General features: G+C 40.6%; 6 protein-coding genes across 20 annotated transcripts in view; 5 read left to right on the top strand and 1 right to left on the bottom strand.

Moving 5' to 3' along the window:
- The window catches only part of DUS2 (dihydrouridine synthase 2), a 21777-nt gene extending 11581 nt beyond the window's left edge, over positions 1-10196 (bottom strand). Inside the window, exons 1-8 of the mRNA XM_051629100.1 lie at positions 10068-10196; positions 7671-7716; positions 6074-6165; positions 4965-5008; positions 4267-4327; positions 3018-3065; positions 1411-1476; positions 185-255 (exon numbers count right to left, since the gene is read on the bottom strand). Coding sequence (XP_051485060.1) covers positions 185-255; positions 1411-1476; positions 3018-3065; positions 4267-4327; positions 4965-5008; positions 6074-6165; positions 7671-7716; positions 10068-10190 — 551 coding nt within the window. The 5' untranslated portion in view covers positions 10191-10196. The remainder of the gene's footprint in view (positions 1-184; positions 256-1410; positions 1477-3017; positions 3066-4266; positions 4328-4964; positions 5009-6073; positions 6166-7670; positions 7717-10067) is intronic.
- Positions 10197-10224: 28 nt separating this feature from the next.
- On the top strand, positions 10225-50910 carry LOC127389018 (dipeptidase 2-like). Of its 10 annotated transcripts, none has more exons than XM_051629090.1 (12): positions 10225-10250; positions 19073-19162; positions 42528-42672; positions 43407-43533; positions 43986-44115; positions 44441-44582; positions 45440-45509; positions 45992-46168; positions 46691-46778; positions 47413-47488; positions 49112-49247; positions 50448-50910. In XM_051629090.1, the coding sequence occupies exons 3-12, from the start codon at positions 42539-42541 to the stop codon at positions 50640-50642; spliced, it is 1275 nt and encodes a 424-aa protein (XP_051485050.1). In that variant the 5' UTR covers positions 10225-10250; positions 19073-19162; positions 42528-42538; the 3' UTR covers positions 50643-50910. The 10 variants fall into 10 exon arrangements, with proteins under 10 accessions (XP_051485050.1, XP_051485049.1, XP_051485044.1 ...); XM_051629089.1 differs by having other exon boundaries at positions 42395-42672; XM_051629084.1 differs by lacking the exons at positions 10225-10250; positions 19073-19162 and adding an exon at positions 32655-32743.
- DDX28 (DEAD-box helicase 28) lies at positions 10697-13012 on the top strand. The gene has a single exon (XM_051629083.1). It carries the CDS (start codon positions 10711-10713, stop codon positions 12346-12348), a length of 1638 nt encoding a protein of 545 aa, XP_051485043.1. The 5' UTR covers positions 10697-10710; the 3' UTR covers positions 12349-13012.
- An 11057-nt stretch (positions 50911-61967) lies between the features above and the next one.
- Positions 61968-109789, top strand: SLC12A4 (solute carrier family 12 member 4). 6 transcript variants are annotated; one of them, XM_051629067.1, is made up of 26 exons: positions 62852-63061; positions 74273-74373; positions 79338-79466; positions 82865-82959; positions 85058-85189; positions 90349-90495; positions 91061-91115; positions 91441-91571; positions 92003-92244; positions 94041-94255; positions 95080-95244; positions 95328-95426; positions 97468-97525; positions 98015-98189; positions 98555-98673; positions 99154-99252; positions 99607-99726; positions 100459-100563; positions 101545-101713; positions 102760-102955; positions 103606-103775; positions 103943-104074; positions 104175-104282; positions 105090-105274; positions 108019-108152; positions 108623-109789. In XM_051629067.1, exons 2-26 carry the CDS (start codon positions 74328-74330, stop codon positions 108712-108714), a joined length of 3318 nt encoding a protein of 1105 aa, XP_051485027.1. In that variant the 5' UTR covers positions 62852-63061; positions 74273-74327; the 3' UTR covers positions 108715-109789. The 6 variants fall into 6 exon arrangements, 5 of the variants coding, with proteins under 5 accessions (XP_051485026.1, XP_051485031.1, XP_051485027.1 ...); XR_007890540.1 differs by lacking the exons at positions 62852-63061; positions 74273-74373; positions 79338-79466 and adding an exon at positions 62005-62293 and having other exon boundaries at positions 108623-108798; positions 109523-109789; XM_051629069.1 differs by lacking the exon at positions 62852-63061 and having other exon boundaries at positions 73796-74373; positions 79189-79466.
- An 8686-nt stretch (positions 109790-118475) lies between these two features.
- Positions 118476-119721, top strand: LOC127389370 (dual specificity protein kinase CLK1-like; the record flags this gene model as incomplete). Its single annotated transcript, XM_051629789.1, has 5 exons — positions 118476-118602; positions 118748-118830; positions 118980-119059; positions 119315-119405; positions 119494-119721. Coding segments are annotated over 5 exons (609 nt in total), but the record flags the coding sequence as incomplete, so codon positions are not given.
- A 5643-nt stretch (positions 119722-125364) lies between these two features.
- LOC127389287 (dual specificity protein kinase CLK1-like) lies at positions 125365-128210 on the top strand. The gene is made up of 10 exons (XM_051629635.1): positions 125365-125533; positions 125930-125996; positions 126211-126327; positions 126464-126630; positions 126707-126811; positions 126895-127014; positions 127160-127242; positions 127392-127471; positions 127727-127817; positions 127904-128210. The coding sequence occupies exons 1-10, from the start codon at positions 125434-125436 to the stop codon at positions 128129-128131; spliced, it is 1158 nt and encodes a 385-aa protein (XP_051485595.1). The 5' UTR covers positions 125365-125433; the 3' UTR covers positions 128132-128210.
- Positions 128211-142020: the final 13810 nt, after the last annotated feature.

Genomic DNA, 142020 nt, shown 5'->3' with positions numbered 1-142020 from the left:
TTAGAAAAATAGCAGCAATTGGTACAATTCCCTAATTACTGTCCTGATTTTCTACAACACCAATTTATTTAACAGCTCAAATCAGAACCACATAGAGTATACTCTAGTCATACCTTACTGTGCAACATTCATCAGCAAACTAAAAAAAGAATATCTAGGTCTCTCTTGCCTAAAATCAATTTACCTTCCATGGACTGCAATGGCAGCAATACCAGTCCTTTCTATTCTCTTTACCAGATTCACTGTATCCTCAACCTGAGGGACAAGAAAGAATGACATGATTTTAGTTCAAAGAGAAAGGAATAACTCATGTGATCATAATACAGACAAACATTGGAAGTCTTTTCTTTCATATTCCTGTACTTCAATAACTCCCAACATGTATTTTCATTTAATACACACTTCACTTCAAGAACAATGTATTACAGCAAAAACAGCAAGTCCATTTTCAACACTTCCTTGAAACTATGGAACACTATCTTTCTCAAACCAGGTAACACAAAACTCTGTAGTACGAGAATATTTTCTAATATGTTTTATACTGTCATTTGAAAATTACACAAAACGCTTGATGAACAAGTCTTCTCTAGCACCTACTCTGTACATTGTAATTAAAATGCACCTTATTAAAAGGATGCCTTCTGAAAGAAACGTAACATGCAATCACACATCTATAAATATTCCTTTTAGATGTGTCTTTAAAAAGTTAACTGGAATCTAAAACCTCTAATGCTATTTGTACATAACCAGTGAATCAAAAGATACAGGGGAAAACGGGGAAGCTCTAATGTAGCTTCAGAAAGGTAAGATGCTCTTAAAAGGCACAAAGAAATCTGGCACACTGCTGGATTAGCCTGTCTCATGCAGCTTTGGAGAATGAAAAAAAAAAAAGGCAAATTTTGTTTTCAAAAGCTGGAGAATTATTTGTGGCTTATCACAAAAACTGCACATTCGTTTTTTGAAAAATGCAACATCTATCAGCTGGCACAGGCAGACACAGAAGCTCACCTGCTGTTCTGATGGATGACTTATTATGCAAAAGCAGCCTGAAACAAAGAGCAAGTGGCTCTAGGATAGTTGTAGAAAATAAAAGGGAGAGGTGCCAGTTCCTTGATTTAATATTGTAGTACTTAAAAACCATAAAGATCTTACAAAGAGCAAAATCTTTTCACACAGGCTTCATCTGTTCATTTAATAATTTTAAATGTGTGTCTAAATTACTCTGAATAATAGGTAGCCCAATTACAGTTCATACACCCACAGATCTGTATCTATCCAGGTCATATGCAATCACAGTACCTAGGCAGGTAATTAAAGACACATTTGAAAAAAAAAATAAATCAGTTATTAAAAAAGAATGCCTAGCATCTCCTGAAGGTTTAAAAACATGTAGGGAATTTATGCTCTTACTGAGGGCAAAATGCGGATTTTGCAGGTTACTGGTTTACAAATTCCTTTAACAAGGGTAGTCAGTATCTGGAAAAAACAGCAAAAAGACAACAACATGATCACAGTGGTGACATTTAATAAAGCTCTCCTCCCTTCTATATACAAAGAAATTAGAACAATGTAACACTAGCTACTGTTCCTCTATAAAGAATCTTACATGCTAGATGCACATATGCAGTCTGTAATTATGTAAATACTTTTACCTGGTACATATAAAAACCTAGGTCTACTTTAAGCCATTTTTATTTCCACTTTTTTAACAGGATTTTTACTAAGCAATTAAATGCTGCTGGAGTTTTAATGCTGCTTTTTAATATTAAGTGACCAGTAAACTGATCATTTCAAAATAAAGTGCAAATTTTTAAAATTTTCATGCATGTTTTTATACTCCTCTTCTTACCATCAAGCTGTGAATTTCTTACAAAAACTAAATGTAAGCATTCACTACAAAGATGTTTTTTTAAAGAGAAGAAAGCCTTCAAAATGGAAAAAAATGAGATGAAAATACCAATCAACATCATCACTGAACCTTTTAGAGAAAACAAAAATCATAAACTGAATTTGACGCTTAACACAAAGCACATTTTGTTCACTAAAACTCAGAATAAGCACACAAGTGAGTAGTTATTAGTTTAACCACTTCAGAACTGAGTTATGGAAAGAATATCCTTTCCACAGGCTGAATTTAAGTCCAACAGACCATACTTAAAAGGGCCATGTCATGGCCTATACATGCTTAAATCACCGTATGATTATACCATAAGTGGTACCAGAAATCCAACTCTCTAAACAAAAAGGTGGAAACCAGCTGATTCTGACTGGTTTTAGAAAAATACTTGGTTTTCAATTGGTTTTTGATCTATTATCATGCATGTTATTCTGAACACACTGCCCTTCTATAAAACGGGTGGAATTGCAAGTAAATTATTTCTTCCCAAGTTGTGCACACTATGAAGCTTGAATTTTGTTTAATGTTACTGCATTTATTAGGTTCCCAATATAGAAATGAGTTGTTTTAGCTAGCACTCACAAGTTCTTATACTTAGAATAGTAATTAAGTAATTTGTGTCACCTTGAGCCACCTACTCAGGGTGGAACTGTAATTTCATGTGTCGTTTGCAGGCTGCAAGTACAGTTAAATCTCTTTGCAGTTGGCTAGGAGTCAGTTTCATGCCTAAGATTTTGCTGCCTACCAACATCTTAAAATGAAAAGAACAATTTAAAATATTTTAGCACCAAATTACCTCCTCTTCTGAAGAAGACTGGCACAGGGTTTTATACAGATTTCAATACATATGCATGTAAAACTTCTCCCTCTGCAAATAGAGCACCACATCGTGGAAGTTCAATATTGAAAAGGAAGAAGGTGGCAATTTTGTAGTCCAGACAACAACAAGGAGAACTATTACATGATTATTTATACATAATGTTGATTTCAGTATTCAGAACTGATTATTCCACTCTAGCTTTTACGAATTTGTCTTTTATGCATTTATTCCTCCTTTCAGCAGAACACAGTACGTAATACTTTTCAAGGCAGTTCAAAACCCACAAGGTGATACACTTACAGACTCTATTTTGTCAGGATCAGACAGCAGTGCTGCTCCCATACCTCCCTGGGAAAAGATAAACAAACTGTTACACACTAGGCACCAACTCAATTATTTTGCTAATAGCAGGCAGCAGGAAAAGTACAATGTTATATTAAGAAAACAAAAAAAGGGGGGAAATTACAAAATCTAAAATGCAGGAGTATTAGCGAACACTTTGGTGAAACACATTTCTTAAAGCTGCATTAGAATAATTAAGCAGCAATTCAGGGCAGCAGCTGGCCAACACTACGAAGACTGGAAGACCAAGTTTAAAAGCAACAGCCAGGCTTCTTCCCTGGAATGAAGTTTGAAGTTTCCCAATTTGAAGCTCTTGTTCATTGACATGAAGTGCAAAATTTCTCTTATCTATTCTGCAGGAATGTCTGTCATCAAAATGGTGCTCCATGGTCTCATTCATTGATACTTTACATTAACTGACTTAACGTGGCTAATAATCAGTTTGACTGCTCTTGTTTTAGCCACAGATGATAGAGGACTAGTTTAGTATAGCATGTGTTCAGCTACAAAATCAAGTTTTAACTGATCCATCCTTCTACCACTGAAAACAGACCATTAATTGATATTAGCATTGCCAAGTTGCAAATGTTTACTTGTTCAGATGACAAACTGATTCATAGATTTATTAAAGCTAAGCAGAACACATTTCACTCAGCCAACAAATTAGCAGCCTCAGGAAAACAAACAACTTTTTTATCCCACCTTACAGAATTTACTTTTACATGCAACATACAGAATCACAGCATCTCTACAACATAGCCTGTCAGAGTTGTTAGAGTTCTAAATAGCTTTAATGCTAACTTTGTACACTAAAACAATTTAGCAACCTCACTAAGTTTTTCTCAATATTCAGTGGTTGTCTTGGCAGAAACCACAACTGGCACTTGCTCAGTGGTGAAAATCCAGGCTAACCTGAGCTTACAAACTTCATACATGCTTACCCACGTAATGATATCTTATGTTTAATTACATAACCAAACCTATTCTTGAGGGAGACTTCTAGTAGACTACGTTATTTTACTGTATCAGGGCTATGACACCTTCAATACACTTTTGTTTATTGCAAAAAACCCTCAAAACACCAGACATAAGTTCATACACATGAAAATTTTACTGCTTGAATTTGTTCAGCCTAAAAACACAGATTCTGCCCTCCATCCCTCTAAGAAACAAAAAGCTTACTGCAGAGTAATTAAAATCCACTTGCCTTAGTAGAGTATTCTTTTGGGCATCCCATGTTGATATCAATACCAGCTACATCACTTTCTCTGAAAAAAAAGAAATAATTGAAATATTTTTTAGCATATTAGAACAAGAACCAGGAAACAGACATCTATGCAGGAAACTTGTTCCATCATCATTAAGGCTTAAATGAGAATTTAAGGTCAATATTTTTATTTGAACTTCTGAAGTTTTACCTTCTCATTCAGATAGGTTATGTATTTATTTTAAAAGCAATCTGAGGTCAGTCTGTCCGTAGGTTTCAATGACCAGTGATGCAGAGAAGTTGCAAATACTCAAATATGTTTATACAGGACTAATTATATACAAGTATATCCACCACTGAACTCACCACTGTCACTAAAATCCTAATGAAACTTCCATCTTCTTAAAATGAATACTTAGAAACACCTTTTAAAAGGGTTTGAGACACACTTTTCATTTCTGCACTACATTTTATTGAGGGTTTCAAACCACAAACAGGAGTAGAAGACATTTTAAGGCAGACTGTCCTTTTGAGATGCTACACTCTACTGTGCAGCTCCAACAGAAATTTTCTTGGCCCTATCAAGACTTACCTCAACCCTCTCAATCATAAAAAATTGTCTTGCACAATAAGTCCTCTGTACACAAAAATACTCAAACAAACCCACAATGGAAAAGGGATAAGAAAAGATTACTTACACAAGTTTAGCTACTGCCAGGGCTCTTTCAGCATCTGCTGACCCCTGTTGGCAAAACAAGAGTATTTATAATTATAAAATACCATCAAAGTAATGAAATGTGCTCACCTACTTGTCTGTATAACTATGTTTCTTCTAAACATTTAGTACAAAGTGACAGAGACACATTCACAGCACAACAGACAACTCAAACATATACTAAATCAGCCACTGAATGACAAAAGGTGATGCTAGGAGGGAATCCATGAGGTCTGTTCACTCTCACAGAATCACAGAATGTTTGGGGTTGGAAGGAATCTCTAGAGATCATATAGTCCAACCCCCTTGCCAGGGCAGGATGACCTAGGACAGGTCACACAGAAATGCATCCAGAGCAGTTTTGGAAGTCTCCAAAGAAGGAGACTCCACACCCTCTCTGAGCAGCCTGTTCCAGTGCTCTGTCACCCTCACAGGAAAGAAGTTTTTCCTTGTGTAGAGGTAGAACTTCCTATACCCATTGTTTCTTGTCCTATCACAGGGCACCACTGAAAAGAGACTGGCCCCTTGCTCTTGACACCCACCTTATAGATATTTGTAGACATAAATAAGATCCCCTCTCAGCCTTCTCTCCTCAAGATTAAACAGCCCCAGTTCTCTCAGCCTTTCTTCATAAGAGAGATTTTCAAGTACCTTAAAAATCCTTGGTTTTTTGCAACGTTAGCGCACACACTAATGCTCTCTTATCTACACTAAACAATCACTTTTCTTTCAGTGTTTCCAGTAAGACTGATTACTGGACAGTGCAATTCTTAAATATGTGCCCAAACATCAGCATGATTTATTTTTAGCATCCATACCTTTGGAAAGGTATCAAAGACACCTATTACAAAAACATGGTGCTTTCATAAAACATAGAATTAACCTTAATCACCTTTTCTGAAAACAGCTGTACAGAGAGCTTACTGTGTTGACTGCCTGTGTAACAACAGATTAGAAATCCTACAACACATTCTGTGTGATATTTTACAGCAAGAAGCTGATAGTCTGGAACACAGAGAGCTGCTTTGGACTTAGACACTACCTTGTTTAACTATGTTGCTATTAGAAGAGTGCCTGCAGTTTATTTCCTACCATTTGAAAGACAACATGGTGCCTCTCCCTTTCACAGGTTCTGAAAACAACTCTGTCATTAGGCGCAACGAAGTCCACTGTGTCTAGTATTTCTAGATTAAATGAGAAACAAAACAGACAAAAATTATATACAAATGTAATCCTAAAGGAAATCATAAACAAGTTGTATATAAATGAAAGACTATGAACTAAGTCTCCCACGAACAGCAGAACTAATGGCACATGACCTCCTGTATGTCCTTGCAATGTATCTCTTGCACACTCCTGTTTCCCTCCCATACTATTCCCTAATCACTCCCAGCCTGTTTTCTCAGCACCAGAACAAATGATGCAGCAACTGAAGTGTCACAATGGTACCATCTTGGGGAAGGGGCAGGAGAGGAAAACTTCTCTTCCCCAATAGGGACAGTACAAACAACCGTTCCTCAAGCCACTCAACTGGGAAGTTCTCTAAGACAACTTGTAAAGCACTTGTATGTGAAAACCATGTTAAACCAAACCTAGCCCATGGACAACACATTAATAAAATAATGATAAATGGTGAGATCTTCTGTGTCTTGCTTCCTTATTGCAGTACACTAAAAACTCTGTATTATAATATCACTAACAGCAAACGTTCATAAAAGCTTATTACTAGAAACTGTTTCTACTACAGAGCAAATGAATTTGTTTCTTGGACACTATCAAACTTTTTTTTGAAAAACTATAAGGCTTTGTAACTAATATTAGCAATTTTGCTCAAGAAATTAGATTTTATATTAGCACATAAACATGCCAAATTTCTGAAACAAAACAAATCCAAACAAAACAAACAAAAACCTACAGTGAAAAAAACCACCAAAACTAGTTTTTGCTGTTTACTCTTTATTATAATAGCACACAAAGGCAGTAGAGAATGAGAGGCTGAAGTCAGTATATACACACAGAATTAGGAAAGGTTTATCTGTTGATGATAACTTTATTATGTCTTTTTAATCCACATAAAACTAAAACCTTTAATATTTTAGACAATGCACTGGAACTTGAATGTATTATCTATTCCAGTTACTAGTTTATTTTGCTGCCAGGAAGCACAACACTGAAACATTAGTCATGTATTTCCAACACTGATCCCACTTAATAAAAAGAGAAAGACATAAGTCCAGGAGCTAGAATTATAAAGTCTTTCACTTTAGAAGACCTGCTCCTGCACAACTAGTGACCTGACCTCTGCCAAGGAGTTTAACAAATAAATAATCAAATCCTTGTAACTAACTAAATAAAAGGTAGAAAAACACTTCATGTTAGGGCCCTAAAAAGAATTAGCTGTCAATTACTAGTCCATTAGCCTTATTCTCCCAAAACATTTGTGGTTTGCTTGAAGGACACTGACTAAACTACTGAAATTCCTTAAAAACAGAAAGTTTGAAACTGTGAAGCAGCAGAAAAGTACAGAGTAGGGTTTCAAAAACTTACTTTAAGTTCCTAGACATAGTTTAGAGAACTTATATGAATTGATACCTTATTGTAAATACTATTAAATTACCTGAAAGAGATAATTCTTTTATCAACTAGATAAAAAAAATGCTTACAGATATTAACAAAATGCTGTACTTGCCATTTACAACCCTCTTACACTGTAGCATCTTTATGTCAATTAGCTCCTGAAAAGAATAAAAATCTCAGTGAGTTAGTGTTTAAGCTATCCAGCTCTAAAGAGCTGCTCATTTTACTAAATAAGAATAAGCATATAGAGATAACAAATACAGAAAAAAGAATCCACATTAAAACAAGAGTTTAACTATACAACACACTCAACTGAAGACTCAAAATATGAGCAGAGCACATGAATATATGAATATAAGACTACGACAAGCTTACAAAGCTCTTGAAGAGTGTTTCTAGCAAGCTGTGAACAAAGCAGAATCAATCTCCTAGAGCAGAAAAGGAAGATAACTTGATGCTACAACAACTCACCACGTCAAAAATCTTTGTAGGTTTGTACAGGCACATAGGGAACAAACCAGCAATACTATGCTTTCAGCCTTCTTTACCTTAATCCTGAGTTTGAACAATTTCCTATATTTGTTAATAAAGTAAAATTTTGCTTAACCTTTACTAGAGAATTGTTTTTCCAGAATTTGTAGCTTTTATTTAGAAGAAACTCAGAACTTCAGCTTAGATATATTAACTTAACCACAGATTTATGCAATTCAATTTATTAGCAACATCATTTGACTCCTTTGTTCATTTGTAAATCATCAACTTAATTATAGGCAAGCTTTAAGCCAAACTGACTGCCTTTAACTGACAAACAGCTACAGCTTGACCCAATCTAATGTGTTAGCTGCTGAAATAAATATGCAGCTGTTAATCCAGCTATTATATAAATTGAAAAAAAACCCATAATGCTCTAGTGTTAGTCACCTAAAAAAGTTTAGTCTACTAGAGGCTCTTTGTTTCAGCAGATAAGACAAAATTTAAGACCTGCTGGTTTACAGGTAAGGGATAAACAAGCAATAAATTAGGCTACTCTCAATCTGCTTACATTAGATTTTAAGTTTTATGAGTGGTATTTTTAATTTATGTTCTGAAAGAGCTTTGAGTTCCAAAATGTTGTGGGGTTTATGGGGAAGGATAAATCAGAAAATGAGATTACAGCACACAAAAATGAAGTTACAAAATGCAGCTATCCATGCTGTTCTGCTACCATACAACTGTTGTATAATTGCCTAAAACAACTGTTCTATTTTATGCTATTTTGTCAGCTTTTAAGAAAACCTACAAAACACAGTTTTCCTATTAAAATCTATTAAGACAGATATTTAACTGCAAACACTAGTCCACACCAAAGGCATGTTAATTCTCCTGTCTCTCAACACCAATGTGGAAAAATGCCCCAACAGAAGGACATAAGAGACCTTATTTTTGAGGTGAGATGAGGAAAACTACAGCAAGTTTTTAGCTACAGGAATAATAACAATGAGTTTTGGTACCTATCTTCCCAGAGAATGAAAAAATATATATTCTTAGTCCTGTTTACAGCACAGAGGTCATAATTCATAAACTAGGAAACTGCTACTGTTTATCAAAAAAGAAAAGCACCTTATTATTCCAAATTTTGTGACAGACAGCAGTAACTAAAGAATTTTGAGAGTTATTCTGAATGGTCCAGTAATAGCCATTCTTCCACATGAAGCTGATACAACTACTTAAATATCACTTGTCATTCTAGAAGTTAACAACAAAAGGTGAACTGTAGTAAAGATAAAAAAACCAGTATATTGTGTCTCTGAGAAAAATTACTTTATTTTCCCTCAAAAAGGGCAGTGAGATAACTCAGAAGATATCTGCTGTGGAAAACATTATAAAGAACTGATTCTGACAGTTTTGGTCTGTTCTATTGATACAAATCAAACATTCTTGGGGAAAGCCAGAAGTTAAGCCATGTTTACATGATGTGTAACTCTTTACTGTTTGTTTTTATTAAGGCTGAATCCTGTAACTTGTACCTGTGTGTACATTTGAGAAAAGCTAACACCAGCACTGAAGAGGAAAATGGAAATACTGATGAACTGCAATAAAGATAGTGAAAACTAAGCAGCTCGAGTTGCAGAGAAGTCCTAGGCAGTAATATCTACAGGAAACTGGAGTCTTGGCTTCAGGCAGCTTTAAGAAAAGCAGTTAAGCACCAAGGACAGCTGTACTGTGAGGTGCAAGATTTCCTTCAATACTGTGAATCTACCAAACAACCCAAAACAAAAATCCAATAAAAAAATAAAAACACAGTAGAATGTGAGGAAAGGGTTATGGTGAGTGCTTTGCCTAAACTGAAACTCTTAGTCTTAAAATAGGTTTCCCATAACTTGAGGACTGAAATGGCTGAAGTCCGAGATGCTTCTCTCCCTGTTTTTCTAAGTAAAGATATATAAAAGGAAAAAGTCATGCAATAAACAAAGTCTAGCTGTACTTCTGTTAATAATAACGTTACCAGACAAGGCTGCCTCATCCCTACCTCGCAGTACACGATATCAGCACCGTAGTCCAGAGCCAGAAGACGCATGGGTAACGTTCCCACTCGCACCATGGGAGCCAGGATCTTCTTTCCTCTGAAGCACAGAGGCGTGTACACCGTCATTCCGGTGGCGGTACTGCCTGCAAACCAAGGACAACAGCCATGGAATGCCACTACCTCTCGGTGAGCGCACAGAGCTTTTCCCTCGGCGGGAAGGGGCCGGGCCGGGCCGCCCTGGCAGAAACCTGCCCGGGTTCCCTCAGGAACCGGCCGCTCCTCCGCTCCCAGTGCCCGCGGCGCGGAGCCCTGGGAGAGCTCAGGGGCGTCTCGGGGGGCTCCTTCCCCCGAGCGAGGGCTGCCAGAGCCCCTCGGGGCCCTGCGTGCCCCCGCGGGGCGGGGACGGGTCAGCTCTCGGCCGGCCGCTGGGAAGGCCAAGGGGCCGCTGCCACCGCCCCCTGCTGCGGTCCCGGCGGCCGCTCCCGCCTCCTCAGCTCCCTCCCGGCCGCCCGCTCCGCGCTCTCCCCGCAGCTCACCGGCCTCGCGTGGCTCCTCCGGGGCGGGGAGGGGGGGGGGGCGGGGGAACCGGGGCCAGCGCCTCTTCCCGGCGTCATCGGGCCGCGCCGCCGCCACGTGAGCGGCCGCCATGGCGCTGCGCCGCGGCGGGGCCGTGGCCGCTCTCCCGCTGCTGCCGCGGCGCGGGGCGGGCTCCGGGACGGGCTCCGGGGCGGCGGGGCCCCCCGATGCCGTGGTGCGCGTCCCCTGGGCCTTGCGGCTGCGCCTGCAGCGGGGCGCCCAGCGCCGGCGGCGCGGGCAAGGGGAGGCGGCGGCGACAACGCGGCGCGGGAAGCTGCTCCTGCGGAGCCGGCGGCCGGAGCTGAGCCAGCCCCGCTGGCAGACGGTGGGGCGCTGGGAGCGGCCGCAGCTGGTGTCGGCGGGCTGGAAGCACAGGAAGGCCTGCGGGGATTACTTCCAGCTGGAACCCTGGCGGGCGGCGGCTCCCGCCCTGCAGGCGCTGCCGCCTGAGGCGGGGCAGGGTCCGACCTTCGCCGAGCTGGGGCTGCAGCCGGCGCTGCTGGCCGGCCTGCAGGGCCTGTCTGTCGGCCGCCCCACGGCGGTGCAGCGCTTGGCCATCCCCGCGCTGCGCCGCGGCTGCAGCGCCCTCTGCGCCGCCGAGACCGGCAGCGGCAAAACGCTGGCCTACCTGCTGCCGCTGCTGGACGGGCTGCTCTCCCGCCCCGCGGGGCTGCCGGCGGAGCAGGAGGAATCGGGGCCGGCGTCGCCCCGCGGGCTGGTGGTGCTGCCGTCGCGGGAGCTGGCGGCGCAGGTGGGCGCGGTGGCGGCCGCGCTGTGCGGGCCCGCGGGGCTGGCGGTGCGGCGGCTGGCGGGCGGCGGGGCTGCGGGCGGGCTGCGGAGGCAGCTGCGGGCGCCGCCGCCGGGTCCCGCCGTGCTGCTGGGCACCCCCGGGGCCCTGCGGGAGGCGTTGCGGAGGCGCTTCCTGGCCCTGGAGCGGCTGCGCTGGATGGTGCTGGACGAGGCGGACGCCCTGATGGACGAGTCGTTCGCCGGGTCGCTGGAGGAGATCCTGGCACAGGCGCCCCTGGCTGCCGGCGCTCCCGGGCCGGTCGGTCCCGGGGAGGCTAGGACCCAGGTGGTGGTGGTGGGAGCCACCTTCCCTGCGGGACTGAGCGAGACGCTGGGCAAGTTTACTGACGTGGGCCGGTTCGTCACCCTCTCCACCAAGAGCCTGCACCGCCTGCCACCCCACGTCCCACAGAAGTTTGTTCGCCTCAAAGGCCGGGACAAGCTGCCGGAACTGCTGCAGCTCCTCAAGGAGCGCTCAGCATCCAGTGGGGCTGTCCTCATCTTCTGCAACAGTGCCAGCACCGTCAACTGGCTGGGCTATATCCTGGATGACCACAAAATCAAGCATCTGAGGTTGCAGGGACAGATGTCAGCAGATGCTAGAGCTGGCATCTTTGCCTCATTCCAGAAGGGTGACGTGTCAGTCCTTGTCTGCACTGACCTTGCCTCGCGGGGGCTGGACACCAGCAGTGTGCAGCTGGTGGTCAACTATGACTTCCCAGACACCCTGCAGGACTACCTGCACCGTGCGGGGCGTGTTGGGCGGGTTGGAAGCAAGGCACCTGGAGCTGTGGTTAGTTTTGTCACCCATCGGTGGGATGTGGACTTGGTACGGAAAATAGAGACTGCAGCCCGAAAAAGAACAAGCCTTCCAGGCATGGACTCCTCTATTAATGAGCCTTCACCTAAAGGAGGTTGATTCAAGTTGCCAGGGAGTGATAAATGGCTTGACAGGGACTAAGCTTGTAGTCATTAAGGCAGAGGAAGTGAGCTGGTGTGTGTAGGTGGTCTGAAAGAACAGAGAATACAGTTTGAGAACCAGGTGGGCAGCTCAGCTTTGTGGGCTGTTCTGGAAGCTGCAGTAGTTGTTTCCAGAGGCACCACAACTCTCAGCTTTCCAAAAGGTAGCTAGCAAGTCAGTAATGAGATGCCTTTGGTGAAGGCTGAAGAATGATTTCATCAATTGATTTTGTTTAATTTTGTTGGGGCTTTCAACTTAAGTTCAAGTCAGACTGAAAATATGCCTGTACTGTGTGCAGCTCTGTTGTATTTCATTGCTTCACACCAGCTAAACATCCATTATTAAAACTTAAAAATTGCTACTGTGGCAGGAAAAAAAAAAAGAAAATGTTTTTGTAACTTTGATATGTGTGGAAAGACTAAAGGACACATACTTGGTTTTCTTGAAATGCAGCAGTTTATTCAGCAAGTTCTAGACCTGTAAAGTTTGGTGGGAGTGAGAGAAGGCACAATAAAACTTGAGGCATTTTCGAGATTTTAAATTTGTCATTTTATGGTTATCTATTGTTGAGAAAGGGGATCTTGCTGCTTCATGTTCTATTAAATAATAATAATAAACCCTTCCAGTGTTTTCTGCTCATTTTTTTCTGTGTGCTGTAGTGACACATGCAGTCTCTGAACTCCCTGTGAAAACAAACCAAACCTCAGTGTCTCCTGTTTAAGGGAAAAAATGTGTTGACTCACAGGTAACAGTACAAAATTTCTTTTGTATATGGCATTGTTTTTTTCTGCTTTAAACAAAAATTATTAAAGTGAGGCTGAGGTTATTTCATACCTAGCTGCTAGTTTGTATCCGTGGTAAATAATCACACAAAAATGACATTTTTAGATGTGATTTCTGTTGCAGTGATTTATCACAGCCTTTTGGTGGCTGTTTTTCCCATGCTATCCACTGTAGCCTGTGTTAAAATTCAGTATGTAGAAATAGTAAGCTGTTAAATGAAAAGATCACAGCATAGTATCTAAATAATTTGTTTCAGAGGAAATAAGGCAGTGGAGCTTATAGTGTGAGTGAAAGCTAAACAACACTTGCACAGATAATTAAGAATAAGGCTACATAACTTATCCTAGAAATTGAACACGTACACTTGACAATGTGTAGTTAAGAGGCTTTTAAAGGAAGTTATAAGCTGCAGTAAAATTATTTAATACAATAGAAAGCTTTCAACTTTATAGAAATACAGTGCAAGATGATCCACTCAGAGGCTAGAAGCATTTATATTTTGGAACCATTCAGTGCATGGACTACTTATCTGTCATCTGCAGTTTGTTTAACTGGCAATCAGGCCATTTATGTGTCCACAAGCAGAAGCTTATTGCTCATATATAGGAGTAGGATAAGTTCTTTAAAAAAAATCTCCGGACAATCTCTAGTATTCTAATGTATAGAAAATCCTATTTTCATTTGTTGAAAGGCATCTTACTTTGTATGAGGTCCTCTAAACTCCTGATAAATGGCTTCCTTTAATTATGGAGACACAGATTAACTTGCATGAAGTAAATTGTATTCAGGAAACTCCAAGTAAGAAATTTCAGTACTTGCTTTGCCAAACCAATTTCAGACTGACTCCGTCCCAAGTGTCATATACTCTGACTCTGGTCTTTTTCAAATCTGTAGCCCCTCACTGTATTAAAATAAATACTGAGTTACTACCTGCTTCACAGTGTGTCTGTCTTTCCTGAGGCAGCTGGTGATGGTGACTGAGCTTCCCAGTTCAGCATACAGAGTTGCCCTTTTTAAGTTTATGAGCAAAATTGTTGCTTGGGATCTCAGGTGTCTTCTCATATAGTTGTTATACAGGATTAAATGAATCAGTTGTTTGGGCTAAAATTTCCTACATGTTGCAGATGATGTGTGCTGTAATGCTTTTATTACTGACAATTTCCAGCTAAATAATGCAACCATAGTTAACTAAAGTTAAATGATGTCACATAACAACTTCTGATACAAGATCCACGGTCAAACTATGTGGCAATGGTAGTTCATAATGCATCTGCTTAATTTGTATCAGTAACTAAGTGGCATTGGTGATAAGAGAGTATTTTTCTAGAGTTAAAAGTATGTGGAAGGAAAATGGGAAGAAGGTTGACTTCTGATAAACAGATTGGAAAAGGCAATTAGGGCATACGTGACACTGAGGTATAAAATATACATGTTAAAAACGGACTGTTGGTGTATTATACATTACAGAAATGAATTGTGTGTGTTCTGATGGCCATAAAAAAATATGTTGCAGATTTTTATCAAGGTTATATTTGGATACTTTTGTTCCATTTTTGGATACATAGTCTGTTGTTAACTTCTGTAACTCGCTTTTAGTAACTCAGTAACATTAATGTGGAACGTGGAATCATGTTACAGTGAATCCCCTGACAGTTCTACCTGGGTTGCAGCACACAATGTAATCAAATTAGACATCACAGTGGAATAATAAAGTCCTTTCAGCCTTATGCTTCTTAATTTTGGAATAGTATGCACGTTATATATTTACTATTGGTGACCTTGAGCTCAGTACAAATGCTCTAAAGTGACTGTTGTTAGGGCACTCTTGATCAAAACAGTTTATTAAAAAAAAACCACCACCAAAAAACCCAACAAAAACCTTTTGGCATTTATGTACTAGAGAGGCCAATAGAAAGCTTTGGGTAGATACACTTGGAGAACACTGTATTTACCAGTAAAGCCTTTTGTAAGCACTCCTTTCAAGCAAAATCACAGTTCTTTTAAGCATAGTTTGAGAAATAAAATTTTCCTAGTGTTGCTCACAAAGAGACAGTTACTGGAGTCAGTGATTAACAGCAAAATTTATATTCAGGATCACACAGACATTCAAACCCTGGGATACCTAAGCTGATACAGAGCCACCAAATGTAGACATCAGCATCACTGACATGTTGTGTGAAAGATTTTATTACCCAATAAGTAAATACTATAGCAAAGCCTTCAAGGACACTTAGAGACCCTATCACAGCTACTGACCTGCAATATGTATAGCTTGCAAATGGTCAAAGTTGTTTAAGAAGCAAAGACATATTCAAGGACTTTTCAGTTTTAATTTTCCAAACTAAAAAGCAGCTTTTCAGTGTTTTTTCAATGTCATATCACTCATTGTTCACATCCTAATTGTCTACACACATAATTAACTGCTCTTTTATTGTCTGTCCATATCCTACCTTCTGTGTAACTTAGTTTGGACTTTAAGGGCATAACTACAACTGCATGAGTTCTGTCTTAGGGGCACTACAAGGACATTCAGATACTTGCACATAGCCCAGTGCCTTACAAGGTACCCTAGAACAAGGTATGTCAAGTGTCCTAACAGCCAGGTGGAAAAATGCCTCCTGTCACTCATGATCTGACATCGTCCACATTTTTGCAGGCTGCACCATTCCCTTAAATGCACTAGTATACCTGTTCTCCCTAGACTGGACCCTTTCCCTTCCTCCTGAAATGTATTGATGAGGCCATTGTACATGTTGGTGGTCGAGTGTGTGGTAGAGAAGTTCTCTGTATGTATTCTGACCAGTTTCTCCATGGGATCCGGACACAGGAAGAACTTGCAGTCGAAGGCGTGGCAGCAGGCCCTGCGGAAATTTTCTGAGGAAGGCGTAAATTATGGGGTTGATGCAAGAGTTTCTGTAGGCTAAGCAGTGAGAGATGATGCAGAAGGTGAAGGAGATATTGTTCAGAGGAAACTGCCCAAACTCTGCCCACATTGTGATGATGTGGTGTGGCAGCCAGCAGAGCAGGAACACAGTGACCACGAGAAGCACTGTCTGTGCTGTCTGGAAAAGGCAAGATCAGGTATTAAATGGTTGCAGTGATCAAGTGAGTCTGTGGATGAGTGAGTTTGTCTTCCTCTGTCAGTAGTGAAGGCTACAGACACAGCTGGCAGGTGGGCAAATTATGACAATATTAAAAATGATGTTAAAAATAACCCTCCTCCTTGGGTAAACAAGGATTGCCTGGTATTGACTCAAGCAAGTAAGTGTATGGAAAATGGAGATAGTGCCCAGAAACCTTCAACAGTACAGAGGCTGCAGCAGTAATGCTAACTATATTGCATGGAAGAGTGTAAGTAGTATTTCCTAACATTTGGAGGCTGAGGAACACTAAGGCTATTGAAAATAATTGCTTGGGAAAGCAGTCTGGCTGCAAGGAAATATGACACTGAGAGGAATAACAAACAGTGACCTGAGGAGAAATATTTTTCCATTAGCTTCCATCTTACAGGAGAAATCAAGAAAAACAGTGCATAGAAGATTATTTATTTTAAAATGTGCATTTCTCTTTGGTTAGAAATATCCCTAGCTAGATGTTTACCTGAGGGAGGCCCACTGGGCCTGTGGGATCCCAGCCTGTGAGTGGGCTGGGTTCGAGGTGGGCGCCTGCAGCACCTGCTCTCCCTTAGGTTGCTGCAGATCATCAGCTGTAAGCCCCAAAGCTTCACCTGAGGTAAATTTTTCCTGAAAACAGTGTTATTTGAAGTTACTACCCAAAATTGAGGTTAACATGAAGTAATCTGTTGGCTGCAGCTGTGGTAGCTCCACAGCTGTGGCTGGGGAAGAGGAAAAAAGGGCTGAGGTGGGGCTTTGGGAGAGCCGGGGAAGGTGGTGAAGCAGCATGAGGGGCTGGCTGCTGCCAGAGCAGGGAGAGGCAGCCTAGACTAAAGGTAGGTGGTACAGGCTGCTTGAGCTGTGTTTGTGTGGAATTTACCAGGCTGTTTCTGTGGGTTTCTTTCTTTTTGTTGAGGAAAAATGGTAGGTTGAAGGGTGGGTTTCAGGCTGTGGGGAACCTGGGTGAGGAGAGAATAGAGGGAAAAGACTGGGGAGGCTGTGAACCCAGACTGTCTGCTGCCCTTGAAATGGGGAGCCTTGTTGATGTAGGCAAAGTCCACTACTCTATAAATATTGCTGTGATGTTAACATCCCAAGGACTTGCAGGATGTACACCAAAAAGTAACTTAGCCTTTATTGAAGAGGTGTTTTCTCTCTTGAACAAAAACTTCTTAACCTGGCATTGTCAAGGGTGTGTGTTACAAGAAACCCACTGTTTTAGATTATTTTGTTGGGCTTTTTTTGTTCTTCTGTTTTGTTTGGGGTTTGTTTGTTTGTTTGTTTTTGTGTTTTTTTTATTATGTATTTTATTTTCCTCAAAGTCTTTGAAGAGGAAGAAGAATGACTTTTATTTACTATAGGTTACAGTAAATAAAACTAAGCTATATGTCAGTTCAACTTTCTTTCTGTAAGATGCTGAGGCCTGTGGGAGTGGGACCTTGATCTTCAAGTGTAAGAAGGCTGAGGTGTTTTTTTTCTCTCACTTCCTACTCCTAGCACACTCAAGGAATACTTAGTGAGGCTCGGAGGTTACTGACATGGGGCCCCTGAGAGCCTTTCCTAATGTTTTTTGTAGGGCTAATTCTACTTGACTTTGAGTTTTCGAAGATACTCATGGTATTGGAAGGTGAGAATTTTTTAATTAAATAATTCTTTTTTGAGTAGCAAAAAATTCTTTTTCCCTAGCTCATTTCCAGCAAAATGTATGCCTTTCAACTTCAGTGTTTTTCATTTATATATATATATATATTTTATTTTAGTAAACATAAAAATTTTCAAATACGTGGATACTATCCTTTCCCCTAAGGAGAATTTTTGTACATATAGCAGAAAACCAATGAAGAAAAATGAAAACTTAGGCTTCATTTCAGTTTGAGGTATACAGCTTTACTAGTCTAGGTCAATGTTTCTGTTAATAATTCCCTTTCCTGGTTTCAAGTTGACAGTGTATAATTGCTTTCCTAGAACAGGGATAATTTTCTAGTGAACACAAACTAATTTTATCTCTGGTTTTAAGGCAGCTGTTTTGTTTGCTAGAGAAAAACTGCAGGATTTTCTATCTCATTTTAAAGCACTTGCCCCTAGTATGTTAAAATGTTGAAACAGAAGTTACAGACTCTGGTTTACATGCATCTAATATTGAAACAGCTAAGCTACAATGATCTTTTAGGAGAGGGGTGGTAAACTTTTTTCAGCCCTCACCCTTCTAAATACAGCAATTGCAACAGGTGCTCTATATGTTTTCTGCTTTTTCTGCACAGTTGACGTGGGTTGCCAAATTAAGCATGTCTCCCAGGCAGTATTTTCAGTGTCTGGGTAGAGCTGGGCTCAGAAGAGGAATTTATTTATTTATTTTAAATTCCCATTAAGCTGGGAGGGCACTTAATGGGTCTTTTGTTCCTCTATTGGTATTCTCTGTGGCTGTGTGCTTTGAGTGAGATGGAAATTGCAGAATGTTTTAGGAAGTCTGCCCCTCTATGGCACATACCTGACCTTGTTGGAAAAGTAAGGAAAATAAGGAAATGGTGAAACCCAGAACTAACGAAGCAAGTTTTCCTAAGGAATCATGTCTTAAACTCTCTAATGCCTTAGAAGATAGGAACAGTCCAAAAAGCTTGTCCTCACAGCATTTGAAGCCTTTCCCTTGACAGCAGCTCTCCACATACTTAAGTTTCACTCAGCTAGGGTCTACTCTATTGATGGCTTTTTCTGTTTGCCTGCATCAATGAGTTAGGTATTGTGTTAATTAATGTATCCTGCCTAACAGAAGGCTTTCCGTATTGCAGACTAACTATGAAGGTCATCTTCTGGAGAAGATGACAACATGCTCCAGGGAAGACCAGAGTGACATCACTTCACAGCAAAAAGAACATAAGGTAATTAGATCTTGGTGTTTAACATCTGGGATTGAAACAGATGCTTGCAGTCCTATACATGAGAACACTGGAAGACACTGCTAAAATGTCTTCTGCTAAACAAGTCTTATGTTTGAAACCTGGCTTGTTCGAAGGGGTTGGAAATATGGTGTGAAACTGCAGGAAATCTGTCTGCCAGCATCTTCTGTTTCACTGCAGCAACTGCCCTATTGTGCTCTTGAAGTTTCCTAAGATGTTTACAATTTTGAATACCCTCCCCCCCCTTTTTTTTTTCAAGTGTCAAAATACTTCAAAAGCCACTGTCAGGTCTAAAAAGCTGCTACAATTTATGTTCAGATATAGTTCTTTATTAAATATCTGGCTAGGGCTTACTTTATCTAGACAACTGGAGTTGGATCAGGACCTTCATGTTATCCTGCTGTTCCTAAGTAACAGTATTAAAACCCACAGAATGTGAGGGCACACTAGCATTATAATTTGTCTTTAATATCCATTTGATCTGGTCTTACGTTTGAGTGAATCACACTGAAATGTTTGAAGTATATTCCATTTGCTAGGAGAGTAGTAATGTGGGGGAATGCTAAAAGGTACTTTACATGGCAACTGCTTGTTCTTCTACTTGTTTAACCCTGCGGAAAAATCAACAGCATGATCAAGAGAAGTTGTCTCTCTGTTGGACAGGCACAATCTTTGTTTGCATAGAGTCTGTAGCAATGATCTCTTGCAATAAAAACAGATGATTGTTGAAATGGAAAAATGTGTTTAGATGTGAGCCAAAAGTACCACCTTCACTTGTCTCAGCTACATTAACAAGCCAGTTAAATCTATTAACCTCTCTAGGAAGATGTTGTATCAGACATGAGCAAGTAAGAAAAAAACATTTTCCTACAGTGCAAGTGGGAAAAAAAGGAAGGGATTTCTGTCAAATAGGTCTGCCAAGTAATTTTTGTATTTGAAAAGCAATAACCTGTTGGTTCATCCTGTACCTGACATACTTCAAGTGCTTCATTAGTTCACCTCCTAGAATGTTATCTGATGCATGAGGTGACAAAATGTTCCAATGTGAATGAACAGCCTCAGCCCCCAATTGTTCTCAAATTGACCACACTGGAAACCAGATGCTGTCCTTAAATGTATACTGGTATTGTTATAAGTAGAGGTAAAGGAAATAGGCATAGTGGTCTTGTGGGGTCCAGCTTGCCTACTGTGGTATGATGGGTACTAAAGAAATCATGAATCAACAGGTCCCCTCCTTACCTTTCACTAGCAATAATGGTGCTATGTTTTTACCCTCTGGCAATGTTAAGTAGCTTAGGCTTGTTACTGAGATAACATTTTATATTGTCCTTCTGCTTCAATTAAGGGGCTACAAGCATTGAAATGTTCTTTTGAATATATACCTGGGTTCTGCTTTCCTTGTGTTGTGAAATAAACTGCACATTTAACATAGGGCTGAGTATTGAAAACTGGGTCTGTAGTTGCTATGTGTTATCCCAAAGCTGTTTTTGAGGTCCAGCTATATGGGATTTTGCAGATGGAAAACATGGGCAATACTAGACCAATAATACACATAATTAGAGACTCAAGAAAAATGTTTTGGAAATGAAATTTGTGCCTGTTGTCAAGTTGGGGAATATCTGTATTGTTGTAGCTAAAACTAATGTTAGACTGTGACCAGCTGCAGAGGACTGATGCAAATATCTTGTGTACTGTTTGAGCTTGTTCAGTCAGCCTTTGTGTGGGGGCCAGGACTTTTCTAATATAAAGGTAATCTGATGATGTGATTTATTGATAAATTCTTTTCTCCTGTTATGCTCATATCTAAATTTTGTATCCTTGACCCTAAAGTTTGAGAGACAATTGTTGCATGTTTTGATTACTACAGACTTGGGGAAGCTACAGAGTTTCAGACTTGGCTATATATTGTGGTTTTATTGTAGTGAGGCCTTGGACAAAATTGGTAGTGACCCATGGTGGCCTAAATTTTGCTTTTAGATACTGCAGGTACACTGCCAGGGCCCAGGAAGGACATGTGGCTTAGCACAATCTGCCACTGTCCTGGTGAGCAACTTGGCTCTCAAGTGGTGGCTGGAAGAGGGAGAATTTTTAAAAAAGTAGTAAGGCAAATGAGATTTCAGGAATTAGTAGGAAAGAAATAGTGAACAAAACAAGAGACGTTGCTCTCCCACCAGTTAAGCAAGCTTCATCTTTCTATTGTAGCTAAACTACAGCAAAGCCTGGTACTAATTTGTTAGCTTTAAATCACTCAAGTAGTCTGTTAATTGGAGCTTCTGGCTCCAAGGTTCCACAATTCCTACTGTCCTTTCAAGGGAGCTTGCAAAATTGTTGTGAAATTCACATCCCCAGAGACATTTTTAAACTTGAAAAAGCGTTTCAGATTGTATTGTTTAAAAGTCTTGTTATTTGTTCTTTAAAGATATACAGGACAAAACTGAGTATATATTGAGGAGCCCTGGTGTGCTCTAGAAACCAATAAAACACCACAGGGTCATTTCCTGATCAAAATAGACCTTGGTTTATGTTAATTTCCATTGTTAAATCATCTTATTTACTGCAAATGTATGTTCAGAGTTCCTAGGGCTAGGGCTCTTATAAAACACTTTTCAACACTATTATTTTGGTTATTTTTAACTTTTCCTTGGAGACTAATTCTAGACTTGCTGTACTCTGCAGGATGCAGAAAGGAATTAACACAACTGAAATATAATTTGTGATAGAGGAGTGTATAGGATTTCCAAGCATGTGGTCTTTCATGGCTGGCCTCATGAAGTGATATCCAAAACTGCAGAGGGGAATCTTGCAGCATCACACCATCTCAATTTCAAGGTTGATAAACTCGTGTACCTAGTGTGGCATTAAATGGGGAAACAGTCATGTATCTCTTCAGCAAGCACAGTCTTAGTTCATCATGCAGAATTTCAGCCTAATACATTGAAGATTGCAAAAAAGTTTAAAATATCTTTAATGATCTAATACACAAATATAACAAACGGAAAAACAGATTAAGTTGAGGATGTCCAACATGTAGATGGCCAGTGTATCTAAAAATTTGTGGGGCAGGAATCTGAATTAAAAGCTAGACTCTTTATAATGGAATGTGGAGTCAGGATGCAAGAAGAATTTTTGTAAAGTTTCAAGTGTGCATTTAAGTTGAAAAAGCTGCTGTGGTTTGAATATAATGCTGTGACTTAAAAGTTTACAAGTCACAACCTAAACACAACCTTTTGTTTCCTAAAGCCATAGATACAGAGTACTGTTATAATATGGTCTTTAAAGGGAGAAGTTGAGATACAGTTCCAAATACCTGGGCTCCAGTAATACACTTCATGTGCTCAGATTCAATTAAATATTATTTTGCTTTCTTTGCCACAGCAATGCAACTAGAAAAGTCAGATGTATACTTGCATAACACTGGCACTTTTTATGTGGCCTGTGCTATCATCGTCTCTAGAAATTGTCCTAGGTCTGCATCTAGCTGTCTCTCTTGATCTGCAAATATGGGCCTTATCCAGATTCACATCTTGTTTCAAGATGCAGAGGATGTACTAACAGCAGATAAAATATTGGCTTCTCTATGACATCTCTTGGCTTGAATTTAGTTTTTTCCCTGTAATATTTCTTTACTACAGTCATTTGTGTTCTGTGGCTCGAACTATGTGAATTAGCATGGTGTCTGTTCTGCCTGCTATCAGTGTTGACAGGATTCGGGGGCACAGGGGATGGAGTTAAACGAAGGCTCCAATGAGGACCAGCAAAGCTATAGACCCAGAAATCAGTCCAGACACTTAAAAATCTCACCCAATATTGCCAATTTTTTAGAAGCAGGCTGTGATGGAGAACAACAGCCGTGTCTTTTTCAGCCAACATGTGGAATGATGTTCATGGGAAGTCCCTTCCCTAAGCTTTCTGGCATTTGCTTTGTTTCTTGACTGTATTTTATCTCGGAAGTTTTCTTCTTTGAGGAGTTTCTATAGCACTAAGCAGAAGGGATATTAGTTTCTGGAGTGCTGAATTACAAAGCACTGGTAATGCAGAAAACTGTTTCACTAGAAAATCTTGTTCAACAAGGACTCTGAGTTTGCCATTTGATTCTTTTGAAACACTTACTCACATGTAGTCCAGCTGAATAGTGACATCTGAAGAAATAGCTGCTTGCAAAGTTTGCTACTTGTATGTTTAAAACCCAAACCAACTGAACCCTTGTGTGTAGGAGGAGGGCTATAGCTCAAATGTCCTGCTTTCTTGAAATTGTAGGAATCAAGTAGGAACTGAGTGATTGCAGTTCCAGACTGCACTCTTTCATACCAGTATGACATATATTATTTTACAATATTAGTGTGGTCAAGAGGCACACTGTGAATTGAAAGATGTGAATCAAGTAATTTATCACCTCGCATTGGAAAACTCTGCTGTTTGTTATGCTTACTTTTGATATATTAAGGCAATTAGGGTTTAGCCAACTCTTGTAATTCAGAACAAGCTAGATGTTCTGTGTAAGCTAAATTAACCTTTCAAAAGTGGAGCAAGGTTAATTTGTCAAACACCTTGGAGCAAAGAAGAACAAAGCTGTTGAATTAATCTCTGATGGAGTTTATGAATTAAACACAAACAAAACTACTTGCCACTAATAAAGAAATTAAGTACGTATGAAGGAAGCTAGTTTAAAAACTGACATGCACATACATGTTTCCTATTAGGCTCTAATGTGAAGTGTTCTTAAGAAGATCTTGTTTAAATGATTGACACTCAATGTGGTCCAAGTACACTTTAAAAGCGCACAGAGGAATTCTCTGTCTGCAACCTAATGAAGAAAGACTCCTTTTATAGTGCCAAGAGAAGTGGTTGAAACAAAAAATACTTGAAATAGGGACACTGAAGGTGCTGTTTGCCCCGCAGAAAGGCTAAATTAGCAATTTCTACACAGAGTGCTAGAAGGAGACAAATTGTGGAAGATGTGTGTGTACAGAGGAATGTCTTTAATTTTTCTTTCACCAGAAAGGATCATCTTTACTTAGGCCTAACTGTGCCAAATGGAAAAAGAACCATGGGCAAGAAAATACTTAAGGGGAGAGAGGAAGAAGTACTGTAGCATTAACTTTGAACAAATTAAGTCAAAGGTATTTATTATTGGCCTTTCAGCTATATCTAATCAGGAAACCCAAAGTTAAAGAAACTGCAGAGCTGTTTTTCCATTTAACTACAGGTCAAATCTGCAAACAATGCAAAAGATAGCTTTGAAAAAATGGGTGTCTTAAAACTCTAACTTACTGCTTTGAGATAGTAGCGATTCTTGTCTGTTGATAGCATTTTCTTCAAATATAGGAAATGAAGGGATAGTGTGCCATTCATGTATAGGTAAGAAAAGACAGGAGGGGAATTTAAACCAACCCAACTGTTTAGGGATTTGTTGAGATTTTGAGACCTAAAGCAACTTTTCAAACTTGTGAAGTAACAAGATTATTCTATCAAAAAGAGTGCTGCTTAGCACTTTATTTGCTGTATTTTACATAAACAAAGTTGTCAACAAGTCTTGGCTGCTTTTTCTCATGGTAGCTATTGAGCACACAAGGCTGTGACTGGTTTCTGCTTGTATTCTGCACTATCTACCCAGAAATTATACTCCTGGTTCTCAAGTTGTAATTCACAGTATATCTGTGGCAGCATAAGCATTCATCAGAAAGGAGGCAAAATTAAGGCCTGGTGTTCTTCAACTTAGGCTGCTTCATGTAGGTCTGGTGGTGTTCCTGCAGCAGGCAATACATAGCAGCTAATTATTGCATAATTTATTGCCTTAGAAAAGGTGATTAAAGGAATACTTGTAAGAACCTACTTGAGTTTTCTTTGAGATGCTACCACAGCCACTATACTGCACAGTTAACCTCCTAAAGTACATCTACTTTTTCATGTGAAGACATTTATGTTTATGAGAACTGTACATTTTTCTGTGATACCACAGTTGCATACATTGATTTAGTCAGGTTAGTTTCTTCCTGAGATAAGAGTAAGATGTTATGTTTATAGAGTCATAGAATGGTTAAGATAGGAAGGGACCTTAAAGATCATAAGGTCACAACCTCTCTGCTATGAGCAGGGACACCTCCCACAAGCCCAGGCTGCACAAGCCTCATCCAACCTGTCCTTGAACACCTCAAAGGAGGGGGCTTCCACAGTCTCTCTGGGCAACCTATTCCAGCACCTTACTCTTACTACCCTCATGGTGAAGAACTTCTTCCTGATGTCTAACCTAAATTTCTTCTCTTTCAGTTAAAGCCTTGTCCTATCACTGCCCTCTCTGGTGGAAAGTCCCTCCTCAGCTTTCCTGTAGCCCCTTCAGGCACTGGAAGGTGCTCTAAGGCCTCCCTGGAGCTGTCTTTTCTCCAGGCTGAACAGCCCCAACTCTCTCAGCCTGTCTTCACAGCAGAGCTGCTCCAGCCCTTTGTGGCCCTTCTCTGGACCCTCTGCAACAGCTCCATGTCTTTCTTGTGCTGAGAGCTCCAGAGCTGTACTATGTACCACCTTTCCCTGTGACCTGTTCCTCAGCTCTTGTTGAGAGAGGTGGTAATGCTGCCTTCGTTTCCTGCTCTGTTATACTTGTCAAAAGTGCACTTGTGAACTGAGACTGATTCTTGTGTTTTGTACTACTGTCGCTCTCTAAGTTGTCTTCTATTGCACTACTTCCTAGCAAACACAACCTAAAATATGATAAGCTAAACTCTGGCAATGTTATGATCTGGTAGAACTTCATTATATTTCACTGTACAATTTGAATGGAGCTGATTCAAAGTTAATATTTTTCCCTCAAATAATTAGACCATTACCCTGTTTTCACAAGTTAAATAAGTTTAGATAAAATTCTAACTTATTTTTACTGTTAATCAAGGAAATGGCTGATTTAGTAGGAGGTACTTTGAACTAAGAAAAGTCCTTCTGGTTCCAAATCCGTCAGTGCTGTATCTGTACTGCTCTCAGGGGTATGATCCTTTCATGGAGTGTGTCAGCTCTTGCAAATTCCAGCTTTCATCCATTTTAATGGGTTGGGAAGTGGAGCTGAAATATGCCATCAGTGTATCTTCACACAGTTTTATGGAGCAGTCTGTTTTACAGAGAAACTGTTTTGCTGAGCACCTGGGTGAAGCTATTGCTAAATTGTTTTCTACTGTATGTGCTGCAACATCTTCAGTTTATTCACTAGAAATGGCTTGTAGGTAGCTTACTTACTTTTCAGGTGTCTTAGGATGTAAATTATGCTAGAGACTCAGTTTGCATTCCCTGAGGGAATGCCATTAATATAGGAAGTTATTTCTATAAATCTCATAGGAGGCTTTATAGGAGATTCGGACAGTGGGATTGAATACACAATCTGGGTGCTGGCTGCCCAACTTGCTTCTGTGCAGCCACTGAGCACAGGCAGTGTACTTCGGAAGAAATTCCTGAATAATGCAGGCTGTAAAAATAGATATTTGTAGTGGTAAAGAGGCAAGTCCAGTATTACAGAACATTTCTGGATATATGAGGAAAAAAAATGTAAGTTAGTTACTCAGAAGCTTATGCAACAGAATACAAAACCCACAGAAACAAACACCTTCTAAATAATTACTACTTCGGGGTATATGTAATTCGGCAGCACCTAAACCATAGACATGTGACTCATGTTCAAACTTACCTTTCAGAGGGTCTCTGTAGAAAGCTTCAGATTTGCCTTTCTCATCCTTGAAGAAATGTTTTATAATGACTTCAAGTCAGTCTCCAAGGTAGCAAATGATGTTGGTAATAAACAGATCACATTCAACCTGATGCAGATCAAGGGAACAGAAACATGTCCAATCTTCCTCTGAACAGTCTGCCATATATTTACTAAAACAACTGATAACAATCTCTTTTCCTCATTCTTATCTCCTGAGGTGTTCCATATTGTATGACAAGATGAAGAATTTCTCTATGCCACAACATAACATCTGCTGAAGAAGGAAACAAGTATACATTCTGGTAAAAGGCATAAGGCTCTCAATATCTCTTATGCACTTCATGTGCTCTGATAAAATATATCTGCTATTAAAAAAAAAATATTTAAAATCTATTTTCTGTACAGTGGGCTATAACTATTTTTTTAAAAAACCATGTCTTTTTCTCCCTGTCATCTGTGACTTGAATGTTCAGTGTTCAAAATGCTTTTTTACAGTTTAACTTCATGCTGTGTTCAGCTTATTCTCATTTAACTTCCTCATTAGGAATAGAAAGTAAGTTACCTTAAACTTGCACTAATTTATAGCATAGGTTTTAGTTTCACTATATTCAAGATTCAAGTATATGCTTGGGCCAGGGAAGGCTGTAATATGCCTACCCTGAATCAGTCTTTTGTGATTATTTATCTTGTAAACTTCATGGAGCTTAACTAAAAAACACTCCTCCATGTTTGTTATATACAAACAATCATGTAATTCAAAACCATCAGTGAATAACAACTTGCATCCTTCTCTCCACATTGCAGGAACTCTAGGAAATGTAAAGGGTAATTTGTCAAAATCTGTTTTCACTTAACCTGTGTTTGAAATCTTTCAACTTCCACAGTGTATGACCTAATAATCCAAGATCTAATTTTTTGTACATGACATGCACTCTTGAGTACATTTTTTTGTGAGTTCCAATGAGAGTCTCTTCAAAGTAGGAACAACTTGGCCCTACTGACAGAAATAACTGGCTAGGAAGGCTGAGGTTGAACTGTTCATCAATCTTGGATTTGTCATAAACCTTTCAGAGAAACTTTTTTCTTTTTGTAAAGAATCAGTAACAATACTTCCCAATTTCTGGGAAATATGCCCAAAATATCCACAAGATCTTTTTCTGTGCTGATGAATTAGACTGTTAAGAAATGAAATGGGCACTTCAATTGAAGTTTTCCAGCTTTAGATACTTGGTCTAAGTCCCATCAATTCCACCCTTGAAGTAATGGCAACTTGAAAACTAAGAAGTCAAAATTCAGACAGTGACTTTTCCCTGTGTAATATGAATAAAGGCAGCAGTATAGAAATATTGGTCTTCCTTTATGTAAAGGAAGTGTCTGATGCTACTGACTTTGCTTTATGCACTTTGGCAGCTTCTTTTTAAACAGTTACAGAAATTAAGAATTCATGAATTTGTTTCTCCTGAACTGGGTCTATCACGGGCATGATGACGCAGGCCTAGTTAAACACACAGCATTTTAGATGCTCCTTATTGTGGGGATAAATCCTTCACATGACTTTTTCATGTCTTGCTCAGTGTACAGGTAGGTGCATGGCATGGCAGCTATTGCTGATTATAAATATCCTCCTAATTACTTTTGTCTTACCTAGGATTTCTAATAAAAATAAAACTCCATTTGAACAGCCAGAAGCATGGTATTCACACTTTGTTTGCAGACTTTCCTTGGCAGTTTTTAAACAAAGCTTGTTATTTATTGATGACCAGCCAAGTAACAAATTACTATTTTGGCTTTAATAGAAATGATGTTGAAATAAAGCTATGGGAAGAGAAGACTCTTGTGCATACAGTGTTGGCAGGTGTATATATAAAATTCAGACAGGAAGATGCCAAAATTATATAAACATCAAAACAGGATGCCTGTTGATACTTGTAGCTTATTCTGCAGAGAATGTCCTGGCTTATATCACCAGGTTCAAGACAAATCTGCTTCTGTGTGCTCCTGGGTTTTTGTGCACAGCTTTTTGGTAAACTGAGTGAGGTCAAAGTGATGGTAGTGATGTCTCACCTTTTGGCCTCTAACAGAAGAAAAAGATGCCTTGATTTAGGTTCTTATATGTGTGATGTATTTGTAAACACATACATGACTCTATGCAAAGGGTAATAAAACTCCCCACTGCAGAATTTGTGGAGACATACTTGTGAAAGCTAGAACAACATCACCCTGGAAAGGTGCTCCCTGTCATGTTAAATATGAGACTTGCTGGTGTTTGGATGAGGAAAGGTGAGATATTACAACTTCACTGGAGTTCATGAGCTTGGTCCATCCTGATTTGCAAAGCAGGTCATTGTATGACAGCATGAAAACACTTTGTTAGCTTCTTATGTCAAAAAACTAGTTTAAAGCTGGTTCAGAAATCTGGTTGTGTGTTTGTTTGGGGGGTTTTTTTGGGTGTGTATCACCCAACCTAGTTGGTTGGGTAAGATCACTTATCTGGTTCATCTCCTAATACTTCACTTTTTGTTACAAGGCACAGTGTTACCTGGCCAGCTTTGGAGCATAACAAAATTCTGTGACAGTTTTCCAGAGTAAATCCTGGTCTCTTGCTGTGCAAACAGCCCTCTTACTCTAACTCCAGAGTGTATCACAAAACACTGCTGCCAAAGGAGAGATGTATGTGTACATGCTGTGCTTTAGTATCACCTTGGCAGAAAGTTTCCATGGTGACTTTCTCTCACAGCTGCCAGGAGCTCTCTTTCCAATAGAACCATGGCAATTTTCCATCCACAGCCTTATTCTGATTCCTGCTATATTTCTCAATTAAGGAAACCTGTTCTGAAGCATCACAATATGTTGTGTAGATAATAAAGTTCCTCAGAAACAACAGATGCTGAGCTGGAAAATTTTCTGGTCTAACAAAGACGTCCCAACACAAAGGTACTTTGAACTATCTTAATTACAGTTCTGTAAAAAGAAAAGAGTATGTACATGTATATAGGTTCTCTTATCTCACAGCTCTGGATGTTTAAGAGCACATGCTGCATTCTTAGCTGAGGCAACTAACTTAAAGTTTTAGCAGTCTTAGTAGTAAATTGTGGATTTGTTTTGTGTTGGTTTTTTTTTAGATTTGAGTTAATTTCTCTGAAAGCCTTTGACAGGCTTTGAATGAGCAATTTTACTTAGTTTCCTGCTTGTTCAGTGTAGCCTGGACAATAGGCACAAGTGTTCAGTTTATTTCCATGCTGCATTTAAGTCCATAATCTTCAGCAGTAGGAAAATAATTTCTACTGGTGTGCCCAGTACAGTTGGTTACAGATACACAGCACATAAGAGTAATTTCATAAGTTTTTAGGAATTGCTAATGAAGCTAAAAACATGCAAATGAGCATTTAGAAACTTGGTATAAGAACATGAATGTGTTTCAATGTAAATACAGTAGAAACTGAGCATATAATGCATGTCTGTTTTATTTGTAGTAATGTGAGATAGTAAGGTCTAACAGTCAGTATTGGACCTTCTGTGGCCCTACTCATTTTTAGCTTGATGGTCTTCTTTGTCCTGCAACTTGTGCCTTCTTGGTAGGTGTATTACTACTGTAGAATTGAAAGGTCTTGGTTTTGATTGGGGCATCCAAAAAGCATAGTAATAATTGCAGAGGCTTGAAATGGGCACTGTGCAGGAGAGGAGGAAGTGAAACACATCTCCTTTTGCCATCTCTAAGGGCAGAAAACCAGTCATGAAATCCAGAATATTGGTAAGGAATAATCTCCTAAAATAAAAGGAAGTTACTTATTACGTTTTGTTTATATTGTTGATATTTTGCTCTCATTAGCCCTGAGTCTTGTGAAGAAAGACACAAGACCCCTTTAATGGCTCTGAGAAGTCTGCCCTCTTTCCAGTTAATCCTTGGCTTCAGAGACCCTAAGATATTTGAGGGTAGTTCTTGCCTTATCACTGCACATGTGTGGCTATGGACTGGGAGACAGTCTGCAAGATCTCCTGGGAGAAGGAGGCAGGGCAGAGGGCTGATGTCTGAGCTTGTCAAGCTAGAGCTGGCTTGAAGAGGTTTGTTGTGGGTGAGATGGTGAGAAGGAGCAGTGGGACAGGGTATGTTTCCTACCAGGAAGTGTGGGGAAAGTGGATTCACTTAATTTTCCTCCAAATTTTTGGTTCTAGTCTTTACTCTGTGCGTGTGTGTAAGTGGAAAAGAGATTGTTTTGTTTGGAATATTAATTACAGGATTGAAACTGGAAAGATTTTTATAAAACCTTGGCTGCCTTAATTATAGCAACTAGCAGTCTGTCATTAGATCACAGGTATGACTTGAATTTGGAAGCTCCTGCCACCTTGTGGCAAGAACTTTGACCTTTCTTGAATCAAAAGAACTAAAATGGATACCTAACACCTTTGTAGAAAAAACGTACAGTTGAACAAGAAGAAAGCAGGAAGAGCAGACGCTTTGTTTGGCTTGCTTCACTATTTGGGCATTATCACGTGTAAATATTATTAGTATTTTAAAATAAGCATAATTTAAATGAATAGATAAGATTACTGCAACTTTTTTTCTGCAGCTGCTTTCTCCGTCTTTCTTTTCAACACAACCCAGATATTAATTCTGTGAAAGCAGAGCATTGAGCCAGAATAACCCACAGCAGTTTTGGTATTTGTATAAAAATTGTGGAAAAGAGTCCCTGATGGGTGTCAGTGTACAAGTAATTTGTGTTCTTCTAGCAAGGAAGCACTGTGTGCTTTCAACTGTAGGAAGCACTCAACTGCAGCTTCTTGCCGTGCGTGCGCAAAGCTTTTGTGACATCTTGATATGCTTCACGCAGCCTTTTCTCTGTTCAGAACATGGGAAAGTAAAACCAGCATCTATAATTCGTACTCCTTCCTGCTGCTTTTGTGCTTCATAATCGGGGTCAGCTGAAGTGGTTCTCTGTGTACATATCCTAAGAGTGTACAGCATCTTCTGAACTGTTTTCACAGATGCTGATCAAACTAGGGCTGTGAAACTACTGCAGCTTCAGCTACCCACAAGACAGAGTAACAAAGGGAGTGAAGTGTTTTGCTGACTTGGCTTGCATCTGTGATTTCTCAAGCTTAGATTAGTACTTATTGTAAGGTCTTGTCTGAGAAATATGTTGCAACCATGCTGACTTAAACAGACTGAAGCAACCAATGAACTTCCCATCATCACCCTCCCTCCAAGTGCAAACTCGCTCCATTTTAGAACCTGAAGCCAATACAGAGATCAGTAAAATAAACAGATGGAATTTAATTTGCAGTAGTTAAGAATGTCTGTATTGCTATTTTCATGCAAACAGAAGTCCTGATACATGGTATTTCCTCTTCCAAACATGTAACAATTTCTAATTAAGACACTGGTGATTCCTGAGCACAGGCATTGAACTTGACAGACTGGGAGATGGCAGTCATTAAGTACAAATGAGATATAAAGTTCAGGTACTTGATAAGCAGCATCCATAATGCCACATTAATGTGGCTTGTCCCTAAGCCCTTTCACCATATGTGGTTTTAAAGCATATTCCCACATAAAACTACTCATGCCAGATGCTGGAGAGCTATTATGTACAGTAGGTGATGCCACAAGCTAGTAGAGAACAAGGATTTCATGAAGAAACCAAACTGCAGTTAAAAATGGCTGGTACAGTAGGTATCTGCATTTGCGAAGCCCTATTTTCCCAGCTGTAGTAAGTTACAGTTTAATCTGTGCTGGTAGTAAAAACACTTGGACTTCGGACATCTGAGTATTGAAATTAGTGAGGCTGCTCTGTGGCTGGAACAAGCTTCCTTCATGAGAAAAGTAGATCCAACACATAATGTTATCCTTCTGTGTCCTGACAGCAGCTGGTTTGAGAGTAAGTACTGCAGTTATCTAAATATAGTTTCTCGGCTTGATCCAAAATATGTTCAAGATGAATACAACATAGTATCAACATAGAGGGATAGCTATTATCAGGGAAAGACAGCTGTGTAACAACATTCTGGCCAATAAAGATAGCTCTCAGGGTAGTTTTTGGGAGAACAGTGTTGGCAGATGGACTCTGCAGGAAGGATGTACATCACAAATGCCATATTAGAGGAATTATTATACACAAACAGCTGCTAAGGCTCACCCAGGGCTATTGGAATAAAAAGATAGAAGAAACCTGACTGTAAGCCAAAGGAAGAATTGGCTTTTAGCTGCTTTAAACATCAGCTGCATGTTGCATCTGCAAAGAGGTGAGCTTTTAAAAGTCAAAGCAAGAGCTTAGTGGCTCAGCATAAATTGTTGTTGAAAAAGGAGTTGGTGAGCTTAGTTTTCCTGGAAGCATGTGGAAAAACAGTTTTAGGCAGAAATCAGATCAGAGATGAAACTTGACTTTGCAAGGAGAGAAAATAGGAAAAATAATCTAAGTGAGTATGGTAAAGTGATATTACTTGCTTTGGAAGAAGAGGATGAGAATTTCAAAAGTGAAAAATGAGCAAGGAAACACAAGCTAGAACTAGACTACAAGTGGGAAAATTAAGCCTGTTATTTACTGCTTTAAATTTGGGAGATAGTTTCCTGTAACAGGCATAACAATGGACCCGGCCTGAATCAAGCTTCAGGTTAGGTAGAGGACATTTTCTAAAGAAAATATTTGTCTTTCATACTGAATTCGTATTTAAAGTTCTTTAGTCCACTTGAGCTGATGGTAAATATTTATATGTGAAGTTCACTGAATTAGCAATCTGTAGCAGAATTCTAAGTGATGTGGGGGTTTCTGTTTAAGTTCCCCAGTTATTTGGAACTTGAGGATTGATGACAGACATATGTTCCAGTTAAGACATGACTTACACAACAGCCATGTGGGAGTTTTGTTTGTGAGATCTGGTTATTTGTCTGCAATGAAGTAAAACAAAAGCATAATGTTCTCTTGGTTTTCTGTACAAAGTATCAAGTTAAAAAAAAAAAAAAAAACAAAAAAAAAAACAAAACAAAAAAAAAAACAAAACAACAACAGTAAACAAACCTTCTTGTGCAGCTGCAGGATTATATTGTTGGATGTATTTAATTTATTTCAAATTGTCAGCTCCCACAAAGGGAGCAAAAAGTCCCGGTAGGTGCAGAGATACGTATCTTAAACTTACCTATAACTTGTGAGCATTTTGACCTTTACAAATATCCCTCAATGGCACTGTAAGTCCTGATTAAAATCCAGCAGGTGTATTAAAAAGGGGTAGATACATATTGGCTGAGGTATAGCTGATGTGGCAAAAATAGGTCATACCTCTACCTGTTTTTACTGTAAGTTCAAATCTAAGAGACTCTTAAGAGCAGGTCAGCAAGAGGATGAGAAGCAACTATCACAGATTGCAATAAGGGAGATTCAATTTAAATATATATTATTTTGGGGGAGTCGGGGGGTGGGGGGGAGTCACCAGCAAGCACTGGAACAAGGGCCTGGAAAGGTTGTATATTTTTTCTTGATGATACCATCCTGATCTAACTTTGAGGTTACCTTAGCTGGGATCAGGTGGCTGGCCTAGATAGCATTCCACCAGAAATCCCTACTAATGTAGTTTTTTCTGTGGCACCTATTTCTAAAACAACATAAACAGAGCTGTGTTAAACCTGTGATAGGTCAGTGAGCGGATGCACGAGGGACTGCACGAACAGCCTGCCACAAGAGGGAGGAAATGCCGGGTTTTAAACGCGGCTTCTGGGTTCCTGGGTGGGTGGTAGCTGAGCTGAAAGCGCTCTCACAGACCTTATATCTGTGAGAGGGGTAATTTCCAGATGCCTGGTGGGTGAGAAGCCTGTAACATATGAGCTAAGGAAACACAGGACGTTTCTTAGTTGCTGCTCTGATGCCAGAAGGACCTGGTGCCAAGCTTTGGCTGTTGCATCCAGCACAGTGGAATGTGGATTTTGACTCTGCTGCATTTTCCTAAGAAGGTAACCTGCTCCATGGAGCCTCTAGATAAGCAAGAAAAGTGATAAATCTGCTGTCAACTTCCACTTTTCAAATCTGCTCAGTCAGCATGGAAAAAAGCTGTGTGGGTTTTGTATTTTAAATGTTGTTTAAATAGGAGTGCATAATGTGCCACACTTTTAATTTTGTTGTCCTTGCAAGATGCCTTCAATTTTCAAGAAGTGTTTTCTGAACAATCATATGCCTATGTGTCTTTTACTTAAACAGTTTCAAAGGCAAATGAGTCTTATGGTCGAAGTAAATTTTGCATGAAACCTAGAGGGTACTTCTATATAGCAAACTTGTAGGAAACCATTGTATCTACCAGGAATAGCTTTTTATTTTTTTTGTACAAATACATGGAATGGAGATTTGGTAATGTATAGATAAGTATAATTTCTGTTAGCAGGTGATCCACGTGAAGAGCATGTAGGTACATTTTCTGCTTAATCTTCCTAAAAATCACTATGGACTTCATATTGATTGAAAAATGGCAAATATGTGGACCAAAATTTACACTGTAGCAGTTTGGGTTTGTTTTTGTTTTTTTTTTTTTTCATCAGAACAATGTTATTTTGTGAAAAAACTTGGTAATTTATCATTCAGCATTTTGAACTGACAAATTATGTGGATTTCTGGAATAGCAGTTACACTGTTCTATGCCAGAGTACATAATAAGCTATAAAATCTTAGTGGTCCCACGAGAGTAATTTTTTCAGGATCTGGCAGAGTTCTGGACATACAGGTTGCAGATCTGATCTATGTTTTGGTTTGAAGAATTTGAAATAAAAAAATGCCTGCAGAAATTAGTTTGCCTTTGATTATTGGGCAATGTTCTTACTTTTAGCATTTTGCGTGCTAAGCTGTCACAGTGTTACACTTTCTTGTTTAGAGATACAATTATTTCTTTCACTGTGGTAACAAAATCTGCACTTGTGGTAAAAAGGCAAGTCGGTGTACGTGTTTTGACATTTGAGAAAAATCTCTGTGGCTGCCACAAGGCAGAAAAAGCCACAACTTGTCATTGTTCTCAATCCTTTGCAGTTCTGTAGAAGTGCTGTTCCATTAAAGTGTTTGGATCTTGCAATGCATGTATATTTCTGATGCATGTTTATGGAAGAAAACCTCTAAGTCTGCACTCCCATCTGAGGAAGGATTTAGAGGATGAGTGTGTTGCCAGTAATTGCTGTTCCTCATAATCCTACATTTGCAAGCCATGACGAGAAGAAAACAAAAGCTCACAGTGTGTTTGAAAATGCTTTATTTTTAATAGCTGGGAGGGAGAGGCAGGTAAACTCCACTGAGGCACAACATAGGCTTCTTGTCATGAAGGCAAGTTCATTACCTCCTGTGAGAGCAATATTTTCACAGGCTCTGTCCACTGGAGTTAAACTTGGTTGTTTTCTCTTGGAAAAGATTGAGTTTAAAAGCTCTGTAATGCTCTGTAAAGCCTTGTGGCTGCCTCTTTTGCTATCTTGCAACATTGTTTTTTGAAAGTAGCATCCAAATGTTTTCAGAATATTAAATATTTTGAAACAGGGTGAAACCCTGCCAAAAAAAAAAGTCTAGGATGAGTAGGGGCTGGAGGGGACATGGCTTGCACTGACCCTGACATGGAGAAAAGCACATATTATACAAGGGATGGGAGCTTCACACATGGGCCCCAAATGGGGTGACTGGGAGGAAGATAATTCCCTTAATACAGTCTGCTGTCTGTAGCTTTGAAACCTATTGTGGCCCATACAGTAGGGAGTACACTTGCAGAGGGGAACTGTGGAGTAGTTTTTTTGCTCAAGTTTGTAGGTGCTCATCAGTGGGTTCCACTTTGTATTTATAGTCAAAGAATTGTTGGAAAAGACCTTTAAGATCATCAAGTCCAACAGTTAACCCAGCACACTAACAAGTCCAGCACTAAACCATGTCCCTCAGCACCAAACTTACCAGTCTTTTAAGTATCTTCAGGGATGGTCACTCAGCCAGTGCCTGACAGTGTCAGCCAGTGCCTGACAGTGTCAGCCAGTGCCTGACAGTGTCAGCCAGTGCCTGACAGTGTCAGCCAGTGCCTGACAGTGTCAGCCAGTGCCTGACAGTGTCAGCCAGTGCCTGACAGTGTCAGCCAGTGCCTGACAGTGTCAGCCAGTGCCTGACAGTGTCAGCCAGTGCCTGACAGTGTCAGCCAGTGCCTGACAGTGTCAGCCAGTGCCTGACAGTGTCAGCCAGTGCCTGACAGTGTCAGCCAGTGCCTGACAGTGTCAGCCAGTGCCTGACAGTGTCAGCCAGTGCCTGACAGTGTCAGCCAGTGCCTGACAACCCTTTCAGTGGAAAAAAAAAATTCCCAATATCCAACCTAAACCTCCCCTGGCACAACTTGAGGCCATTCCTGCTTGTTCTATGGCTTGTCACTTGGGAGAAGAGACCAACACCCACCTCTCTACAACCTGCTTTCAGGTGGTTGTAGAGAGTGAGAAAGTCTCCCCCCTCAGCCTCCTCTTCTGCAGGCTAAATGAACACAGTTCCCTCAGATGTTCCTCACAGGACTTGTGCTCCAGACCTTTTCCCAACTCCCTTGCCCTTCTCTGGACATGCTCCAGCCTCCCAATGTCCCTCTTGTAGTGAGAGACCCAAAACACAGTGCTCAAGGTGTGGCCTCACCAGTGCTGAGTACAAGGGGTCAATCACTCCCTAGCTCTGCTGGCCACACCATTTCTGGTACAAGCCTCCCCCAATTGGCCTCAGCCTGTCCAGGTCCCTCTGCAGGGCCTTCTTACCTTCAAGCAGATCAACATTCCCACCCAAGCTGGTGTCATCTGTAGACTGAGGATACACTCGATCCCCTCATCCAGATAATTGATAAAAAATATTAAAGAGAACTGCAAAGTCAATTATTTCTTCAAAGAAAGCAGCAGGTTTTCTTTCCAGGAAAGAAGTATCACCAGATCTGAGACAAGAGAGAGCATTATCAAAGCAGTCATCTGACTCACTGCCTTGAATGCTTCTGGCCAGCCTTCCACTGAGGTCAGCACTTTTAAGCTGGATGCAGTTTTGCTGGTAGGATGTGGTCTGCTACAGTGCTGTAGAAGTAGTTGTGGGCTGCTCTGCATTGTTCTGCCTTTAGAAAATAAAGCCATAAAGCATACGTGTCTTGAAGTCAAAAGAATTTCAGTGACTTAGGATTTCTGAGAAAATAGTCTTCATAATTAGTAATTGGATAAAAAAAATGGGTAGCATTAGCAGAGCTCCTATGCACTTCAAAATTACTGGATTCAGCAATCTGAATTTGTCTAAGTCTTAACTGTGGACAGGAAAAAATGATGCAGGATGAGGTGAGAAAAGAAATTCAGTAGCTGACCTTAATGGAAGTTGCAAGAAATCTTTTTAGAGTTAAACCATAATTCTCAATAATAGCATTTGTTATGGAATTGTTTTAAAGGAGAAGGCAATGAATCTCCTACACTTCAGTTGAAAACAAGTCTTACTGACTGAAGTTACATGGCATCTGAAAAACGTGCAGTCTAGATGTGTGGTGGATAGCATGTGTGACACTCAAGGGTGTCCTTAAATTCAAGGCTGAAAGCTAGTATTTCATTTCTTTACATATAGAGGTACTGCAATAGCCTCCAGTGGGTGCCTCTTTTCTGGAAATTTTTTTTACAAAGTATCATGCTTGCTCCTTTCTCTTCCCTAGAGATTCTGAAATGCCTTTCAACAGTTACTGTATTGATTCCCTTTCATCCCTATTCTAAGCAACAAGTTTAACAGCACCAGGTTTTTTCATTGCTTGGTGGTACTTCACTGCACCTCTGCACAGGCAAGGAAGGAATAGCAGGCTGGAAATGATGAATTGTAGTACGTGTGTTGGGACAGCACTAAGGGGGTTTCTAAGCAGAGGGACAGACAAACCTGATGTAATTCAGGGCTGGTGGGAGCAAAAGGAATTTCAAGCAAAAATTGGGCAAGATTTGAAATGTTATTGATGACAAGGTGAATTTCAAAGGGATTGTTATATTTTCTTAAAAACATACTTCACAGTATGATGTGCAAGTTCTGCTCCTCAAATATGTTTAATATGTATTCCTAATTGTGTTTTGTTATTATTTAAGGCACAGGGAGAATCTAAGCTTTTGCTAGCAATCAGCAAGGACACTTTTACTTAGGGTCTTAGTCACTTTATGTTGTCTGTGCTGTTACAACTAAGGTGCTGCTGTGATCCGAGGTAGTTAATTCAGAGCTACGTGAGTATTATCTGCATGAGCTCTCAGCATAATTGGACTATAGGGAAGATGAACCTTCATTTTTCAGGATACATTACTGTCTTGAGCTCTGAACTCTGTTTTGTTGCACTTTATTTGATTTGGCACAATAATTCAACAACTTTGTCCTAACATAGTGCCTGTCATGCATTTTTCTAATAAAGAATCTGATGGCAAATGAGGACTTCAAAAGAGATGAAAGGAATGCTATTCCTAACTGGGATTTTCTGCACGTAAACAGCAGCTGTTTACAGAACCTTCTGCATTGAGATCTGACCTTCCTGCTGGAAAGCAGAAAAGGGGCCAGGCAGCTTGCCCATACTTCCAAAGATGGTAAATGACAGAAGGTGCAGAAAAAAATTCCTGTTTTTACTGTGAAAATTTCCATTCAAATGTATCTATTTTAAGAGAGTAGCTCCCCCTTTTATCCTTATATGGCAGATCTGACCATCCTGCTTCGCTGTAACTCTCTTCCCCCTGATGTGGGAACACTCAGTGCAGTGTAGGCTTTCTTAGCATTCATATTTATTGATAGTAACTTCCTAGCTGTTCATGAAGAGCTTGGAAAATGTAAACCAATGGTAGAAGCTAACTCATGTCAAGTAGTAAGGCTATATTTCTGTAGCACTTGTCTGCAAAGACTCACTCTGTGCCTACTACAGCTCTCCAGGGACTGTCATGGTTTATTTTGGGCTGGGGTCTGATGGCTTTTCTAAGCTTGATGCCTCAAAATTGCTGTGCTTCTCCTGAATGCAGAGTTAGGGTAGGGATGAAAAGCAATTATGCTCTCAATGACAAATGCAACAGTAAATTTGGAAAGAGACCTTTTGGCTCTCAAGTACAATGGGACAGAAAAGATAGAGCTGCATTTTGCAGCCCTCTCCTTTCCACATTGTCTGTGTGTGATGTTTTGTGTATCTGGAGTGGAGCTGAAAGTAAGAAGAAATTTTTCTCTGTGCTCCCTCGTGCTTTTGCACATATTTCTTTGGGATGGGTTTGGTCTGTGAGAGGCTCAGCTGTGGTACCTAACTCAGAACAGAAAAGCTGTTTTCAGTTCCAGGAGCAGCTTCATGAAACTGCCTCTGGGACTAATGGTGCTTTTTGCTTTATGTACCCCAGGGCTGGGAGAGAGGAGCTTGGCAGGAGAGGCAGCAGGCTGGCCTGGTTTGTTTTATATCCCCACTGCATGGTACTTTCTGTGTGAAGTTAATTAAAATAAATCAACTGTAAGCAAATTGCTGCAGTTTTAGAAGCATATAAGATTCCAGTAGGATTTCATGTAAATTTTTATTTTTTAATGTACCATAAATAGATTTTATTGAAAACATCTGAAGGAAATCAAGCACTGTCATAATAGCACAACAGGGCTCATATTTTGAATGCGGATTTTGCTGTACCTAGATGTAATGTGTAAGCCCCATGGATCTGTGACCTGACTCATTTTCCTCACACTACACAATCTATTAAGACTCATTGATGCTTCACAGATCTTTTCAATGACATATCAAATACTTTTCTGCTAAGGCATTATTAGGAAAAAAAAAAGATAGAAACTTACCCTCCCAATACATTTTTCACTATATAGAAATATAAATCTGGGACACTGAATAAAAGCAGAAAAATCTCCCAAACAGTCAAGGTGGGAAGAACACAGAGGGTCCCTTAGCTGTTGATCAGACATGTCAAGAACGAAGGCTTCTTTGATCAGCTATGGTATGAATCCTGGACAAATTAGTGTCACCAGGGAATCAGCTGTGCTCTGGTGAAGGACAGTCTGAGAGTGTCATCCCAGCCTTGGAAAGTCTGGTCCTTATTCTGATCCCAGGGGCCTTTTCTCCCACAAGAAAAGCCAGATGTGTAGACTTATGATGTAAACGGAGTCCCATATTTTCCTAAGGGCCTAACCAAAACCTCCTAAGTTCTGTACACAAGAAGAAACCTGGAGTCAGTCACTTGTTGTTTTTATTAATAAATGAGAACATAAATTGTCAGTCATCCTTGAAGGGCAAATCTATTTCTAGAGTGCTTTCCTCTGTGTAGCATTAGTTCTCTGTACTTTACAAATACTCTCTCTGCTTTTTTTTAAATTTGTTTTTCCTGCAGAAAACATTAAGATAACATTAAGAGGGTAATTAATTTTCTTAATGCCCCAGCTCCCCTGGTATTGTATTTTAATTGGATCTTCATTTGTGCCTGTATATTACAGTGTTTATTCATCTGTCCTTCAACTTCTTTCTGAGACCACTTCAGGGCTGATCTCAAACTTGCCTCTCCATCTATGGTCCCTCTTGTATAAGCTTGTCTGCTCCCACTGTTCAAAAGCACTTCCTGCCAGATGGTCCCACATTTTAATGCATTCCCAAATCTTGTGACACATATTAATCCATTCCCAAATCTTGTGAAACAGAAAAGCCCTGAGCCAGTTTCTCAAAAACAAGGAACCTTAGGAATTGTCAAATGTAAAGGATTTCTTTAGAAAAAGTTTGTTCCTTTATAAACCCAAGTTCTGAAGTAATTCCTTTAATTTTTGTTGTTGTGGTTTTTTTTTAACTTAAGGTAGTTTGATTTAGAGATAAAATACATGCAAAATGGATTAATTTTTATTTTAAAACATCTTGATTGCGCAGCTTAATTTTTTACTGGCTTTACATTTATCAGGTGAAGGCAGGGCAAATAAGCCAAGTAACTTTTCCTTGGATTTACACTCTGCATATTGCAGGTGACAGGAAAATGATTTGATATATCAGCTGGAAGTATAGGAACCTCAATATGATTTTCATATGCTGCTTTTCAATATCCTTGGCTTATGTTTTTACAATCATTGTTCTAGTAAGGGGAAGAAATGTGTGTAGAACAGAATGCCATTGATAGGTAATCCAGTTAGCGTGACTTGAGTTTGCTTCCAGTACCATGGCCACCTACAAAACTCCTTGAGATACTTCACTTTATTGATTAATGTGTCTTTGTAATAGGAAACCATTTCCTAGGTTTATGTCCACCTCCTATTGCTTTAGAAAATTTGCTTAAAATCAAGAGAAGCAAAGTATGCAGGCAAGGTGAATTACCTTGAAATTTTAGCATATTTGAACTTGTTTTTACCTCTGTAGATAAGGAATACATAAAAACAACTTCTTTTATTAGTGAAAAGAAGCTCTGAGGAGTTGGTTCCCTTCAGCAGTCAGCTGGTGGCAGCAGCAGAGTTTAAGGTTATATGCACAAAATCATAATAGTCGGAGACCTTAAAATCTTTGGGAGAAGGTAGCTGTTTTAGTTTCTGCTGCCACTTTCCCTTCTGTTTACTATTCTGTCTTTCCTCCTGCAGAATTCACTCCAGCCTTACCTGAAGGAGAGGCATTTTGGCTCTGCCTACACTATTGAGCCTCCAACCTCTGCAGACTGGAAATTTTGCTGTTTCATTGCCATTAGCAAATAGTTGTGGTATCTCTTTGCTTTAGCAAACTGGAAAATGGAGATGAAGAGAAACGCAACAGAGCTGCTGTGGCTGTTCCTGTTATTCTCTGATACTGTGACATTCAGCTATGAGAAATCAATGAGAGAGCGAGCTATCGAGCTGATGCAGGATGCACGTTTAATCGATGGGTATATAAATAAGTTCAACTAAATCTTTGTGAGTCTTGACAAGTGAGAAGGAGATGATAAAATGTGTTTGGATTAGAGACATAGGTTGTTACTAGTACATTGCAGTTAGTTACTCTTGCAGCGATCTATTCAGGAGGAATTTTAGTTCAGAGGGTGTTCACTATAGGATCAGGTTATTCTAAAGGAATTTGTGATTTCCCAGTTAGGTTAGTTAGTGTTTCCCTTTACATAATATCCTCGTATCTTTCTTGTAATGTAATGGCATTTTTCATTAGCAAATACTTCTGTGCAGAGCTAAAAAGCAGACATCATACCTTGACAGGATACCTTTACAACTTGAAGGTATGGTGTCTGAGGTGAGTGTATCTTGATCTGAGAACACTAACACTGATTATTCTAGCACAGGCAGCACAGATTATTCTACCACAAGTACTTGCTTCTTAAGGAGTGTGGAGGCTGATTTCAGTTCTTCCATTCCTTCACAAATGATAGGGAGAAAAATAGGTACAGAAAACGCAACAGGTATAGGACTGGGAGAAGGAAAAAGTGTCTTGTTGTCCTAATTAAGAAACAAAGCTTGTTTACAAAAGAAGGGAGACTTTTAAGCATCTGTTACTGCAAGTATTATTGGCAGTTAATGATTTGAGGGATTATGAACTGTGGAAGAAATTACATTTGGGTTAGAAGGGGAAAAAAATATTTCTATCACAAGATCTCTTTGTTTTCAATTTTAGCCACAATGACTTTGCACTGCGGCTGAGAATATTTTACCGAAATAGACTCAGCAGAGTCAACTTAAGAGAACTCAACATGACCCACACAAACCTTGTGAAACTTCAGGCTGGCTATGTGGGAGCTCAGGTACGTACTGCCATGGTTGAGTCTAAACATATTTTTACAGTTGCCTCCTTCCTAATCACCGCAGTGCTCCTGGCCTTGGTAGTGGCTTTTTCTGTTGAAATAGAAAAGCCTCAGACACTTTTCCATAACATTTTTGTTTCAAAAGTTTGTGTTTTATAACTCAGATACCCTTAACAAAACAGTGGCAATAGTTTAATGGTGAATTCAGCTTACACCTGCTTTCCTGTGTGTGCTGTGGGGTAGCTGAGTGTGTCAGCAGCCTTTATCATGTCTGGAGAGATGCTCTTGCCTTGCGTTGTAACTCTTCCTTTTTGGGGAAAAGCTATAGTGGCAACTCCTTGTAAACTGCAGAAAATTATTTCAGTCTGTGCTTATAAACTTTGGTATCAGCAAATGGAAGTTTCCAAGTTGAAACACAAGTTATCTAGTTTACTTGTCAATGTCTCTTTCAGTTTTGGTCAGTGTATGTTCTTTGCAGCGCCCAGAACAAAGATGCTGTGCGTCTGACCTTAGAGCAAATTGATGTTGTCAAGAGGATGTGTAACAGCTATGAAGAGCTAGAACTTGTGACAACTTCTAAAGGTGATGCTTTCTTGTAAGAGATTTTATTTAAATAGGATTTCAGGAGGTATGTGCAGAAGAGCTGCCAGCAGCCAAGTTACCCTGGTCCAAAGAGTAAATTTAACTTCAGTTTTCCACTGAACCCCAGTAACTGACTCTGTGCACAGTCCTGGGCTTCTGCAGTCATGAGAAAATTTGCCCTGTAAACACACAGTAGTATAAATTCCTGTCCTATGAAAATGTCAGTATTATCGCTTGCAATTTGCAATAACAAATGCTGGTCAGTAGTGCAGGCTGCTTATCAGTCATGAAATTACTCGGGAATTATCTTCCTTTGCTGTTTCAGGTATCTCTGGCAGTAGAGGGATTGCATGTTTGATTGGAATAGAAGGTGGTCACTCCATTGACAGCAGTTTGGCGACACTGAGGATGTATTATGACCTGGGTGTTCGTTACATGACTCTAACACATTCCTGCAATTCACCTTGGTAACTAATGTGCATGTTTTTTTGTGACCATCTAATGCAAAGTGGTGGCAGCTCCAAGATGGGCAAAATATGGATTCGGACACAGAGTTTACCTGTAAAAGACTTTGAAGCAAGTCAAAGATGATAGGTTTTTGGGGTAAATCACTTGCCATGTGTCAAGTGGGAGACCGGAGGATCTGTTAGGTAGTGATTGTTGTGCTGACAATTTGGCAAGTTTTAAAGTTTGTAAAACACACAAAGATGGTAAAAACAACTACCCCCTTTGCTTCATTAGGAAAGTTACATAGGGCAAAAAAGAAAACTACTAAAGAAGCTTATGATGTAGATAAAAGAGGGTAAATGCTATATAAGAACTTGTCCATCAGCAGCCTTCAACAGTATCCTGCCTGGCCAGCTCTGCCCATATATAGCTAAAGAGATGGGGACTTAGCTCCTGTACCAGAATGTTAGTGCCTGCCCTTTGGATTGGTGAAATTCCTTCTTGTACTGACTCAAGAAAAAGGGAATTGTGTGCAGAGAGGGCTGAAAAGCAGACTTTCTGGCTGACAGGTAACTGACATTTCAGTCTTTGTTCGCTGATGAAAGTTTGTTTAATTTTCTGACAAGCATCTCTTTGCTTATTTTGTGTTGCTTCACAAACAAATGGTCCTGAACCTGAAAGCATGTTATCCAGAAAACAGATATGAACATAGAAAGCACTGTGTGAACCAGATGCCTATTAAATAGCTCTCTATCCCTACATTTGGCTATGTGACATGGTAATATTTTTTTATTGTGTAGCATAAGAAGTTTCAGTTGCTAATACTGTAGCCTCCACAACAATATGATGTTTCTTCTCCCTCACTCTGCTGTTTAAGGTCTGAATCATCATCTAAAGGAACACACAACTTTTATCCTCATGTTATTGGCTTAACTGCATTTGGCCAAGTAAGCATCTCTTTTGAATGCTAATCTAAGCAATCTCTGATGCAACTAACAACTTTTGGCCTTGTCTTTTCAAAAGCAGCTTGTCATTAAAAATTAATTGCTTGAATTTCTTGCTAGTTAGGAGGTGATCAGGATTCAGTTGAGCCAAATTCCCTATTATATTCCTTAGGGTAAAAGAAGACCCAGATTTAATTATAACAATTGCCTTAGTAAGGGTCAGATGTATGAATTAATATGCAGAAGTAGTGGAATGTGAATAAAAGTTCCTATTACTTACTTTAGACTAAGCTTTCTAATTTTGAGCATGTGGTGGTGGTGTGCTGATTAATTTTGATTGAATTACTTTTAAATTGATAGGTAAATAGAAATTCACATTTATAACTAGCTGACAGCTGCAGAATTTATCTGTTTGCATATATCAGATAAATACTTTCCTTTAAGGAAAATGAATACTGATACTGTTATCTGTAAATCTGTTTTAGGAAGTTGTAAAGGAGATGAATCGCCTGGGCATGCTGGTAGATTTATCTCACACTTCGTATTCCACAGCAAAAGCTGCTCTGAGCATCTCAAAAGCACCAGTTATTTTCAGCCATTCTGCAGCATTTTCAATTTGCAATCACTCAAGAAATGTTCCTGATGACATCCTCCAGCAACTGGTGAGTGATACAGGTTTTGGTTTGGGTTTTGTTTGTTTGGTTTTGTCTTTGTGTTTTTTGTTTTTTTTTTTGGGAGGGGGATTTGATTTAGTGGTGATGTTTGGCTGGTCTGAGGCCAACTTGAGCACTCAATTGTGGTGTTTACATTTCAGCTTCTCATCTCTGAATTGGGTTTAGAAGCAAGATCCTTGAGCAGCAAGTTACACATTTGCTTTGGAGTCTTTTTGTTTGGGTTGTGTTTTGTCTTTGGCCACAAAAATAAAGTGTTTGTAAATACCTGGAAATTCTGTTTGAGTTGGTTTGATGTAGTGTTTTTACTACTTCTGCTTATTCAGGCTACATGAGAATACAATGAATCCAGGGTAAAGGACAGATGCAAAGCCTCGTGTTGCCATTTGAGGTTTGGCTTAGTGTGGTGTCATGCTTAATGATGGATGGATGTAGGAAGATCATGTGTGATGCCTGGGAGGTTTGCAGATCATAAGTGTGTCCACTCATCACCTGTCTCTTCATATCTTTCAGAAAAAGAACAAGGGAATTATCATGGTGACTTTTAACGCAGATGTACTGGCCTGTGGCAGAAAAGCTGTTAATGTTTCTACCCTTGCAGGTCTGAAGTTAATATACTGTAGTTTTTGTGGGTGGCTTCTATGAATTTCCTTCTGTCTGCATAATTTTTGACATAGTGTGATTATACTGTTTATTTCCTTCCACACCTTACCCCAACTCTAGGTATTTTTGGAACTAATATTCATTAGAAAGTAACAAGAGCTACAAGGTTTGTAGTTGGAGGACGTCATGCTCCCAAATGGAGCCAAGAACCATTAATCCTAAAGTAGTTGTTACTTTCTGGAAAACAACTTAAACCTTTGCAATTACAAGTGGAAAATATAGGTGTGTGACTGGTAATGAAAAATTTGTTGGTATATGTAGGCTGCTTGTTGGGATTTAATGTGCTGTGATGATCATGTCTTTTTCCTCATTTGCATCTTATCAGTGTAGTTGCTATCTTGAAGATTGCTGCCTTATGTGCTTAACATATAACAACTAATTAGGCATCTGTCTAAAATATCTCAACTGTATTATTACATTTTAACCTGTTTTGTCAGAATGTCTTTTTAAAAAAATATTTCATTAAGAATCCATGATTAAGCAGCACAGTTGCCTGGTGCCAATATGTGTGAACTGTATTACTTCTTCTTGTTGGATGGTTAGATATTATTTTCTTTTTCAATTTCTTTCAGATCATTTTGATCATATAAAGAAAATTGCAGGTTCAGAATCAATAGGAATTGGTGGTGACTACGATGGAGTGGATCGGTTAGTAAAGCTGTGCACACACTGACATCTGTTCTTTAAGCTATGAAGATTTTGATTCCTCTTGGGGAAAAAAAGAAGGCAGACTAAAAGAGTTGTGGCAAGTTGTTTTGTGATGAGTACTAAAATAAGTTTTATGAAACAGGCATCATGATGGCTTTTCAGAACTGTCTGAAGCTGTGCTACAAATGTAGAAATGCGCTGTGAAGTCTGCAGTTTGTGTTGTAGGCAGTGATTTGCTCATACAGTGACAGCAGTGGTAGAGGTGCTGTCCTCCAGAAGCCCAACATGAATGACTGAAAAGCTGAAGCAATTATTAGATGGTAAATGGGCTAGCTTAGGGAGTTGCTGCTCTCCTCTCCTATTGCTTTCTAGTCAGAAAAGTCCCAAGTGTTTTGGGGCTGTGATACCTGCTTTTGAAGCTTGAGAAGTGTTTAAGACAAGCAGAGCATGGGCAACAGTCCACAACATAACCTCTCCTGCTCACTTCTGGGTTGCTGTTGTTCCAGCCTAGGAAAGAAATTCAGATTGTGTGGTATTTGCTGGTGTAACTCAAAACCTTTATTAGCTTTTTATCTTTCTGTTGAATCTTCATCTCTTCCTCTTACAAAAGTCCCAGTCAGACTCATGTAAAGTAGGACCACAAAGGCAGTGTTTCAGCTCCCATGAGAGTTAGCTTATCATAGCTCTGAAACCATGATATTCAAAACACAAACACAGTTTGCAATGAAAGGACACATTGAATTGCATGTATTTTCTCAAAGATCGTTAACTGGTGGTGGAGCTGTTAAGGTCTGAAGTCCTGGTAGAAATAAATGACACATGCCTTGAGATACATTTATAGAAACAAATCCACAGAAAAGAAAAATAACAGAAAACATTAGTAACTCAAAACGAACCAAATAAAAAAACCCAACAACTCAAACACATTAACACACTTGAAAACAGCTGTTTAATGCAGGTTTTGAGCTTATAATTCCTTTTGTTTCTGATAAGAGTTAGCACAAGACATAGGCCACTCTTGTTTATTTTAATCTCTTTAGTAGAGGGGTCTGAATAGCTTTGGTTTTGCTGTCTAAACCGCTGAATTTAAAACAACATTATTATGCTCATTGTATTTTACTTGGAAAAAATGACTGTCAACAACAGAGTATACAGAAGTGCCTGCAACTCCTTAGCTCATCATGTGTTTGCAAGGTTCCCTTTTCTTCTCAGTTACACAAGTGGATTGCACCAGGTCCATCTGTGATGCGGCTGTTTCCTTCTCTAAAGGCCAGATATAAAGAGTGGATTAATGTATACATGAGAGGTTTTGGGTCTTTTCCTCTGTTTTACTATCCCCTATGCTGCTATTCTGTCTGTACACAAGCGAATCTTCATTCCAGAATAGACAGTTTTGTTCTGCTAATGGGATCCTCTGTGTAGAAAAACCTTGCGTTGTGGTCCAGTCCAGCTTCTGTTTGCCAGCTGATTTCTTAATTATTTTTTTAACTTCTCAGACGAAGAACTCTGTCCAAAGTGAGCCCATTCCAAAAGGGAATAGATGCAAAAGGCTAATTGAAAATATTTTTCTATGTTTTTTCAGTGATATGTGTTTGAATGTTCTTGTGTGATTCTTACCAACAGTTTTCCTGAGGGACTGGAAGATGTTTCTAAATACCCTTCTTTGATTGAGGAACTTCTTAGAAGAGGATGGAATGAAACTGAACTAAAAGGGGTCTTAAGGGAGAACTTTCTCCGTGTCTTCAGGGAAGTGGAAAAGGTAAGATTAAAAACTAAACTGCATCTTGATTCTTACTAAGAGGGAGAGAGGAACTGTTGGTGCCTTGCTGCTTTTTTTGTCACCCCCTCTTTTTTTTTTTCTCTTCTCAATGAGAGTGCCATGAGGGAATGTAAGCTCTTAATGCAATAATTCCAAATGCTGGGAAGGAAATCAAGATGGCAAAAGAGTGTTAGCAGAAAAACAGAAAGTTAGAGAGGGCAGACAAAGCTCTTTGGAACCTGTTCCCTCTGTGGTAATCTCATAAATACACATCAGTGACTTCTAAATAGAATCACTTCATGGTTTGGAGAAACTGCGGACGTCCCAGCGTCACAGTCTGGCTGTGTGCGCTGGTGCAGTAAGGAATGCTGACTCCTGAAAATCAGTTTAATACTTGTCATGGGATTGGGCTGCTAGCCAAAAGGCTCTTGCCTTGACCAGATCACTAACACGCCATAAATGTAACAACTAGATCACAAGGACCTTTTAAGTGTAAATGGTAGAAGCTAATCTAGAAAGATGATGGAGGGAAGGAGAGTGTATGACAGTAAGGACTCCCTAACTGGTAACTTCTTCCAAAGCCTCTGTTGAAACGTGCAACCATCTTGCCTCCTACTGTTTTTATTTACAGACATAAGCAGGTAGATGTTGTACATGAGAGACTTATAGACAACGTATATTTCACAGTGTTCTTTTTTCCATTTCCCTTTTGGAGGTATATGTTAGATGAACAGAAATCAATTCTGTACTGTTCCAGTGAATCTGCCAAAATATCTACCTAATACTGAGTTGCATGTGTGGCAGACTGACATGATGTAGAGGTTGAAATTCATCACACCTAACCAATCTGTGAGATTTAGTGATTTCTTTTTCCTTCTAAATTAGAGATGTTTGAAGCTCAGTCTTGAGACTGAGCTGACCTCAAGGAAGAAAGCTCACAAGTTAGTTAAGATTTTCCAGATAATGAATCCCCATATGTGGAGGGAGCCAAGGCAAAGACCAGCCAGACCTATGACTCTTCCCTGTCATTTCTGTACTGAATTCTGGGAAGTGTTTCAGAGGGAATGCAAATGTCAGATGGCTTTTACAATGCAGTTTGAGTTGCACCACTTGAAATAGCACTGAATTTGCTAGCTGCCTAAAGCTTTTTGCTCCTGTGCAAAGTCTGGCTTTCAGGGGCAACCTTTTGAATTTTTCTAGGTGCGGAACATTAGTGGACTAATGGATGTAGGTGAGAGTGAAATTCTGCAAGAAGAAGTACGAAATTCCTGTCGCCTAGACCTAGAAAATTATCAACTTCAGACAACCAGGTCCTTTGGATTTCCTTCTGTGGCACAACCTTTTTGTCTGACCTTTGTAATTGTATCATATTTAATATTCTATCATGAGTCGTAAGACCTATAGAGTCTAGAGAGAGAGATCTGGAGTAATCTACAATGCAACTAATTGTTTTTTGGGTTTTGTTAATGTAAAGCTATGCTAAAGTTTTCAGTATGATTTCTTATAAATTCACCTGCGTACTTGAAAATTAATGTAGATTTTAAATGTTTTTGCAAACGCATTTAGAATTTGAACTGATAAATTCTGTCATCTTGGCAAAACCAGGACCAATGTAGCTAATGGAAAGTATTTAAATCAAATCAATAAAATCTCTAATACAGGACATGTGGTTTTGGTACCCATATTGTGGCATTTGGTGATAATACTCAAGTGCAGAATCAGCAGTTCCACTCAGGAACTGGAGAAGATGATTAAGACAGCTGTACTGAGTTATTTTCAGATATTACTTCTTGTTATATCATTCAGCTTTCTTGAACAGTCAATGGCTTAGAGAAGATGACCTCCAGTATATGTACAATAACAGTATGGTTTTGTTTGGTTTGTGGTGTTAGTTTTTTTGGGTTTTTTTGGGGGGCAGGTTGTGTATTTTTAAGATGACAAGATGGATTATATGACTAATGCAATTCAGATTTTGTGCCTTACACCAGCTTTAGGGATCCATCCTGAAGTACTGAAATCTTATTTTTTAACCCTGACCTGGATAATGGGCAAGCAGAGAGTTACTGAAAGGTGGAGGTAGGTGTCTTGCAACCACGGACAGGTGACCAGGCAACAGATTTTTCTAGAATTTCTGGACTGCTGTTTGCTGAATGCTCATGAAGCTGGGAGCAAGAATAAGCCAGGACAAAGCAGGAATTCTGGCTACTCAGAGGGCAAGATCTTGTTCTGTTGTTTTTATTGCAGTCTGAAAAGTAGAAAATTAGTTTTAAAATAAAAATTTCATTAGAATGTTCCACAGATTTGTTGAAATATTTTTCACATTTAAACAATAATCCTTGTTAATAACAGGTTTTCATTATTTTTATTTTAGCTGGCTAAAATCAGACCGTTGTCAAAGGATTCATAGGCATGAGATTAGAAAAATGTATTATAAATCTTCTGCTGTTTCAGCCTTTGGAACACGTTTTCAAAGATACAAGGTATGTGAGGTTAGAAGCTACTGTTATACAGAAGAGCATATAGTGTGATAGGCCCATTCTTGGTAGGTTAATGTGGCTCAAATCTGGGATTTCAATAAAATAACCTGAGATTCATGATGAAAATTTAAGATGGCAGCACTACATATTTGTAGGGTCACTTCCTGGTGCTTGCTGGTAAATGTCTTCTCGTGATACTTGCTGTTAATTGTGATTTTTATCCCATGTATGTGCTTTTATTTACTGATATGGCATCTAAAGAATTTAGCCTTCGTGTAAAATAAAAATCCTGTCACTGATGTAAGGGCAACATTGTAAACACACCAAGTATTTAACAAAGATACGGCTGAGCATGGACTGAATGGAAACCACAAGCTGGCGGTTTCCTAGAGTCACTTGAGACTGTTCCTGCCATCCATTCCTGCATTCCATGTACAACTAGGGTTTCTGGAAGAAAACTCTAAAAAAATGAAGCTTCATTAATCCTTCTGGTGAGGTAGCCTCCTTGATATATTCTGAATATACTACTGCCGTTTACTGAATTCTTTACAAATCATGTCAAATACTCTTGTTGCATACAAGCCAAACTTTTAGTTTCTCAATAAATACTGATCCTGGTTAGGCATCTACGATTCCTATAGGGCAAATATTTAGTTTCCATCAGTACTTCTCCTAATAGCTTCATAAGCCATTGGAAAGCTGCCATCCATGGTCTCTTGTCACAGAATTAGTACTGTGATAGTAATTTCCATTACATATTTGGAATGTAAGATACTTCCTTATTCCTTCCAGCCTTTTTCATTTCTAATGTGTTGGCACTTTCCTACCTGCTACTTTCTACTTTTTTTTTCCCCATACTATAGCATGGATTAAAAATATATTCCTTTTCTTAAAGATATGAATAATTTATATTACTTTTTCCACCATACTATAAATAGTTGTTTATTTCCTTGTTTTATGTATAGTGTTTGCACTTATTTGACTGCTTTGTGCAATGAAAAATTTGTAACTTTAGGGCAAAACATACATTAAATTTAAATAAAATATTGCTTAAAATTGTGTATAGATACTGGTGTGATCTCACAAAACAATGTAAACGTTCAGAACTCCAGGAAGCCCTGAAAGAGCCATGCAACTCTGCTGCAGAAGGAAGGCTGGGGTATCATGTGGGCTCTGGATCTGCTCTTCACTGGGAAGAGAAGCTTCCCCCAAGGCAGGCAAGAAACAGTCAGGTAGGCTTAACCTGAGAGCATTCAGGATGTAGGCAGTCACCCTCATCTTCACTCAGATACCAGCCAACCTGTAGAGAAGTCTGAGCAAGTACTTTTGGAAAAGGAACATGGATGACTCGGTCATTGCAGCGAGACCATGGTGACAAGCAAATCACTTGGTCAAGCTAGACAAGTCATAGAGAGCAAGGCTTATGGGGAATTAGACAGGTTGCATGCACCAAGGTTAGGGTAACTTTTACTTCACAGATATTAGGAATAAATTCTTCACTATAAAGGTGGTAAGGCACTGAGTAGGTTGCCCAGGGAGGTTGTTGATGCCTCGTCCCTGGAGGTTTTTAAAGCCAGGTGGGATGAGGTTTTGTGCAACCTGGTCTAGTGGTAGGGTTCCCTGCTCACAGCAGATGATCTTTAAGGTCCCTTCCAGCCTTAACAATTCTATGATTCTATGAGTTCTCACAGATCTGTTGTAAGCTAAAACTCTGTAACTGTAAAAGTTACAATGTTAATTCAGAACACTTCAAATAAGCTGCTTGTGTGAAGCCAACATGCAAAATTATCGAGCAAGAAATGAAATCTTGTGTACCATGCAATGGTGATGCACATGGTATGTATCTTATCTCATGCAGTTAATTTTTCTTAATCAAAATTACACAGCTTGAAACATGGTAGAAAGGCATCTCATGACTCAATTTCAAAAGAAACCATGTAAGTTGTGGCTGTCTCTGCTGCCAGGAAAACTATAGTGACCCTTCAGTCTGAGTGCTAGTGTCTCCAGTCCTACTGACAGCAGCCTGTAGTCATAACAGTCATAACATTACATTTCTAACAGTTCAAGTATAAAACAATTGCACTCTGATTTCTGCTTACCAATTGAGAGGGTGATGCATTCTGAAATGGAATGCCTTCGTCCTGCACCAATTAATAACAGCAGTTTGCATTGGTAATTTGAAATGCATGCTGGCTGGACTGATGTTCTGTTATGGCAAGTGGTATCAGTCAAGAATCAGATATAACTGAGATACCAGCTTTCTGATAAGCTTTGGCTGCCAAATGGAAGAAGGCAAGTCATTATTTATCTTTTCTAAAAAAATGAGTTTTGCTATGGTGGATTCTGAAAATAGTTATTTCTATCAATATCAAAATTGATGTTCTCTAAAGTACTTTAGGCTAATATTCTAAATAAGACCCAAACTTCAAGGCATCTTTAACAGTCCAAGGCTCGTGCTTTCACATGTGTGATATGAACAGCCAAAAACTGCAGACAATATTGATGCAGACTATTGATTTGAAGAGGTTGGCGCCAGCACCCTTTCTCTGGTACTAATATTTTCCAGACTAATGGGCTGTAGCATCCACAGAAATAAACATCTTCAATTCCCAGTTGTCTCATCTGGGTAAGTGGAGATGCTAGACACTGAGCCTAAAAAAAAATCTAATGCCTACTCTATGTAACAGATCAGCTGTACATGTTAAAGTCTGAGTAGTTCAGTTCATGTATCTAACTTCTGCTTAGTAGGTGACTTCTTTGGGCTGTGGAAGGACTTTTGCATATTTTACGTTGGATATGGACCACTGAACTGTGCCAGTGCTGAGCATTTGCATTCCTTCCCCAATATCATTGAGCATATTTCTGTTTCAAGGCCAGTAAACATCATGCATTTGGTCTAACCACCTATGTTAATATGTTTATTAATTTGATCTTAAACATAAGGTTCTGTGGGTGCCTGCACCACAGAATCAGCTTTGAAAAGCTGGGTGTGATTCCATCTCCATCAGCTTCTGAAGCAAGATGCAGTGCCAGAGCAGTTTATGCCAGCATTGGCTGATGCAGTCCCACCCTGTTTCTCCACTGCATGTTGTCTCCCCTGTCCCTTGTGTCAGTGCTGGTGTTTGTGTAAGCTGGTTCAGGGAGCTGATCTAGCTGAAAACTCTTTTCCTCCCTCAAGTGATGGATTTCCTGCTGATCTTGTCAGTGATTGGGTTAACCACGTTCAGTGCTAGTGAAGAGCAGAACAGCAGAGTGAGGCTGCAGCAACTTGGATTTCTTCCATTTGCTATTGAAAGCAGCAGCTCCTCTGTTCCTCTTTTCTGGATGCATACACATGGAAATGATAAAATTGCTTCAAATTCTGAAAATGTGACATGTATAAATGGCAAAAAAATAACCAGAAGATTTTTCCTACTAGCAGTGGCTTTAATTTAAGATTTGTTGGATTTAATTAGCAGACCCAGAGCAGTGTATTGGTGTATCTCCTGAGCAGTTTTCAGGACAGATTGTGATGCCAGATAAATGTTCTTGGAGCATTTTGGAAGGCCTAACTCAGTGTTTCAAGAATTTCTTTTTTTTTTATTCTGCTCTTGATTTTTGTCTTTATCTTGCCTATAAACCTTACACCTACACAGAACAACTAGAAATGCTGGTGGGTGTTTGGTTTTCCTATATACTTCCTTTTTGTTATCTTTTGAAAGCAGAGAAATGAAAAAGCTCTTATTAAAATTAGTATTTGTTTATAGGTACATTATTTCTCTCAGAACAAAATTTGTGGCAATGGGAAGCATTTTTGTCCCGCTTCTGTATTTCACAGATGTCCAGGATCTTTGGTGATCAGGTCCTGTACTACCAGATGTGCTGTGAGTAGCCTGTTTCACCTCCTGGCACTCAAATTGCAAAGGTGGGAATTTGTTCCCCACAATGTCTGCACTGTTTGAGAAATTATTGAAACCTGTGAAGCTTTTTTTTTTTTTTTCTTCTTACAAAGGAAAAGCAACAAAAAACCCTCTTCCCTGATGCTGTGACCTCAGAGAGACACTAGACTTGGTTCAGCTGCTTCTGTCATGAGTCAACAAAGAGTGGAAAACCAAAAAGCTAAATAAACCAAGTTCAGCATTTAGCTTACATCAAAGAAATGCTGCTGCTTCTAACAAAGGCTCTGGCTTTAACAATCAAATTCAAATGAGAGGGCACATAATTTTGCTCTGTTTCTGTTGCTTCTCCCCAAATAGTTTTGTAACCCTCATTAGGATGATTCTTTCCCCTATACAACTTGGTAAGTATTTTTCCCTGAAGCCCTTTGTCAGCACCTGGTCTCACTGTTTTCATAAAGCATTTTTTTCACCAGTTCTGCCATGAAAAAAAAAGCACAGAGCCCAGGAAGCAAGAATTCAAGTTCCCCTGTGGGCAGTTGCTGAGAAACAAAGTAAGGATTAAAATAGCTAAGATTAAGCTAATACAGGTTATGTCAGACAAATAAAAATAAGGTGCCTTTAGTTTGGAATACAAACATGTGAAAAAAGTTCAATTTTGATTTGAAAAGTCCGTTTGGATTAACTTTGCTGAGTGTCCTCCTGTAGCTTAGCGTCTAAGGAATTTTGTCTAGGCCTGTGCTCAGTTTCTCTGAGCCTTTTGTTAGAAATTAAATAGACCACTGTAAATCTATTGATGCTAAAAAGGTAACTGAACTGAAAACTGATCCCTTAAAAAAAGGGAAAAAAAGAAAAAACCGCAATACTGAGTTTTATTTTCCCAGCATCTTAATCCCACCCTGAAAATTACTGCAACATTTAACAAGTTTAGTGGAAGAAGACTTTGATCCAATTCTTATTTGAATTTACAGAATCTGATTGGGAAAAAAAAAACAACAAACCTCAAAAGACTTAGTAACTGTTCAGTGTCTAAAGATGAGATTAAGATATCTCTGTAGAAATGGCAAGTCCCTGCTTCAAATACAGTTATGAGTAATTTTACAACTGAGAGAGCAGTTTTCTTGAAGTAAAGAAATTTTTAAGATAAATGGCACCATAGTGTCCTCTTGTGGTCTTTTGATGTTAAGCTGTGATGTTTTCTCTAGAACAACAGCAACATTTTCAGCTGCAGTTAGCATGCAAGCTCCTCTAGAAGTGTCATGTGACCTTTCCTTGCCTCATTTTTCTCTGGAAATGGCATATGGAGGATTGCAGATTGCGTCTCCCATAAGCTCTTCCTACTTGGTCCCCTGTTCTTCACATGTGGATGTACCTGTTGTGGTTGTCCCCAAGGACCCCTTTCAATGATGGCATATCTTTGTTGTGGATGAATCAGATCCTGGTCTGTCTTACTGAGAAACCTTTGTGGCCAGTTTGCCAGATTTCAGCCTGCTTTGTCCATAAGGCTGGTGTGATCCTCAGATGTGAAGAAGCAGGAATGTGCTGAAAATGGAAGTTCCCTATGGTGAAATGCTGGCTATGGACTTGCAAAGTTTCTGCCAAGCCTCATGTCCAGGGAAGCTGTACCTTGGCAGTGCAAATTTTTGTTGCTTTTTTTTCTGACAGTCAGCTCTGGGCTATTTTTCACCTGGGTTCCACTCCAGAGCAAAAAATCTTTCAGAACAATAAATAACAGTTATGGATCCACTGCTGTGGAGTGCTGACCCAGCCTTTCCCTTTATACAGCTATAAATATCTGTATGTATGCTTTTAAAAATATGTTGGCTTCAAAACTTGCAAGTATTTAATTCTTCCAGGGCTTAGTGCCTAAGTGTATGGGAGATGACTGAGCAGCTCTTCCACTCAAGAAATTTTGTGTGCTTTGGATAAAAACACTTCTAGGGCAGTGCATCCTGTGCATTTACCTCTAAGCAGGCCATGAACTCTCCCTGGGGACATCAGCACTACAGCCAGCAATGACTGCACCAACTGGGCAGGTTACTCCACCAGTGAGGCCTTTCAAAGCATCATTTACAGAACATTAATTTACACTTTCTACAAAGCTTTTAGGGGTATTGTGCTATTATAAAGCACTCCAAACTATGTTAGGGGCAACACAATTTTACAGATGAATTTAAAAAAAAATATGCTGAACTGTAATTTTATTATATATTTATTTCTAAGGATGATACTTTTTGTTTGGCCTTGATTTTCTTAGTAAGAAAAAAATAAATAGTTTAAATAAACTTAGGCATCCCTCCATGAGACTCAGGAAGAAAGGAAGGTAAGAAAAGCTGTCCTCAAGCAGTTTCAGTTGCTGGGTCTTCCTACCCTTCAGCATCATGCACAGCACCTCCATAAGCTAACAATACTAATTTCTAAGGGCCTTCTTGCAGATGTGTACTGCATCCCTTTGTGAGGCAAGCTGTTCCCTCTACAATGTCCTTAAAAGCAATCACTAATGTTGGTATTCATTCTATGTTCACTTCCTCCTAGGAGGACTGTGTGAGCACTACATGAGAAGCTGTGAGCTGCTGTCTGTCAGGGAAGGGATGAAACACCTGGCATGCCCAAGTCAAGTTGGTACCAGCTGATGCAGCGTGTGGTCTCTATCTCTTGCTGAGCTGTAGAAGCCAAGCTGCTTTGTTTAATGCTGGGGTGGTGTCATCTATAACAAGAAGAGTTCAAGGCAAACGTGACCTCGTACCCTGAGGATTTGTATCAGGCTCTTCAGCAGTTCACCGAACAACCCTCCTAGAAGACCCAGAGCTTTGAGTTGAATGTCATGGCAGTTCACTGTGGGAGCATCCTGACCTTTCAGCTGGAAGCTGACACCCACTTAAGGTAGGTCACAAATACCCAGCAGCTTACTATGTAAGAACTGAACTGTGTTTTTCCTTCCTATGATTTGTGGGTAATAATTTAGAAAGGTGTTCCTGGTGGTGTATCAGAGAGGAGGCAATGGGTTTGCTGATCTTTAGGCTGCTGATTTCACTGTTGATGTACACTTAAAACTCAGGCCTTTTCTGCTAAGCTGGTCTTAATGTTTTTATCAGTGAAATCACCAGACTGTTTTTTTTCTGTTGGGGATAGGGTGGAGTGTGTGGTGTATAGGGGTAGGGAGGAAAGGAGGTTAATATTCTGTCTGCTCTTCCTTTTGTTTTCACTGATCAGTCTGTACCCATATGAAATCATAATCCCAAATTCCATTTAGCTTTGTAGAAACCAGGTGGTTTTCATCCCCATTACCTAAATAGCAACGTTGTCCCAGGTAAATGCTATAATATTGCAGATAATTTAGTTTCATTCCAGCTTTATATTAGTATCACACAACTTTTAAGCTTATTATGTCTACTTGTACTATTCAGAATTAACAATCAGGATTCAAACTTGGAAAAAAAAAAAGTCAATCACCCAGGTTGGAATTTCAGTTCTCTTACAAACAAGACGCTAAACAACAAAGCTGATATGGGTAGATAACCTCTTATCTTTAAATACAGGCTTTTTACAAGTCAGTAAAGAACCATTGTTTTTAGATAAACTTGAATTGTTTCCTAGGGCCAAATTCTCTCCTAAGATATTTGGATACATAATTTCCATTCCAGAGAGGGGAGCTGCTGGTATATGTGCATGAGCTTGGTTTTATGTATTTTTACCCTCATGGATTACAATTTCAGTGCTATTGATTTAACTATACTAAAAGGTTTTGTGGTGGCATAGATGCATTGTTTGGTGCCTAAAGAAAGACAGCTCCTTGCCAGACCTGCTTTCCAAAAGCAGTAAGAGAAGGCAATGCCCAGTTTAATTCTTCTTCCTGAATAAGCATGACTCCAAAAACATTTTAACTCTTGAGACTTAATTCTTATAATCCTTGTTTCCTTTTTCTAGGACAGCTTGCTTAGACCAGATGCTTTCACTCTGAAGTTTTATAAAGTGGAAAACAGGAAAGAAGACAGAGAACTAACTTGCTTAATGGTGAGTTATCATCTTGCCTTTTTTCTATATAAAATTCTTTGCCCCCTATCAATACTTAATTTTGCTGTTTTCTCAGTGGAGTCTAGCTTATTTGGCCATACTAATTATGAACACTAATGAAACATAATTCAATCAAAGAGGGTTAAATGTTCTCTTTTTGGACAATTGTTCTATTTTCCTCTGCGGAAAAATGTGTTAGTGGAGACAAGACAGTACACCAAGTGGTGCACCAGAGTGTTTCCCCTGTCAAAACTGATGCTTCTAAAATTAAGAGAAATGCTTTTTAGATGATCAAAATTGGCCTAATGTGCCTCCAAAAATTGCTAGTAAAACTTTACATCCCTGAGTGAGATTGTATTTGCAAGTGTGCTCATTTTAGGATTACTGGGGAAAAAAATTCGCACCCTAGGTCTTCAAGATACCATGAGTTTCAGAGGAAAATCTGGGATTTTTTCATCTCCAGAACTGATGAGACTGTTACTGAAATACATGTGGCCAGATAAAGATCAGTGTTGTTTTCCTTAACAGAGCAAAGGAACAGAAGTGTAAGTTGTCTGAAAGCACAGGAGTCTTAGAACTCTTTCCACCTGTCTGATCAATACTAAGAGGTGGACTTGCTCTGGCTTTCCCCAGAGGTGGTCTACCAGCACCTTTGTGTTTAGTGAACTGAGAGACCTGTACCCCCTTGGCTGCAGTCACTCCACAGCATGGATCCTTCTTGTTTATTTCAAAACCCAACTAATTAAAAGTAGGCTTATTACTCAGTTCTTGTGAACAAAGCATTCTCCCTCATTTGTCTCTCTTCTGCTCATTACACATTTTTCTTTCTCCCAGTGACTTTGTCAAAAAGGCAGGACAAATTCAGAAAGCTAGGGATAAGATTCTTTGGAGCATAGGAAATGTCTAGTCTTACTCTCTTCCTTTGCTCTAAGCTTTATATTGTCCTATAGACTCCTATCCAATTTGAAGACAAAGCTGTCATTACTAGATTGACTTGTCATTGTTCAGATTTCTTGATTAAGAAGTATTTTAGTAAAAAATCTAAAGAACTGGTTTGAGTTTGACATTCCATAGTAAAATGCACAAATTGTTCTCCAGAGCTTTTCCCCCCCCTGACAATTACATACTGCATTAAAAAGGGATCCTTTTACTTTCAGGGTTAGCTTTCAAACACAGACAGCAGATTGCATTACCAACTATTAATTCATGTTTAAACTCCACATGAAAGCCAAGTTACCCATCACTGGCACCAGCCTTTCAAAACATGAAGGCGAAATTGAATTTTGCTCCCTCGGGGACAAGAGGTTAAGAGGCAGACACGGCCCGGGATTTACGGACCCTGCTGCCCCCGGGGCGTCAGCCCTGGCTGCTGGGAGGGGGCGGCACATCCCACCGCCTCCATTAGTGGGACAACACAATGGTACAACCCCAGCTCCCAGGCCCCTGCAGACGCACCAGGGCCACAGTTCATCTGCCCCGGCAGTCTGCTGCCTTAGCAACTGTCTGCTTTGCATATAGCTAGAAATACCCTTGGCTCCAGCCCGCATTCAAATGTCCCCAGCGCAGGGATGTTCCCCCACACTCGCCTTTTGTGCAGCACCCAGCCGGAGAGCGCAAGAGAAACAAATCACCCGCTGCCCCCCCGCCCCGACACAGGAAGCGGTAACAGCTGCCGCATCTGAAGTTAACGAGAACTCGCTTAAAAATAAACCCGTTCCCGGGCGCCCAGGGTGCCTTTAACCCGTCTCTTGTTGCTCAGCCGAAGCCCAGGGTTTAACAGCCTGCTGGGGGGGGCGTGAAATTTTTTAACTGGCGCGCTCTGCTCCTTCAGAGCCGAGCAGGGCTCCAGGTTTTCCTGCTGGCGCCTGACTCGCCGCGGTTTTCCCGTCACCCGGGGTTTCGCGACTAGGCGCTTGGCAGGCCCCGCACCGCCGCCCCCCGCCCGGGATTGGCCGCCCGGCCCCAGGAGCGGGGCTCAGCCCCCCGGCCCGGCTGCCACCGCCCCCCGCACCGCTCCTGCCCTGCAAACGGTGCGAGGAGGGAGGGGGTCGGAGGCGGCCCGGGCCGCGGCGGAGGGAAATTTCCTCCTGGAGGCGGCGGCAGCACCGGGAAGGCAGGGAGGGCGCGGAGGGGGCCCGCCCCTCCCCGCCCCGCGGCTCCCGCCGCCCCCGGGCCCGGCTCCGGCTCTTGTCACGATGACTGCGGGAGGAAGGCTCTCTCTTCCCCGCGCCGTCTCGCCGCCTCCGGCCCCTCCTCCGCGCCCCCGCTGCTGAGCGAGCCTGCCTGCCGGAGAGACCCCCTCCCCCGCGCCCGCTCCTCGCTGCGGGGCGGCCCCGGCCTGCCCGTCCGCCGGCTCCGGGGGAGGCGGCCGCCGCTCCGCCTCGCCGCCCCGGCGCTCGGAGGGGAATGGGTGGAGTTGAAGAGCGCGGTTTCCTGAGAGGAAGTGACCGCACGGGGCAGGAATGCGCCGCCGGCTCCGCGCCGCGTTCCGCCTGCTTCCTTGCGGTGCCGCGGGGAGCCCTCGCCGCCCCGCCAGCCATGCCGCACTTCACCGTGGTGCCGGTGGAGGACAAGCACCGTGCCGAGTACGACACCGTCGAAGGGCTCAGCTGGGTGGACTACCGGGAGCCGGCCGCGGCGCCCGCCGCTGGTGACTCCTACGACACCGTCAGCTCCGACGGTGAGCGGGCACGGCTGGGGCGGGGGGCCGGCGCTGCTGGCCGCTCCCGGGGGGAACCGGAGCGAGCCTGGCTCCTCCGCTCCGCTTCGCCACCGCCGGCCGCGGCAGACAAAGGCCGGGGCGCCCGTTGCTGTTCCCGTGGGCGGCGAGGGGCGCCGCGCCCGGAGGAGGAGCCCCCGCAGGGTCCGCCGGGGCGAGCGGCGGCTCCGCTGCTGCCAGGGCCGGGACGCGAGGCCCGCGGGGTCCCGGCCCGCTGGGTCAGCCTTGTCGCCCGCTGTCAGCGCCGAGCCGTGCCCGGGGGATGCGGGTGGCTGGGCTGTGCTCCCGCGCTGCGGAGCAGGCGAGCCAAGCGGGGCACCCTCGGGGATCCGCCCCGGGGATTCCCTCCGCGCCGCAGCCGCTTGTTGACAGCCCGGGGTGCAGCGGGGAGCGGGGCCGGCGCGGGGGGGACGGGCGTTATCGTTGCCCCCACAAGCTGCAGTCTCCGGAGGTGATAAGAGTACACGAAGACACGCTCAAATACTTCCAGTGCTTCGCTGCCAAAATAAACAAGTGATAGAGAATTCAGTTAAAGCAGCCGAATCTCAAGTGACTGCTTTTCTTATGTCATCTTAAAAATGCGGCTGCCCAGCTAGGTCTCTCCCTCGAACTGGGCCCTTGAATACTACGGCATGTGTATTGTGTCTCTGTGGCTTTTACAACTGCTTCTGCTAGGCAGAGCTGCTTTTTGTTAGTGCTTAATTTATTCCAATTACTGAAGAGGATCACGTAAGTAGGAGGGGATGTTGGGTGGTAAGAAGTTTGTTGGTGTTTTATTGTGCCTTTCAGATATAAATCAATGTAAATGTAATGTTTAAATGAGTGTTTCTAGGGAGAAAATGAAGAACAGTTAGATTGGGAGAGCAGAGTAATTCTGGTAAAAGGTTGTTTTAGCTCTTTGGGGATCTGTTGGCTTTTTTCTGCCTTGGTTGTGTTTACTTCTGTAACCTTTAGGAAGAGGATCTTTGCGTGGGCTCTACTGGTGAATCTGACTTGCCCTCTGTGAATCATGCGTAACTCTAGGCAACAGAAGAAAAATCAGTAAACACCCTGACCTGTTCTTCCTTGCCCGTGCAGTCAAACTTTTCAGACTGTAAATGTTATTGGATGCACAGTAATGCCTGAAGGGAGCCTGCACTGCTCAGGCCTGTTCGTAAGGGAGAGAACAAGGTTATTTTGCTAAGTGATAATCAACTGTTTTGAGATCAAGGTCCAGTTCCTGCCTTGTCACCTTGTTCAGTTCTCTGTGAATCTGCTTCAATTTCTAGTATTTACCACTCTTTTTTTCTGTCTTTGCATATTTTTCAAAGGAATTTTACGTTTTGCACAGCAAATAGCTTGTATATGCCTGACGTCTGTTACGTCAGTTCTTTTCAGCTCTGGTGTGGGCATTTTGGAATGATGGAAGGTAGATGCTTTTCCCAACTTGTCTGTTATCACAGGCAATTTAAGGCTCTAGTTTGAAAGGCTGTGTGCAGGGCCTTGACTACGTTTTGTAAAAATAAGGTCTGTTTTACTCTGGGGTTACTTAACAGTTTGTGTGTATGAAATTAACAGGTGTTTTTCACTCATCTCAGCAGGCTGAGGTGGAAACCTCGTGGAGTGCTGTTTCCACTAGATAGTTTTGGCCATGGGTGGTTAAGTGTGACTTGTGGAAGCTACTGCCATGGTGGATGAAGGAAGGTCAACTCAAACTGCCTGTCATTTGGAGATGAGATTACCTGTAGCATGTGTGCAACCAACACACTGCAAGATACTCAGCTCCCTGTCACAGACTTACCAGTAGCTGGCAAGCACTGCTGTTCCAACTGCAGTACAGAACCATGTTGCTGGAGGTTAGCTGAGTCTCTTTATTTGAAAATGATAAATATCTAGTAACGTCTCTATTAATATATATTAGTTAGTTTTGTTTCTGTTTGAACTATAACTGCCTTCTATTTTTTAATTTACTTTCATAGTAATTAAGTGTTGTTTCATATCCTCAGGGTGTAGTATAAAGATATGCTGTCTTGCCTGCCTGTACTGACAAGCATGTTCTTCCCCACTAGCCTTTTCTGTTTTTTCCTAGGTTTTTTGGGTTTATGCCTGTGTAGGGTAGAATCTGAACTCCCTTGTGTTATTACTTCGGTTTCTGGTCCTTCTTTCCACGTCCTGTGCAGAGTACCATAGCCTCGCATTTTGGAGAAGCATTGGTAATATGACCAATGGTGGAGATGGAAGCTCCTATTGAAGACAGTATCTTACAGCTGTTTAGTGGTGCCTGGAGCCTGCAGACCAGAGGGAAGAGAGTGTCTCTCCAGAGCCTTTTGTGGCAGCTGATGATGCGGCTCTTGGAGTAATTGGGTGTTGGTGATTCCAGATAAGGTAAACTTTGTTTGACTAGGAGTGTACAGTTTCAGACTTTTAGATTGTGACCCTATCAAAGTAGATACGGTTCATATTGGCACTGTGTGAATGCACACAGAGCTGCCTGAGCAATTCCAACTCTTCAGTCTTTCTGTGGAGTAAGTAGCATCAGCATAGTCAGTGTGAGGAATTGTTTGCAGTTGTTCTGGTGAGTCTTCTCCAGGGAAGGTTTTAGTTTATCAGCTTCCTATTCAGAACCTTATTTAAAGGCCTCTTTGGGTTGCTTGGTTTGATTGGAGATGGTTTAAAGTGACTTAGTAATTATATGACTCTTCAAGGGTATGGTCTGTGTGGTTATGTAGCTGTTTATAGCTGGTCTGTAACAGTGTGCAAAGTAGTGGCTTTGTTGTCCAACACTTCTTGCACAACCTCTTAGGCTGTTGCTTATGATTCTGACAGATTCTTATTTCATTCTGACCTTTTCGCTCCGATCTTTGTCATAACCTTGTTTTTGAATGTTTTTTTAATATTTTTTTTCCTGAATTTTGCTTTATTTAGAGCATTGGGTGATAATGGTGCCATCTAAGCACAACAGACTTGAAGCCATTCTGCAATGGAATTTCTTGCCAACCATTTACTTAAGACATGAGTTAGCGTGCAATAATTTAGCCTTTCCAGACAGCTTCAGTGCTTGCTCATGAACAAAATAATCCTTTTTTTTTTTTTTTTTTCTAAGCAGGTTTCACCAAGTGCTTCTGCTTGTAATAGATTTTGACATCGTCTATTTAGAAAAAGAAGTACAAAGAATTATCTTGTGATCCTATGATAAACATGTGATCCCTGGTTTATGGATCGGCAAGGATGAGAAATGTGAATTTGGCATCTCTTCAGTCTTTGAAAGAATGCCAACATGTTAGGTTGGGTATACAGGGCAAGAAGAGGGACAGTTGAGCCTGAATAGTGTTTAAAAAAAACAAATAAGCTTTGCTTTAATAGGAATCTCAGCTCCACAGTGATTGTGCACCCTGTTAACCGAAGTGCAGCAACGTCATGTGTCCTGTGGGAAGTTATTTATCTTCCTGTGACTTTTGTTTGTGGAAATGAGACACTAATCAGCTTGGTGTCACTAACCAGCTTTGGTCAGCTGCCACTCTTGGTTTTTGCCAATGAATTGCTCTGCTTATGTTCCAGTTATCACATGGCTCCCTTTCAGCAAAGAGTTCTCTAACTAGACTGGAGACCTGTTTTCCTCATGCTTACAGTCTGCCTCAGTGTGTACAGTGCCCTTATGCAGTAACAGATTATGCTGATCATTTGCAATAAGCTATTTTTGAGAAGATGGATAAAGTAAGTTCTGGTGTGGTAGCAGTGTGCTTTTAGGTTAAGCTTCTTCCCAGTTCACTGCATTTTAATATGTGGCAACTTACTAGTAAAGGTTTTAATTCTTTTGCAAGAGTTGAAATAATGCTCACATGAAATGTGTCTGAAGATACGTTCAATGGGGATACATAAATAATCAGAAAATTCCTTTTCAAAGCACTTAATTCTTACTTGTATGTGTTTTGGCGAAGTCCAAAGATCAGATAAAATCAGTCTTATAATAAGTTAGGTGCTACAGCCAAGTGACAGAAACCTGTATCCGGGTATATTTGAGATTATCTTACATTCAAGGACTTCTTCTAGCAGCAGTGTGGGTAAATGGTGCTGTTAAAGTAGTCATATCAGGATATTTTTGCATAACCTCTGTAGTGCTTGCATCTTCAGCATTTTTCATGTTGCCTCAAAAGTGCAGAAGTTATAGAAGGGAGGGCCTGGAGGAGCCTTTCCTTCTCTGTAAAGTTCAGCATGTAAATGTGGAGATATTAAAGGTGTCCTGTCAATGCTAAATATGTCAGTATTTGTTTGTTCCATAAGGAGTACTTGTGAGATACTTGTAGGCTACACAGCAATGGTTATAATTTGCAATGCAGATCCTGAGTGGGGTCTTGCCAGCAAGGTCACTCTTGTAGTCCTGTATTATTTTTTTCTCTGTGCAATCAGCAACTAGTTCAGCACTGATAGGAGTGCCAAACTCCAGGGTACTTCTTTCAACAATGCAGGTGCATAGATAAGTGGACTCTTGCTTCAGATAAGGAAAGATAAGAGTTGGGTATGTGAAAAATGAGAGTGGAGAAGTGCTTTGTGACATAATTAGCTGTTTATAACGCTTGGGTGGGTGAAGGAAATGGTACTTTATAGCCTGAAAGCAAAGGAATTTCTCTGAGGAGCTCCTTTCAGTGGAGTTTGTGGTGGATACTTCAAGTTTCTTTTAGCAATAGTGTTCTAAGGTTTAATTTATCTATTAAAATGCATGTTTAGAAAAAGTTCACATTACTGCATAAACAGCTACTTTGCTAAGCATGTCTCTCTTACTTCTAATTTGTGTGGGGTTAGAGACAGAGCTGGGGAAGCTGCAGCTGTCCTGTCCAGGGGAGTCTTGGTGCCAACTGCTGGCGACCAGGAGACTTAGCTAAATATAGAAAAACATGGGCCTTTTAGTGGGTTCACTGGTATTTCAGTTACTTGGAAAAGCTCTAGGAAGGATCTTTGTGACATGTCCAAGTGATTTGAAAGCAACTCCAGTAACTGTGTCTGTATGTTGCAAAAAGCTAAGAAGATAAAAACCAAACAAACTCCCAACCAAACAACTCTCTAATGGTCTTTTGTAGCTCCTGATTTTTTTGTGTGTTGGAGGACACCTGTATTGGAAAGCTAAGCAATTGCACACAAAAAAGAGGTGGATTTTCCATCTAACTCTGCCTGCAAATGTTCGCTCATTTTGACTTGCTAAGCACCCATTTCAAATGAGACTAATTTGGGGGGATTTCTTTACAGGCTGATGTTATATCTTCTGTTCAATCTCTGCACTTCTCTAAAGCAGTTCAGCTAAACTTTTGGGTTTCTTACATTGTGTGTGTAGTACCTAACTGTCTTGTGTATGAAATTGATCTATGTGTGTTTTGTTCAGTTTCCCCTTGCAAATTTCTTCAGTGTTTCACTTCGTTAGAGAAAATATTGACATTTTCTTTCTTTTCCTCAATGCAACAAAACTGAAGAATGTTTTTGGATGCTGTTCAATGTGAAGTTTAAATTTGGCTCTTGCTTTGTGTAGAGTGAAGAAGTAGGTACTTTGCAGCCTCATTGCCTGGGGAATGTAGCCAAACATAATAAATGCCGTTTGTTGAAGTCTGACAGCTACCTTGAGAAGATCAAACTTACTCGTCACTGCTGTCTTTTTAAGTGCACGTGGCACAGTGGGGGACACCCAGTGCCACAGGGAGGGGAAAACTACCTTTGGTGAGTTTTCCCTTCCAAGACCAAGTTACAAGATTTGTACCTGTTCTTGACTGTGATGTAACAACTTGCAGGCTGATTTGTATTAGAAGAAAATTGGTATTATCACCAATATGTGGGAGCAAGATTTATTTGATCAAATAGTTTGTGTCTTCAACTTCTTGGTTAAAGGTTTTTTCTTTAAAAGCTCTGATTTGTGACCTGTACTATGGAGGAAAAATTGTACCTCTTTCAGACATGGTCTAAAGCCTATTTGGATTATGTTTTAGGGATGTTCTAATTGTCTTCAGTTATGATTTTGAATCTTGTAATTGTAGTAAGCTGATTTTTATTCTCACAGATAAGATAGTTTCAGGGGTTTTTGTTTTTGTTCTTTTTTGTTTTTACTTAGTAAAACCTCTTCCTTAGTTATTAGTTTTGAATAGGCGTCTGTTTAAATGATGCCAAGTGATCCCTTAGCAATGAGTAGTACTGTTCTAGTTTTTTCAGTTCAGCTGCTTTGGATGATTTCTTTCAGTATACTTGGATTTCGTCATGCATGGAGAGCTGTATCTTTCACAGTGCCTGCTGTAGTGAACGCTAAGCAAACAATATCATCTTTGTAAGCAAGCAAAATAATGAAATACAACATATGAAAAATTTAGTCTTTTAGCAAAGTCAAATAGTTGACATATATTTAATACGTTCTGTCTTTAAATATAAAAGGGCTACAGGAGGAGGAAAAAATACAGCTTTTCTAATGCATGCAGGGTAAACTTCTGGATTTTGGATATGATTGTATTTTGTACAGGTTGTATGGAACAGGTCCCCTTTCTTGTGCCATCCTCTGCACACACATCTGGATGTGATTTTGTAGGCTGTCTACTGCCTCTTTGTCCTCTGTGACTCTTACTTTAAACATTGTTTTCCAAGTCTCAAATTGTCACTTTTGAACCATAAAAAGAAATTACTGAAGTTACAGGAGTAGTATTTTTTCCTAATAGGTCATGTAATAGGGCTTTAGGTTTTGTAGTAGGTATTATGTTTGGCCTGGAAGAGGAAATTGTTTACTTTCCAGGCAGTCTTAAATTGTGTCTGAGCAACAGAGGTATAGATTATACAGTTCTGGAAATGCATTTCTTTCAAAGTTTTCGTAGATATTGAAGATACTTGGTGGAATATTTTCTTAATCATCTTTTGATCTGCATTCTGCTCTGTAGGACAGAGAGGTGGAGGTCAACATGCAGAATAAAGAGCTAATTGCCCCAAAAGAACTTTGACTCAATTAGCTTATGGATGAATGGGGAAGGTTGATAACTTGGCAGCTTTGCCAGGTTAGCTATGCTTTGCTGACTGGAGGCAGCCTAAGATTTGTTGAAAATGTAAATGAAAATGCATATTGCTGAGCAGAAGATGAGAGGCCAGTGCCAGGCTGGGGAGCTGAGGAAAGGAGTGAGGGAGGAGATTGCTGGTACTCGTGAGGGGATGCTAATTATCCCACTCTTGTGTTGGTGATCACAGTTCTGTGACAGGAAACTGGGAAGCTCGTTTGCTTAGGTCATGTGTTAGAAGTATTTCCTAAGGTATTCAGATGCTGGGTTTGCCTAATGTCCCCTGGAAGTTCATCCCACGGGTCCATCCCCTTGAATCCCTCCACTCCAGCCAAGTGACCCGCATTGTCCTAGAAGCCCAGCTCTTGCATTGATTAACACGTGGTCTGTAATGTAATTAGGATGTGATCCATCGATTACTCTGAAAATGAGAATCAAAGCTGTAAGCTGGTGTTGGAAGCTGGGCTGCAGGAACTGCAGCAGAGGTTGTATAACAAGATCCTGGGAGAGGAGGGATGACGCAGAGCTCTGTGTTTAGGGCAGAGCCATGCTGTACTCGGCCAGCTAATTATGCCTGAACAAAACTATGTGTTTTTTTTTTTCTACAGTCTAATTTCCAACCTTCATTTTCATATCCTACCAGTAGTCTGCAATTTCTTGTGTTTATGTGAGGGATTTTGAACATCTTTCAGTCATTACTGAGACCTCCTTTTCCTGAAGCAGTGTAGACCATCGGTTTAGGGCTTTTCACTTACATGTCAAAGGGGGGGAAAAGGATTTTTATAATGTGCCATTAGAACCTGCTCATTTGCTGAGTTAAGAGTAAGTCCTAAGGAGGGAAACTTGTTCAGACTTGCTCTTGAATGCTTTAAGTTGCTGATTGCTGCAGTAAAATACAATTTTGATGCCCTGGAGTGTAATTGTTTTTTTATAAAATTGTCTGTAGTGATGCTCGTTGATGTTATGACCCTGTCTCTGCTTGCAAGCTGAGCAGCCCTGAGCTGGGTTACTGTGTGCAAAGTCCACCCCTGGATTTCCATGGAAGAGGTCAGATCTGAGTCAGGATTCGGAGTAATTAGGCTGTGTAGCTGCTGCTGTCTCTGATGGAGAACAGCACATTACTGTTTCTCCTCTGCCCTCTACCTTTGCATTCAGGAGCTTTGTCTCCCTGTTCCACTACTAAATAGCATAACCCACATCAGTTTTACTGCTTCTTGCTATAGTGTATCTTTTTATCCAGAAGTGATGCAAAGGACAAGGTTGACTTAGTCTAACAGGCATGATTTAAGAAGCTCCTGCTCCCAAATATTTTCAGCTTTCTTTTGCTAAGGTTTTCTCTGTCCAGTCTTTGATTTTACAATACAGAGTGTTCAGCAGTAGTATCACTTGTCTGTCTTCTCCCAGCAGGATCTGTTCCTTTACCTTAATTTATATTTGTGTTCTGCACCCTGTACTGGGACATGACCTTCAGGGCACAGCTGTTTGCAGAGCATCACAAGCCAACCCTTGCCAAGCTTATAGAAATTAAATTCCCACATGGATATAATGGTATATATTTTATATATAAATATTATGTCTTGTCTGCTTTGTATACGCAGACATGCTTACCGGAACTGTGGCTAGAAAGTTGCCCAGCAGAAAAGGCCCTGGGGGTGTTGGTTGCCAGCCAGCTGAGTATGAGCCAGCAGGGTGTCCAGGTGGCCAGGAAGGCCAACAGCATCCTGGCTTGTACTAGAAATAATGTGGCCAGCAGGAGTAAGGAGTGATTGTCCTCCTGTACTCGGGACTGGTGAGGCCACACCTTGAGTGCTGTGTTCAGTTTTGGGCCTCTCACTACAAGAAGAACATTGAGAGGCTGGAGTGTGTCCAGAGAAGGGCAACAAAGCTGGTGAAGGGTCTGGAGTACAAGTCCTATGAGGAGCATCTGAGGGAACTGGGGGTGTTTACCCTGAAGGAAAGGAGGCTGATGGGGGAGACCTTGCTGCTCTCTACACCCACCTGAAAGGAAGTTGTAGTGAGGTGGGTGTTGGTCTCTTCTTCCAAGTAACAAGCAATAGAACAAGAGGGAATGGCCTCAAGTTGTGCCAGGGGAGGTTTAGGTTAGATATTAAGAAATATTTCTTCACTGAAAGGGTTGTCAGGCACTGGAACAGGGCAGTGGTGGAGTCACCATCTGTGGGGGTATTTAAAAGACGTTTATGTGTGGTGCTTAGGAACATGGTTTAGTGGTGGACTTGGCAGTACTGAGTTAACAGTTGCACTTGATCTTCAAGTTCTTTTCCAACCAGAAGGATTCTTAGATTCTATGACACACATCTGTGATGTGGCTGTATATTCCAGAGAAAGCAGTGGCAACGTTGGGGCTCCATTTCAGGGACGCGGCAGCCAAATGTGAAGGGAGGTATTGTTGAGCTGTGCTTGGTAAATCCCAATAGTCTGTAACCAGACAGTGGGATGATTATCTGCCTTGTTTTAGGATGTCTTTTAGCACATATGCAGGGAGCTTTAAAGCTGTAACTCAAGGCAACATGCAGAGAATAATTTAGTTGCAATATTTTGCTTTTGCCTTTTTAAGACATTGTATTCTGGACTTTGTGGTAGAAACATGTTTAGCAGGAGTAGGCTCAGTGTTACCTCCCTGAGTTTCTTCTGACTTGGATTCTGTTGTATATGCTTGAATTAGTTCCTGACTGGTAAAGCAGAAGACAGGTCATCTAATGTTGTCTGTTTCTCCTTGAAGAGTTTCTTCAAGCTAATGTACTGTACTCACTTTGCTGTGATGCTCTTGCAAACTGATGAACTTCTTGTAAAATGATTATAAAAGCCACCGAGGATTTCCCAAATATCTGACTTTGTCTTTTTCTGTGCTGCTGTGTGTTGCACAGTGTGAAGTATTTTGTGCTGTTTTTGAAGACTTATGAGCTCTTTAGAAACATGTGATTGAATATATGTATTTTACAAGTACTGTAGTTTGCTTATCACGTGCAATGTCAGACTGCTCTCCACTCTCTAAAATGTTCAGTGGGATGGAGGTGACTTCTTTGCTTGGAGAAGTCTCATGCTGACTTGTACAGGTTTTTTTTAAGTATTATGACTGGAGTTACAGTGAGTTTTGGCTGTTTGTAGCACTTCACACTGAAAGGTCAGCTCTGCATCCTTGGAGCATATACAAGTTTGGTGGGTTTTTTTTTTTTTTTTTGTTTTCCTTAGTTAAAATTTCTCACACACTTTATTTTCACATGGAACAAAGCACTTCTCAAATAGAAGAAAAATCTGATAATCAGCACTTTCTATATGAGTTAGCTGGAAACTTGTTAAGACATTTAGGGCTTCACAATAAGCTGTAACTGATTACATTTGTCTTTCTGCTGTCTTTCAAGAATGGATTGTAAATGTCTGTTAATGTACATTGTGTAGTATGTAGTGCATAGATGTACATACATCAGAATTTTCAAAGTAATTAAACTTTCCTGTTATTTTCTGTATGTGTGGAGATATTTAGCACCCTGTCTCAGATCTCTTCTATTTCTACTTGTTCCCCATAGGAAGATTTTTGAGCTGGTGGCAACATTGACCTAAGAGTCACTGTTCCCATCTGCTTGTTCTATCTCCGTGGTTTGTGCCTGTGCAGTTGTTTCTCTGGTACTTGTTGAGCTGAAGAATCATAGAATCCTTTTGCTTGGAAAAGACCTTTAAGATCATCAAGTCCAACCATTAACTGTTGTGGGGGTTGTTTGTTTTTTTTTGAGTTTGTGTTTTTGTTGCTGTTGTTGCTATCTCTTGCTTATTGCACAGCCATGGTCAGCTGAACAGCTGTAAGGCTGAAAACAATTTTCCATATTTGTTATTGGAGAAAAAGCTACATTGAACATTGCATGGTGTCTGCATCCTGGTCTCATAGATGCATGTTGCTGTCTCTCAGAGAAAGCGAGAACATCTTACAGCAAGATAAGAGTCTTTTTCCTGAGGCAGGGAAAATGCTAGAATGCTTCTTCTGACGTTTTGATACAGGATGTGCTGTATCTGAGGTGCCTTCATGCATGTGAAGGGACTGAGTTTCAGGGAGGATAGTCGTGAGAAATGATTTGGAGTCGTTCCACATGAAAGAACCTCTGAAGTGGATTACAGTGAAGTACAAAGGTTGTTTTTATAGTGTTCTTTTCAGCTGGCAATGACAAGTTGTATTATGGAAGTTAAGTGATGTGAGTTCTTAAATCCAGTTATTCAAAAGTGACTTGGCATCTTTAATTACACAGGCAGTCTTGGTGATTGCACCTACTGTCTAACATAGAAAAGTCTCAGTGTGGTGTGTGTTGGTCTCCAGAGGACCTCCTTATGAATGACCAGAACGGAATAGCTTCTGGTAATTATTAATTGCTTAGAATCAGTAAGTTAGTATTTTCTTACGTAGCTTATATAAATCTCCTTTTCATCATGCTGATGCCTTTTTTTTTTTTTTGTGATCTTGTGTACGATTTGTCTACTGATGGATGCTCATATTAAAAAGTATTGAAGATGGAAAGAAATACATCACAGTTTTCACTTGAAAGCTGAAATGCCTGGAGGGTTAACGTCACAGAGCTACACTTTTCGTGGCATTAGCAGGCTTAAAGTGCTGTCTGATGCCACACTCAGCAACAGCAGATTTGTGGTACAAACTTTCCTGAGTAAGTGTGCAACCAGCTGGCAACATGCCTTCTAAATGTGGCCTGGTTTGGATTTCACACATAGCATTTTCAGTAAGATTCTGAGATTTGTATATTTTCTCAGTGTTGAAAGGATTATAATGCCAGGATTATATCAATGTTGGCTTAGCTTTCTGTAAGAGACCCTTTTGCTTCCTGGAAGAGATCAGTCCCGTTCAACATTGCAGCCAGCAGTCAGTTTGTCAGAGGAGGCAGGAAAAAGTTCTTTTGGCAATACAATATTATAAAAATTGTCTGATCCTCAGGACTTCACAGAGAAGACATTTATTAAAGCATGTACTGAGAACAGGAAGAAGAATAATGGTAAACCAAATTACTGAAAATGGCAAAGAGCTATTGCTAAAGGGTAAGTATTTCATGTTGGTATTAATACCTACATAGGATTATAGCGTTCTGAAGTATCACTGTATCTTAACTGAGGAATAAAATTGTTGCACTTTCTGAGACACAGGATTTTTAAATTGCTAAATCCTTTGAGTTGTGTAGTATCAGTTAACTTGATAGATAGAGCTGTTCCGTAATCTAGTTCTGCAAAGTACCTTACAAGTTTGATGGTAACTTCACACATGTTTAGGGATAAATCATAGAGTGTCAGGTTGGGAGGGACCTCAAGGATCATCTGGTTCAACCTTTTCAGGTAATACTATAGTTTAAATATAAAATATCTGTACTCCAGTCTACACTTAATTCCATACTCTATTGCATAGGTTGTTTGGGAAAGCTTTGGCTGTCTTTCATGCAGAACACAAACAAATGCATTCTGCAGAATTCTGAAATGTTTCAGAGGAACTAATACACTTTCAACAGTACAGCTTTTTAGTTCACTTTTTGGTAAAACTGTGCATTGTTTGTGTCACTTCTGTAGATGCCAGAGCTGTTGCAGGTTATAAACATGTACATGCAGTGTAGTGTATAATGAATTTTAAGAAGCACACCTTTACTTGTTGGGTAAAATTCAGTTAACTCAAAACTTTAATGACAATGTCAATTTAACAGTGAAGTAAGTACTGTTATGTATTAGTCTTAAAATGCTAAACAAACACATATTCTTAAAAACACCAGTGAATGTCAATAGTTTGGTGTTTAAGCTGGAATTTCTGATGGAAGTGTGTCTGGGTCTGGCATGTGAGAGTTCAGTGTTATGAGTGTAACTGATAGTTTGAGCCTGTGTTTAAAGTACAGAGGATCTCTTTGCTGCCTAAAAGCTATTCAGGTTAAGATCTTCCCTTTCATTCTGCTGTTCTTTCCTCTTATACAGCCTTAGTGTTGCATGGGTTGTTATCTGGAACAACTCTGGCCTTTATTTTTATAAAATACTGGGTCAGCCTGGAATTCACAGCTCATGCTTCCTGCCATCTTCAGTGAAAAAGTGAACTGCCATTAAGAGATTTCATTTAGTTATTTCATTACCAATGCCTAATTTGTAGTGTGAATGAGTTTTGTCTAGATGCAATGGTTACTTATTTCCTGTTTCTATTTCTGATGTAAATATAATACTCCTAAAAAAACAAACCACCACCTAAAGCACTACACTCTCAGTGGGTCTTTTTACACAGTTAAAAAAATGTTTTGAGAACTGTTTTTTCTGATCTTGGAATGTCACTGTCAAATCTTATGCTACTGCAAAATAATAAAATTCTTGTTTTCAGTTTTGCAGAACCTTAAAGTTAAATAATTACTTTCTGTTTTTGCATGAAAAAAGTGCTTTGGGTAATACTGACTACTTTGTAGCTAAAGTGAAAATAAGTATTGCTCATTATGAGATTTGTTATTTCAGCTGCTTGTTCTACTGCCATAAATGAGTTTGTAATCAGAATTTTCATTTTAGAAATGCTTGTGTTTCTGACTAGCTGTGTGATGTTCACAGAGAAACAAACATTTCTAATAGGCTGTCTTTTAAAAATACTATTATTTTAATATAAGATACATCCTTTTGGCTGTTGTTGATGTTGGATTAGGATTTTTTCTAAAGGCTTGAAAATGAGTAACTTAAGAAGCAATATCTGATGGCTTTTTATGAAAATTATAGATAATAATATCTGCAAAAAATTAACTGTACATTGAATCATTTTTATAGTCTCCTGAATGAACCAAGAAAGAGGTTTCATAACAGTCTGCAGAGTGAATAAGAATTTTGTTTAGCACAGCCACATGTCAGGAACCACATAAAGTATATAAGCAGATTTAGAATGTATCTGAAATCAAATTGTCATCTGTATTTCTTAGGCTATGTCAATGTGACAGTGTATTGAATGTTTTGCTGCTGAAATGTGACACTACTGGGGCTCTTGAGCTACTAGGAAAGGCCAAGAAAATTGTTCAGGGTTTTCTGTTCTTCAGCAATTCTCAGTTCTGCAAAACTTTGCTGCTAGTGGACGATGAGAAGAACCTGGACATATTGGAGGGAACCAAGTTTTATCTCACAATACAAGCACCTGGGAAAATAGTATCGTTGTTAACATCTTGAACATTCTTGTCAAGAACTGTGTTAAACCAGTTTCTTTTGTAGAAACAAACACAGCAAAAACCCAAAGTGTAATATAAATGGACACAGACAGCTTTTTATATTAAAGCTTTATCCTTAAGGCTGTGAGCTGTCTTGAAAAATAGCATTGTGACTAATCAAATTACCTGAATATGCAAGGAATAAATATTCTGCTTGAAAACAATTTCTGTTTGCAGCAATCCCATTGTTCCTCTGTTTTTTTTTGTTTTGTTTTGTTTTGTTTTTTCCTGAAGCATGCTTATCTTGGGTGTATTCATTTGCTTCTAGGTCATGTGAGAATAGTTAAGTGTAGCAAACCTATTTTGTATTTTTGATTAAAAAATCAAACTGAATTCTGGCCTAATTACCAGTTGTGTAGAAATTTGCAGATGATCTTGACACATGAAAATCTGGAAAAGCATAAATAAATCAGAACAGAACTAACTTGTTTTCCAAAGTGGGATAAATTTTGCCTACCTTAAGCCATTTATAAATTAGGTATTTAAGTTAGGCTCTCTTGAGAGCTAATTCACAGCATGCCAAGATGCGTGTGTGGGAGAGGCACTCCAAGGATCAGCTAATTGCACTGTCTCTGAGCAACAGGCAACCCTACATGATTAGTTGAATATAACTGCCTGCTGGTTAGATAGCAGTTAGATTAATGGAAACCCAAACCAGCTGCTTGGGGATTGATTCCAGTCTTAGATTCCAGTGTTACTTGTAGCTGGAATATTAAGAATATGACTGAATTTTTTTTTTTTTAATTAAAAAAAAAAGTCTAAGACTGTGCATGGAAATGCTCAGTTTGTGTCCCTAGTAATTACAGGCTTGGTGGCCAGTGATGCTTGTAAGATAGTGTCTGAATGACAGAAAAAAGATTGGCTACTATAAAGTCTATTTCAGTACTTTTTTTACTGTGATGTACACAAGAGACCTGTACATGGGTAGTACAATTGCAACTGAGCTAATAGCTCTTATACTGCTCTCGAAATTAAATTACATTGAAGGGTGGAGAGTTGGGCTGTCCTTTGAGCTGGTTTTCTCGTAAACATCTGCTGTTTGTTAATTAAATAACCTTTTGTCAAGACTAGCATTTAACTTCTACCTTTGCTTTGTGCTCTGATTCACACTAAAATTCTTTGAAGAAATTTAGCCCCCTCAGTTAAGATTTAGCTCTTGATACTTCAGGCAGGGAGGATTATAGCACCTCTGCCTGCCAGTGTCACAGGTTGTAGCCATTTCTGGAGCTTTGTCCAGCTTGCCTGCCTAGCAAAGCGTGTGTTCCTCTTGAGATGCTGCTGGTGTGTGTCCTTCTACCAACTTGTATTTAATTAGCTCAGACAGGCTTGCGAAAGCAAAACAGCATATGCTTGTTACCAAAGTTCATGCCTCTTGGGAATATTAAAAAAAAAAAAAGGCTCTAAGCCTTACTGGAACTCTGTTAGCATTGCTGTATTTTTCACTTCTCTTGTTATCTGTGCTGGCTACACTAAGGCTAGTCAGGCTATGTCCGTTTGTCCTTAACTTGTCGGGTAGGTAGAGTCTCTGTAAGAACTGGGTGAGTGACTTAGTGAGTTAGTCATGTGCAAATGGAAAGACCTGAAGTTGTTTTAAGATGTACTAATTTTCCACTTATTTAACTTAAGAAAACCACCCTTCCCCTATTTAATCATCTTCAGGGGAGTTCAGAAACTGACAACATAGGAGAATAAAACCTCCACAGGTCCAGTCATGCAGCTACTTCTGCCACCTTCTCACAGGGATGATGTTTCTTTAAGTAGTCTGACTGAATAGACTTTATCACCGTGAAGCTTCCTGCTCTTTCTTTACAGTAGTCTCACTGTGCCTCATTTTTCAGCTTTCATTTATCCTCACTCATCTGTCTGTCTCGTAGTTACTTTATATATATGTTTTGTCTGTAGTTCTCTCTAAATTCTGGTTTTCATCCCTCAGTTACTAAAGAGAACACATTGGCTTGCACAGAAGTCTTGCTCTTGGCATGCTTGAGTGGTGAAACTCTGTCTCTCTGGCCTAATCCCCTTCCAGAAGAAAAGCAGTAATGAGAACACTGTCATCTGTGCTCTTAATTTTTTTTATTTTTTTTTTTTTTTTAATAAAGACAACATAAACCTTTTGGAGAAAAACGGAATAAAACCAGTCAGTAGGCTATCTGGTACAGTTTTACCACAGAGTTGTCTTTTTTTCTTGGCAATGAGATAAAAGTTAGGTGACAGCTTGGACATCCGTTGCTTGCTTTTATTCTGTCCCTTGGGATGGTGTGTTTGGATGTATGGGAGTATGCATGCTTAAGGTTTTTAAGTTTTGTTCTGTGGACCGTCTTTGAAGTTTTATGGAACTCCAAGTGATCCGCATGCTGATGAACTGGCTCTTACAGACCTGTGTCCATACCTGAGAGCTAAAAAGTTCAGGGAACTGTGGGGGTGATGATACAGATAAAGTGTGTATTGCAGTGGTGGCTGCAAATAGAATTATTTAGTTTAGAAGAGAACTGGTAGTATTCAAAAATAAAATGCTTTAATTATTGAAAGACAAAAAAGACTAAGAAGAAATGAAACAAATGAAGAGGAAATATTAACCTACCTGCAGTATATCTTACCTGCCACAAAAATTGAGATTAATTAGGGACTAAGGTAAATAAATTATTCTCTGTTGCAGAGTATATAGCTCCCTCTTTAAGAAATGTTCCTTGCAAAACAATCTTGCATGATGAAAACTAACACCACATAGCTACTGTCCAAGACCAAAGACTTGGTAACTGAGAATGTCGAAAACTGTACGCATTTCACAAGATGGTGTTTGCCCAGGAGACTTCATGCCTCTGGAAGTAAACAGTCCTCATGTGAAGCTGGGGCAAGAATTCCCCGGAGTAGCTTTCCGAGGTCACCTCCGCTCTCTTCCAAAACTGATGGAGATAACAAGCTCTTCCCATGCAAGTAAGTCTCTTTGAAGCTGCTGGTATTGGTCATTGGCAGATGGAATATACCAGACAAAACTGTTATTTCAGTATGTACTCTGTTGCAGTCCTTTCTATTCTGTTTTGTCAAAGTACCTTTGTGCTGCTTGAGGAAGTGGTGATCTGCTATAGGTTTTACTCATGAAATTGGAAAACACTATGGAAAGAGAGGACATGAGATGAACACTTTGATGTTGTGATTTAGAACATGTCTGAAGAGTAGAGATTGCACTGTATGTGCAGCTGTGGTGAAGGTGATTCTGGCTATTATTTAATCAGCTGTATTAACTTGGCCGTAGAGTACTCTCCTTGCATTGACACACATCTGTGCAGCACCAGTGCTACATGTTGGTGCAGTTAAAATAGGATGTCAGTGTAAAGAACTGGTACATGAAACTTACACTCCTTTGCTTCCTGTTGAAAGTGTACCGTGTTTGAGAGAGGGTTTAATGTGGCACTTCATTGGATCAGTAGAGTCATGCAATTTGATAGTTCACTTTTATTTTTGCATTGTCTGCAGCAATTCATAATCAGTATATGCTTTCAGGCTAGGGGAGCTAGTGCTGTGAATGTTGTAAAAAACCAGCTGTATTTCTCTATCATCTGAACTTTTTCATTGAGAGAAAAATGTGCCCTGGGAATTGCCAAAATAATGCTCTCTTTCCAGTTCTACTGATTCAGCTATTGCAGTTTGCTTTGTTTGAGCTCACTGTTGTGCAAGAGGATGCATAAAGCAAACACACCAAGGAGTCAAGTTCAGTCTAATGGGAAGGAATTAGATTAAGCTTGAAAATGCAGATGGAGAATGAGAGAGGAGCTGGAAGCTCTTTTTGAGAGACAGAGCACTTCTGAAAAGACCTGTTGTGAAAAATATATTTGAGATAAAATGAAGATGCATCTAAAAATAATGCCAAGGAACTTAAAGATTCATCTTAAGTCACTGCTCTTTTTCAGGCTCAGGGAGATGGTATGAAGTAACGTTTCTTAACTAAGAATAGATTACACCAATGACAGTAATGAGAGTCTTGGTATTTTAAATGAGCAAAACATCTGTCATCTTATATAAAAATCTGTGATTGAATGTATGAGTTATCTTGACAACAGTGTGATTATATACATAGGAAGGGTGAGAGTTTGTGTAAGCATTACAAAGAACAGCCATTACACTTTTTTGAGACAGTGGTAAGCTGCATCTGTAAGGTTCCTGATGGAAGAACACAGAAAACTGTTAACATAGCAAAGAATTGATTTAAAAATCACTCAGTGATTTTAAAAAAAAACAACAAACCACAACACAAACTTGATTTTTCAGACATTTTGTTACCAGAGCTAGTATAGAGGAAATGAGAAAACAAAGCAAAGTTACTCATGACTTTGCTGTGTTTTGTTCTGAAGTGTAATTATGAGAAGATACTGCACAGACTAAAGTTTTGAAGAATCAAGTAGACAGTATTTTTGTTGATGTTGTCATTATCACTTGCATCTGTCTCTGATTTATTAAGCAAAACCTGGATGACAAATAACAATTTCCTTAGCAAAAACTGCAAACCTCCTTCAACCAAGGTGGGATAGAATGGGCTGCAGCAGAGCTTACAGTACATACTGCAACAAAATTGGTCCTGTGTACTCCTTCTGCCAAGAGAGACATAACAAATACAGCAAGCAAGTAGCTGTTGAATATTTTTTAGTTAATATTTACCTTTGCTGTTAAACATTTTATTTTGATGCTCTTCTGTCAAGCTTACTGATATATATATTTTTGATATCTCTATTTCCAATTGTGCAAAAAAAAATCTACAGTGTACAGCAATGTGAACATCTCTTACATGAAGTTGGGGTCAACAAATAAGCTGAGCCCACTTGTGCAAGGCAGCTGCTAAATGACATGTTGGTATTAGTTGTCAGAGCTGTGGGAAAAGCAGTAGGCAGGCAGGCAAACACAGCAGACTGCCATCTACAAATATTTTTGTTCAGCTAAGTGTTTACTTCCAGAAGCTCAAGAAGACCTCTGCTGTTCGTGAATATTGTTTTTCCAACAGTTTTGTTCAGAGCAGTTTCCAGCAAGTTGTGCTTCTTTTCATGCATCCTTTCTCCCCAGCAAGACTAGTACTGAACTCTCAAGTAATTTTTCTGTTAATAGCAATTCATTTTGTAACAATATAATAGATGCTGATCACTGTGTCTAAGGGAGGAGTCTTATATTTGCCTTTTAGGTTGATTTTGTAAGTTGATTCAGATTTCAAAATGTTGAGATACTTTCACTTCAACTCTAGTAATTTAAAATATGCACCAAAAAAATCCAGCTCTTTAATCTTCTGCTTTATATGTATTCACTTTACAATACTTCTTTATCTTGCAGTATTTTCATTTGAGCTAATAAGTTTTACTTTAATTTTCCATTTCTTTAGTGTTTACTTTTTTTGTAAAAAAATAAGTATTCCTTGGATTGATCTTTTCTTAAGGAGATACTCTTGGATATCTCTTTAGTTTGAATTGGCAGAAAGAGCAGGGAGTGAAAAGTTATAGGCAAAAAGAGAGAAATTTTTGTTTGTCAAGCAGAATGTAATGGAGCCACAGGTCTGAGGAATTCAGCATATTGGAATACATTTTATGTTTTTAATTAGTTTATTTCTAGAGCTCATTTTATACTATAGTGCCCTTACATTTTTATTTTTATTTTTTTTTTTATTCTTGTTAGAAAAAGTTCTACTGATCTTTCATGTTTGTTTGGTTTTTTAGCATTGTTCAGGGCATATGTGAATGCTTTGCTTTTACTGTACCTGATGTTAGGCTTTAACTTAAAAGCATAAGAGGAGTCTTAAGAATGTGTAGTCTAAGTGTTCAAAATACAATAAGGGTAAAGGCATCATGAAGTGAGCATGTTTGATGTCTAGGATTAGCGGGCATAGTGAAAAAACAAAAAGGGGGCCCTGCTTGATATTTACCTATATTGTAATAACAGAATCTCGTCTTTGAATTGTTCAGTCTTAATAAATCTGCCTTACCTGTTTTGACATAGTGCTCAGGAATTTTTCTTGGTCCACAAGAATTGTCTTTTCACTTATTCTATATAAAAAATAGTTATAAAAGAGAACATTAGAGAATAAAGGTGCAGATCATGTTGTAGCTGTGACATTACTTGTAAATTTTACTTTGAGGTGGCTTACTGTTCATTTTTTAGTGGAAATGGAGGAGCAGAAATAGAAATAACTGTACCTTTGGAGTAACACTTGTGATTTTGATAATGGTGTGTAGCTTTAAATACTAAAAAGAAACAGATTCAAGTGAGCAAACAAGTTTATTCCCTGTGCTTTTTGTCAAGGTTACAAAGTCTGTCTTTCTGCTCTTACCAAAACCTGTTTCTTCTTTTCTTTGCAGGTCATGGCAATCATAAAGAAAACAGTCCTTTCCTGAACAATACAGAAGCTGGCAAAGGAGGTGATTACTATGACAGAAATCTGGCCTTGTTTGAGGTAATTTCTAACCATTTTTCATACTTCTAATGTGATTTATGGTCTTCCAGGTTGGGAAGTATTCAGCACAATGTATTAAGTGGAAAACAAAGCATTGCAGAGGTCCAGGCAGTGGGTTGGTACCTAACTCTCTGCATGACAAATCTGAGAGCCATTGGTGTGTTTAGGGATATGCTTACACAGTAGAAAAACATAATGGTACCAGAGAGGATCTGATTATTTTAAGTAATGAAGGTGTGGCACTGTGGGCTCATCAGTGTGGAAAACAAACATGGGCTGATTGACTTGTTATTCTATAGGAGGGTTCCTAAATTCAGGTAGTCTGATTAGCCTGGGTATCCTGTATTACGACTGCACTGGATCAGTACTACTGATTCCTTCCCCACATGCTTTTTTGTGGGTGTATGTCTGTTGTCTGGGATACCAGGAGGCAGAGATACCCTGTGTGATGAAAAAGCTCAGATATGATGATCGCTTGGGACTGTGAGGCAGAGAGGTATGACTGATTCCATGTGGAAGTAAGGGGGACCAGACTCTCTTATGGGAAGCCAGTTCGAGCTGTACCAAGTCTAGCAGAATCCTCCTCTTCATCCTCTCCTCACTGGCACTGCATTAACTGCAAATATATCATGGTGCGCTAAGACCAAGTTTCTAAAAAATCGTTTTGGAAGCTCAGGTGCTGGGGAGTGGTGCAGAGAGTCTTTGTATGGCTCTGCAGCTGCTTTCCAGCTGGGCTTCTGAGTTACAGCTTCACAGCAACACTGGCAACATATACCTGGTGTTTCCCATGCTGGGAACTCGGTGTGGGGCAGCCTGAGCTGGCTCTGCACCCCACCAGGTTGGCGCCTGCAGGGTTCAGCTGCATGGCACAGAGCCTGGACAAGTATAACTAACCTGCTGCTAGATGGAAATGCTGTAATCATGTTTGCAGGCAGTATGCTTGTGCTGAAAGACTTGGAAGCATGTTCCCAGCTGTGGTGCCTCCTCTCTCCAAGTGCTGGTAAATCTGTGATCCTCATAAACTGGCTTGCAGCTCATGGAGTTGGCCTCTTAAGGCTTGGCTGCTGCTAGTCGTATGCTCACCTTTTCCATAAGCAATAACACAGTACCACACCAGGGCTGCAGGCTCTTTCTGTACTGGAGAGGAGGAGTAGGAAGCATCCCTAGGGCCATACTGCTCAACTGAACAGGAAGCATTAGTTGCCTCAGCCTCTTTCTGGAAGGAATTGTAATTGGGTTTTAAAAGATGTAAACTGCAGATGAGATCAGAGGAAGGAATAAGAAAAGGGACATTTGGGGTCAGTTTCTGCCATCAGGTACAAAGCACATAATGCTACTGATCCTCCCAGAAGCATTTTGTGATGATAGATGAAAATAGAACTCCAGACAGTGAAATGTTTCTTAATAATTTTTTATTTCCTGTGTAGAAGGTTGTTTCTCTTTTCCATGCATTACTGTGCAATTAGACAAGTAAGACATCTTAAGTTGAAAGAGAAAGGGGAAGGGAATGATTTTGTTTTGATTTTTTTTTTCACCTTGAACTTCCTTTGAGAAACACAAGTTGGATGGTAAAGGTTAGGGGCCCTTGTATATGTGGCTTTTGGGATTTTTATCTAGATCCACATACATTGGAATATATAGTTTGAAACATGTAATAGCATTTTCAGAGTACACACATGCCTGCAATGACTAGAGTTTAATCGGTAAATCTGTGATTTATTTGGCAACTGCACCTTTTGCAAAGTGTATCTGTTGATGTAAGCTGACATAGAGATATATGCAAGGTACACATCCATTTTCTGGCAGTCCTAAGGCTCAGATGACTTCTTTACTGCTGTAATTTATGCTTTTCAGCACTTAAGGAGAAGGATGCAAACCTGTTCCCATAGCCTTTTCCTGTCAGATTTTCCCTCCTTTCAGAAAATTAAATCCTCTCATTACTGGTAAAGGCACAATTAAATATTCTATCGCTCCCTGGATGATTTTCCTGGTGTGTTCCCTGGCAGCCTCAGGCATGCTAACGAAGGCATGACCCCAGCCAACCTCTCTTCATAAATGCTATGAGTTGCAGAAGTTGATTAGCTGTTGTCTTCCACAGGAAGAGCTTGATATACGACCAAAAGTGTCATCTCTGCTGGGCAAGTTGGTCAACTACACAAATCTTACCCAAGGTGTTAAGGAACATGAAGAAGCAGAAAGTACTGATGGCTCGAAGAAGAAAGTATCAAAGGTAAGTGAAGATTCTCTCCATGGCTAGGTGATGAATGGGATGATTCCCTGTGTAATTTTTTTGGGAACTGGACTTCTTTCTGCTTTGTCTTAACAGTGTTGCAAAGAAATAGCATAGAACTCTGTAGATAACCAGATGTTTCCAAAGAATTGGAGCAGATGAAGTGGTTAAGCACACACTTGGTATGGATTTAGAAAAGGAGTGGCTTTTAGTGGTGAATTGAATAAACAAGAAAACAAAAACTCCATTTTGTTCCTAGTGCTGTTTTAGCTGCCCAGCAGTATCTGACTCATCTCTACAAGCCTGGTAGGTATGACACAGGACTTGCAGGAGACAACACCCCTCTAGAGTTGTGGATGGAGGTCAGGTTGGACACCCTGGGGCAGCTCGAGTCATTCTGGTGTTAGGCACTTAAACAACTGAAATCTGCCCCAAAGGATCTGCATTTAGATGGTTAGCCTATTGGGGCTGGCCTTGTAATAACTAGGTAGAAGGTTGGGTTTGATTGTTGGTCGTTAGATTTCTATCAGGAGGGCTGTGTTCTAACTGCTCTTCTTAGTGCTCTGGCAGTCAGGCCAGTGTTTCAGTTAGTGCTAAACCCTTAAGTGGGAAGGTTGCATTTTATGGCACTTGCAGGCCTGTTAGTTCACTTACCAATCTTGTCAAAATAAAGTTTTCTAAAATCTAAGATAACACTTGAATTCTACAGATCTTACAGTACTGCCCTATCAAAGTTTGAGCCATTTAAGAAAGAGATGGCAATGATAATGTGGAAAAAGAGCACATTGTTCTCAAAGAGAATGCATGTTACCCCATGCTGAAAGCTGGATTCCAGCTCTCTTACTCACACTCCAGTTCTACCCTGTACAGCTTTACACTGGGGTTAACAAAGTTGTTTGGTCCACATGAAGCTTAAAATTCAATTTTTTCAGAGACCACATGCTCTAAAATTCTGTAATATTGTGGCTAATATGGCATCATGACAAGAGTGAATGAAAGCTGCCTGAGTGCAGTCGCTGTTCTGGTATCTTAAGCTTACGTGAAAAAAGTAATTGAAACATTTCAGCTGTGAATTTATTTTGTGTTGTACTTGGTGTTATACTAATTGCTGAGTGTATATTACTTTTGCATGACTAATATGAAATGTCAGCTCCATCTCTGTTTTGGTGATAATGTCAGACATCAGCTGTTAGCTGCATCTAAATAATCTAAAATAATTTCCAGCCTCCTCGTGTCAAAAGCAGATTGATTATTACCCCAAGAGGGATAGAATGGATGGTGATACAGCAGGTGCAGTCTTTCCAATTTTGAGAAAGTTCTCATTGCTTTTGCTGTTTATTTCCTTATTAATTCCTGACCAGAATGCCAGTGTAAAATGCAGTCTAATCTGAAAGCTTCATAAGGTGAAAACGGGGCAAATAACAGGAAACCTAGAAGTTGTTTTTAAGGCCCCGGTAGAGTAACAAAGAAGGTTTAGTGCTAATATTTCTACACCTAGGTATGATTTATCAAAACACTTGTGTATTTTCAAACTGTTTACTGCCATAAAAAAGGGCTGTTGTCCTTGTTAAAGCTATACTTCTATGGTAAAATAGAGTTTAACCTTAATTTCTGGGTTGTCCTGAATTATGCTTTCTCATGTCCCAAAAAGGTTTTGTAACCATTCGAAAAGTGACAGTATCATCCTGTGTTAATATCTCAGCATTTTCTGTGTAAACACTACAGTTTTCTTAAGTGAATCTTTGCCTAGCATGTCAGTCTTGGGGATAAATTACATCAGCTGCAATATTGCAACTGTAGTTTGAATTTCTTCTCCCTCTCTTGCCATAAGCAATATGAAATTTTAAACATCCTATGAAATAGAAAAAAGTTGAATATTAACTTGGCCAATATTTATAATAAATAAAAAAAAGAAATTTAAAAAAACTGCTATGGATTGAAAGCATCCAGAAGCTGTGCAAATGGGATTCTTTTACACATTTTGTTTTCAATCATCTCTGAAGTAGAAATCGATGCACTGCTGTTACCTTCTCCTTCCCAATGGAGCTTTAGTTCAGAAGCCTGAATACCCACCCCCAGCGTAATAGCAAGTTCTGTTTTTAAGTGCCAGCATTGTTAACTGAATCATAGCTGAATGCTATACTGGATTCATTCAGCTAATACTTACCCAGCCAGTGTGACAAAAAGTAAGCTGCCTGTCATGATGTGTCACTTATTGGAGTTGGTATCTCATAGACAAGAACTGAAGCAGGGAGAGTGAACAGTCTCTGGATGCAGTATTCAAAACCTGTATGAAAAAAGCAGTTCTTTCTTTCATTGAGTGAATATATCTGAGCAGGTAAGACAGGTTTTTCAGTGAATACCTTTTTGTGACCTACCACACCCCTGCCTGCCAAATCATATCCATTTGAATGACAAAAAGAAATCAACACGAAACCACAAACCAACAAAAAAACGGAGACATAAAAAAAAGAGAATGCAGTTGTGTGAGCATGAAGTGGCCACATCTATGAGGGGTGGGGGTAGAAAAAATGAGATCTCCCTCCCAAAGTTTATGCTTAAAGGACTAGAGAATGATGTGCTTTAGCTTATAGAGATCATTGTTGTCAGCACTTGCTTTCTATGGTTACAAGACCAAATGGGACCTGAACATGTCTGCAAGCTCTAGAAAATACATTACTATCCCCCTTCTGATCTCTTTAATTGCTACAGAGTTTGTGGAAGGTGCAAAGGAAGATCAGGACAGTTTCAGTACAAAATGGCTTAATATAAAAATATTATCCTGTTTCAGCATTCCCATTAAATATTTTTCATGGTAGATACACATCAGATAAACTCGACACTATGTAGTAAGGTAGATACTGGGTTTCTATTTATCTTTTCTAAATACAGTCTTGTATTATACGGCACTTAAAAGTGCTTTCAAAGTACTGCTATAAAAATATTCCCTTCTCATGGTGGAAAAATTAGATGATGACTTTTGAGCTGCCCCAGGGTGTCCAATCTGACCTCCACCCACCACTCTAGAAGGGTGTTCATGTATCTTTAATAAGGCAGTTGGTTTCTGTGCTGCTGCCTGTCCTCATGCTGCAGAGCAACCGCAAGGGCTGTCATGACTGATCAATGTCCCTGAGCCCTGCAGCCAAGGGCTTTGATAATCCATCACTCTGGCACAATGGAAAGAGTGCCCTTCAGACTCAGATCAATATTTGTATCAATTATGTGTCTGCAGCTGATTGGAGTGAACAGAAACATGATCTGCATCACTGAAATTAACACTATTTTTGAGATTTTTCTCTCCCTTCTGGGTTGATCTAAATCAGCATTCTTCAAAATGTCTTTGTGCTTTATTTCCTTTATGCAGCATGGGGTTTTTAATTTTTTTCATTTGGTAGCTGTTGAGACTGAACATAATACCCTTCTTATTTCAGACTGCATTCTGTGGAGACTTCAGCACTGGTTTAGGATCACTTACTCATTACAAGATGCTAAAAAAAAAAAGGGTCAAGTCACTGCAGATTATTGGTGTTCAGTATTTGTGTGGACAAGCTGGTTTAAGTAGTACTTATGGATCATTATTTCATACCAGTTGTTTTATTATTCCACAGGGTAGGAAAATCCAGAGTAAACTCATGCCTGAAGTACCTTTAGTAATCCTCTGGCTTGGGCTTTATCTGCAGGCAGACGCTTAGTGTTTTCTAGGCTGCTCTGCTCTGCAATACTCTCATAACTATACAAATAAAGCACAATTTCTCTTCCTCTGTGGCTGTAGTTAGCTTTTAATTGGATACGCCTAACAGGGTACCTAAGGGGGAGGTGGAGGAGGTGATGAACAGCAGAGCACAGCTGTGCTGTGCTGAGGGCAGAAGATGGGCAGGAGTTGAGGAGGTGAATTCTTATGCAAAGGAAGCAGGTGTTTGAGATGTATAAAGGGCAGGCTGAAAACTTGCCGGCTTTGACACTGTTTGCTCTTCAGCACAGTTTTCTTTCATCTCTGGCAAGGCAGATTCCTAAACCAGATGAGGAAATTTTGAATTGTAAGATGTGATTGCAAATTGAAGCATGAAATTCCTTGCTTATTTTGACATGGGGATTTTATAAACATTCAATTTTTCTAGGGTTTTGCTTTGTGTAATCAAATATCCTGTTGACTTACTGTAGAAAACTGCATTTCCCCACAGTGACTACAAGGCAGTAACAAAGTTTTTGACAGCCGTTTTATCACTTTCAGAGTAGTATGTTTGTCTTAAGTACCATTGCTTTTGATGTATGACTAATTTGTCTATAAGGGTGCATGTTACCTATTTATTTTTGCATTTAGTTAATGTTACATGGAGTCAAATTTGAACAAGCGTTGTCACCTCCCTGTAATATCCTTCTCATTCAGATGATTGTTCATGGGTTTCTTTAAATGCTATCTATCTGTAATATGTTTTGGAATTCAGTTTTATTTATAGAAAGAAGTATAAAAAGAGATGAGCCTTTGAGAAGTTACAGTCTCTATTCCCCCCATGTTTCAGAATTCTGTATAATTTTAAATACAAAAGAAAACCTCAGAACACAGAAGCAATGAAATGTCTTGGCAGGAATCCACAGAGATTTGGGACTCTGTATTGCTTCTAGTGTCAGGTGTAGGGAGCACTTTTGCATTCCTTGAAATAAAACCCTCTTCAGTGGTATTTTGATACAGTTGTTTTGAATCTTACTATCATCTGTCAAAAACCATTTGGGAAAAGGAGAACTCTGCAAGATACTACATGGAATGCCAGTAATGTGCAGTTCCTATGAGGTCACATAACTAGCTTGTGTTTTCTCTGTCTATGTCAAACATAATTCAGAGATTTTATACAGGGTCTGCAGCACTCGGCAGGTTTCATAGTTATGGTTCTACAATAAAACAAATACATGCATGTTCCATTGTTAGTAATGGGTGTTAAATGCTGAGTATAATTACTTCAAATGTGAGGATGTGATAGGGTCAGCATTTTGTGCAGAAATTAGTAGGTTTGGAATTATGATTTGCTTCCTGTTTTATGGAAGTCCAGCACAGTAGTATTTGTGTGTGTGTCTCTTATGTTTCCCAGATTTCTGCCATTTGAAAAACTGAAGTACTGCTTTGAGTAATTCCAGTTAATGAATGTCACCTTTGTTTTTTTCAGTCACCCAGCATGGGCACCCTGATGGGGGTCTATTTACCATGTATGCAGAATATCTTTGGGGTTATTCTCTTCCTGCGGCTGACCTGGATGGTAGGAATGGCTGGAGTTCTTCAGTCCTTCCTGATTGTATTACTTTGCTGCTGTTGTGTAAGTATATAGGTAAAATAATGCATGTGGCATAACTTCTGTAAACTATTGAGAAACTCAGAGGGGCTGCATTCTAGATGCATGTCTCAAGAAAAGCTAGATTTATGCTAGACATTTCTACTAGGTGATTTTTTTTTTTTTCTTCCCCCCCCGTCGTGTTTCTGAACTGGCAAACTGTATCTAGTGCAGTCTTAAAATATGTTGTTTGTTCAGCAAACAGCTGTTTTTTGTGCCTGTCCCAGGCCATGGCTGCCTGGTTTGCTGGACTAGCCTTTGTTGGAATTTCAGCTGCACAGATGGAGGGACACCTGCATTCTTTTATCTTACTTTGTTAGCAGACACCCATTATTTGGCCTGATAAAGCAGTGGTCATCTCTCAAGCAAAAGTCTCAACAGCCTGATGATTAAATTTCTGCTACCCTTTTTTCAGATAATGACCTGTCGAGGCAGAATAGATAGAGATATTCTATCCTATAAGGAGTGGCAGCTTTGCTCTATCAAGAAGTAAGTTATGTTTTGAGAAATGTTGTTGACACAATTGCTTCCTTTTCCTTGTTTTCCTCAGACTATGCTGACAACCATATCGATGAGTGCTATTGCCACAAATGGTGTTGTTCCTGGTAAGTGTAGTTTGCAAACTTCTCATTTGTGTTTTAAAAAAAAAAGTTGCTATAAGCTGGTAATATGGTTTTATTCCAGAGGAATTTGCTTAAGCCAAGATGCAAAGAATGAACTAATACCTAGTACTTTTTCTTAGTATCATGTAGGCTAAAGTTTTAATTTATTTGGTTTTTAGTTAGTCCTTTGCTAAAAAAAGATACTCAGTTGAACCCCCCAAAAAGCAAATACACAGTGTATAATTTTGTTGTATTCTTGTTGGGAATACTTTCCAATTTATAACAATAAATAAATAACAGTTTTCCTCTCACTTTTCTTGTTTCATAGCTGGCGGCTCCTATTTCATGATATCCAGGTCATTGGGCCCTGAGTTTGGTGGGGCTGTAGGGCTGTGCTTTTATTTGGGAACAACATTTGCAGGAGCAATGTATATCCTTGGTGCCATTGAAATTTTATTGGTGAGTAGTACCAGGGTGGTCCTGCTAATGAGACAAAGACCATATAAAAAATGCTGCAGTATTCTTTCTTGTCCTGTATTCCTGTACACCTTTACAGGCAGAGACCAGAACGTCTCCAGTTTCTTGGTGTACAATTCCATACTCCTTTTGCTTCCCTTTGGAAGTAGCACGTTCTGTGGGTATCCAGAATGGAGCCTCTTTTGAAAATATAGATAGAAGTATGACTTAATCAAAGACACATGCTCATTATTGATAAAGTTGGCTCAGTTGTACTACTGAAACAGAATGGGCCATTATCCCTTGACTTCTGTGAACTGAGGTTTCTTGGTGAAGAGCATGTTGCAAAATGGAAAGTGATTTAAATTTCCATCATTGCAGTGATACTGAGTTCTGTTCCAGTGTTCCTTCAGCTTGCATTCTTCTTGTTTCAGACATACATTGTGCCACAAGCAGCAATTTTTCACCCATCTGGTGCCCATGATGCCTCCAGTGCTATGCTGAACAACATGCGGGTGTATGGCACTGTGTTCCTCATCCTGATGGCCGTGGTGGTCTTTGTAGGGGTGAAATATGTTAACAAATTTGCTTCCCTCTTCTTGGCCTGCGTAGTAATATCCATACTGTCCATTTATGCTGGAGCTATCAAGTCCATCTTTGATCCACCTGAATTTCCGTGAGTAGTATTTCTGGATGAGGGTAGTTCTGTGGAAGTTACTTAAAACTTGTGCCCAAAGCTCCCTTTTTTGTGAATTACTCTGGATGTTTTTAGCTGTGTGGAGGGACAGGGATAGCTTTCTGCAAGCAGAGCTCAGGGAATAGAAGTTTTTCAGGCTAAAATGAATGCATTATTGTGTTCTTTAACTGTTTCAGTAGCATGAAGTCTCATGGTGAGTATACAGATTGATAGAAGCTGCCATTACTTCTTGCAAAGACAAAACCAGCATCTTAGCCTATGGTTCTTGATTTAAATTCCAGTGAGAATTTTGCTGTGTTATTTATGGCAGTCCTGCTCAGTAGGGAGCAGCTTGGCAGGTCCATTTTTCCCCAGGCTGGTCAGAAACGATGTGCTGCCATTGTGGTTGGAAACTGTGGTGGGGTGATGCAGCTGCTGGCTGAGAAACAGGGCATCCATCTCTTGTGAATGTGGGAGGGGTGCTGGTGGGGCCATGCAGAGGCTCCAGTGAAACTTCCCCTTGGTTTGAAATCAGAGGAGTCTGCCATATGAGCAGCTCTGCTTTGAACATAACAGGTGTTCCTTTGCACCTTGCCAGTTACACACGTAATGCTGTTTCTTAAACTCTGAGCTGCAGCAGCAACACTGCGGATGCAGGCATTTTACCAGAAATGCAAGCAGTATTTCCTGGTACTGCTGACAGGAGATGAATGGAATGGAAATGGAGAAGTTGAGTCTGCATAATTATTCACATCTTAAAATGTTGTGACCATAACTAAGTCCTTGCAGCCCTCAAGTGCTCCCTTTAGATATTCAGGGCCCAATGATTATAATGGTTTACAACAGTGGCAGGTTTACAGCAGTAAAAATAAAAGAGTGTCTTTACCTCCCCCTCATTATCTCTTGGATTGTTCTTTAATGTTCTCCCTGTCTTTCTTCCTTGGGCTGTGTTTCTTTTGCTGAAGTAACTAGATAGTGTATTTATTTTTAGTTCTGAAGTTACAGTTCACATGCCTGCAAACCCTACAGAAATGGCCCTGTCTCTTCAGCTTTCCAGGCTTCCGTGCTTGACGAGACCTGTGAAACAATATTAAAATGGAAGAAAAAATACATTTACATTATTTTTCTGTGGTGGTTTTCTGGCACTGGGAAGAGAAATTGAATGAACTGGCTGCCACAGCAAGCTGTTGTGTTGTATCATCATGTTGTGTGGAGACTTGGATTAAAAATTTTCAGTGCTGGAATAAACTGTATTTGTGGTTAAGTGAAACACAACAGGCACCTGGAGGATTTTAGCAATTATGCATAGTATCTTCTGACAAGAACCACCCTTGCATGTTGTGATTCAAATGTATGTTCTGAATTCTGAAACTAAAATGTCAGGGATCATTTGAGTATTACTGTACAGAAAATGGGATAATGAGATTCCAAATATCTTCAGATATTCTAAATATCTAGTAATTTCAGTGCTAGTATTCTTTAGATCTCTTAACTGAAAACAAAGATGTTGCTTAACCTGTCCCTTTCATTGTTTAACGTAAATTTACCAAATTGAATAAATCACACTGATGTAGCTTTTTATATCTCTTGCAAAAAGTAGCTTTATATTTCTGACCCTTAAAGGGAGCAGATACACAGTCTTTGTCCAGCTACCACCATCTTCTTGAAGCTGAGGAATGATGTAGCAGACTAGAGCCACTTGAAATTTCCATGACAGGAAAGAAGAACTAGGGGAAGGGCAGATTTCACTTTCCCAGTACCATATAATAACACTGTTTTTCATGTTTCCCTTCCAGGATTTGCATGTTGGGCAACAGGACTTTGTCAAGAGATCAGTTTGATGTTTGTGCCAAAACCATAGTCAAGGATAACATTACTGTGGCCTCTAAGCTTTGGGAGCTCTTCTGCCACACTACAAACTTAACCACTGAGAACTGTGATGAGTATTTCCTCATGAACAACGTCTCTGAAATAGCAGGAATTCCAGGAGTTGCTAGTGGTATTTTAAAAGGTATGACAGATTTTTTTTTTTTCTCTTAAAGAGTAGGTTTCCTGAGCAGTTGAAATGGGTTGAGCTGTTCCCTGCTAGTTAAGAAAGAGAGGCTGAAATAATGTAAATACAGCGAAGAAAATTAACTTTAAGCAAACCAAGTCTTACAATCTCTAAAAAGAGTAGATGGCACTTTGTCCTGATGCACTACTTATCTGCTGAAAATTGATGCATGTCTCAGTTTCAGCAGAAAGTCAGCTATAATTATGTGCTATGCTAACAGGAGTAAGGTGTTACATTTTTTCAGAACGGTGTAGCTATAACTGTTATGCACAGGTTAAGATTATGTCCTGAAATATAAGAATACTTATATAAAAAGTGTGCTTCCTTCTTTGCCTGCTCCTGAATATAATTTCATTGAAAAGTGTTCATTATTGAAATGAACTCCACAGAACAGTTCAAATCCCAGCCACATAAGTCTGTAATTCTTCCACTGTCTAAAGAAAACTCATATCCTAAGAGCTGTTCATATTGCTACTATGTGTGGGTATGGTGGTTCTTAAAAAATATTCAGTGTTTCTTGTGGTTAAAGTAGGTGTGAGGTTAAAAGAATGTTATATTTAGTAATATTAAAAGATAAAAGGTGCTAAGACTTCTGTAGGCTATTCATACATACTGTTTTAGTTACAGATTCCCTTTTATTCTTTCATGTAACTTGTATAGGTCTTAATTTGTGTTGATCACTGAACTGCATTTGTAATCTTCAGTTATAGTCCCATTATAATAAGAAAAGGTTTGACCTGAAACATGCTTTTCTTTTCTGTGGTGTGATAATAACATTAAAGACAACCTATGGAGCAATTATTTGGAGAAAGGAGAGATACTGGAGAAAGCACATCACCCATCTGTTGATGTAGCAGGCCAGAAGAACAACCTTCATCTGTATGTGCTTTCAGATATAGCTACTTCATTCATGGTGCTGGTTGGCATCTTCTTCCCTTCAGTGACTGGTGAGAATACTGGGATGAGAGGTTATCTTGGGTCTCTGAGCTCTCTTCTCTCTCTTGATCTTACATCCAAAATGTGTTTTCAGGTATCATGGCTGGTTCAAACAGGTCAGGGGACCTCAAAGATGCACAGAAATCCATTCCCGTTGGAACAATTCTTGCCATTGTCACCACATCGCTAGTCTGTATCCTTTTAAAATTGATGGAGTCCTGGCATGTTGAAGGTCACTGAGATGAATGACAGTGTATCTGATTTGTGGAACTGCTATCAGGTGCCTAAACTATCAGTGTGAGTATGGTTGGTCAGTGGGAAGAAAAAACAGTCCTTGAGTTGAAGGCATCAGAATTATTAACCTGTTGTTTTCCATTCCCTTTTCCATGTTGAGTTTTTTGGTTTGTTCTTTTGCTTTTCTGTTGTTTTAATTTGCCACTCAGAGGTCTGTAGTTTTTCAGGCTGGTAGAATACAGGTATATATTTCTTTTAGGATCCAGTGGACCAGTAAGATGAGGGAAGGCTTTAAATGAGAAATATTATAAATTTTGACTCCTTCAATTAAAAAAAAAAGTGCCTTTTAGTTGGACATAAAGTGTTACAGGTTTCCTTGAATGTTTTAGGGAAATATAAGGCTGCAGTTAGAAATTAAACTAGTTCCCCAAGTGTGGGTTTTGGTTTTTTGGGGTTTCTTTGGGGGGGAGGGGACAGAAGGTTCATGTGGAGACTCAGCTGCTCACTGTTACTAGTGAATTAATGTATTTATTTTGAAGTCAGTCAAGATCATCTTACATCAGCTTACAGGACTGTATTATTTGTAACACTTTCATCTGATGCAATGCTTTTCTGTGATTCTTGAATGTATCCCCAGCTGGCAGGTGTGGAAGTGTTACAAACCCTGCTCAGTAGTGAGCTCCATTTAGCTGTGAATGACTCGTTGTTGCCTGCCTGTTTCCACTGAGACTGAAGTACTTAATTTACAGGATGTTCCTCATACCAGATTTCAGGGCACTGAGTTCAGAGGAGCAGCCTCTGCTCCAGTTGAAGTTGACAGGTTTTGTATGTGGTTAAACTCTTCAGGGTTTAGAATCACAGGAGCTTTGCTTAGGAAAGACTATCTTAATCTCTTCTCTCCTGCTAGGGAAGAGATGATGCCAAGGTCTTTCAGCTTCATCTAGCTGTTGGTGTCCTCAGCTACAATTTATCAACGTAGGAGGTTAAAAAGAAAGTGCAAAAGGCAACTAATATGAGCAAGGACTTCAAAACTTGTTTGTAAGTGCTTTCTGAATAAATCCCACCCAAAGGGCAGCTGGCTGGGATGGTGACTCCTGAAAATTCCACTGTTTCAAACCTGTTTTTTGCCAAACCTTGCCAAGCTGTTAATTACAATCCCAGCTCATTTGTCCCAGCTTCTTAGGAGTGCAGCTTGTTCCAGATGATACTTTGGGAACACACCATGCACCAAGAAGTCTGCATTTCCTATTAACGTAATGACTATTAAAACAGGTCACAGAAGTAAATCCCAGCTTCAGTGTTAAAATATTTGCTGCTCAAGATTTTTTCCGTGCTGGGTCACTGTCTATGTAGATGTTAATACGCCACCCAGTGGATGGTTTACACCGTGACTTGTAGGAGCGATCAATCTCTCCCCTCTTTGTATTTTACAATTGCATTTCAGGGGTAGAGGGTAGAGTTTAGGGTTTAACTATTCCTGTAAACTTAAATCATAAGAGCAAAGCTTCACTGGGATGCCAGATCCAAATAAGCTGAAGTATTTTGTACTCCCTAAGGCAGAAGTGATACTGTTTAATAACAAACCCAAAATTCCACCAGAGACCACAGGAATGAATAAGTGTAAGGTAATGGTTTGCTAAATGTTCAAAATATCTTCAGACACCAGAGAAGGATAGAGAAAAGAAAGATACTTTAATATCTGTTTTGTTCTAGACTAGCAGATTAAATTGACGTTTATGCAAAAAATGATTGTATTTGAAGTTGTCTCCTCTATCATAACATTTGAAACTATCTTCTTTAAAAATGGAAAATTAGAATAGTATCAGAAGGTATATATGAGTAGTGAGACATTAATTTACTCACTCTTACTTAGGGAGTTGTGGCAGGGCAAATGCCATAGGACAGAGGCTCATATCGAACTTTGCACAGTACTTTCTGTGGTTGTTTTCATCCACCATGTCTAAATAAATGCCATTTCCTTAACACACTCTGTACTCCAGACTTCAGTTGTGTATTGCTGTTTGGAGCCTGCATAGAAGGTGTAGTCCTGAGAGATAAGTAAGTTTCATTGCTCTCCTTTTTTTTTTCTTTTTTTGTGTGTTCTTTCCTGTGTCAGCCCCTCGTCCCTGCCCTTTTTTTCTTGGCTTTTACTTCTGGGTGCCATTTAGACCATATTTGTGTGTAAATTGTAAAAAACATTTTGGGAATCTTCTCGTATTTGATTGGATATTTTCTGGCATAGCTCCCTCAGATTTTCTGTCCTGTCTCTTAAGTTCTGCATCTTTCTAGGTGAAAGTGGAAACTAATGTTGTGATAATAACTTAAGAGCTTTTTGATATAAAAATAAAGTTTTTGGATTGTTGAAATTGGGCTGCAGGCTCTTCCTTTCTGTGTATCAAAAGTAACTCCGATTGATTACTACTTTCTGTATTTCCCAATCAAGAAAATACATAATATTTAATATGTTTAAACATGTTAAAAAAAAAAGAAGCCAAATTTATGAAAATACTCATTTGACTATGACTGTCTTGTTGTTCCTCTCTGCAGGTTCGGTGATGCAGTGAACAAGAACTTAGTGGTGGGCACCCTTTCATGGCCCTCTCCATGGGTCATTGTGATAGGATCCTTCTTCTCCACGTGTGGAGCAGGTTTACAGAGCCTTACTGGAGCCCCCAGGCTGCTACAGGCCATAGCAAAGGACAACATCATTCCTTTCCTCTGGGTTTGTACCTCTTAAAATAAAAAGGCATTCTGTACATACTAACTAAGCAAACTTTATGCTCTTGGAAATCAGATTTATGTTCCTTAGTTTGCCCAGCACTGAAGTGAAGGTCAATATTTTTTATTTTAATCCTTGTTTTCTTTTGTTAAAAGCTAGGAATATTTTTAAAGGAGTTTGAGTAGACATATATTTCATGCAGAAATGTAATATCTAATTCAGTGACACACAGAAAGCCATTAGAATAACTTGACTCCTTGCTCTAGAGAAAAATGTGTAGGAAAATTGCTATTTTTTTTTTTAATGCTTGTTTTTAATGATTATTACCTTATGAAATACTTATATGCTTAATGTTTCTGTTTATTCAGGTTTTTGGTCATGGAAAAGCAAATGGTGAACCAACATGGGCTCTTCTGTTAACAGCCTTGATTGCTGAGCTGGGGATCCTTATTGCTTCGCTTGACATGGTGGCTCCAATTCTTTCCATGTAAGAAACAGGCTGGTTGCTATTTAAGGAGGGAGGGGAAAAAAACAATTGATACTCTTAAAGTTCTGCTGGTTAGTCTTTCAGAGTTGTATCTTACACCAGTAAAGCAAATTACTGGAGCCTGAGTTCTGCTTGTATTTTTTCTACAAAATTTGTGACTTCAGGTTCTGCATAACATGCTTCTGCTCTGGAGTATTTTGTGAATAAATATAGTCTTAGTATAGCTGGGTTGTTATTTTCTTTGGGAAAATGTTATTTTTATCACAGAACAAAGGTAGGGTTGATGTTCTGAATAGCTCTAACTTGCTCCAATTAAAAAACACTTCTAACTGCTTTATACTGATAGCTCAGGCGAACAAAAATCAGAGGGACAGTCACATGTGATAGGATATTTTGACTGTAAATAATCCATGTGATTATAATATGTGCCAGAATCTATAAATGTGTGTGCTAAAGTTTTGTGCTCTTTTGCCTCTGCAGGTTTTTCTTGATGTGTTACCTCTTTGTTAATTTGGCATGTGCAGTACAAACACTTCTTAGGACTCCAAACTGGCGGCCCCGATTTAAATACTATCACTGGTAAGCGAAACCCAGCACTCTCAGTGCTTAGTCTGTGATCTGCAGCCTGGGGTTGGGAAGAACCCTCTCCACGAGGGTTGTGGGCATGTTTTATATCTCTGGATATCAGTTCTAGACAAGAGTTCACAGATGTAATATTCATAGTGGACCAGACCCGGATATTTAATGGCATGAGAGTTTAATTCCAACAACAGGACATTAAAACTGCTGGGAACTGGGGACATAGACTGGAAGCTTTACTTTCACTGCCAGTTCAGAATAGATAATTTAAAGAAAAAATACCAAGAGAATAATTGACTTGTTTTTAAGCTTTCCTGCCCCACTACTTAATAATATCTTTGCTTTTTGTTTTAGGGCCCTCTCATTTTTAGGCATGAGCATTTGCCTGGCACTGATGTTCATTTCATCTTGGTATTATGCTTTGGTAGCTATGCTTATTGCAGGCATGATTTACAAGTACATTGAATACCAGGGGTAAGTATTAACTTCATAAAAGGGTAGGGAGGAGGTTGGGTCTATTTTTTGTGAATTATCTTTAGCACTTACATTTGGAGAGGAACTATACAGAGACAGGACTTAGAGGGCTTCCCTTATTAGTTGATTTTTTTTCATTGTTTTACTGTCAGTGCTAAGCAAAAGCCCCTGAAGTGCTTTGTTGTTAAGCCTCTAAAGGTGTTTGGTGAAACTTCAGAGTCACAGCAAGGAGAAACCCTGGTGGGGTTCTGTCCTGTCTCATGTAATTACTCCTGCCCCAGCATACCTGAAGGCAACCATCTTATTCCTGTTTATCTGGTAAAAAGGTCTGTCTAGAACAGTCCTTGAAAAGCTCAATCTGCAGGTTAGGTTGCCTGAGATTGTTAATCCCTGATGGAGTCAGGCTATAGTATGGCTGTATAACTTAATTTTAACAAATCACATATTGAAAATGCCTGATGTTTGTTTATGCTTGGGAAGCATTCTCTGCAGTGGAGTGTTCATTACAAATTAAACAGAGAAGGGTGGTGTTGTGGTATAAATTTGACTGAAAGATTTACATTTCTCTCGTGAGATTATCACATACACGCATGTGCAAATAATAAATATACATGTGATGCATGCACATGATTAAACTCATTGCAAGGCAATTATTTCTCTATAGCATGCCTGTAAGTGTGCAATTAAATGCTCATTAAACCATATATTGGCTAAATTGTGTGTTCCTCACAGTGCAGAGAAGGAATGGGGTGATGGCATCCGAGGTCTTTCTCTCAGTGCCGCAAGATATGCCTTACTCAGACTGGAGGAGGGCCCTCCACACACGAAGAACTGGAGGTACTCATTTTAGACTAATAAAGTGCACTGTCATGATTATCTACTTAGGGATTTAAACTGGACTCCCAAGCAAGATACTTTTGATCTGTGTGAATGAATTAAAATGGCCAGAATATAAATAAAATAGGAAGCACTGAGTCTGTGGTAAGACGTCCTGTCATTGCCCGAGCCTGGCTGTGTGGGCCCTTCCTGTCAGATCCTTTGGATCTTTAATCAGACTCTGAATCAGTGAATTCAGAAGTGGAACTTGGGGAAACTATGGGGATGTCTGAGAACAGAGGTCCAGAGGCCTGTGTTAATTTGCAGTGGGGGCACAAAGAAGTCCCTGCTTTCTTTCCAGGATTAAAAACTGGAACAGTGACCAATGTTTTTCCCCCTGGCTTTGTATGTTGAAGACAGATTAAGTGAGCAAGAACCCTCCTCTCAGTTCTCCATGGCACAACTCTTAGGCTCTGAACAAGAGGACTAGAAATCTACCAGAGAGTTTTAGAAATCTCTTTATATTGCTTAACAATAGCTTACAACAGAAAATTGGTTAATTGATGTCCCCCTTACGGGACAGAAAGCAGGTGGGATCTGTGTTTAACTGAAAATGTTCCAAATTCCCAGCTGTTTGGCACAAGTATCCAGATAGATCAGGAAGGACAGCCTTATGGTATGAACACAGCATGTGCTCTAATAGTACTTAAAAGAGCTTTGAAAATCAACCACGTAAGTAACACACTAATGTAAGCCTCTTAAGCTATGTACGTGAATGGGTTTTGTGACTGTCAAAACAAAGCAGCAGCAGAATTCCCTCAGTGCTTCAAATCTGCTTTCAATAAAGAGAAATAAAATATTAATTAAAACAGAAAGAATGTACTGTTTCAGAGTTCATGTTCAAGCACAATTACAGTGCTTGATGAGATGAGAGAGGAAGTTTTTAGAAGTGTTTTTATTAAAACCTTAGTAAAAAATACACTCCCTTATTTTTTTCTCCAGGCCTCAGTTGCTGGTGCTTCTGAAACTTGATGAAGATTTGCATGTCAAATACCCTAGATTATTAACCTTTGCATCTCAGCTGAAAGCTGGCAAAGGTTTGACTATCATAGGATCAGTGATCCAAGGGAATTTCTTGGAAACTTATGGAGAAGCCCAGGCTGCTGAACAGGTCAGTATCTTAAAAAAATTCCTATAGTAAAGAAGAGTGAAAGGGCAGATAACTTAAAAGTTTCATAATCATACATGGAAGAAAGCAGATCAGAAAGGCTCTGGGCTAGTTGAGCAGTAGTACTACAGCTCTTCAGTAAGGGGCTTGCAAACATGTGTCAGCTGCCAGTTGGGCCTTTGGGTGTAGAAGATCAATGCTTGCAGCTTGTGTAAACAGCCTTACTGCATAAAACTGTCTTCATTTGTAAGAAGTAATTACTATTGAAGTTTATGTATGCTGATTAATGGAGGGAAGAGTATTCAGTTTTCTGCACATACCAAGAAACATTTCAATAATTACAAACTTTGCAAATATGCTGTGTTTCTTTCAGTGTGGTGATAAATTTAGTATAAAAAGCATTGAAGGATGGTCCTGAAAAATTGTTAAGAAATAATTTCATCTTCCTAACTGTATAAACAAGTCATCATAGCCCTGTTCAGGACAACACTTCTCCAGAAGCTTTTTATACAGGAAAACAGTTGCAAAGGGAACACTAATTCATAGGCCTATGTGTTGACCAAGTTTGTTCAGTTTTTAACCAAATAAAGGGGAAGGTATTCTTAAGGAATGGGGGGTTTAGTGCTTATATTTATAAGTTGAATGCAGTAACTAAGCATTATTACCTAGAAATCTGAAAATGGAAATCCAAATGAAGTTAATTAACCTTGGGTTTAAGAAACTGAGTGTTTGAGGGTTGAAAAATGGGAAGTGACTAGTAACACAGATATCACTACTACTATAAATAAGTGATTATACCACAAACCAAAATACTCTTAATCTGTTAGAAATAACTATGTTTGGAAAGGAACTATGTGTGTTTTAGACAAGTATTATTCACAATTAGTGGGTATTTTCTTTTTTATTAAGGAAAGTGGATGAGCAGAACTTTGCCTGGAAATGTGATTTACTTTTGGACACATGAACCAGGAATTCACATTCTAATCCCATGATAGAGAAATACTTAGAGTTCCTTTTAGTTGTGAGGTTTCTCCTTGTCTGTCTTGCAGACTATTAAGAATATGATGGACATTGAGAAGGTGAAAGGATTTTGTCAAGTAGTTGTAGCCAATAAAGTTCGAGAAGGAATTGCCCACTTGATCCAGTCCTGTGGACTAGGTGGCATGAAGCATAATACTGTGGTTTTGGGGTGGCCCTATGGCTGGAGACAAAGTGAAGATCCGAGGTCATGGAAGACCTTCATAGGTGAGCTTTAAAGGTTCTGTGTGGTCCTTCTGAAATTGGTGTTAGTTTTTAGTCTGTTTTGTTTAGTATGGATTGTGAAGTTGCTTATTTTTCACAAAACTACTTTGTTTGAAATAACACTTCTTGCAGGTAAAAGACTTAAGAAAGATCTTCAAAGATTAATCCGGCAGCTAAAATTTATCTGTTTAATAAATGGTTAAAAAATTATGGACTTGAGAGATACTGTTTTTATGGCAAACTATAATTTGTTTCCTAGTCTCTGTTGTTTCACAGGTCCTAACCTACCCATCTCTCTCCACTACTGGAACTAACACTCTTCTTGTCTATATCCTGTTCCTTCCCCTATGGTCCATTCAACTAACATAGTCAAATTAGAACAGAGCAGATGCTTTCTCCTCATACTTAGCTTTGAAGATGGCTGCTTTTATTTCACACATGAAATAGGGCTTGTGTTCTGTAAGTTTGCTCTACCCTGGCTTTGTCATTTGGTCTGACCTGTCTGGGCATGCCTTGCTGTACACACTTTTCTCCTTACATAAACACAATTACTTTTATGGTTTGCTGACATTTGCTGAGTGGCTGTATTTTTTTAAACCATAGATGCTCTTGCAGAATTAGAGGTAACTGTCTCTTTTTCCCCTTTTGGGCAGGTACTGTTCGCTGCACAACTGCAGCCCATCTGGCTCTGCTGGTTCCCAAAAACGTGTCTTTCTACCCCAGCAACCATGAGCGTTACAATGAAGGCAACATTGATGTGTGGTGGATTGTACATGATGGAGGCATGTTGATGTTGCTTCCTTTTCTGCTCAAACAGCACAAAGTAAGGAGCTAGCCAGAGAAACCTTGTTGCCCAGCTGCTTCTGTGTGCGTTAGTTTAAAGAAACAAGGTCCAGTAGTGGAGCCTGTATTGATATATTGATAAGTTTCTGTTTCATATAGCAAATGATTAGTGGTTCACATACTGAGAGTTTTGTGTTGTCTCACCAGGTTTGGAGAAAATGCAAAATGAGAATTTTTACTGTAGCTCAGATGGATGACAACAGCATCCAGATGAAGAAGGACTTGGCTACTTTCCTCTATCAACTCCGAATAGAGGCAGAGGTAGAAGTGGTAGAAATGGTAAGGGATTTGAACCCTGTTTTCACATGATGGTGCAAATGGGTGATATTTGGTTATGACTTGATTACAAGCACAATATTTTTTTTTCTTATTTCTGCAGCACAATAGCGATATCTCAGCATATACTTATGAGAGAACTCTTATGATGGAGCAGAGATCTCAGATGCTGAGGCAAATGAGGCTGACAAAAACAGAGAGGGAAAGGGAGGTATGTAATTTGTGGTTGATTGCTATGGGCTGCTGAGGTGGATCACACAAAGTGCCTTCCTGGTAGTGTTTTATATAGCTGCTGCTTAAATTTAACTCCTGTGTTTTAAAGATGTAAGGAAATACTTTTAGTGTAGATTTTTATTTCCCAGAATTGCATGTAGTCATTGAATGGCCTGGCTATACTTGGAAAACCATGCTAGAAATTATTTGTTTTGGGAGAAACAATGGAAGTATACATGTTGTGGAACACACAAAATGTCTCTCCTTTGCAATGTAAATGATACTCGAAGACTTGAGGATGCAAGTCTCAACCCTTTCTTGACCTTGTTTTTGCTTTATGTGGGATGTCCGGGGTTTGTCTCAATTTATAGTATATCCTGTTTTCCTGCTGAAGATTTCATTCCGATTCCGACTGTTGGAACATGTTTTAAAAGGAGCAGATGATGTAATTTTTCTGCATGTATTTGTCCAACTCTTTTTTTTTGTTGTCAATTTTGAGTCAGCCTTGTCTGTTGTTTCAGACCATGTCCTGATGTGAGCTAGACTGCCATTTTTCCTTGTATATGTACAGGCCTCTGCTAGTCCAAATTCTCCATGCTTAAACCCATCAAAACTGTTTAAAGACAGTTTTGTATGTAAGGTTATTGGCTAGGGCAGATGCCTGATACCAGAGCTGTCCAAAATGCTAAACTGACTGTACAAAATAAGGGATACAATGGAACAAAGTGTCTTTCATTCCTTAAACAGAACCAGAGAATGTATAATAAAGTCTGTGAGTTCACCTTGTCATTCGTGTGCCTTCTAGGCTCAGCTGGTGAAGGACAGACATTCAATAGCACGTCTGGAGAGCCTCTACTCAGATGAAGAAGATGAGGGGGACCCAGTTCCTGAGAACATCCAGATGACCTGGACGAAAGAGAAATGTGACGCTGAGAAGCGGAACCGAGGCAGCGCTGTGGGAAGCTTTAGAGATCTCATCACCATTAAGCCGTGAGTCTTGTCTTAAGTCAACAGCTTGTACCTCTTGGAACCCTAGATGTGCTCTGCTTTTACTGTCTTTTCGCTTCTAATCCTGGGTTTAGACTTGTGCAATAAACATTGAGACCTGACTACTGAAAAGACAGCAGTTACAGCCTCCTGAGAAATCTCTACCCAGTTAAATCTGGCACACACCCTTCAATATTTTACTTGGTAAAGTGAAATTCTAAATTGGAGCTGCCTAATCCTGCTAAAGCTTTCCTTCTGTCTTCCAAATACCTCAAGAAACAACACAATTAAAAACCAGACTGATAATCTCACATTTCCATCAGAGTTTTTAAAAAGACTTATAATTTCACTATCTAATATGTATTGTGGATGTTTAACGCACCAAGGAAGAAGCTGTGGAGATGGTGATGAATGACTGTGAATAGAATACATGTGTTATGAAACCCTGTAAGATGGACTTGCTGTTGAAGGAGCTCTGACATGTAACAGCAGCCTTAGTATCACCACCCGTGTGCCCTTGAATAGCTAGAGCTAAAGCTTTATTTGTGGCTTTGGATAAAAAGGTATGAATCTCCTGTGACCTCTTTGGTGTACATCTTACATGAAACATTCACCCAGTCAAGTTTGCATACATGGCAAAGTTCCAGATTTTTCTTCTTAATCAGTGAGAATTCAAATCTGGTTTAGGATCAATAATACATAGTTTCTATACTGTAGAAATTCTGCTGAATTTGGTGTTAACTTCCTGTACTTTTTCCTCTTCCATGCTTTCAGAGAGTGGGAAAACTTGTAAGTTTGTTACTTAACTTAGAAGTACATTAAGATGGTTGAGAGGGAAGACTTCATTTTCTCAAATAAGAGAAGGAAAACCATAAGTAATTATGGAAGAAAAGGAGTTAGAGTTGAGCAGTCTTGGCAGTGTTTTTAAAGGGAAGCAGGATTAGCCACTTAAGCTAAGTGTCATTATAAATAGCTTGTAACAAACTATGAAGAGTTGTCCTGACAAGAACTAAGTCAGGATAAAAAACAATTTGAGGTCTGACCCTATTTTCTTAAGCAGAGTATGGACACAAAAAGTGGGAAACATTATTCATTTAAAGGAGCTCTTGTTCCACAACACTGGCTGCTATGATGTTATTTCTGGCAGTTTCTGAACACTAAGCACTTTCTTATAGCCTGCACCTTCAAATCACTTGGGAGATGCCAATTTTAAATGTCACTTTAGAGGATACCAAACCTTTAGTTTTCAATTACTTTTCCAAAACTATACATAGTTAATAACAGCATTCTGTTTCTGGTGCTCTTTTTTTCCTCACTTCCTGTAAACATAATCTAGCCCCTCTCTGTTGTCCCTGGCTTTCTGAAACTGACAGTGTGATATGTTGAAGACAGAGGGTGTCCTTGCTCTAAATGAAATAATAACATGAAATAACAGAAAAGTAATTCAAAATGTATAAATTGTGTTATTAGTATAATAAGCATTCTTACTATTGCATCTTCTATTTTCTGTCTATATAAAACATTTCTTTGCAAACCTAAATACTCAAGAGGAGCGGCAAGGTCATTGAAGACTTTCACTCATCAAATGTAAAGCAGAATAAAAAAACCCTATACATTCATATTTGATTTGTTTCTAATACTGCTTGTTTTTAATATACTAAAATGAAGAGAAAAAGGCAAGTGGAAATCCTCAAAGCTGCAAATACATCCTCCCATTGATAAGTCTATTTCTGTATTGTTTTTCCTTTTACGCTACCAAAATAACGCTTGATTTCCTGTAGGAAGGAAACATTCCTTGGCTCAGAGTCCCTGAGGGATATTCTCCAGTTCTGTTCCTGCATGAATTGGTGTTATTTTGTGATGATATATTCTGAATAATTAATCCTGTTACCTCTGTTAGCCTGGATCCTTAAGGAGGAGAGGTTTATGAGATCATGCAGCATCTGTTCTCTCCCCTAACTTTTGAACCAAGTGGCTACTCAAATTTGAAAGCATGATTGAGACTTTAAAGATACTCGGGTCATAAGTGTTTCTTGTAAATAGCCAGGCAGAGAGGTTGATTAGTGCCCAACTGAAGGAAAGGTTGAAATCCTTATTATACACCAAAAAAGCTCCATGAGCAGGCACATGTCCAGCCATTTATGTGCAGGCTGCATTCCAGCCTACACATCTATAGGAAACCAGGCTTTCTCTGGGTATGCCAACTGCTGTTCAACACAAAAAGACAAGTGCACTTGTGGGATGTATGGACTGAGTGCAATGGTACCTGTCTCCAACTTGGCTCCAATGAGCCTTTGAGAAAGTTGCCTGACACTGCATCTGGAGAGGTGCACAGTCTGTGCTGCCATGGGAGTGAGGGATCTGGAGAGGGCTGCCAGAAGCTGAGGGGAAGAGGGCTCTGCAGTCACAAGTGTCTGTGGGCAGTGCACACGTGAAGCACGTCCCCTTGGGCAAGCGTGTTTTAACTTCTTATGCAAGGCTAGAGCATCTTTATAAAATGTGCTTCTTGAAAAGCAATTTAACTTCATACACTGGACACTTGACTCCAGGGATCTTAAAACAATGGACCAGCTGTACCTGAAGAACTCTTTGTATCTTCATCATTAAGTCTGGAAAAATGTACTGTGTTGAATCAACATTTAACAGGGTATTTAGGAGATCTGAGGTATGCTTTTAATGGCCTTTTAAATCATTCAGTTTTCAGAGGCAGGTTTGTAACAGCAAGTCTCAATGTGCTTCTTTTACAGGAACCAGTCTAACGTCCGAAGAATGCACACAGCAGTGAAGCTAAACGAAGTCATTGTAAATAGATCCCATGATGCCAGACTTGTTCTCCTCAACATGCCTGGTCCTCCAAAGAATACCGATGGTGATGAGAACTGTATCCTTTCAGTCAAGGCCTGGTCCACATCGAAGCTCTTTCTTTGATCTGTGCTCTTGATTTTGTTTGCCACAAATGCTCTCAAGCTGCAATATGTGATAAAGTGTCCACTGACTGGAGGGTACTGGCTTGTGGCCTAGTAAGTGCTTAAAGCAGAAGTTGCCACTGGTTGCTCTGGAAGCCTTGTAGGACTAGACCACAGCTAGCAAGCCTGTTGGCTCCACAGTTAGTTCTCTGTCCATAGCTGCTGTTCAGCCTTGGTTTTGTACCACTAAATCAGCAAGCCTTTCACTGGCCTGTGCCAAAAAAATGTGACAAGGCACAGACCAACTTATTTTCTCTTCTTGTCTCACAGAGAATGCCCCTACAGCCTCCCTGCTACCCAAGCCTTGCCACATGAGCCCCACACAGAAGATGATCACTGTGTTTTGGTTTTGATACTCGTTTTGTCCTTGACTTCACCTAAACAGACATGGAATTCCTGGAAGTCTTGACTGAGGGTCTGGAGAGAGTATTGCTTGTTAGAGGAGGCGGCCGAGAAGTCATCACAATTTACTCCTGATTAATTAAAAGCTTCTAACGCTGCTCTTCATTTACCTTCTTGGCGATAACAGACATTCCAGTTTTAAATGGAGAAGAAAAAAAGGTCTTTTGCCTAACTTTCTCCTCATCCAGTCCTGTTCATTGTCTTTCCATTTGCAACATACATATCTTTGGGATTGCAGTATTGTCACACCATCCGATTAGCAACAAATTAATTTTGAAGCTGCCACATTATTCAGTTTCTGCTTTGGTACTCCAGCATTTGTGCATGTAGTTAAACACTAAACTTCTTTTTAGTCAGCACTGCTATGTGCACTATTTTTAGTAACTGTATGTAAAGTTAGGACATGAAAGCCAGTTACTGTAAAAAGATTTTAAAAGCTTTTTATATTAGGTCTGGGGAATAGAATTACATTATATAGCAGCTAGTTTCTGCTGAAGTTCAGATATAAAGCATTTTCTAAAGAGCACACTAAATTGTGAGAATGAACTGAAAAAGCTTATGTTTTTCTGGGTTTACTTCCAGAACTAAACTCGCAGTATTGGTAAGAATTTATACTTTTAATACATTTATTGATAGAGATTTAAATAAATTATGTTGATATAGTTGAAAATATGTATGTAGCTTGCTACACATCGTGTTGCTTCCGAGACTTGAGGTTCTGTGAGGCCAGATCCCTATTTATTTTTGTATTTATTTGCCAGAAATATTGGATATGCAGATGCAGACCGTTTAGGATAACAGAGATCTCACAATAAATTTTGAATTGTCAGTGGGTTGGAGGACCAGTTGTGTGCAGTTCTTCCATACTTTAAATTTTTTGCAGACCATCCATCAAAGTACTTTGAGCATGTTGGAGCCCTGTCTGTAGAGCCAGGTGCTATGCTGCACGCACAGCCGTGGGATTGCCCTTGCACAAGTACAGGGGACCTGCTGCTTCATTGTATGCTTTATGCCCTTAGAGGAAAAAGAAGAAAAGAAGACCTATATTAACCAATAAGTCTCTGGAGATTTTATCAAGCCCGTTGAGTTGTACTTTATGTACAGAACATTCGTATTTTTTCAATAAAATGTTGCATACACTTTGAACCTATTCTCTCTTCTGTGTGCTGTGGTAAATCATGGGAAAACCCCACCTGTCCTTCCCTGGGCAGAGCTGCTGTGCTCTGGCTGCAGCACATCAGCACCCGTGGATCCAGCCTGAGGGGGGAAGGTGGGGGTGCCACATGTTCTGCACTGTGGAGCTGCCAGCTTAGACTTTAATGCAGCCTGGTGGTGTGTCTAAGTGGGTAAAGGCTTCTGGGTCTGGAGTCTCGTGCAAGAGCCTGGGAGAACTCTGTAACCCCACAGTATGAAATGCATGATTTCAGGCTCTCTGGGAAAGCAGTAATCCTGTACAAAGGACACGTGGGAGCTGACCTCTGTGGGATGCATTAGTAGCATGGGAAGGTGGGGATTGATTACATTTCTCTGACCCAGGTGCTCTTGCTAGTTGGAATATTAGTTTTGTTAACCACATTTGGGATAGTGCTCCTCCTTGTTTCACTGATAGTGGCATGACAATTTGTGAGCAAAATCTGAGAGGCTATACAGGCTTTTATCTGAGTAAGAATAATGTAATTAAAACCTGCTTGTCATAAAAGTTTATATTTAAAGCCCAAGTTTGTTTTCTCCATGAAATAGGACGTACCTGATGGGAGCAGGATGGTACTAGTGTGTGCAAGATCCCTGCAAAACAACAGCCAGGAAACAACTCTAGGGTGAGCTCGCTACTGCATATTTGTTCCTTAATTTTTTAAAAAAACAATTTTGCTTTTTGGGTTTTGAAAACCAAAATTCATTTCGCATTTTAAAACAAATGGAAATAATAATGCTTGTTTATTTGTAAATAGTGTGCTAGTTGTAGAGAGATAATTTTTACAATTTTAGAGGGCTGAGCAGTGGAACACAAGCGTACAGCAATCCTAGTTAAAAGCTCTGCAAGCATTCTTCTGTAGGAGTAATGAAAAAAGTTTATGAAAACTTGTTGCTCAAACTTCTGTAGGCCTAACTTTGTTTTTCCAAATGCAAGCTGTTAATATAATCGTACTGAGAAATATATACACTTATTCCTTACAAAATTTTATGTTTTTATGGTATAACTCCCATCTCTCAAAAGGATTTTAGTGCCGTATGCTACCTGATGCAGTTAACCTGTTTGTGGCTGTATTATATTTTAACATCAAACCAATCAGGTGAGTCTCCTTAAAGATATGTGAGGTTAGGTTTTCAGAGTTGATTCTTTGCAATGTGGATTAAAAAAAAACCCTAATTCAGCATTCTGTGGACCCTAAGGATTTAACAGGCTCCAATTATGTAAGATGTGTCTGTATATAGAAGGTTCAAAACGAGTTCCTCTGAGCTTTAGCTTACGTGGAAGTGCAGAGCCTAGGGGTGCAGGTCAGTGAAAACTGGAAGCAGCATGGATGGAAAAGTTTGTATAAGAAAAACATCAATGGAAAACATAATTTCTAGTTGAGTCAGCTTCTGTCTGGGTAACCAAATCTTCCATTCCTGTCCCTACTCTAAAACCTTTATTTGGAAAGGAGACGAGAATACTGCAATTAACGCAAACATAATGAAGTTGATTTAAGCTTTTATTTTTTATATGCGTGCAGAGAATTATACTTAAAGCCTCCATGGTATAGATATAATAATTAGGGAGTCATTGAAAAATCCTACCATAGCACAAAGATGTCTCTGTGCTTTATCTTTCACCTCCAGAAAACTTGAAATCAAACCCCTGCAATCAAAGCCAGCCAAGTGCCTTTGCTGCCCAGAAGTGCATAAGGAAGAGTGTGGCCAGGAGAGTTGAGAGATCCTTCTCCCTCTCTGCTCTGCCCTGGTGAGGCTGCATCTGGAGAACTGAGTCCAGTTCTGGGCTCCCCAGTTCGAGAGAGACAGGGAACTGCTGGACAGAGTCCAGGGGAGGGCAACAGAGATGACTGGAGGATTGGAGCATCTCCCTGATGAGGAAAGGCTGAGAGAGCTGGCGCTGTTCAGCCTGGAGAGGAGAAGGCTGAGGGGAGACCTTATCAATGCCTACAGGTATCTAGGGTGGGTGCAGGGAGGATGGAGCCAGACTGCTCAGTAGTTCCTGGGCACAAGCTGGAACATGGGAACTTCCATTTAAATACGAGGAAAAAACCCTTCTTTACTGTCAGGGTGACAGAGCCCTGGAAGAGGCTGCCCAGGGAGGTTGTGGGGTCCCCTTCTCTGGAGACATTCCAAACCCCCTTGGATGCAATCCTGTGGGATGTGCTCCGGGCAATCCTGCTTGTGCGGGGGGTTGGACTCGATGATCTCTAGAGGCCCCTGCCACCTCTGACAGCCCCGTGACGATTCCCGGCCCGCGGGAGCCGCCGCCGCCCAGGAGCACCGCCAGGGGGCGCGAGACGGCGCCTGCCCGGCCGCGAGCGCGGGAGTCGGGAATTGCCGCCCGGCGGGAAGTGCTCGTGCTGCTCGTTTGAATTCTGACAGGAAGTGAACCGTCATCAGTTTAAAAAAGTGCCATTTTAAGCCATCCGCCCTCCTCCCCGGGACCCGTTCCTCACTTTCTCATCTGCGTCATCCAGAGCAATGTCGGCTTCTTCAGTAGCTCCCTTGGGAAGGGAAAAATCTGCCTCGTGCTGTGCTCCGGAGGTCAGAGTGCTCATTCCGTTCTGGAGTCATTATCCCCCTGCGCGGTCCCTGGCCCAGATGCTGCTGGAACCAGGGGCTGCTCTGCCCTGGGGAGAGGTGCCCGATGGCAAACAGCACCATCCGAGCTGAGGTGAGCCCCTCGCCCCAAGCGCCGTGTCCGTGTGATTTAATGCAAGAGTAGCTGTATCTGTGGTACAGACCGTGAATTGCTGTCAGCAGTTGTCTTCGGTGTTGTACAGGTTGTCGGTGCTAACGGTGTTCAGTCCCTCTCTCTGACAAATCAGTCCTTTGCGTTGCGCATCTACCAGAGGCAAAACCAGCAGCCTGCAGAGCACGCCAGTGAAAAACATAGTGGGTAGAAACAGAAAGAGAAACAAACAACTCAAAGTCAAGAAGCTTATGAACCAATCTTGATTATTGTTCCTGAGTTTCTCACGCCCTGTGGGAGTTCATTTTTTGGTGGGTCTTTCAAATGTCAGGCAGTTACTCTGTCTACAGAAGACCCACTCTGAGTCTGCCACCAACAGTAAGGATTACAAGAATTACAGCTTAATATTGAGCGGTATAAATTCTAAATCCAAGACACAATATAGGTAACAAGATAGCAAGTCATACAACTGTAGTATTTTGTCGAACTTGCCTGATTTATATAGCTGAATACATAGGATTTTCTTGTTAAGCATCTGAAAAAATCTCCTAGGGGTAACAATTTTGTTCTGCTTTTAAACTTAGAGTTGTTATTATTAAATACTTCTATTTGATTTCTATTAGATTAAAAAAAAAAAAAAAAAGGAATCATCAGGAATCAATTGCCAAGGCTTTAAAAAAAAAAAAATCACCACAGAAACATTAAGGATCTAAATAGAATATGTAAATATTCTCCATCAAAATAAGCTGGTTACAATCAGGCCTGGATGTATTTTTAGTTGGCTCCTTTCATGTTCTTCACCAGAGTCCATACAAGCTGTTCCCACAAAATAATTCTTTGTGGCTTATCTGCTCTTTTCTCTTTCAAGGACAAGTACATTTTGGTTCCTCAGAGGCCAGCTGTGCTAGGGTGAAGTATGGCCATGCTAATTGTTTGTGGACTTTTAACTAGCACAACTCTTTTCGTCTCAGAGCTGCTTCAGCTCTGTTTTCCATAAACGTGTGTCTGGTTGGGCTCTACTCCCTACCATTTTCAACAACTTGCTTGCATTTATGGAGATATTTCTCACCTTAAGATAGTTTATTGAAGTGGTCAGCCAGGCCAGCCAACTTAAGTGAACATACTGAAAATAAAAAGCAGAAGAGCTTTACTCCAGCCTGTCTCTTAGGTGAATTCAGTTTAATTCCCAGGGCCTGTTTTTCACACCGTGAAGTTCAAGCTAAACCTGTGTAAGATTCTGCTGTGAGCAGAGCTTAGCAGTTATATTGTTCCCAGAGTGGTGCATGGTTTTTACACGGTATTTTTTTTCCTCAGCTTTAAAAAACATCTTTTAAACAGGCATGATGCGCTCCTTGTGTTTGGGAACACAACACTCCCTACGTCTATGTTTTTCTGGTAGCTGTTATGTCAGTAATTAATGGAAACTGGCATAAAATCTATGTAGTTGGGTAACAGGGAAGTGTTTACCTTAGAATCTGTACAATCAGAGAAATCTGTACAATTATGCTTAAGAACACATACTGAGGGTACATAACATTGTCTTGAAGTCAGTATGGCTACATCCTAACTAGCTAACTCCTTCTGGTTTCCTGGATAGACTGTACCTTGGGTACAATGGCAGTCCAGAATGGCAGCTTTGGAGAAAGTGGGTTATTCTTTCCTAGGGATCTTTCACTTTGAAGACTCCTTAACCCCTGTGGATGTAAACTTAAATCGGGGAGATTAATTCAAAGTACAGCCTCTGATCTAAAGCACATGTCAATTTTTAATGTACACAAATAAACACTATTGCTGTTGAAAATGATGGAAGACAAATCTAGCTACTTGAAATGTGTCTAAAGACTAGTCCTTGTCAGGAGGGAGGTGGAGGAGGGATATGTATATGAGATGTGAATGCCAAGTCATAAGCTTTAGACCACAAGCCCTCTAAGGCCATGGATTTATACCCCCGTGCCCTCCTCACATCTTTAGCTTTCCTCTAATACCAGAAGTAGTGTTGGTTTTCCTGAAACTGCCAGTTTGCCTAAAGTTAGAAAAAAAATGACAGTACAAGTGACAGAGATGCTATTTCCTATTATTTCTGTTCTACACAGAAGTAGCAAAGAAAACTTAACAGGAGACTGAAGTTAGAGGTAGTCTTATTTCTGTGTTAATTCACCTCTGTCGGTGAAGTCTGAAGAGAGAACAAATCCTGTTAGAATTCACAGTGCTTGCTTAATTTGTAATTATGTCAAGAGTTTATTCTGGCAGGAGTATGTGTGGAGTGCCCTTTTTCATATTGCAATTCAATGCTGTGGGGCTACAAAATTAATAAATTTGTGTGTGATTTTATAGCTAATACAGCAACGTGCCAACATTTATCAAGTTACATTTAGTGTTGCAATCTAGTTAAAGAGAGGCAGCTCTTAGTGCATAGTCTGTAAGGAGGAAAAAGTCACTCCTGTAATCTCTTCAATGTCTAACACGATTAAGAGACTGACCCTTCTTGCATCAGGCTTAAGTATCAAAATCTAATTAGAATCTCATTACTACCCATATGTCCACAATCAAATCCTGGGTGCTGCAACTTGCCCATCAGTATTTTTAAGGAAACTCAATAATGTTTTTAAATTGGGGAAACGGTGGCAGATTTTCTGAGAAGTGGAGAAGGAAAAAAAAAAACAAAGTAGAAGTCGATAGTCCTACAGATAAAAGGGTTAGAGGAAAAAGTCTACATATTTTAGCAAAGTTGACCTTCTCTTGATGCTGACATTTCTTTTGCTTTAAGGTGGATTTTACAGATACCAAAATTGGTCAAGAAATCAATCTCACCTTTGTAACTGAAGAACGAGACATACTTCAGTGTACTGGCATCATCAAATAAACCCATGTCAGACACTCTATAAAGAGACTCATATTTGAACACCTGCTTTCAGGTAGAAGTTTGGGTTTTTTTTCTGAACTGAGACTTTTCAACAAAAAATCTCTTAAATGGATCTTGCTCAGATGCTCAGCATACCACTATGATCAAATGTGAACAGAAATAACGAGTAGTGCCACCCTGTATGGCCGATTTGCCTGGATACCACTGGTATTGTCCCAGATGGGGTGAGATAGCAAGATGTATCACTTCATTTGGTTCATTTTTGTTCCAGCACCTATGCTTGGAATCACCGAATCATTAAGTTGGAAAAGACCTTCAAGATCATCAAGTCCAACCATCTGCCCTACATTCCATAACCACTAAACCATATGAAACACCATGTCTACCTATAGTGTTAACAGCTCGAAGAATGGTGCTGCCACCACCTCCCTGGGCACTGGAGGCAGCTCCTAAGCACCTCAAGGATTAAGGGCTCGAGGGCAGGAGCCCTGACGTTCCAGCCTGACAGCAGCAGGTGGTTCCCCTCCACAGAACCCTAATGGTGTCTCCCAAGATTTCATGATTCCAAACCCAAACCCATGGGTCTGTGATTATGAGGTAACACCCTGGAACCCTTTGACTGCCACCAGTCAATGTATGTGACTTGCAGAGGCAAGTTTCAGGCCAGAGGCTGGATTTGCTCTCGTGAGGTGACAGGCGGCTGAGCTGCTGGAAGCTCCTTTGGAGAGAGGTGGTGGTTGAAGGGGGTGCAGGAAGGCACGGGGAGGAGAGAGTGGTGGCCGTGGCTTCAGGTGCCCTGTGTGAAGCAGCAGTGAGCAGCAGAGGAAGCCAGGGTGAGTTCCGGGGTAGCTCTGGTGTCTCTACTCCTGCACTGGTCTCTCATTCCCTTCTGCTCTTCCTTGGAGGTCTTTGCAGTTTGTGTTTTCCCTTCTGGAATATGTTACTCCCAGAGCCACATCCAGCTTCCCTGATTGGCTCAGCCTGAGGCAGGGCTGGGATTGGAGCTTCCAGGAGCTTCTCCCAGGAGCCATCCCTGTGCAGCCCTTTACCCCCACTACCAAAACCCCATCGCACTAACCCCGTAACCCCAAACAGATCATGAAGTCCAACCATTAAACCATCTTTCCATGGCGTTACAGAAAGCCATGTCTCCCCTCAGGCCCCTTTTCTGCAGGCTAAACAACTCCAGATTCCTTGGCTGCTTCTTGTAAGACTTGTGCTCTAGATCTTTAAACTTCACCCTTCAACACCTGGCTCAGGGCTTGGCCCATGTTCTTTACGAAGACTCGGGCTTGGACTAGATGGTCCCTCCCATGGACCCTAATGGGCTGCTGGGCCTCACAGCAGCAACTCATCGGCTCCGAGTGGGGTGGGTAATTCCAAAAGGAAAGACAAGACTCAGCACACAACTGGTTTTGATCTATGTGTATACAGAGACATAGACACACAGAATTCTTAAATCTTTTTGCTTCAAACAAAAAGTCAGGCACTGAGATCCTAAAGTAAAATTCAGTGAACCAATCTTTTCAAAGAAAGCAATTGTGTTGTAATTTTGTGTTGCCTTGCCACTTTGAGGATCTCACCTGGAAATGTGCCCCGTGCCATGTTTTTGTCCTGAATGCACTCGTGTTTATTCATTGCCTAGATGATCCTGACGAGTCCTCCAAGGAGCGGATCCAACAGCGTGGAGGAGAACTGCCAGGGTCACCCCATCTGTCAGACAGGAGACATCCTCTGTGCAAGATGTACAGAATATAAGATTAGCTTTTCAGATAGAATAAGTTCTGCTAGCATAGGATGTGGGTGGGCTTTGCAAGCCTTTTCTTTCTGTCTGGACTTTCTGTCTTAGGGGGTGGAGATGGTTACTCCTTTTCTGCACATTTCTTTCTTCTTTTCCTCCTTTTTGCCCAAGAAACCAGTAAATGCAGCTAATGAAGCTACTGGATTGAGATCCCTGTGTATGTGCCTTGATGAGAGTTGTCCAGTAACATCTCTCCAACTGGAGATTTTCCATGTAACGAGGCACAGTCGAGAGGAAGCCAGTTGTCCTGTTTGTTTGCTCCATTTTTGTGTGTTGGCTTGTTTTCTCAATACCTGAGTAACTATACAAACTTGTGTGACTGACAGTTCTGTTCTTTCTAGATGAAGTCGTTGCTACCTTGGGTGAGGGGACTTTTGGACAGGTTGTGGAGTGCATCGATCACAAGGAGTAAGTCTGTTTAAGTAACAATTTTTCTGGCTGATGCTCTCAGAGTGTGGCTCAGGAAGTGCTCTCTGATTGCATTGGGGTTCATCTTTACTTGAAGACCTATTCTGATGAGGTTTCCCATTGTTATCAGCAATGCAGGTGGTGATAATTGCTCAGGATTCTTATGGTAAAGTTCCTCCATGTTCTAAGCCCAGTTAAAAACCTGTCTTTCCAGGAACGGCAGACACGTGGCTGTGAAAATAATCAAGGAGGCTGATGGGAGCTCTGAGGAAGCCTTTGCAGAAGTCCGAGCGCTGCGCTACTTGCGTGCCCTGGACCCCAGCAGCACACAGTGAGTGCACGAAGCCTTGTCCTGGCCTCTGGCTTTCAGCTTCCTGTGACACAAGGAGCTTTGGGAGCACAGGATGTACGTAGCAGAGTGTGATACAATTGCCTGCTGCAATTCCTGCATCAGCCACTGTGTCCAGATGCTAGACTGGTTTGAATACCGTGGCCATGTCTGCATCGTGCTGGAGCTGCTGGGGCTCAGCACATTTGACTTTATGAAGGAGAATGGCTTCCTCCCCTTCAGGCTGGACCAGATCAGACAGATGGCGTATCAGATCTGCCAGGCTGTGAACTGCAAGTATCTTTCTTTTTTGCTTGATTTGTTAGGTTTTCTTTGTGGTATTTGCTAACAAGCATTGTTACCTTGCAGTTTTGCATGTCAACAAGTTGACACACACAGACCTGAAGCCAGAGAATATTTTACTGACGTCATCTGACTACACGGAGGAGTACAATCCCAGCCTGGGAAGTTGCGGTCCTCTTCCCCACCTCCCCTCAGCCATCCTCTGGCTTTACTTGGGCACTAGCCTCGCATTGTTTCCTTGTAGAAGTGTAAAGAGCGCACACCCAAACATCCCGACATCAAGGTTGGGGACTTCGGGAGCACCACACGTGACCACGAACATCACAGCACGGTGGTGACCACGAGACCGTACCGAGCTCCCGAAGTGATCCTAGGTCAGTAGGAGTCTGCTGGGCACAGCTTTGGCCTGAGATTCCTGGTGGCTAGTGAAAGGTGCTACAGAAGTGTGGCCCATCTTGCTTGAGGTCTTGACTTGTTTGCAGCCTGGTATAAACGTGAGCCTTCTGGATCTTTTCACAGCCCTGGGATGGTCACAGCCCTGCGATGTCTGGAGCATAGGATGTATTCTCCTGGAGTATTACCTGGGATCCCCAATCTTTCCGGTAGGCAACTAGGAACTAGCCATCTTGGCAGGAAGGGTGGCCCCATTAACGTTTGTAAGTAACAAGCCACACTGAAGTAAGGTCATTGTGTGGTTCTTGATCCCTCCTGCTGATAATGAACAACAATGTCTGTCTTGATTTCCCTTCAGGTCAATGAAGAGAAAGAACACCTGGCAATGATGGAGCGAATCCTGGGGCCTTTGCCAAGTGACATGGTAAAGAAAACCAGGTAATTCCATTTCTTCATACCTGGACTGATAGAGTTCCATTTAAATACTTTCAGATCTGGTTTAATGGACATGAAAAAAAAAAAGAGAAGTTTAAGACGTTCACATTCATCCTTTGATCTGTTTCCCAAACTGGCCACTCTTGTGGAATCGTCCCAGCTCATTCCCAAGTTGGGGACCAACATGCTGATAAACTGCTTCTAGTGCAGGGACAAAACAGCAGCTTTGAGTAACAAACTGTGGTCTGATTGTTTAAGGAAACGCGGATATTTCCATCATGACCGGGTGGATTGGGACGAACGTAGCTCTGCTGGGAGATACGTGTCCTGGTGGTGTAAACCCCTGAAGGTAAGAGGGCTGAGGGGAAAGGCTGATGGGGAGAGGACCTTTACATGCAATGACAGAATTACAAACATATGTTCTGTTCTTCATGAAGGCATTCATGACCAGCTATAGTGACGACCATGAGAACTTTTTTGACCTGGTTGAAAAGATGCTCCATTACGACCCAGCAGAGCGAATTACTCTGGGAGAAGCCCTGAAACACCCTTTCTTCTTCCCCCTGAGACGGGAAAAAAGGGTGCTGCCTCCTGGAGCTGGGGAGGCTGACCCAGGAGTCCTTCCCCCAAAGAAGCGTAGAAAGTATCGCATGTTTGTTGGATAGAGATGTTTTGTTAATGTTCCCTTTGGTGTTAGGATGTTTTGGATACTGTAGTTTGTTGTAGCTGTTGAAATAAAACTTAAGTCAGAAAAAGATAGCGATGAACTTGGTTGTGTTTCCTCCATGCGTGAAGGTCTTGGGACAGTGGCACTTTGAAAGGTGCACAGATGTCCTAGGACTGTGTCCTGCTGCTGAGTGGTCTCCACAGTGAGAATTGCAATACCTGTAACACACAACACGTTGCCCTGTCAGAATGAGCTGGAGGACTGGATCACTGCACACCCCCCAACATCTCCAGCTGTTCTACTGCTGCGCTGGGACTTGAAATTTGATAGCTTACTTAGGAACATTTAAATACTCTGACCCCGACTCCTGACAGGACTGGCCACACATCTTGTTTACAGATGGGTAAAATCCCAGACAGACCTTTTCCAGGCTGGGCAGACAACAGAAAGGGTCATCTTCCCAGCCTGGATTTTAGATGGGTCTCTGCCACCCAGACCCCTTCTCAATATACAGGATTGAGTCAAGCAGGAAATTTAAAGCCTAAATCTAGAGGTGTAACTTTTTCACATTTTCTTTTTTTGTGGTGTTTTTGTTGTTGGTTTGGTTTTTTTTCCTCCTTTTTAAGTTCACGTAGCCCCATTGCTTTGTTACCTGGTCAGTGAGCACCTGCTCTTTGCTCTTTCCACACAGGGTGCACACATTTTTACCAGCTCTTTCATCACCACATTTCACTCCCTCAGTTCCCTGTGTTTTCTGCTGACTCCACCACCCTCTCCTTTCTCCCTTCCTGACATCTGCCAGAGCCCATGGCCTCACTACTGCCCACAATAAACCATTTAACAGAAGAATCACAGAATTGTCAGAGTTGGAAGGGACCCCTATAGATCATCTAGTCCAACTGCCTTGCTAAAGAGGATTGCCTGAAGCACATCCCACAGGACTGCATCCCAGGCAGGTTGGGTCTCTAGAGGAGGACTCCACAACCTCTGTGGGCGCAGCCTGTTCTTTGCCACCAACAGCCACATTTAAACACTCTGACTGCCCACTGCTGATGGGACTGGCCACACAGTGGGGAGGTTAGGAGCAGAACCCGGGGATGAGCCCCCCTGGGCTGTTTGGAGCCTTGAGGAGAGAGGCCCCAGGAGCAGAGCCTGGCCAGCAGGGCCAGAGCTGCGCCGGGGCCAGCTCTGCTGCCTGGGCCCGGGGGGCTGCAGCTGCTGCTGGAGAGAAAGGGCTGCAGGCGAAGCTAGAGACTGCTCACCTCCCTTTGTGCTGTGCTTTGGCAGCCAGGAGAGGAAAAGCTTCCACAGGCACAGAGCTGCAACCCTTGCTTCAAGTGCAGCTGTTCCGGTGGCTTCTGTTAGTGACCGTTGGGCACAGGAGGCCGAGGGCCAGGTCCTGCCCCTGGATCACATCAACACCTGGCAACGCTCCAGGCTTGGGGCAGAGCAGCTGGAAAGTGCCCAGGGAAGGTCCTGGGGACATAATTTACTAACAGCTTGTAAGTCACAATTAGCAGAAATATTTTCCTGAAAAATGGTATCAATAGAATTTTCCATGAAACTGGTCCAGAAGTCTGGTTAGTAAGGGGGAAGCAGTAATTTTAGTTTTGTTGGTATCTGGGAAGGACTGTACCTTGTTAGGAAATTGTTCTAATGTTGCTGATGAATTTGCAATGATGAGTGGCTATTTCTCATCTTCTCTCCTTGTAAATGCTACAGCTGATACCCAGGCAGGTCTGCAGACATTAAAATAGAAGGTGGAGGGGACTCCTCCTCCTGCCTTTCAGTTTTCTTTTGTGCTGAAAATAGGCATTTGGTATAGGCATGTTATCTGTGAATCTAACTCCAGGTATTTTAAGAGATGGTAGACATTGATCTCTAGTTACTTTTGGCAGGTACATTTTTGAAAACAACATTGACTACTAGGACTGATGTCTTATTTCTCTTGCCCTCTTTTCTCCTTTATTTATCACCTCTAGCATTTTACAGTTGGTGGGAGGGTAAGACCCTGATGCTGAGATCCATGAGAATACCCAGAATTTAATGACTTCATTTTTAACTGCGATGCTTTTGGGGCCTTCCAATGATTCTTCTATGGCCGTTGCGGGGGGGGAAGCAATGCTGTGTCACATGATTTGAAAACAGTTTATGATAGCAGTTACTGGCCAAGTATGTAAGCATATTTTTTCACCATAAATGCACAAATAGGTAGTCTTGAGCACTTCACTTTCTAAAGCTGTGGCAGATCTGTTTGCCAGGTAACAGCCTACGTGTGTATCAGCAACTTGGAGATGTAAAAAAGCATTTAGCTTTCCATCGTGTCAGTTCCTGTACACTGAGTCATTCCTGAGGCTCTTATCCTCACCTAACAGCTCTCCCCACCACTGCAAAAATCCCTGGGCTTTCAGCCCAGGAAGAGGCCCTTAGACCCTCTACCTGAGGGTTTGGACCCTCAGGATGCAGCTTGGACCCTCACAATGCCTGTCTGGATCCTAAACCTGCAGCTTCGGACCCTAAAATGGCGGATCCTAAAATAGGGCCTAAAATGAGACTTCAGAATGAGATCTGGGGCCTAAAACTAACACTCTTGGCCATGAGAATGAGTACTAAAACCTAAAAGCATAAAGCTTGAAACTTAGAAATGAAGCTTTGTGCCCTGGGCCCTTAGAATGGGAAAGGCACTTGAGATAGGCATCCTGCTCCTGGCCCTTCCCCAGGCAAGTGCATTTCCCCCATGAACAGCCCGGCTGGCTCAGGGCTTGGCCCATGTTCTTTATGAAGACTCAGGTTGGACTAGATGGTCCCTCCCACGGACCCTAATGGTCTCTCCCAAGATTCCATGATTCTAAACCCATGGGCCTGTGATTATGAGGTGACACCCTGGAACCCTTTGGTGTGTGTGACTTGCAGAGGCAAGTTTCAGGCCAGAGGCTGGATTTGCTCTCGTGAGGTGACAGGTGGCTGAGCTGCTGGAAGCTCCTTTGGAGAGAGGTGGTGGTTGAAGGGGGTGCAGGAAGGCACGGGGAGGAGAGAGTGGTGGCCGTGGCTTCAGGTGCCCTGTGTGAAGCAGCAGTGAGCAGCAGAGGAAGCCAGGGTGAGTTCCGGGGTAGCTCTGGTGTCTCTACTCCTGCACTGGTCTCTCATTCCCCTCTGCTCTTCCTTGGAGGTCTTTGCAGTTTGTGTTTTCCCTTCTGGAATATGTTACTCCCAGAGCCACATCCAGCTTCCCTGATTGGCTCAGCCTGAGGCAGGGCTGGGATTGGAGCTTCCAGCAGCTTCTCCCAGGAGCCATCCCTGTGCAGCCCTTTACCCCCACTACCAAAACCCCATCGCACTAACCCCGTAACCCCAAACAGATCATCAAGTCCAACCATTAAACCATCTTTCGATGGAGTTACAGAAAGCCATGTCTCCCCTCAGGGGCCTTTTCTGCAGGCTAAACAACTCCAGATTCCTTGGCTGCTTCTTGTAAGACTTGTGCTCTAGATCTTTAAACTTCACCCTTCAACATGAAGCTTTCAGCCCAGGAAGAGGCCCTTAGACCCTCTACCTGAGGGTTTGGACCCTCAGGCTGCAGCTTGGACCCTCACAATGCCTGTCTGGATCCTAAGAGTGCAGATTCAGACCCTGAAATGGCAGATCCTAAAATGGGGCCTAACATGAGACTTCAGAATGAGATTTGAGGCCTAAAACTAACACTCTTGGCCATGAGAATGAGTACTAAAACCTAAAAGCATAAAGCTTGGAACTTAGAAATGAAGCTTTGTGCCCTGGGCCCTTAGAATGGGAAAGGCACTTGAGATAGGCATCCTGCTCCTGGCCCTTCCCCAGGCAAGTGCATTTCCCCCATGAACAGCCCGGCTGGCTCAGGGCTTGGCCCATGTTCTTTACGAAGACTCGGGCTTGGACTAGATGGTCCCTCCCATGGACCCTAATGGTCTCTCCCAAGATTCCATGATTCCAAACCCATGGGTCTGATTATGAGGTGACACCCTGGAACCCTTTGGTGTGTGTGACTTGCAGAGGCAAGTTTCAGGCCAGAGGCTGGATTTGCTCTCTTGAGGTGACAGGCGGCTGAGCTGCTGGAAGCTCCTTTGGAGAGAGGTGGTGGTTGAAGGGGCTGCAGGAAGGCACGGGGAGGAGAGAGTGGTGACCGTGGCTTCAAGTGTCCTGTGTGAAGCAGCAGTGACCAGCAGAGCAAGGGTGAGTTCTGGGGGAGGGCTGGGGCTTTTTTTCTCATCCGGTGGGGATAGAAGACTGATCCGTGCGCTTTCTTGAAGAGCTGCGTTTAGGACGTTTGTTTTACAGGGGGCATTTATGTTCTGTACAGACTGGAAATCGTGACTAAAAGCTCCTCAAAGATCATAGAAACATAGAAGCATTTTGGTGTAGAAAAGACCTTTAAGATCATTAAGACCAGTCATGAGTACCACCAGACAGGGAAGTAGAGAGACAGGGAACAGGCTTTATCAGCAAGGGAAAAAAACCGTGATGACTGAGCAACTCCCCACCAAAAGCAGTCTCCTGGCAGCCATTCTTAAAGGAGAGTTAGAATTTATTTCTTTGTTTGGTTCAATATGAGGTTCCCCATCTTCCAGAGTTCTTGGCAGTTCTTGGTTATTGGGAAGGGAATGTGAAGGACACGTGTGGTGAGTGTTTTTGTGTTTCCACTCTGCAGGAGGAACACACGCAGCACGTGTGTGGGGACTGAGCCACGAGACTCTTTAAAGTCTTTGGGCAGAAGCAAATTACTGGCTTTGATTCCCCTATGAAAAATGGTGACTTTGAAAAAAGCTCTTGAATTAAGTAATAAGGTGGAAGAAAGAGCAGAGAAAAAAAGAAAATGGGGTAGTAGAGGAACGAGACAATCTCCATTAGAGCGTTAATTTGGTCATTCGTGGCCTTGAGGGAACTGTGTATCTGTGGGATGTAATTCCAAGAGCAAACTCTCTTTGGTACAGATGCAGGATTCCAGGCCAATCCGTTATTTTGAATGGGCTCTGGAAGAAACTCCGAGGCCCAGCAGGTGCGATAGCACCCTGAAGAGAAAGCGGACATTGTCAGGCAGTGTGCAGGAGGCCAAGCGCCGCAGGCCTGATGGTTCTGAGCTGCCTGACAGGTAAATCCTTTTTCACTTCTGATAGCAGCAAGTACATAGCATCATGGAATCCCAGAATTGTTTTGGCTGGACAAGAGAATTTCTTGTTCTCGTTTGGTCATCTGATAATGCAGTTGTTTTTGAGTTGGAGATCTTTCATGAGAGATGTCTGACAGCTTAAAACAAGAAGCTGTCTTGATAGTGGAACTAGAATGATTTTACTGAAGTTGACATGATGCTTTTCTTGCAGTGCCTCTTCAGAAACCAAGAACCATCAAGGATGGGCTGCTGGGCCTCACAGCAGCAACTCATCGGCTCAGTGTGGGGTGAGGAATTCCAAAAGGAAAGACAAGACTCAGCACATAACGGTTTTTTATCTATGTATATACAAAGACTTACACACACAGAATTCTTAAATCTTTTTGCTTGAAACTTGAAACAAAAAGTCAGGCACTGAGATCCTAAAGGAAAGTTCAGTGAACCAATCTTTTCAAAGAAAGCAATTGTGTTGTAATTTTGTGTTGCCTTGCCACTTTGAGGATCTCACCTGGAAATGTGCCCCGTGCCATGTTTTTGTCCTGAATGCACTCGTGTTTATTCATTGCCTAGATGATCCTGACGAGTCCTCCAAGGAGCGGATCCAACAGCGTGGAGGAGAACTGCCAGGGTCACCCCATCTGTCAGACAGGAGACATCCTCTGTGCAAGATGTACAGAATATAAGATTAGCTTTTCAGATAGAATAAGTTCTGCTAGCATAGGATGTGGGTGGGCTTTGCAAGCCTTTTCTTTCTGTCTGGACTTTCTGTCTTAGGGGGTGGAGATGGTTACTCCTTTTCTGTACATTTCTTTCTTCTTTTCCTCCTTTTTGCCCAAGAAACCAGTAAATGCAGCTAATGAAGCTACTGGATTGAGATCCCTGTGTATGTGCCTTGATGAGAGTTGTCCAGTAACATCTCTCCAACTGGAGATTTTCCATGTAACGAGGCACAGTCAAGAGGAAGCCAGTTGTCCTGTTTGTTTGCTCCATTTTTGTGTGTTGGCTTGTTTTCTCAATACCTGAGTAACTATACAACTTGTGTGACTGACAGTTCTGTTCTTTCTAGATGAAGTCGTTGCTACCTTGGGTGAGGGGACTTTTGGACAGGTTGTGGAGTGCATCGATCACAAGGAGTAAGTCTGTTTAAGTAACAATTTTTCTGGCTGATGCTCTCAGAGTGTGGCTCAGGAAGTGCTCTCTGATTGCATTGGGGTTCATCTTTACTTGAAGACCTATTCTGATGAGGTTTCCCATTGTTATCAGCAATGCAGGTGGTGATAATTGCTCAGGATTCTTATGGTAAAGCTCCTCCATGTTCTAAGCCCAGTTAAAAACCTGTCTTTCCAGGAACGGCAGACACGTGGCTGTGAAAATAATCAAGGAGGCTGATGGGAGCTCTGAGGAAGCCTTTGCAGAAGTCCGAGCGCTGCGCTACTTACGTGCCCTGGACCCCAGCAGCACACAGTGAGTGCACGAAGCCTTGTCCTGGCCTCTGGCTTTCAGCTTCCTGTGACACATGGAGCTTTGGGAGCACAGGATGTACGTAGCAGAGTGTGATACAATTGCCTGCTGCAATTCCTGCATTTTCCTGCTTCTGCAGCCACTGTGTCCAGATGCTAGACTGGTTTGAATACCGTGGCCATGTCTGCATCGTGCTGGAGCTGCTGGGGCTCAGCACATTTGACTTTATGAAGGAGAATGGCTTCCTCCCCTTCAGGCTGGACCAGATCAGACAGATGGCGTATCAGATCTGCCAGGCTGTGAACTGCAAGTATCTTTCTTTTTTGCTTGATTTGTTAGGTTTTCTTTGTGGTATTTGCTAACAAGCATTGTTACCTTGCAGTTTTGCATGTCAACAAGTTGACACACACAGACCTGAAGCCAGAGAATATTTTACTGACGTCATCTGACTACACGGAGGAGTACAATCCCAGCCTGGGAAGTTGCGGTCCTCTTCCCCACCTCCCCTCAGCCATCCTCTGGCTTTACTTGGGCACTAGCCTCGCATTGTTTCCTTGTAGAAGTGTAAAGAGCGCACACCCAAACATCCCGACATCAAGGTTGGGGACTTCGGGAGCACCACACGTGACCACGAACATCACAGCACGGTGGTGACCACGAGACCGTACCGAGCTCCCGAAGTGATCCTAGGTCAGTAGGAGTCTGTTGGGCACAGCTTTGGCCTGAGATTCCTGGTGGCTAGTGAAAGGTGCTACAGAAGTGTGGCCCATCTTGCTTGAGGTCTTGACTTGTTTGCAGCCTGGTATAAACGTGAGCCTTCTGGATCTTTTCACAGCCCTGGGATGGTCACAGCCCTGCGATGTCTGGAGCATAGGATGTATTCTTCTGGAGTACTACCTGGGATCCCCAATCTTTCCGGTAGGCAACTAGGAACTAGCCATCTTGGCAGGAAGGGTGGCCCCATTAACGTTTGTAAGTGACAAGCCACACTGAAGTAAGGTCATTGTGTGGTTCTTGATCCCTCCTGCTGATAATGAACAACAATGTCTGTCTTGATTTCCCTTCAGGTCAATGAAGAGAAAGAACACCTGGCAATGATGGAGCGAATCCTGGGGCCTTTGCCAAGTGACATGGTAAAGAAAACCAGGTAATTCCATTTCTTCATACCTGGACTGATAGGGTTCAATTTAAATACTTTCAGATCTGGTTTAATGGACATGAAAAAAAAAAAGAGAAGTTTAAGACGTTCACATTCATCCTTTGATCTGTTTCCCAAACTGGCCACTCTTGTGGAATCGTCCCAGCTCATTCCCAAGTTGGGGACCAACATGCTGATAAACTGCTTCTAGTGCAGGGACAAAACAGCAGCTTTGAGTAACAAACTGTGGTCTGATTGTTTAAGGAAACGCGGATATTTCCATCATGACCGGGTGGATTGGGACGAACGTAGCTCTGCTGGGAGATACGTGTCCTGGTGGTGTAAGCCCCTGAAGGTAAGAGGGCTGAGGGAAAACTGCTGGGGAGAGGACCTTTACATGCAATGACAGAATTACAAACATATGTTCTGTTCTTCATGAAGGCATTCATGACCAGCTATAGTGACGACCATGAGAACTTTTTTGACCTGGTTGAAAAGATGCTCCATTACGACCCAGCAGAGCGAATTACTCTGGGAGAAGCCCTGAAACACCCTTTCTTCTTCCCCCTGAGACGGGAAAAAAGGGTGCTGCCTCCTGGAGCTGGGGAGGCTGACCCAGGAGTCCTTCCCCCAAAGAAGCGTAGAAAGTATCGCATGTTTGTTGGATAGAGATGTTTTGTTAATGTTCCCTTTGGTGTTAGGATGTTTTGGATACTGTAGTTTGTTGTAGCTGTTGAAATAAAACTTAAGTCAGAAAAAGATAGCGATGAACTTGGTTGTGTTTCCTCCGTGCATGAAGGTCTTGGGATAGTGGCACTTTGAAAGGTGCACAGATGTCCTAGGACTGTGTCCTGCTGCTGCGTAGTCTCCACAGTGAGAATTGCAATACCTGTAACACACAACACGTTGCCCTGTCAGAATGAGCTGAAGGACTGGATCACTGCACACCCCCCAACATCTCCATCTTCTCAGTTCCTGTACACTGTGTCATTCCTCAGGCTCTTATCCTCACCTAAGCGCTCTCCATCGAGCAGGTGCTTTGGTGCCTGAGGCGACTTTCAGATCTGGTGGGGATGACACCACGCGCCCCTTCCCTTTCGAGACCATTGTCTTGAGAGGGGAGCTTCATTCCTGAGGGAGCACCTGGAGGCGGGATGGGGCGGGCGGGACCAGCTCCAGATTCCCCGCAATAAGAGAGGCGCTCGAGCGGCCGCTGCCTCGCGCTTGCTTGCAGGCGGGGCCCTTTGCAGCTGCTGGATCGATAGGCGGGGCCGTTTGCAGCTGATGGATCGATAGGCGGGGCCGTTTGCAGCTGATGGATCGATAGGCGGGGCTGTTTGCAGCTGCTGGATCGATAGGCGGGGCTGTTTGCAGCTGCTGGATCGATAGGCGGGCCCGCTGCAGCTGGTGGACGGGTCCAGGTGTCCGCGCTCAGCTCCTCTCCGCGCGTGCAGAGCCGCGCGCAGCCCCGGCGCGCGCGGTGGCCGTTGCTCCCCTCAGGGAGAGGCGCGCAGGCGGTAGGAGCTGCGGGTGCTCTGGGCAAGAGCCGTGCGGGTCTTTGCCAGCCGCTCCGTTCAACATCGGCGGCAGCTTCTGTCAGTGTTTTGCAGAGAGACCCTGAGAGTTCCTTGCCCGGCAGGATTTGTCCCCCCAGCTGAGCTGTGGCTGCCTGGTGACACGTGAGGGGGTTGAGGAGGGGTGTTGAGGGGTCCCACTGAGAGGTCCCACTGAGGGGCTCCTCACCAGCCCCGCTGGCTGGGAGAGCCTCAAGACGGCATGGGAGAGTGAGTACCTGCTGTCCCAGGTACACCGGGGAAGAGCAACTGCGTCGTGTTCTTCAAACAGAAGAGCTCACCAGGAGAGAAAGTCTGGACTTTAATAAATCCACTGCAGCTTCAGGTTACAACGTGTAACCGCAGCTGCAATGCTGTGCTGCTGGAGAGAACATAATCGATAAAGGTGGCTGTGGTGCCTCATGGAGTTCCCATCTTTTTTCTCACTGAATAGGTATAACTTCAGCTACAGCTTTTAATTTTAAACCACAAATTGTCTACTAAGGGGCAGTTAAGTTGCCTAATCTTGTTTGTAGTGGTACTGCTTGTCTGTTTAATTGAAAATGTTCACCTTAAACACAGCAGAAAGTGACCTGTGTACTGATGCAACAGGGAAGCCTGAGGAAGAGTTTGAGATGATAGTTGGGTCAGGCATTTGGTCTGCCTGAGTTTTCTCATCTACTCTGGAGCAGGCAGTGTGAGGAGTTAGTTGTAAACAATGGCAGGCACAAATATTTAGTGGTGTAAAAGAGGGTGATTTTTATTAACAGTGAGCAGAATTGTGCATGCGGTGGCACTTTTTAATAGCTGGAGCTCTGAACCAAAACATAAGAAGCAAATTATAGATCCAAATCTAGGACCTAGGTTATTTTGGGGTGCATGAAAGTTTGGCTTATTTCCAAAAACCAAAGTCTAAAATGTACTTCTAGGCAAGATCTACAAAAGATCTACTAATACACTTAGCTGTAAGCTAGTCCTGGCTTGATCGCTTGAAAAACTTTAACTGGAAAATTCTGTAACTGTATAAAACTTAATTTCTATTTTTATGAGTACTTCCATTATTTTCTGTTGCAGTGAGACAAGAAAAACCTTTAATTTTTGAGAGAAACTAACCATACTTTATTTTTCTTTTACTCATAGAAAAGCCCCTTCTCTCTTTCTAATTAGCAAATTGTATAGTTTAGGTTATCTTAATAGGTGAGAAATTGAGATTAGGACCTAGACAAAGAAATTCTGAAAACTTTGAACAATAGGGTATTGGTTGTGTAGTACTCATCATGTTTTGGTACAGTTTTTTCTCATGTATTTGGAATCATGTGATGAAAATATGAATTAACCTTCTACGTAGTTACAGCCAAAAGTTATAATTGCAGGATTATATGCTTTTTTTTTTTTTTTTTAATTCTTTTGATTTCATAGGAGGCTTTTGAATATGTCTTGAATATGAATATAGGCTGTTGTCACATGAAAATGAGACTTCTAAGCAGTATTTTATTATTTCTTGTAGCTTTTCTGCTGTGGCCTTGGTGAAATGGCCCTGAGATAAATTTTCAGGCACTTCAAAGAACATCCTATGACCCAACGTAATCAGAACTTCTTCAATGAGCATGTCATCAAGGTGAGCCTGAATCATATACTTGGATAAAACACAGCTGATACCGCAGAAACCCTAACCTAATGGTAGCATGGATTTCATGTATCTTTTTTTTTTTTTTTAATATTATTTTAAATATTTGCTGTTTTCAATTATGAACCCTGCTGGGATTGTCTGGCTTGTTTTATTAGTATAATAACACTAAGGTATCAGGTATATTACTTATGAAATGGTGTTTTTTGTAAAACCGTTTTCCCTGAGCTGTTCTGGCTTACAGGGGGTTCTCCTGAAATCCTGACTAGTTGTCTATGAAGACTTTGGAGCATTTAATTTATTACCCGAAGAAAACTCTATGGGGACCTAGGGGTGTTGTTTTCTTGACTTTTGTTTTCTTGCCTACTTAAGTAGCTTTTAAATCTGGATCTAAGAGCTTTTAAGTATGATGTTGTAATTCTGTCAATATTATGGTTTATAGAAAAGCCCTTTGTAATGGCTTTCCTTAACGACAAAAACATCTAAGGGGACAAAAGTAGAGGATGAAACAAAGCCATGTACATTTTTCTTGGTTTTAGTAAATGTAAATATCATCAGGAAGAGAGAATGTCAGAGTGTGCCAGACGCCAACAGAGAATAATTTCCTGTTCCAATGTAAGCATCTGTCTTTAACTGAGAGTAACAAGCGTACCCCCTTACTGATAATGAGCAGTTACACAAATTGTTCAGAGTATAAACAGACCACTGCTGGTTTTTAGATGCTTTTCAGGTAAGAATGTGCTGGTTTGACCACCTTGAGAATTGCTTAGCAATCACTTGGCAGTGTGTGTCTGTTAGCTAACCTGGTAAATTGGTTTGAAGCTGACCCGCTGTGGTTACCTCAGCAGTCAGAAGGTGCTCTGTCCTTGATCTTTTCAGGAACGGCAGTGTGTGGGCTCAGAATGGCATTGATTTCTCTCTCAGCTCACATAGTGGTTGATTTGTTGGAAGGTACTGACTGTTAATAGGACTTTAGCTTCCTAAATTTGCATTTCATTACTTAAGTCCTCTGGTTATTCCTTCAAAACAAGTTTTTCTTCTGGTAACAGTATTTACATGACTCCTGATGCTTCCTAACAAAAAACGTACCTTTGAAGCTTTAACTAATGCTTGCTTGGTATTGTGTTTTGGAAGTGAAATGACCTAAAAATGTATTACCAGCCAGGTACTTTAGCTTGCAACTTTGTCTCAAAGAAAATGTATGAAGAATAGGTGTGACTGGAATGTACCCTAGCTAGATGGGAAAATAATAGGATATCTGATTTGAACTCAAGAAGGAACTCCAGAAAAGAAAGTAGCAGCAGTTCCAGGCAAATTAAAATCAGGAAAAACAGCACCAGAAAACTGACTAAATAAAAAAGATGAAAAATGTTTCTGATGCTTTGAGAATGCCTAGGGAAGAACCTTACTCCAAATTACCCAAAATAGAACTGAAAAATGTAGTTTTCTACCACAAGTTCCGTCAGGGAATTTATCATCCCTCAAAGATACATACACTGTACCCACCAAGTAGGTAAATGATTAAGTGAAAGTAGACAAAAATGATAATGCCGTTGTAGGTGGGGAGTGTTTGGTGTCACTGCAAGCGCTTATATTGATTAATTATATAGTTAAGCAGAAGTAAAATAGAAATGAATTGTTTTCCAAATAATGTCAAGGGAGACAAACATTTTAACTAAATGATTCCAGATCACACAGAATTGGAATTTTTGCTGTGGACATGGATTTGAATTTCTGCTTTTCTACATTTGGAACAAACAGAAGAGTAACTGTAAAATGAGTGCCCTGCTGCTGGCTGTAGTTGCTGAGTTAGTTTTGGCTTCTTTAATTCTTCTGTCTCTTAAAATTTATTTTTGATGTTTGCATGCAGAACACAAGTGTAAAAACTGCAGCATTTTTCATTGGAGGAATTTTTGTTTTCTGTCCGGGTCTCATTTAAGAGAGCTTGAGTTTTAAAATGTTCTTTTTGCTTTTTTACTCTGTTACATTCTAGTGGTCTATTTCCTTCTAGATTTCATCTAGGCTTGGAAATTCCTAGCTATGAAATACTGTAAAAGAAGTTGCTTTTTTCTCTTTTCCTCCTTTTCTTTTACCACCCCTGCCCTTCCTTATGAGATATTAAAAAGCTCATGAAAATGCCTGTTCTCCTGAGATTTTTAGTTGTTGAGATAAGCGGCCAAAAGTTCAAGCTTTTGTGTTTAAATCACATCCAGACCTTTTGAAGTTCACCTTCACAAACTGAAATCTGAACTGACCTTGCCATTAAAAAAATATTTTTCCTTTATTTTAATAGCATTTAGGGAATGTTTCCCTAATTTCCCTGTTTAGCAATAGGGAATGTTCCCTGCTATATTAAGTACTATTTACCAGTTTCACTGTGTATTAGGCACTATATTAATGTCTTTTCTGCCTCAGAAAAAACATACATTTAATAATAAAATGTGATTCTCTTCAGCAAGCTTAGTTGCTGAGGTAACAGTACTTTTTTTTTTCCTTTAAAGAAAAAGAATGAAATTGGAGAAGGTGTCAGGTGCTGCAATCTGACTATCCTAGGTTCTTTAGGGAGGAAGTATTATCAAAGTGGTAAGAGACCGGTCAGTACTGAAATGTGATGTTAAAATGTTTTATGGACTGTCTTGTCAGAGGAGACACAAGAGGAGTGCTTGTAAAAATCAAATTCTACTCCTTTCTGATCTGTTGATGGCAGTCTAGAGTCTCTTCCCCCAAACTGCTCACAAAGCTGTGAGAGCAAGGCAGTGGTGAGTCAGGGTTTTCTTAAGAAATAAAATCCCTTAGAAAGAACAAGGAGTAACCATGGTGCAAAACCATTAAATGTGGTTTAAGATCTTGAGAACTTTGACTTCACCAGGCTTAGTACTATAGCTGAAGATGTTTCATGCTTACTTATGAGTAAGTTGACTAGCATTCAGTAAAGAAAAAATCAAACAACAAAAAGTGAAAGCATTAAAGATGTGATACTGGCTATGGTCGTTCATGGGTGAATGATTTGAGCCTGCACATGAAAGGTGCTGTGTTGAGCTGCTTGAATTAGAAATGCTGTTAAGTTCTGCTACAGTGAGGTAGCAAAAAGTGATAGTATTTGAATTAACCATTTCAGACTATTGTGCATTGATCTGTTACACTGGTTATTGTTTCAGCCACTCTCTCAACAGTTCAGTTGAAAGGCACTTTCTTTTCTGTAGGAATGGATGTGTCTCTCACTTTCTCTGCTGTCTCCCCTTAAGTGGTATCAAGAGTTGTCATCTAATAGTGATCATGATCCAGCTAAGGTTTTGGTGGTTCTTTCAACATCTCCCCCACTTGATTTTCTATGTTTTTTTCAATGTTTGTTTCAAGTTCATATTTGGACATGTAGAAATGACAGTTACTTAGAAATGACATTGCTAAAAACAATAAATTGAGCAATTATTTACTCTCAACAGGAGTATGTCTCACAGCTACAATTTTTTTTAAAATTTTTTTTTTAATTGCTGATATATTTTGGCTGCAGACAAAAGTGTAGCTGCTATGGAAAATCCTAGGAAAAGGTGTAAGATGATGAGTGAAAAATGTGAAGAGTAATATTTGTTTAATGTCATTTCATTCACACTTTTTATATAAAAAAGCAACTCTCTCTTTAGACCATCTGCGAGTTGTACTGATGAGTCATGTTAGCCCTTTCCTTTTCATATTTACTCCATTTTGTTTGTACTTCCCAAAACTATTTTATTTTTCTCATTTTCTTTTACCCTGCCGGTTTGTTCTTTCTTGGCTTTATTTTTTCAATTAGTTAAACATAAGTGGCCTTTGACATAGCAAAGATTATGAAAACAGTGGGACGTTGGTTACTGTTTTGAAAGAGTAAGGCAAATATTTTTGTGTGTTTGTTCTCCTTTGTCTGTTACCTCTCTCCTGTGGTTGTATTATCAGTGAGTGAAGTAAAAAAGCCACTTGAAGTAGTGAATATAAAATTATATATATATATATATATATGAATTATATAAAATCTTTCTTAGTTTTTTGTGTATTATGATTAGAGGCCCTAATAACTCATAGTTCCATCGTGCTATGCAAAGATACAAATGTGTAATGAGAAGTCAGAAGTCTACAGCATGAAGCATTATGACAGACCAGACCTGACAGTGAGTTGGAATCTTAATTTTATGCATGCACAGCAACAACCAAAGATCTGGAGCCAGAATCCAATAATGTCTAAGATCTCTTGAAAATCTGTCCCCCTACGATGGAAGCTCCTATATGGAAGCTAGTCTACTAGAAATGTCACCTTTTATAGCCATTTCAAGGTCACAGAGGGAGACGGTGACATGAGATCTGAAAGTGTTTACAGCTGTGGAACCAGTCTAGAATTGTAAGCTTGAGAGTATACCCTTTTGCTCACTTCAAACCTTGTCATATCCGGTATGAAATGTGGTCATTCTGTACATGTTTGGTCTCCATCTGAGATTTGTCTTGTATTTAATTTGAAGCTGCAGCATTTTCTGATAACCAGAGGTGTTGGCAATTACAATGGCTGATTCTATTGCAAATAGGTAATACATCTCCCTGAGCACTGAGGGCATGCGTAGTGTTCCCTTGCTTGTCTTAAAAGTTGTTATTGAGACACTGGTAGTCAAGTAAAACTTCAGTTTTGTCAAGAGGAAAATGCAGAATAGTCACAGAATCCTGCATCTCTCCTGTAATAGGAATCAATTAGTCACAAAATGGTGCAAGGGTGATTCTGTACGTTTATCAAAAGATAGAATATATATACATGTGTTACCTTCCTAGAAAAAGGTGTTTGGGGAATTAACCATTGCTTTGTCAGAGAGGAGGAGTATTGAGTGCCTTGTGACTTGCATAAAGGGATCTTCACAGGTTGTCTAGAGAGGTGGGAGGTGGCTGAGAACATTCAGGTTCAGGTTGTATGGGACTTTGAGCAACCTGATCTAGTTGAAGATGCCAGTGCTCATTGCAGGGGGTCTGGACTAGAGGATTTAAAGGTCTTTTCCAACACAAACCATTCTATGACTGTACTGTCTTTTGAGTTCTGTTTGCTGAAACTGAGCAGATCTATTTCATGTGACCTCAAAAACACTAGTTTTCCTTCTCCCAGTTGTAGATTGCTCAGCTCTGAGAGGTATAACATTTTAAGCATAACTCATGGCCTTCTGCAGCTTGAATGCAATGCAGTAACATCTGCAAAAGGCTGGAAACGAGCATGTTCCCCGGAAAATAACAGGATTCGTGTGCTAAATATGTGAAAGTGTACATGAAACATGCGGCAGATTGCTCAACTCAGGTTTTCCTCAATGTTAATGTGGACTCTGCTCTCTGGGTCTCAAAAATGAAGGATGGGATTAGAGTTCTACTTTTGGGAAGGCCTTGAAGTGTAAATGAACCAATAAATCCTCAGGTTTCTGCAGCTACTCAGCAGCTTGAATTTAAAAAGATGTAGTCTGTTGCCCAGCTACTGTAGGTAAAAACTAGGTGGTGGCATATAGGAGTTGAGCATTCAGTGTTCAGCTCCATGGAAATAAGTAAGTTTGTATGTTTATCTAGGTTTTGATGCTCAAATATGTAGCTCCTTGGAACTAAAGCAAGCAAATGTACTATCTGCATTTTTAACTGCCCATTCTAATGTTTTTATTACCAGGAAATCCTTCTACATTTGCATCTAAAACATAATCTGGAGCTTGTTTTTTTTTAAACAGTATTATTTTCTCCATCATTCTCCACCTTATTTTGTTATAATCTGAGGTTAAAGGAAATTGAAATGTCAGATTTGTAGGCAGAAACAAGTACTAATTTTGTCTAGAAATCTGATTTAAGCATTGCAGAAATGGAGGTAAAGACTGAGGTAGTGGGGGAGTTGCCGAAACGATGAAAACGATGGAGAGAGTTTAGAAGTGGCACTGGAAAGACAGAATGCATTTACCTATAACTTAAGTTCACAACAAGGCACTGCACCTGAGGATGCTTTCAAAGCTGCTTATCTAATGTTGTCAGTCACTCCCTGCAATAAAATTTGCAGCATCATTTGTCGCAGTGCAGAAGTGGGGCAAACTAAGCAGTGAACTTGATGCTGAGGATTGATGCAAAACTGGAAGAACCTTCCACAGCCTCTGTCCAGCAGTGTTTACATGTTGGACTTCACATTGTTACTCCTGGAAGATTGGTTTCATTTGTGTAGGAAGCACTTTTTTCAAGGAGTGCTTAAAACATAAAGGTTTAAGGTGTCCAATTGCCAGAGACACGCCTTGTTCTGTACTTTGGTAAGCAGGAATTGGGCCAGGGCTGTTAGTTGGAAGCAGAGAGGGGAGTCAGAGGAAGAGCTTTAATGCAGTCAGCTGTCACTGAGTTTTGTTAAACTGCAGATTGCACTTGTGAACTCTCAGAAAACTGCATGTAACCTTCACATACGAAGTGGGTTTCATTTTGCTGTAAGTTAAGTTAAAACATTCCTTTTGGCTAATACCTTAGAAATTATGTGCTCTAGACAGATGGAATACAAGTGATGATGCTGTGATAAAAGGTACCAGAAGGGCTTTGTCTTGATTTTGTCTGGCTGCTCTAAAAGGGGAAATGAAATAATCCACGTTTGGGACATATGTGCTTCAATTAAATTGTGCATAATGTTGTCTTGAATGAGCTGATGAAAATTAAAAAGAAATTCCACAAATATGAAGTTAAAAAAAACAGACACTGCCTTTCAAATGATAAAGGGCTGCTGCTATAGTGTTTTAAATATAAAATAGTTGACATTTAAAATGTCAATAGTTTCAGCATTTACCATAGAGTTCTGACATTTTAATAGTGACCATTGAAGCTTTTATTTGTTCCAAATGTCTCACTTAAATTCTTTTAGCAAATCACTGGCACTCTGATCACCTTTACAAGTGGCATCCTCTTTTTGGGGCTAGAGCTATTGGGGGAAGAGGGCTCTTAATGTTGATGGTTACAGTCAGTGAAATAAGGTCAGCCATGTAAAGATGGGTACTTATTTCCTACTGCTTGCATTTGCATTTTGCTCTGGGCAGGAAGAAAGACTCAGCAAGACAATTTTTTTTCTTTTTTTCTGAAAACGTGATGTGTATTAAAATCTTTCTGTAATGGTCAGAAGTAGTAGACTGGACCTTGGGAGATCTCGTTTGTCCCTGATTTGACTGGTTATCTGGCTTTTGTACATCCTTTCCATCTCTGTGCCTTAGTTTTCAAGGCTTAAAAAGTTAAGTGATACAACCCTTTTTTAAAAACAAACAAACACACATATTGGCATTAGTATTAAGAAGAAATGAATTTTTGAGATTTGTAGACTACAGAGGTTCTCAAACTTTGAAGGTGACCACTGTGGTTTCCCTATTGAGAACTTATATCTGCACTTAGTTACTCAACGTTTTATGACCACTGATGAAAGGCTTATATTGAAAGTTTTTCTTTCTAGAATATTGAATGTAAATGACACTGAACTAACACTACTGTCAGGATGATACTAGGAAAACCGACATATCTAAAGAAATAATTATATCAGTGCCATGCTCACTTCCAGTGCACATATTTGTTTCACATATACTTCTAATACAGCTTCTGCTGTATCTTTCTATCTTAAGGGAACCATTTTAGCCCAACAAAGTCAAGTATTGGGGGTGAGGATCCATTCCACAGTTTCATATCTACACCATGTGCACAGTAAAAGGTATCCCTGTCCCCAGTTTCATATGAGGAAGTGAAGCAAAGTTCAAGTTAATGCCATTTGGCTGAAGAAAACCCCACATCATGGCTCTCCAAATTATAATCAGTCTACATGAAACTTTGCTGGGTTGCAACTTTGCCTGTAGCATGAGGAATTCCTGTGAATGCACAGTATATTGTGGTTGTCGCTATTCTTGGCTTTCTTCATAAAAGGAACAGCATAAGCTGTTACTGCTATTTATAAAAGCCCTTTGTGACCCTCTGGCATATCACTTCATTGTGTATCTTAAATATTGCACCAGCAACTTGACAACTTAAAAGGTGGATGAATCACTGAAATAAACATGATGTTTCAATTTCATCACTTAAATGATGTCAACAAATGGAAGGAAACTATGAAAGGCAGCAGTGCTCTATCTATTTTGCTATTTAGACTCAACAGTGCACTTACAGCCCAAGATGAGTGGAGTCCATGGAAGGGATCAAAAGCAAATCTTGACATCTATCCTCTAATTCCTCTGGAGGAGAAGGGGAGCTGTGTTTTTACCTTACCTCCCCTTCCATACGAGCACTATAGCTTGTGCCTCTGAAATAGTCTTAATCTACAGAGATACCAATATTCTTGTGCCATGTCATAGTTCTAGTTCTGTCTGTAACTGTAGATAAGTGGCTACAGGATCCCTGAAGTAGAAGCTGTGTAACTTTATGTATCGTTCTGGCAAACTCAATTAGTCTGTCTCTTAAAGGAAACAAGCTTGAGGCATGCCTTCTGCGCAGACTGCAGGGAGATGAGGAGCTGGCAGAGATACTTATGCATGACTGAGAGGCATTCTGTGTGTAGAATGTCCTGGGAGGAAGGTCATTCTGGCCCATTTCTCAAAGAAAAAGCTGTAACTGAATCTCTGCTTTATACTGTTTTATTGCTTGCTACTACTATCCCTCAAATTTCCAAATTGCTTGTAAGCCAATGCAGCTGTGCTGCACTGTAGATGTGAGTGCCCTGCAGTTATAAGGAAAACAGATATAGATCATAGGTGGAGATGAATAACTTCTGTGGAACACACTTCTGCACAAACTGATTGTGCTGTGTCAGTGGCCTTGAAATGCTGCTGGAGACGCTGTGGTGCCTGCAGGTTTTCCCAGCAGCTTTTGTCTCTTTGTGTCATGGGGAAATTAATGCTGAGGCACATGACATAAGGGTATAAGCTGACCTCATATGCCCTATGATGACTTTTGAAATTGGTAGATAAGGTTGTTCTCCCACTCCCGTGTTTTTAATGAGCTATTATCTCTCTGCAGGATCCTACAAATAGTGCAATGACTTCTCAGTAATGCATAGGGTCTAAAAAGTTGTCCTTTTATGGTAATTTCTTAGATGTGATACAGTTTTCAGTAAGGAGTTAATGCTGGAAGGTTATTGTTACTGCTACAGTGGATCACACAGGGAAGTTTACTCTTTTGTCTTCACTTACAAAATCTAGAAGGAGAGCAAAAAACCTGAAGTAAAGTTCCTGATAACATTTATACCTACACTACCTCTTAATGACAGGAAAAAGGGAGTATCAGCCTGTTCATCCAGCTAGAAATTGTATTAAATTCACTGTTTTTCCTTTAGAGAGTTCATAGAACTTGTATGAACAAGCTGATTTCTGTGAGGGACTTAAATACCACAGCATTCATTTCATAAGGGAAGAATAAGGCCTGGCATGGTTACTTAAACCTATGCTATGAGTCAGGTAATACTATGGGCCGTGGTGATATGCATTTAAAACCGCACAATAATTATTCCACATGAAAAAAAAAATTAAATCTGTGTAGTTTTATGTACTTCAGAGTCTTATCTAACACCAATTTTTTGTATGGGTGGGATATGTTAGAAAGAAGTGCTTTTTGAGGCTAAAAGTGTTTTCTTGCCATTGCTAAAGAGCTCTCCTCTGTTTCTAGGTATTGTTGTCTAAATAGTGTTTGCAATAAAAAAACCCTGTCATGGCAGGCTTGCTTATTTTCACTACTCCTAGAATTTCTTTGGTGTTACTTTCATAAAAGCCAGGCAGTGTCACAAGAAAGCTCTGGAGCCCTGTGGTGCTGAGAAACCCCGAAAATGTGTCAGCTTTAACTAATTTGTAACAAGACAATTGCTCTGATTTCCAAATTTGTAAAAACTATTAGCAGTTGCTATGCAAGTGGATAGTTAATTACATGATAGTTGTCTGTGAGCCAGAAAATATAGAGTGAGCTTTGTTTATTGTCATGTTATGCACGAAAAGCCTGTGCATATCAGCTTATGCTTAGGGTAAATACCAACTTCTCCAGCAATGATTTTTCATTTGTGAACCCTACTCTGTGGTGAAACTGCAAGTTTTTAAAAAATATTGCTGCATAAGAAAAGACATGTGAACTGTCTCACAGTTGGCAAGACATCGGGAAAAGGATGTATGAGTTGAAGTAAATAATGTATGGTGTTATTTTTACCACATGGATATGTTTCTTAGGCATCTGTGGCATTGTGTCTTAGGAGGTAGAAGACAATGTGTATCTTTCACATCAACATAAAGCAATATATGTATTGTGAGATTGGTTCTAATTGCAGACTTGAAGTTACTGCTTTTTCTCCTGGTCTAGACATGTCAGTTATACACAAGAGCTTGTGATGGAGTCAGAAGTACTGCCAGCAATCCTTTTCTGGGGCAGCAACACCATTCTGCAGCTCAACACAGCCCTCACTAGTCCAGTTGTCTGCATACAACTTTTATATTTTCAGAAGGGAGTGGTCATTTTGTTTTACAGGTTATAGTTTTGTTTGTGCTTCAGATTTGCTTGCCAGGTTAAAAGCTGGAAATTTTTTGCCCATGTATAGCAGGAGCACAGTTTCTTTGTGTTTCTAAATCCTTTAAACATTTTAATCTGATGACTTGGGAACAATTAATAATGTTTTGGTAATGAATTTTGATAGATATTTGACAAGAAAAGTCCTATTTATAGGGTTTGTATGGCCTAGCCAATAGTAAACCTAGTTTATAAATGGCTGAGGCTTTTTTCTTAGAGAATGTGGTCTAGTATTAAGATGGGGAAAGGAAAGCTTCCTTTTAGAATTCTAATAATGCTGTTCCAGATTAAAATGAAAAAATAATTTAAAAATCTTAAACATAATTCCAGCACCAACTAATGAAAAACATTCATCTGTTTATTAGCACAATTATGTCAACAACCCAATGTTTGTGTAATCCTGCAGACATTCTTCTGGGTGTTCATGAATGCTTTTTGTTTGGTTCAAGTGACATCCATTTGTGTTCTTGGAGAAAAGGGCAATGTCACATCTCTTTCAGGAAAGGAAGATAGGGTGTGTGATTCCTCAGAAACGTTTGGAAAATGTTTTCATACAGTTATCTACCAAGGTCTGTACTGTAGCTGACAAAAAACATGAAATAAACTACAGATCCTGTTTTATGACCTCAAGTAGCAACTGACAGTACTAGTTAGTTTACTATTTTAAAATAGTATAGAATGCAGAATATAGCTAAATTTAGTGTGAAATTATGAATAACTATGGTTTCAGATTAAATGCTCAGAAATTAATTTGCTGTTTTCTTGAATTGATACATTTTTCATGTATCTGTGTAAAATATACGTTTTATAATTCATAAAACTTGAACAGAGCAACTAATCTAAACAAAACAACATTTAAAATC

The sequence above is a fragment of the Apus apus genome, chromosome 11, assembly GCF_020740795.1.
Source record: "Apus apus isolate bApuApu2 chromosome 11, bApuApu2.pri.cur, whole genome shotgun sequence".
Taxonomy (NCBI): Eukaryota; Metazoa; Chordata; class Aves; order Apodiformes; family Apodidae; genus Apus; species Apus apus.
Note: the sequence above shows the minus strand (reverse complement) of the source record. Positions and strands in the feature narration are given on the sequence as shown.

Excerpts from the sequence above, each read along its gene's own strand:
- DDX28 (XM_051629083.1), top strand. The coding sequence starts at position 10,711 with ATGGCGCTGCGCCGCGGCGGGGCCGTGGCCGCTCTCCCGCTGCTGCCG.
- SLC12A4 (XM_051629066.1), top strand. The coding sequence starts at position 62,020 with ATGGGTGGAGTTGAAGAGCGCGGTTTCCTGAGAGGAAGTGACCGCACG. Across the intron at positions 62,294-82,864 it reads CGACACCGTCAGCTCCGACG|GTCATGGCAATCATAAAGAA; the intron begins GTGAGCGGGCAC and ends TTTTCTTTGCAG. Across the intron at positions 98,190-98,554 it reads ACATCATTCCTTTCCTCTGG|GTTTTTGGTCATGGAAAAGC; the intron begins GTTTGTACCTCT and ends CTGTTTATTCAG.
- LOC127389287 (XM_051629635.1), top strand. The coding sequence starts at position 125,434 with ATGATCCTGACGAGTCCTCCAAGGAGCGGATCCAACAGCGTGGAGGAG. Across the intron at positions 125,534-125,929 it reads AGACATCCTCTGTGCAAGAT|ATGAAGTCGTTGCTACCTTG; the intron begins GTACAGAATATA and ends TGTTCTTTCTAG. Across the intron at positions 127,243-127,391 it reads TGGGATCCCCAATCTTTCCG|GTCAATGAAGAGAAAGAACA; the intron begins GTAGGCAACTAG and ends ATTTCCCTTCAG.
- LOC127389018 (XM_051629084.1), top strand. The coding sequence starts at position 32,680 with ATGAGAAAAGTAGATCCAACACATAATGTTATCCTTCTGTGTCCTGAC. Across the intron at positions 43,534-43,985 it reads CTGGCTATGTGGGAGCTCAG|TTTTGGTCAGTGTATGTTCT; the intron begins GTACGTACTGCC and ends TGTCTCTTTCAG. Across the intron at positions 49,248-50,447 it reads TCTTCAGGGAAGTGGAAAAG|GTGCGGAACATTAGTGGACT; the intron begins GTAAGATTAAAA and ends GAATTTTTCTAG.